General features: G+C 37.4%; 9 protein-coding genes and 1 long non-coding RNA gene across 12 annotated transcripts; 4 read left to right on the top strand and 6 right to left on the bottom strand.

The window, feature by feature from the left end:
- Positions 1 to 5,902: 5,902 nt before the first annotated feature.
- On the bottom strand, positions 5,903 to 6,696 carry LOC114530720 (E3 ubiquitin-protein ligase NRDP1-like). The gene has a single exon (XM_028552325.1). It carries the CDS (start codon positions 6,694 to 6,696, stop codon positions 5,956 to 5,958), a length of 741 nt encoding a protein of 246 aa, XP_028408126.1. The 3' UTR covers positions 5,903 to 5,955.
- A 5,298-nt stretch (positions 6,697 to 11,994) lies between these two features.
- On the top strand, positions 11,995 to 48,856 carry LOC114530723 (insulin gene enhancer protein ISL-1-like). Of its 3 annotated transcripts, XM_028552330.1 has the most exons (7): positions 11,995 to 12,399; positions 20,509 to 20,554; positions 35,258 to 35,450; positions 36,318 to 36,562; positions 45,441 to 45,724; positions 47,334 to 47,516; positions 48,665 to 48,856. In XM_028552330.1, the coding sequence occupies exons 1-7, from the start codon at positions 12,355 to 12,357 to the stop codon at positions 48,719 to 48,721; spliced, it is 1,053 nt and encodes a 350-aa protein (XP_028408131.1). In that variant the 5' UTR covers positions 11,995 to 12,354; the 3' UTR covers positions 48,722 to 48,856. The 3 variants fall into 3 exon arrangements, with proteins under 3 accessions (XP_028408131.1, XP_028408132.1, XP_028408130.1); XM_028552331.1 differs by lacking the exons at positions 11,995 to 12,399; positions 20,509 to 20,554 and adding an exon at positions 34,882 to 35,038 and having other exon boundaries at positions 47,334 to 47,520; XM_028552329.1 differs by lacking the exons at positions 11,995 to 12,399; positions 20,509 to 20,554 and adding an exon at positions 34,884 to 35,038.
- Positions 48,857 to 50,870: 2,014 nt separating this feature from the next.
- LOC114530754 (uncharacterized skeletal organic matrix protein 5-like) lies at positions 50,871 to 52,650 on the bottom strand. Its single transcript, XM_028552370.1, has 3 exons — positions 52,570 to 52,650; positions 51,672 to 51,855; positions 50,871 to 51,314 (listed from the first exon to the last, which is right to left on the bottom strand). The coding sequence occupies exons 1-3, from the start codon at positions 52,633 to 52,635 to the stop codon at positions 50,947 to 50,949; spliced, it is 618 nt and encodes a 205-aa protein (XP_028408171.1). The 5' UTR covers positions 52,636 to 52,650; the 3' UTR covers positions 50,871 to 50,946.
- Positions 52,651 to 66,183: 13,533 nt separating this feature from the next.
- LOC114530749 lies at positions 66,184 to 67,782 on the top strand. The gene is made up of 2 exons (XM_028552365.1): positions 66,184 to 67,133; positions 67,218 to 67,782. The coding sequence occupies exons 1-2, from the start codon at positions 66,852 to 66,854 to the stop codon at positions 67,491 to 67,493; spliced, it is 558 nt and encodes a 185-aa protein (XP_028408166.1). The 5' UTR covers positions 66,184 to 66,851; the 3' UTR covers positions 67,494 to 67,782.
- Positions 67,783 to 71,079: 3,297 nt separating this feature from the next.
- On the bottom strand, positions 71,080 to 72,574 carry LOC114530763. The gene is made up of 3 exons (XM_028552381.1): positions 72,157 to 72,574; positions 71,962 to 71,997; positions 71,080 to 71,543 (listed from the first exon to the last, which is right to left on the bottom strand). Exons 1-3 carry the CDS (start codon positions 72,242 to 72,244, stop codon positions 71,329 to 71,331), a joined length of 339 nt encoding a protein of 112 aa, XP_028408182.1. The 5' UTR covers positions 72,245 to 72,574; the 3' UTR covers positions 71,080 to 71,328.
- A 5,970-nt stretch (positions 72,575 to 78,544) lies between these two features.
- LOC114530765 lies at positions 78,545 to 79,645 on the bottom strand. Its single transcript, XR_003687789.1, has 3 exons — positions 79,449 to 79,645; positions 78,905 to 78,934; positions 78,545 to 78,800 (listed from the first exon to the last, which is right to left on the bottom strand). It is a non-coding gene; the product is annotated as an uncharacterized LOC114530765 (long non-coding RNA).
- An 11,136-nt stretch (positions 79,646 to 90,781) lies between these two features.
- Positions 90,782 to 91,912, bottom strand: LOC114530761. The gene is made up of 4 exons (XM_028552378.1): positions 91,832 to 91,912; positions 91,623 to 91,730; positions 91,323 to 91,361; positions 90,782 to 91,002 (listed from the first exon to the last, which is right to left on the bottom strand). Exons 1-4 carry the CDS (start codon positions 91,884 to 91,886, stop codon positions 90,884 to 90,886), a joined length of 321 nt encoding a protein of 106 aa, XP_028408179.1. The 5' UTR covers positions 91,887 to 91,912; the 3' UTR covers positions 90,782 to 90,883.
- A 4,771-nt stretch (positions 91,913 to 96,683) lies between these two features.
- Positions 96,684 to 101,648, top strand: LOC114530721. Its single transcript, XM_028552327.1, has 2 exons — positions 96,684 to 99,339; positions 101,219 to 101,648. The coding sequence occupies exons 1-2, from the start codon at positions 98,711 to 98,713 to the stop codon at positions 101,646 to 101,648; spliced, it is 1,059 nt and encodes a 352-aa protein (XP_028408128.1). The 5' UTR covers positions 96,684 to 98,710.
- A 7,424-nt stretch (positions 101,649 to 109,072) lies between these two features.
- LOC114530722 lies at positions 109,073 to 109,790 on the top strand. The gene is made up of 2 exons (XM_028552328.1): positions 109,073 to 109,386; positions 109,574 to 109,790. The coding sequence occupies exons 1-2, from the start codon at positions 109,121 to 109,123 to the stop codon at positions 109,788 to 109,790; spliced, it is 483 nt and encodes a 160-aa protein (XP_028408129.1). The 5' UTR covers positions 109,073 to 109,120.
- An 11,698-nt stretch (positions 109,791 to 121,488) lies between these two features.
- Positions 121,489 to 123,651, bottom strand: LOC114530766. The gene is made up of 2 exons (XM_028552382.1): positions 123,563 to 123,651; positions 121,489 to 122,378 (listed from the first exon to the last, which is right to left on the bottom strand). The coding sequence occupies exon 2, from the start codon at positions 122,370 to 122,372 to the stop codon at positions 121,812 to 121,814; it is 561 nt and encodes a 186-aa protein (XP_028408183.1). The 5' UTR covers positions 122,373 to 122,378; positions 123,563 to 123,651; the 3' UTR covers positions 121,489 to 121,811.
- Between the last annotated feature and the right edge of the window lie 1,542 nt (positions 123,652 to 125,193).

The raw sequence follows: 125,193 nt of genomic DNA on the forward strand, positions 1-125,193 counted from the left end.
AAATTCCTGAACTAACTGGTGCGTTCGGACGTCAGCATGCAGGCTAGGTCGAAAAAAAGATTTCCTTCTCGAACCAAACAGAAAACCACTTTTACTCTAAACATGAGCTCGTTCTAGAAGATATCTTTCCAAGGGTCAGTTCGTCATTCAGTTTGAGAAATGAAATATTTTCCGCATGGATGAAATGCCTTTAGCATTTCATGACGTATATGCATGTGATAACCAAGTCGTAAATGATATTGCATGTGAAAATCTTAAAAAAGTATTCTTATTGGTTGCCGTAGTATTTCAAAATTGCTACCGTCATTTGTTGTTATTGTCCCAGTGAACTCTATGTGAACTGGAACGGTAACTGTGCCGCCATCTTTACATACATATACATACACACATACACTTTATTTCAACACGGAAAGAAACCATTAGTACATTGAAAATTTTTAACTATATACAGCCTAAATTATATAAAAGATAAGCACTGTTCTATCTGGTTGTCGTGTGGGAGTCGGTTAAACTAGAATATAATGATTCCAGACTACTTTTAAAATAAGTTAGAGATGGTGATAATCTTAAGGATTCTGGCAAGCTGTTTCAGAGAAATGCTCCACTAAAAGAAAATCAGCGCTTTAGCTGGTCAGTGTTAGGTTTAGGAATAAACAACTTAGGTGTTTGACCATTAAGGGTTTAAACATGCGTATAGCCTTCGGTTTTTGACGATTGAATGATAAATTATTCCACTTCAGCTTATCAAGAAGGACATTAGATGATACATAATATGTAGAACACGCTATGACACGTGCTGCCCTATTTTGTAGTTTTCTGTAGTCGATCACTCAGAGTAACTCCAAGCCCATCCCATACTGGGGCGCAGTAAGATAAAAAGGGTTCAACAAAGCCTTGATAAACTTTGAAGCCAAGACTGACAAGATTAATTAGGACAAGATAGTGAACTCTATAAACCCTGAAACTATCACTGAAGGTTATTTGGCCGCTATCTTTGAAGGCAATTTGAAGCCGAAATTGGTACCAGTGCCAATCCCTTTTTATTGTTTTTGTTCTCACTGTCGACGATTGCGCTGACTGAAAATGTAAGAAAAGTTATAGCTTCTATTATATGTACTTTGCGCCAAAATTAATACGTCCATGGTAAACTTAATTAAAGGGATATGGCAATATAAAATATTTCGGTATTGTTGAAAAGAAAATTTACACTTTTTATCAGAGCGACAGAGCCTTTTTACAAAATTTGTTTATCTTCCTTACTTCGCAAGATATTCGCGATAAAAAACATCGACTATCGAGATATATCCGCCATCTTGGTTTATAATGAGATCTAATTAATTACGTGAAGTCAAAAGCAGGGTTGACGCTTAAAAAATACCATGCAATTACATGTTTACGTTTTAGTTTAGAACTCTTACAATTCAAGCGTTATAATTTGAGATATGTGCGATTGTAACACTATGGAACTATCTCTTCGCTGGATCGTTAATTTGAAGTAACAAAACGAATTTTCACCCAGCTTACGACATAACACATATCAGAGCAAAAATATGCATATCCAAAATGGCGCATGGAAGATAATTTCATTGGAAAATATCTTGAGAAGTAATAAAGTTAACAAATTTTTGTACATAATCATGACGGTGTTTTAAAGTAGACAAAGATAATTTCTATTGCCGTATCCTTTAAGGACGAGCCTGCTAGCCTGCATATTTATGCGATAAGACAAAAGACAGTATTTTATCATCCGTGCAGAACTAAACATTTCATAATTACAACTCAGTGAGAACATTTCTTGATATCTTGCTCATCTTCATTAGTATTTTTGCACAAGTGAATATAACAAATCTTACATTCTGATTGGTCAAATTTGACGTATTATGCTGTTATATTCACCTTCATTTCAAAATGGCGGCTAGCCGTTTTTTGGACATTTTTTTAGAAAGAGATAAGCGAACAAATGCAGTTCTTGTGTCAATTCACTTGTGCAAAAATACTAAAACTTCGTGGAGGTGAATATTCCCCGATAACCACCTCGCCTTCGGCGAATAATTGTTATTGGGTATTTAGCCTTATAAGCTCGTAGAATTTTCCAAAACTTTCCGTTTGTGGACATAGTAGAAACAACATGCAGAGTGATTACAAATGTAATAATGTTTAATAACACGTATATAATATTCGTGGTCGTACAAAAATTTCACTTTTTTCAGTACCAATTAAAAAGTGCTACCACATTTGAGATTTTTTTTCGGATCTGATCTTAATATCTTGGAGATTTGCCAGTTTTTTTATATTCCTTTCGGCTCGGGGGCAGAATTTTAGGCTGTGGTGATTGTCTTTCAATTTGTCCATAATATGATGCATAATTTTGCGCGAGCGAAGAATCTGTTTTTTTGATTGTTGGTTTTCTCCAGCTCGGTGAACTAATATCATTAGTTTCTTCATTAAGGTCTTCTTTGTTACCAGATTCTTTGATATCAGATTCTTCCTCCTGGGCAAATATATCGGTGTTCTTGCATTGTTTTTGCACTGTTGGATGGTTATCCAGGTGTGTCTGTGTTGTCTCAAAGCGAACAGTTTCTTCCATTCTCTGCCCACTTTGCTTGGAAGATTCTTTTAAGTTTCTTGTAACGTTTTCTACATTTTCAGCATTACATTTCAGAACTTCCGTTTCAGACGGCCAGGGTATGACGCTCTCGTATGCATGGGCACCATAATCAACTTCGATTTCTTTCGGTGTTGCATCTACAGAAAAATCTGTCCGCGTTTTTTGTCTACCACTATCTTTATCAACATTGTTTGTTTCGTTTCGATCTATTATCTGAACTTCTTGAGATGAAGTTGGTAGCGTCCTCTGTGGCGTCATTTTTTCCAGTAGTTTTTTTATTTCGTTTAAACTTTCCATCGTTTTTACATTTCTCTCTTCAAACCGGTTTATGTTTTCTTCCTGATTATTCAATTGCTCTTGAACCAGGTTAACGATATTTTTTACAGTTTCTCCGTTCGTCTCAATCCTTTCCAATCTTTCCAGTTGTTTATTCATTGTTGCCAAATTTTGCTTTACCATATCCATCTCTTTTCTTATGTCGTCACAACTGTGACATTTCACTCTACGTAAATTACACACAGCTGTTTCGTGATGTAGTAAATCGTGTTTGTTTACTTCGATACGACAGCCTTCGTTGGGACAAACTGCCGGGGCAAACCCACAGTTTTTAACATGCATTTCAAGATCTCCCAGCTCAACAAACTTTCCACAACCACGGTCAAAGAAATCGCAGCGGATCTTTAATTCAGCCAATAAGCATTTCACGCCGCGTGATGCTTCGCTCAAAGTGTCAACAGTGAGTGGCTCCATACATGACGGACATGTTTGAGAGTTCATGAGATGTTGAGTGATACAGGAACGGCAAAATAGATGTTCATTTTGAGTGCACGAGACAGCATCTTTGATAACATTCGTACAAATGACGCAGTGGAACGTCTGACTGACATTGTGTTCGAATCGTTCGTCCTCATAACCAAGGCTGTACTGCGCCAATTTTGAAGCCATTTTAGTTTGATGCCCCTGGATACTCAGAAAGATGTCAGAATGAACCTGTACTAGTAAGAAATAAGTGTATAGGTTTTATGCGGAATTTTGAACAAACAAATTGTTATTTATCTAGTTCCTGCATTGTCAATATCATACTAGTAACGGTAGTCAGTGACGTAGCCAGCCTAATAATTTGGCTATGCATATTTCGGCAAGTCGTTAGAATTATTAAATTCTTTCGAAATTCATTGCTTTCACAGTCAATGAGAACCAAAATATTAGCATAGCATGACTAAATTGTCAGCCTGGCTACGCCAATGAGAGTTGTTCTGAATTAACAAGGAACCTAGGCTTAAGCAGATCACAGCTAATAGAATATGTATGGTTTGGAGACCAAATGAAATTACAATACAATCATTAACTATGTTATTGTCCAGGCTTATGCAAAAAATAGTTCCTTTCTCGTCACGTGTCTATTGTATTTTAGCCAAACGTACCAATTATAGTACTGCATATTTATATTTCATCAAATATCTAAAGGTATAGACCGCGGGATAGGAGGAACGAGAGTGCAAGTATGGCGAAAGGGAACTAGGTGGTTCTTGGTATTGTAAATACTGTTTAAAGATTGAAAAAATAGAACTTATATTACCAATGGCATTCGTCTTGCTAAGCTCCTCAACCTTGACTTGAAAAATATGTTAATTATAAGATTAATGTTAATGTTAATTATAATACAATAGACACGTGATGAGAAAGGAACAATTTTTTGCATAAATCTGCCTCAAAATAGTTAATGAGTTGTATTGTAGTTTTATGTGGTCTCCAAACCATGTATATTCTATTAGCTGTGGGCAGACTAAGGCAGTTTTTAAGGGGTATAAGGAATGAAAATCCGCCATCTTGGATATCTATGTAACGTCACAGGAGGATTCACTAGAGATGGCTTCCCATAATAGTAACCGATTTCCGCCTGTGTCTACATAATATCGATCGGATATATTTTTGTATTTCCAGGAGGCGAATTTCATGCACTGATTACATATAAAGTTTTAATTTATTTCATATGTCTCATTAGATATGAATCCAAAAGCAGTCTCTATATTATCTTAGTTTCACATCAGTATTAGTTGCGTAATGTTGTGTAGTTCCGGTTTCAATGCGGCTTAAAAGCAACAATCAAGAACACTGTTGTAAATTTTAAAGTAAAAGATTAAAGATCAATCTCTTTCGTCCAGTTCTAAAGCTGGTTCTCCACTAACGATATTTTTTGTGCGAAGTGACTTCATTCCTTTGTATTTGGTCAATTTACTACATCACGTCAACAACTGCAAACGCTCCGACAATTATTGCTACATCGAAGCTTTCTACGATCTTGTCTGTAATTTGATTACAAGAAAAACATAGTCTTCACTTACCTGAAAAATTGCGAATTGCCGTCTATATTTGTGCGGCCAAGTGAAAAACTCTCGAAGATTGTTGAATATTAAAGACACTTCGTCTCACTGACTGGCTGTGTTTAGTTTCAGTTTGGCTTGTTTGATATTTTAGCCATGCACGAACACGACTAGAGCATGAATAATAAATGAATATTTAATTTCATCGCCACAGGGTTGAGAGGGGGGGGGTTGTGCACGAGAACCTTGCTCTGACTAACAAACTCCGTTTCTCAAAAATATATAATTCAGTTATAGGAACAAACACTATCGTACAGTAAACGTAATAAGGCATGGATGCATACCCAGATAATAATTTCTGCTCCCCTAAAGGCCGGTTTTCGTATTACATAATTCGTCGTAATGAACATGCCGCAATTTTTTGTTACTCGGTTTTCATAAATTATGTCGAATTATGTCATATGAAAACCAGTCTTTGAGTGCATTTCAAATGCTCTAACGCATTTCACATTTACCCATTTCAATCTTCCCAATCCTACGCGTCGACTCAACATAAAATAGAATCTAAAAGTCTGCTTCCCCACGTGGAATTGAAAAAAAAACTAAGGGGTTGTTTACATGAGCCCGGTTACCCAAGATTCAACGAAGAATGAGATGATTTTGAGGTATTGAAATGAGCAGATAACATGATCCTGGCAGTCGTATAATCACCACAATAATAGCATGTGCTTGTTTGGTGTCATAAAGACTTATTTCAATACCTCAAAGTCCTCTCACGCTTCGTTGAATCTCGGGTAACCGGGCTCATGTAAACAGCCCTTAATATGTTATGCCGGTGATGTAGATCCGTGTACTGGTAGTGTACGAGGCTATAAGTCAAAGAAATATGATATAAATCAATGTAGTTTTTTGACTTTCTTCTAATACACAAACGTGGTTGAATCAAACAGGAAAATGCTTAAATAAATCGTCAGAATGGTCGTTTATCGTCCATTGCGTGTAATTGTTGGTGTTTTGTTTTTGTTAATGAAAACTAAATGGCGGTTGCGATAAGGAATTTCCAAACGGCATGGACATGTGATGCGGGAAGGATTCAGCATGACCTTGTCGTGTTATGAGCAACTCTGTAATTTCAGTTAAACTTTTCTTCATTTTCACGATGTCCTCTTGAGCTCGTTCAAAGGCCTCCAGACTTTTCAAAACCCTCGCCACTTTGCTCTCGTTTCTGTCCAACTTCTTATTGATCCCCGACAAGGTGACCTTCATTGCTGCCAATTCAGCTTTCACTTTGGCCATGTCTTGTCTTGTTTCTTCACAACTGTGGCATTTAACTTTGCGAAGCTCGCACACCGACGTTTCGTGATGGAACAAATCTTGCTTGTTCACCTCAACATTACATCCCTCGTTGGTACAGACCACCGGGGCAAATCCGCAATCTTTCGTGTGGCTTTCAAGATCTCCCAACTCGACAACCTTGCCACAGCCGCGGTCAAAGAACTCGCATTGAATCATCAGCTCCGAGAGAAGGTTTCTGACGCTGCGTGGGGCTGGAGTGAGTGTTTTGACTGTGAGGGGCTCCATACACGTCGGGCATTTCTGGGAATTTGTGAGATGTCTTGTGATACAACCACGACAGAAAATGTGCTCGTTTTCAGCACACATGACTGGGTCTTTGAAAACGTTCGTACAAATGCAACAGTGGAAACTGGAGCTAAGAGTCTGGTGAAATCGCTCATCCTTGTAACCAGTGTTTTGTTCAGCCATTTATATATGCAAATACTAGACAATAAAATTTAATACCAGTTCTAAATACCTTATATAATATTATATAATATATCGTATATTAATATTCTAATCATAAAGTCTTCGTTGCTACATTGGCAAGATTGTCAATTTGAATCACAAAATCTACTACAAAGTTTTCGAGTATGATGCTTGCGATAGTTATCGCCACGTCAGTCAACAATTGTTTTAGCAAATTCGTCTCAAGTAAACTCTGCGCTTACCTTACTTACAGGAAAATTTAGAGTTGTCATCGATTCATCAATGGCTAATTTTTATAACACTTCATTAAAATGAAATGCTTTTTAATACCTTGCATTGTAATTCTTTTATGATTTGCTACTATTTGACTTGATCGTTCATCGTTGGGTTCCTCCCACACTCGAATTAATTTTTGCATTGCCGGAAATTGGCGGAAATAAATCGAATTGTGTAATCGTGAAATAACATTAGGGAGCTGTAGCAGTGACTACGAGTACGACTACGAGTACGAGATTCGTAATTCTCGTGCGTTGTTTGTATACGCCATCAACCAAAACTCGTAGTCGCCGAGCTTTTGAGTACGAAATTTGCCAAAAAACTCGTACTCAAAAGCCCAACGACTACGAGTTTTGGCTGATGGCGTAAGCAAACATTTGAATTTGATTTCATTTTATATTCAATTTTGATTGGCAAGTATTTCGCCAGGAAAGAGTGAAACGCGGATGCGGGCGGGCGGATAGGGGCATAATTTATGTGGATGGGCACGGGCTGAAATTCAAACATTCAATTATTCCCGGATAGGTGTGAAAGCTAATACCGATGTAGAAATCATAACTGAAAATACTAAAAAAATAAAAACAGTTAAAAAAAGATTGACTTATTTCATTAGTTTATTTAGGTTTAAGAATCTCATAACAAATAGTGATTGGGTTTTACATTAAATAAATATTAAATCTCATGCAGAATTATGGTTGAATTGGCCATTGACGATGTCTTTGTCTTCCAATGTTAACGAAAATTAAACGGCGGTTGTGGCGGGAGATTTCCAAACTGAGGTAAACTTGACATAGACTTTTGAAATAGAAAAGGTTCATGATCAGCGTTCTGTTGTGTTGTCAGATTTGTGAGTGATGCTGTTATCTCGTTTAAACTTTTCTTCATTTTCGCGACGTCTTCTTGAACCCTTTCGAATGTTTCCAAAGTTTTGATAATTTTTGTCACTTTGCTTTCATTTCTGTCCAACTTCTTATTAACCGCCGACAAACTAACTTTCAATGTCGCTATTTCACCCCTTACCGTGGCCATATCCAGGCGTGTTTCCACACAGCTGTGACATTTCACTTTTCGCTGCTCACACACGGACGTTTCATGATGGAATAAGTCCTGTTTGTTTACTTCAGCTTTACATCCATTGCAGACTACCGGGGCGAAGCCACATTCTTTCGTGTGGCACTCCAGTTCTCCTAGATCTAGAGATCTTCCGCAACCACGGTCGTAGAAATCGCACCTGATCTTCAGCTCCGAGAGAAGGTTTCTGAAACCGCGAGGGGCTGGACTGAGTGTTTCGACAGTGAGTGGTTGCATACAAGTCGGGCATCTCTGTGAGTTCATGAGATGTCTGGTAATACAGGAACGACAAAAAATGTGCTCATTTTGAGGGCACATGACCGGGTCTTTGAAAACGTTGGTGCAAATGCAACAGTGGAAACTGGAGCTGAGAGCCTGATGAAATCGTTCATCCTCGTAGCCAGTATCTTCTTCCGCCATTTCCAAAGCTCTATACAATCAAATTGAAAAGAAATTCCTCAAACCTTTTATTCAGTTACTTATACCGGTGTTTGTCTACAATCAACTTTACAGGCAGAGCTAACTGCAATGAGACCCTCGTAGAACCTAAACTGCAGCGCCTTTTAGTTTATAGGCCTGAAGAAAAGTGTCATTATGGAGCACCCACACATCACAATTCATCACAATTGTTTTTTAGTGTTGGTTAACAAAACATTGGTTAAAAGTGCACTCAGTTTACACTTAATGAAAGGTAAACAAGTCGCTCAATGCTCGCCTAGCAAATTTTGCAATATTTAAATCAAGAATATCTATCAAACGATGCTTTCGAACTCGAAGATGTTCATGTTGAATTTAATATATACGTGTTTCATAGCTTAATTATAAGGGTTCAGCAAGTCAGCAAGTCAGCAAGCAGCGATTCAACTATACAGTTTAAGATCGACCTGGGACCTTTTAAAGTCTTTCATAGTTCCCACCTTCGGTAGTTCCGTCCTCGAAACGGACGAGAATCGTTATTGTTTGGGCAGGTTTTGTGTAATTGTCTGGACTTGAGGTCATCGCTAGCAATATACCGGTTGCAATATACCGGTTGCAGATAAACTCTGCAGGTAGACATGTAATTCGAAGATACGGGAAAATTTCGTCCCGTTCCTGTTTTGAGTTGTTTTGTTTTCATCACAAGTTTGATTACGATGGAATCGTTATCATGTAATATGGAACTAAACTTCAAATACGAAAGACAAACAAATTTAAAACGAGGACGAAGCGAAAGTTTGCGGGATTTACGAGGACGAAGCGAACATTTACAACAGCTAGTATGATTGTATTTCACCATTAGTTGCCGAATGAAATTCGTTTGGTATTTTGGTCAATTCTTTGGGCGTTTAAAAAGTGAACGCCGTTTTGAACTCGTGTTGTTTTTCAACTTATGGTTACCTATGTAGTTTCATATTTTTCCAGGCCAGCATTGTGTGGACACATGTCTTTATGCTCTAGCCTCAAGAATTCTCTGAACAAGGTCGCAATATTTACCTAGACTAGTGTGTCTACACAACAACCATTGATACGATCTAACAATTTTTTTTCTCATAAATTTCATTCTAATCCAGTAGATTTTATTCATGCAATGAAAAATATACTCACTTACCTTAGTGAACTACACTTGAATGCAGAAAGCTCTCATCGAATTGAAAGCTAAACTCGAAGGGAATTCTTGAAAGTCTTTTATCAACAGTTTAAATCATACAGAATCTCGCGCAATTTTGTTTAATTGACGGTTAACGTTGATGACGTGATATAATTTGCGCACGCTAATTTATAACGATATTTCTTCATTTCTTGAACTTGAAGAGATAAAGAAAATCACGCTCCAAATTAATGGAAGCTAAAAATTTTTCAACTTCATGCATAAAAGCCTTTTTCAGACACGTATAAATGAAACGTATAAATCTTCTTTCAGTATTCTATAAACATATTTTTCGAATGCCTTCAGTGACTTTAAAAACCAGATCACGTTGCATAGCTAACTAGATGACGTCATAATTGTGCCTCGTGGACATTTTTTCAAGATCACGCAAGTCACAGGCTCACAGCCTGTTTTTTAAGGTAACTTTTTGGAATGAGGATGCCTTTTTAATAAGAATTGGAAGGTTTTATATCGATTTCAAGTCTAACAAGACCCCCGAATCGGCTTCAACCTTGGGCCGTTGTAGCGCTGCAGCGCAGGTAAGAAGGATGAATCGGGTGGTATAGAATTTATGTCTTTGATCTGGAGGTTTGTAAAACAAACATTGAAGTCGTTCAAAATTATTTTTGGTCGCCAAGTGACATGATAGCAATCGATATCCACTTCGACAATCGACATGATGTTCAGTTTATAAATTTTTCACATAAATTCTCGTAGCATTTCAATACGCACGTACAAAACGGTAGGAGGATGCGACGTCACCGATACGAAAAAGTTATGTAACCGGATGTCACGTGGAAAATAAACTGGACGAGACAAACCAAGCCAGTATTACGACCTTGAGTCTATCGAGTCATTAAACATTGTATCGTTTTGGTTCATGTAATTATAGTTCGGGTCTAAACGTTTAGGAGTTTTTAGAGGTTTTTAACAGTAGAGGACGTTCACAAATGAGTGAAGACATTGAGTGAAGACATTCAGAAAGTACATTAATGGTAGAGTAAGGTACAGGGTGTCCCTTTGTCGAATTGCCCGATTTCAGGACAGGCTGGATGTCCATCAGAAGAGTACTCTCTTTCAAATCTGTGAATTTGAATGCTTGATAACCTTTCTATGGTTGTTTTCAAATTTACAAAACCGTGGATTTGGGAATGACGATGAAGCGTTTAAATTCGCGAACTGCTTTCGAAAGCTTGAGTTTTGTTTGAAAGGGAATACATTTTTGGACACCTGTTCCGGAGACAGAAATTTGAATGTCATTTGCATAATAAACAAAGCCGAAAATCTATAGTAACGTTCGATTTTATAGCAACTGTTTTAATGCTATCATAACAAAATCCTTCTAATGGGCGCCTACGCCGCAGTGAAAAACGATAGCGGATAAATTAAGCCTTCTTGCCACTGCGTTGTTTCCCAAGCTGTGGTTGAGCGGGGTTCACGTGTGGAACCGCGAAGGTCGTACGAACAAGGACAAGAATCGACATCGCCCGCAAAACTATAAATAACCTGCATCAACAATAACAAGAATCTTGCCAGGGTTATGCCTACGCGTGCTAACCGGTTTATTGATTTCCGTATTCAATGGCTTCCTACTTAAGGAAAAGCCAACAATTGGGCAGAAACAATTGATCCTTAGTTTACAATGACTCTAAGAAAAAACGGCTAAGGATTTCGGTTGGATTTTTGTATTAGACGTGCGCTAACTGGGACAAACAGTATTTATACATATTCGTATTAGAAATAGACTTGAAATGACGAGAGTTAATTATTTGCTAACGGTATTTACGGAACTCTTTAGCTACTGAAAATCTTACGAAACAGGCTTTTCCTTCGAGATTTGCAACGCTGTTTAAAGATGAGTTATATTTGGCTACGTTTTGAGCGATGAACAGCTGGTTTCGTTCGTTTCAAAAGCGCTTCGCCAACGGTTATTCCATTTGAACTGACCTTAAGTTATAGCAACGACTGATGATTGTTTACAAATTTGGAAGTATACATTTCTTTTTTAACTGCATTATGCTAAGATAAAGATTAGTTTTCACTGTCGCTAAAATGACATTTATAACAGATGCAAAAGAGTGCCATCATATATCCTCGATTAATATAAGGACTGATTTGCATACAACGAAAAAGAAATGAGAATCTTTCCCGTATATACTTGTTACTGCATGTGTATATGCATGTAGAAAGCAAACGAAAAGCGGAAACCAAATAATTGGGCGCCACTAACATGTGCAAATTATACTAATTGACAAAGTGTGCCTTTGGGAAACTCATAATGAGGTGCATTGTGTTAGCCACCTCAACTGCATGCGAGACAGGTGTATACAAAAGCAATTATTCAAAATTTTGTTGTTTAGCTGTGACGAAGGAAACCAAACCGTACGTAAACCGGGAATAAAAAGAACGCTATAGAATAAATCGTCGACGCAAAATTGTCGTGTGCTTTTCAAAAGTACGCCCGCTAGAAAAGTAGCAGTTTATTTACCTTGCAACTTGCTAGCGTTTGCCTTTCCTTTAATAAGCATATTTGAATTAGGGGAGGGACGGAGGCGGTGAATATATTAAAACAGTCGGTTTAACAGGCTGAATTGTGTACACACATAACGAGGATTAAGAACTCTGCATCATTCTTGAAAGGGACCGTTGACTTAGTATAGCATATTATAACGTTTTCGCTGGAAATGAAGAATGGAAACGAAAGTTCGCCGTCAAGTGGAAAATTTGAGGTAATGAAAGATCGAGTGATATTTTCGCATAAGAATAAATAAAGTTGAAGACAGCTACTATCGTTACCTGCGAAATCGTTGTACTTGTGTATGTAAAACCTCATTTTCCCAGAGCCCTTAGTTTTTATTTGTTAAGCGTACTTTGGAAAAATAATCTATTTATTTACGTTACCGGTTATATGAACTTCTTCGTCACCAGGGTCAGTTGTTGGAAAAGTAAATAAAGCGCCGTGTTTACGATATAAAACTGACACATTATATTTGAAAATCATTTAACCTTTTCTATATGCTTTAGTGAGCCATGCATGTGTATAAAAATAGTCATTCTAAATTTTTATATCAAATGTGCCATCTTCATTTAGTCGTGTATATTATATCGAAGTGTAGCAACTGATGATAACAATATAATTAGTATATATTATAGGATTTATATTAACCTGTGTGTTATGTTACACAGATAAATATATAGGAAAAACATGGAACTATACTTATAAGCTACATGAATAACAAGGTTATGATCATGAATTCGTATGGATTTGTAAATTTTAAAAGCCGTCAATTTACGAATCACTGAATTATCATTGACTTATATGGACGGGCTAATGTTCTTTACTATATAGCGATTAACGATATAACAAACAAAGTGATAGAAGTCCTCGTACAATATTTTATAAAAAGCATGCAAATTTCTTTTTATTTGCAACTATCGCTTTGCGTGCGCCCAATATTCTGTTTGCCAGTTTCAGCTAGGATCATCTTTGCCACATATATGCATGGCTTTATAGCTTAAAAAACAATCATCGCACGCAATAACGGTAAAATCGTTAAAGTAGCGCTATTGTGTGCTTATTCTATTTCAATATGACATCATATGCTCATTGTGCTGGATATCTTTATGATGTTATTCTTTACTTATATGAGTATTGAGGAAGTGGTAGCTATAAATATAATTAGGTTATTCGACACGAATTTTTATGATTGATCTGTATAAGTTCCCGACCAATACTGAATTGACATAGCCTAGCAAGATTTATATAAAATAGAATCCACAATTGTCAGAATATACATTTCTTATGTTGATTTTTATATATAAACATTTCTTATGCACGTGGTTACGAGAATAAATTTAAAGGCATGGCCATGGCTATATATACGAAATTCATATAGATGTGATATGACTGCCATAAACTTTAAGCGTTCAATATGGATGAATACTGTGTGCATTTCAATGCCCACTTCGGAAGAATTGTCCTAATTTTTTTTAAAAAATTTCATTATTAACCTGCCACTTGTGCCCAGCGCTAACCAAAAATTACGGCACAAACATAAACTAACTCGAAGTTACATGTTTCAACCGTAGGTTTATTATGAAACTACGCTTTTGCAAGGCCTTTTGACTATTGAAAATTATACCGTAAAGTTATACAGCTTTTACGTATAACTCTACGATTAATAGTTCAGCCCATGGATCATATGGTGCTAGAAAATATATACAATATAAAATTTGGCCGGGTTTAACTTTAACACAGCTTGGATTTTTGACTTGTCATATTATATAGCAATCAGTCCTTGCATCATGAATACACAATAAATTATAGCTGAAAGTTTGAAGAAGATTCAGCCATTTCTAAATCTAATAATAAACGTAGCTATAGACATAGAAACTTCATATTTTGCCTCCTATCGTGCGATATTCAACCGCTGGCATACCCGTTAAGCATAGTTGTAGTCGGGCTGACATCAACCTTTGCAAAGACATTTTGAAATGAACAATTTTACAATACCCGAGGTAAACGGCTTGTCTATTTTCTACGCACTAATTATCTCTAGTGCTAGCTATTCATTACACCTGACACCGTCTTTTCAAACAGCGGGTAGTTAATGCAATAAATATATTTTGAAGAAAATATACAACAAATTTCTTCTTGTTTATCAGCAGATAGTATAAGCACACACGAGTCGTAGTAGTACAGTGAATATTTCTTGTTTAATCTTGTCTGCACGAAATCGACGATCATAACAACGAGATAAAAGGAATAAAAAACACAATTTACGAATGAATATTCAAAGCAAACCAGCAATAACTTCCATATATAAAGAAGAACTCTATATTGCTATCAAAGCGGTCACGAAATTTTAAAAACCTTAAATGTGGAAAATATGAGAGAGAAAAGCATTAACGACGAAATTCAAAGGTCTTGCATAAAAATCAGTAGCTAGTCCTTTGGATTAGCATTCATCTTTTCTCAGTTATTTCTCCGACTAGTGCATGGCATATCGATCGCAAAACACATTTAACTTCTGAGCTTTTCGTTCGTTAACATCATTTTAAACCTAAACAAGGCTTGACAGTCTTGTGGGAAACAAAATGGCGGGTACCTGTCGATTGTACACAATTTACTAGCGTTAGCGTTGGCGCAAAGCGCGTTCTTATTGGATCTTAATAATTTACGGAGGTCATGCACGCGGCATACAATTACTAGCAAGGTCATCATAGCCCTTTATTTGGGTCGGCAACGCTATGATATGTGGCTTAAAAAAAACACCTTTAAATAAACATTTTCTTAGAAAGAAACAAAAAATTAATGGAAAGAAAAGCCACGAATGTGGTGCTTCAATAAAAATTAAGGACAGGTTTTTCTTATTGGAGTTTTGCTAAAGCGGAATTTGAAAATGGCTTTGTTAGGGCGCCCGAAGTTTAGCATAGTTGTTTATAATGGGAAGGCGTTTATAATCGTGATTTGATGTGTTTTTAACAGCATGGACGGCATCTGAAACTCTAATGGGGTTTAGGATATTAAACGTGAAATATGTAGTCCGATATGATCATATTAGAGGCAACAATATTCCAAAATTGAGCTTTTCCAGAGCGGTTTTCAATATCAGCTGGCGTTCACTTAGGGAAAGTTATTACTACTTCCGTAGCTATAACTGACAGAAAATCGCATCGCAGGCGAATGAGGAGATGGAAAGTTCTCCAAAGATTGATGGTTCATATACAATGTATTTGAATATGTTGTGAAAGGACCATCACTGCCTCTTAGGTTATTAATATATAATTATCAGAAGGAAACTTCACTCTCTCTATATGTCCGATCAATTTTGAAAGGTTTTAGAGTTTCAGCCTTTCTCACCCTGGCATCAAAAAACCTCGTGCGATTATTTGGTTATTCCTAGCCATGCATTATTTATGACATAAACATTCAGGCATTGTCAGAAAGCGAAATACTTCCCTTTTTTCTTATTCTTTTATTACTATTCATAATAGATGCTGATACTAATGTGATATGAGCTTTCAACGGAAAGCCAATAAAGGCGTTGTAAATAATCTCTATCCCGGCAAGCGGGACGAAATGCTCTCATATATAAACATAGGACAAGTTTATCCCGTTTACCGAGCTGTCTCGCTGAACGAGCCAGCCCGACTCCCATCTATACATATGCAGCCCCTAAATTTGACCTTTCTTTCCCCATGTGAAAAACATCTTTTTCATGCGCTCATTAGTATGATAAAAGTTCAAACGATATTGTATTTATACCCGTTCTTGGCGTCATTCTTCGATCGTCATTAGCAATGGAGTTCAATATACGAATTCATGAGCAGATCGCGTCCTTTATCCAGCTATAGCTCTCCATGGGACTGATGCATGGGAGCCTTACATCAATTACGGTACGAGCTCTTTACGCATTTTTTACGGTGATGGGTGATGTAATGTATTCGTGCAAAATTAATACGCACTGTATATATTTTCGTGAGAGGCCACTTATTAATTTAGAGAATGAAGTTGAAAATAGTCAAAAAAAACTTTTAAAGATACTTTACTTAGCTATAATAATATCACATGATAATGAATCTTTCATTATATATTGCTAACGTATGCCTGAGTCTAATTGTTTAACAGCTGGTTCAAATGTGTTCAAATAAATATACCGGTATAATTAAAAGAAATTAAAGTTGGCCTATAAAAACCGCCTTTAACATCAAATGAGAAAAGGCTGATTAGTAACTTCATGCCAAGAGTGGAATATCATGCTAAGCACGGCCGCCTAGAGGGGGGTAAGGGGGTATTTTGGCACCTGAAGGGGCCCCGACTTAAGAAAGAACCACTGAAATTAAAGCACCTTAATTTAAAAATGGCTCAATGTTTTATTCGCACACTAGTCGAAAGTACGAGTGACATGCAGTCATTGTTATTTTAATTTCGTTGATATTGTTTCGTTAATGTTGATATTGTTTGTAAAAAAAGTTTGTTTGTTAAACTTTTTCACATGGCTGGAAAAAAAATTTCACCGGGCCCCACAGTTTCTCTCGGCAGCCTGATGCTAAGTGTATATAAAACTGAATTATTACAACATTCCTGAAAGCCATTGCCTGATAAATATACGTATGCGATGTAAATTATTTCTTCTCGAGTTAAATAGTCCAATCATAGACTGACAAAGTAAAAAACAAATTGCGAAAAAGCGGGACATCTTGAGAGTCAAAATATGAATGAAGCAAGACACAGGTTGAGACTGTAAATTTTCGACCTTTTTCAAAGTCATCTTCATTGTCCTTTTTATTCCGAATTTGTTTTTTGCTTTACTTTTTTAAATTGTCGGCTGGTCATGGGTTTTTTCATAGACTGACAATGGGTTGAAATCCGTCATTGCTTAGGAAAATCCTTTACGAAACAGTTCCGCTGTAAAATTAAGATGGGTATTTAAAGAAGGAATTGGGAACGCGTGGATATACATCTCAGCAAATTAGAATCAAGTAGGACCATTCAGCACGACCGCCATTGAAGTGTTACGTATTTGCATGCAGCACTGATCTCTATGTGAACTGGGACAATAACTCGCTCGCCATGTTTGAAGCTAATTTGAAACCAAACCAGTGCCAGTCTAGTTTCATTGTTTTATGTTGGCACGGTAAACGATCGCGCCAACAGAAACAATAGAAAGAGAATGGCACTGGATTTCAATTTGCCTTTAAATTTGCTTCAAAGATGACGAACAAATATCCGTCACTTATCGTTCCGATCAAAACAGACTTTACTCGCATGTTGGCAACAAACAGTTTTTCATCTGGGCTCTTCCACATTCGTGAATTGATTTGTCAGAGATTAAACTTTAAAGCTTTGGGGGACTTTAATGCATCAAATTTCTAATTCACTACTTAAAACGGCCTGTATTACAGTTGCATGTTGTCGAGATGGATTATTATCGGATGAATAATAGGTTATCTTTTTTAATGGATCTGCATGGATCAATTTTTTATGGCCCATATATTTTAAGCTCCTGAAAACGACCTCACAGACACAGTTTGTAATTCTAGCTTACTGTTATTTTGTGAGGCAAATTGAAATGACGTTCTATACAATGTAACAAACGTAGAATGTAGTGAGATTTGTAGCAATGAAGTTTCAAGTTCGGATTAATTGTATTCAAATAGAAATTGTGTTATCCAGCCTCCGTATAGCTATACATCAATGCATGGTTATCCATATCAGATGCACTATCAATTTCCTGCTTTTAGCCAACAAAGCACTGTCCTTACTTTCAGGTCTGTGCATCCCTATTGACTTCAATATATTTATCCTTAACTGTCTTAAGATCTTAAGATCTGGGGCCGGTTGTGTCAAGCTCGTTTAGCTTAAACGGTGGATAAGTTCAAAATACAAAGCGAGTCTATCGTTTTATTCAACAAGCGAACTAAATGTTTTTAACCTTAATACAAAGATACTGTTTACAACTACACATTCAGTGCATTATATTCAAGTCGACTTATTCAAGAGAGATCTAAGAGTGTTATTTAATTTTGACTTATCCACCGTTTAAGCTTAACGGGCTTGATACAACCGGCCCCAGCTATTGACTCAACTATTGACTTTGCTTATTAATAGCACGTGCATTAGCCTTTGTTTTCAGAGCAGGGGTCCTAAACCCTTGAAACTGCAGGGCATTCAGAGTAGGTATATCTGTTATTAATTCCTTGTCTTAAAGCAGTACGCTTGCATCTTACTGTGGTACTTAAGCACATAAACATTTAAGTCTGTATTAACTCTGTGGGCTTGCATAAACATCTGTAGTTGGTCCGATAATCCTATCACAGCACTTTTCATTCATCACACAGAGCATAGGGTGAGATGTCCCATGGTCTTGTTTTCTAAAATGACGGCAAGACATTTCCTACTCGCACGATTTCGTGCAAGTTCGCACAGTACAACTGTTAATACGTCCGCGGTTTTCCAGCATGATCGTCTATATACTGTTCAGCGCGACTGTGACCAATTAGCTAGAGATATGTGGTTCAAACCTGCACCGTATACGCCGTCTCTTTGAATGTCTTCTCCTCGTAACAACTTCTGAAATGCAACGCTGGTTGATAGAGTTAGTGCACTGTGTGAGTTCCCATTATGACCTTAGTCGAGTAGAAATATGGATTCGTTTTAGTTGTTAAACAACTATAATGAGACCCATTATACTTACAATTCGATTTTATATGCGAGTTGTTCCTTTGATAGTATTTATCAAAGTTAATCGTATCGTATAACAGAACTTGCTCGTTCGCATCGAAAATCCATCACTTATTCATGCACTCGTTTACATCTATCGAAAGGAGAAAATCGCATGTATAATATCGCAGAAAAAACTGCCTGCGTAAACCGACCTCGGTTGCTTAGTTTAGTTCATCGTGCAAAACTCGTGGTCGTTAGACCTTTGAGTATACAAGCCAATTTTAATGTACTCTTAATTCCTGCGCGACCCGGCGCTGTTAAAAGCAACCTTTACCGCGAGGGTTCCAAAACCCCGCTATTGGCGAGCTTTCATGGTAAACCTGGAGTGACATTATACCACCACTGGTATTTTCGAGTTGACCACCACTGGTATTTTCGAGCTGATCGCCACTGGCGTTTTCGAGTTGACCAGTGGTGTTTTTTGAGTTGAACACCACTGGTATTCTCGAGTTGACCACTACTGGTATTTTCGAGTTGATCACCACTGACATTTCGAGTTGACCACTACTGTTATTTTTGAGTTGATCACTACTAGTATTGTAAGAATTGCGAAAGTAATAGTACGTTTTTTATTGAACGATCAAAAAACAGCTTAGAGAACTGTTTGTGAACTACGATGGGTTAAAAAGCATTTATGACAGTGGATTTATTCGATTTAATGCTTTGTAGCCTTGTTTGTCAACAACACAGAATCAATGTGTGTGATTTATAGCAACGTTACGGAGATATAATTCGTATGCCTGTCCCACTAAATAGGACCAGCATGATTAATGAATTTACATGCAAGTGTTAGGTCACATCATAGCCAAGGGCTATTCAGCGAGGAATTTATGATTTAAAAGTAGGTCGCGGTACACAGAAAGAATAGCATTCAACATCAAAGCTATAAAAAGAACATCTTATAATTGGAAAAACTGTACAATTTGATTAGGAAGTATAGCAGAACACTAAGAAAAAATACGCAGCAAAGTTTGCGCAGTAGAGTGCAGTTCACTAGTCGAAGTGCAGTACGTCTTATCCTATACAGGAGCTTTTTGGCCATTTCCATTGTGATTTCATTCTACTTGCTTTAGTGATCGAAAATGTCTTCAGCTAAGATAATCACCGCATCCTACTTTTTGCAATATACCGATAATGCCTAGTATCGCATACTATGAGGTTGGCGCCCGGCGCATTGAAGCGAGGCTCGTCTGGCATACGCAGTACACTCCTAGATAAAAGTTTATTGAATTTTAGTCGTTCATATCCTCATATGCGCCGTATGTTGCACGCACAAGTGCTTACGTCGAATTCTTTTCCATATTACTGCAACTCTGCACCAAGCCTTCGATATATATGACACACGATACGATTGGACACCTCCAACTTAGGAAATACCGAAGAAATTTCCAATCTTTGTTGATCAAAATTTCACTTTGCTTCGCTTCCCGCCCGACCATGCAAATTGATTTTTTCTCGATTTTGAAAAGGCCGAAAAATCTTGCTCAGTTTCTTCCTCATTGAATCAGTACTATGGTTTCATCCTCCGGGATAAGAATCTTTATATAAGCATTTTGAAAAGGCTCTTTATTTTTCCACCAAAATAACTGTGCGCTCTTTTCCTTTACAGGAAACGAAAGATCATGAGGTTTGTCACGAAATTAACTTTGACAAAGGTGAGTTCTTTTTAAGAGCTTGATAGTTGTTGTTTTCGTCAGGATGTTTTGTATTTCTATCCTAAATGCTCCATATATTTTAATACTCTGTCAGTTTCAAGATTCAATTTTTTTCAAAATTTTCCCGGTTATCGTCTCAGAATACGTAATGACCGAGGTACACAGGCCAAAATTAAATTTCGTAGCACAAATAGAGTCTATTTATGTCGGGGTTTTGCACAAAACAGGAAAAAAGAAAGCCATTCTTCGACGTCATTGCCATGATTGTTGACATAAAGACATGTGACATTCATTCAGTGCTATAAAAAAGCCAGCATACGTTTTAAATATTAGCGAAACTAAAGCTCATATAGCAAAGATCGCGTCCCTTCAGCAACGTGGACATCAGCAGAAAAAAATGCGACATTTCGTAGGAAGAAAGTGCATGACAGGAATTGTTCGTAAGTCAATTATCTTATCACCGCATCTTAGTTCGTTCATATATGCTTATTGATTTATGATAACTAGGCTAGAAAATAGCCCTTAATCTGCCTATGACAAATTTAATGTAGCAAAGTTCTCACGTTCTAATTGGAGAGGAAAATAGAATATTTTTGTTAATGCGGCAAATAAATTTAGACAGAAGAAGGTCCCGTTATCCGTACTGATTAGTTCGCAAGTTAAAATGGAAATACGTCTTTCAGGGAATGTGCATGCATTGATAATGCCATTGATCTAAGCTGTCGGATGCGTTCCTCATGCAGCACGTGCAGATTGCGACTAATTTACCTGTATCAAAATATATTGAGACCGCTTTAACTAGCTTTTTCTCTATGAAAAGACCCGTTTGCAGCATTAGATGCGATTTTCGGCGCAAATTTCGCCTTTTGATGGATGCGAACAAGCAAATATACAGATATAATAATGCTGTGATTAACTTGCAACATATATCCACTCGTTCAAATCTATCAAAAGTAGGAATTTAAATGATAAGTGTAATTTTGCATGGTGATATCACAATATAAGTAAATTAGCTTTTAGACAGTGGCGTAGCCAGCCTGACGATTTTGTCCCGCTATGTAAATTTCGAGTTATTATTATTATTCATGTCTTTAGAAATCTATTGTTTTCACAGTCAGTGAACACAAAAATATTAGCATAGCGGGACAAATCGACAGGCTGGCTACGCTACTACTTTTAGATACACGACGTAAGTATTCAATACTGCTTTTATAGGGTCTTCAACCCGGGCTTTCATCATTACAACTACATGCAGTAGTTAAATTTTCATGACTAAAGTTCGGCAGAATTGCGCTTACGCCAGGTGAAATCAATTTGAAAACGAGGCCTATATATATCCTCGTCTGCAAGTGAAAACGTCACATATATTTCCATCACTGAAACTCTATAATACTCGTTTCTGCTGAATGATCAAAGTCGTATAAATAAAATCCTATATCGAGTACTATTATAAAGTCGACTCTCGAGCTATCACATTCAACTATGATCATAATTCATTAATTGTGCTACGAATAGTTTTAAATACTGTACTACAATTTTTAGCAAAATTTCAATTCCTTTTTAAACAAGATCATCATGAAAAAAATATTTTAACGAAATTGACGAATAAATTTAAAAAGGTGTCATACATTTGTTGATAAATCCACATATTAAACTTACAAAAAATGCCTTAAACCTACCCATTTACCTGTTCAAAAGCACTCCAAAACTGCTTCAAAATCTTAGATTTTAATTTAGCCAATCGCACGTTTGCAAACGTTTCCTAGTGACCAATTTTAACTCGTTTAAACTCACGCATGCGCATAACTTACAAAAACGCCCAACGTCCATGACATGATGGCGGACAACTTCGATCTCGCATTTGCATTCCCATGCAGACGTAATTAAAATCTCCGGCCGGAATTAGTACCCTCGCACCGGCTCGGGGATTACGGATAAATTTATCTATATGATTATATTAGATAAATTTAGACAATGAGATCAATAATGAGATAAATTTATATCTATAATTACTAAAGAGAATCAGAGGCCGCGGAACCGGGGGGGCATTGGGGGCAGATGCCCCCCCACTTTTCGTGCAAGGGGAAAATGTGCCCTTTTTTAGACGTAAAAGTGCCTTTTTCTGAAATGATTTTCCCATTTTTTCTGAGATGAATGTGCCCTTTTTAATTTTAAGAAATAAAGTGCCCAACTGCCTTCTGTTTAACTGGCCTAATATTCGTCGTGAAAACGTATCTAAGGAGCACGATGACGGAAGCACGCTACTGCAACCTTATGACTATGAAAGTAAACAAAACAAGAACCGATAAACTAGATTTAAAGTTAATTGCTAAAGACTTCGTTCTCAAAAACAAAAAAGGAGTTGGATATTTTGGAAAATTTCAATAAAGTTACATTTAACCAATTAAATTTTTGTTCTAATTTGTGTAACATCTGCATAATCTGCATTTGATTCCTATCTGTGGTGGTTTAGGGGATATATATATATATATATATATATATATATATATATATATATATATATATATATATATATATATATATATATATATATAGTCTGATGATCGCCTATGTGCGTGACACGCGATCGAGTATACATATTGCCCCTTTTCGTCAGTGCCCCCCCACTTTTGACATGCTTCCGCGGCCTCTGAAGAGAATTGTGTAGACATAAGCCGTTTAGATTTCCTATTGAGTCTTGGTGATCGGCAATCGGGAAAAAACGAAAATTTGTCGAGTTGTTTTTGTGTAGAAGTGTCAGATGAAGAAAACAGAAGTTTTTAAAAAATGCGAACCTAAAGAACAAAAAATGCACCTGAAAAAGAAAGCCTTAAATTATTTCGATCGAGGTGAAAAACGGTTTTGTTTCGCATGCAACATTGTTTGAATAAATCGCCGGAAATTTGTATATTTTTTAGCATTCACAATTGCAAAAACGTGTATTTTCTACAATACATTTTTTTCAAATAATCACCTTTGTAGTTATACTAAAACAAATATTTGCATCAGGCTCTCTTTTATTCAGCAATATTAACTTATATTATTGTAAATATTATTGTTTATTATAGTAGAGCAAGCGCCGTTTAAGAGTTAAAGAATTCGTTTTAAGGCTGAATTATAATGAGGCACGCATCAGAACAAATGTTGTTGTTTTTTTTGTTGTTTTTTATTTTATTTATTTTAATTTTAGTAAACTTCGTCACAATATAGTTACCGACAATCATATCAATAATTTAACAATATACAACAATTATGACACGGTATTCACAACAGATTCTCGCACGGATCCCATTAAATGACAAACATTATTTAAAACAAAGGACGATTATTACCTAAAATTGCTAAAAACAACATGTGCATGACGCGTCTAGTTTTATCTCATTATGTTTTTATTCGTCAAATGAGAAAACGACGTTTGACACAGCAATGAACTATAAAGAGACTGGAGTGATAACTGCTATCCCATCTTCAAAGGCCAGGATGATTATTATTTGGTTCCTAAGAGAGCGGATATGATTACATCATTCAATTTGCTGTCAGGCGCTTGAACAGACCAATAGGAATAATATTGTGTTATTCCATTCTCCCTCTCAGCGATGAAAAATACTTGAAGCATCTTCGTAAGGCATATGTGTGGAATGACCCTTGATATCTTGATCTGAACGAGAGCTCAAGCGGAGCTTTTTATTGATCGTATTAGAGTCTGTTCATCGCCATCAAAACTTGCATCTTAAGCCGATCCGATCGGGCGATTTAAATCTCGTCGGTCCGATCGTCCTTGACGACTGTCTGTTGAAATAGGCGTGTGCTGTGTTAGTTAGTGACGTTATGCAATGCAAACTGCGGGGCGACAACTCGGAAGTGAAAATCGCCCTCCTCTAACAATTGCCCCCCATCAAGCGGGCCTATCAGGCACTACTGCATTGAATTTGGAATGTCGGTAAAAAGCGAGAAAAAAATTACCCGTCAACGCGAAGATTTGTCGTGTCGGCGCTTTGGAAAATTTCTTGAGAAAAAAGCAGTAGAAACACTTATTCTACAGGCATTTCGGAAAAGGGCTTTTTTTCAAAGGTCAACGATAGCAGTAATATGCCTGGTGATATTCTACACCACCCAGTTGGTCGGTGACCTCTGTTCGAATGGATGACTGAGATGTTTTTAAAAACACTACAGGCATGCTACACTTGAAACGTTATAGTATTCACAAGGACGTATCCAATCTTTTTGAAGAAATCTGTGCGTGCCCAACATCAGGGCTAAACTTTATGAGGAGAGAATTTTGAGTGGACTAGATTTTCTTTGATTTACTTTCCATCAAAAGGCAGGGGTTAGATCTCGTCTGTATATTCCCTTTGTAGCCACACGCAGTGTTGTTTAAAAAAACTTTGATGCAGACGAATTACAAGATATTCAAAATACTATGGCGATCATGAAGAAAGTAATCGAAATTTCAGTCGAATCTAATCTATTATAAAGACATCTTATGCGTAATGGTTATCTTTACTGTGCAGCGCTGTAGGAAGTCCTTTATTGATACTTTGAATGAAAACGGCAAACAAAAGATGCGGAAAATACTGTCTATTTGCCCGGATCCCGTGCAGTGTAGTGCTCCCATCTGGTTCAACCCATAAATCTTCACAATGGAATAAGGCCAGAACTGCCCCTGTTTGTTACATGAAGATTATACATTGATACTGTTGATGATACAAGCTTAACGATTAGGAGGAGAGTCTAGTGCCCAGTGGTCGCGATCTTCGACCTGCATGCTGTTTGAATTCCTCTACCGTCGGCCAAACCTTGGCCTTCTCAAGCGACAGTGAAGCATTGTGTGTACACAGCATCAGATGGGAATGACGAAACATTTCCTTCGTTGACAAAAAAATCAAATTAAAATAATACATCAAAATTGAACAAAAATAAATAAGAGACACAAAGGTTGCTGTCAGATGGGCCTTTAATTGCCCTAAACAATTTAAGGAATTCCGCTGGAGCTCTTGGAGCTGTCAGTTCTTCGACGAAGGACATTGGAAACGTCATTGTAATGTCAACAGAATGCAACGTACATACCTTGCGGTACTTAATGAGATCAACGAGATATTTGGTTGAGAGCCGAAAAACTCTGAAATTTCATTCTAAATCATAACAGGAATGCTCATTTATTAAAATTTTGATCACCTGCACGCATCATCTCAGAGACTATAGCCTGTGTAACCTGATTTTTCCTAGACAAGATCAAACTCGTGAAATGATCTGGGGACATTAAAATAAGTAATTTGTTGATGGCTTTTGCTTTTCACCAAATTTTGACACAGTTATGTGCGGGGGAAGGGTAATTGTATATTTACAACGGCTTACACAGGTTGGCATGCAGTCTGATCGATGATTTCAGATTTTCCTCCCGTGAGCAAAACCCACGAATTCTTTGTCCACATATTTTTGGACATATCCGTATCGAAACCATCCTGGGCTATTATCGTCTGTTCATCTGATACCGATTAGGACTTAGTTGAGGTTTCATAAACTGGCTACTTTATATCTCAAAATCATATCGCGTTTCGCTTAATCTCGGGTAAGCGAGAAAACTGAATATAAACACGTCCCCAAATTGATGAGTTTTTTCAGTTCGGCAACGGGTTTCATATCTAATCAGTTCACTCGGAAAATTATACTTTGATTATACTCAGTAGCATGTATGTGCAGGTGCTAGAAACATGTGTTTTGAAATTTGGCAGCCTACGCCACCTTGGGGTCAAAACTGGCCGGATTATTTAAACCCAGAGCCGGAATATTTGGTGGTTTTTAATCGTCTAACCTCCTTTGCAAGACCGAAGATCGCGAAGAAAGGCTGGATATAAAACACGGCGCGATTGACATCGATCGACAACAAGGAAGTCGGTCAACTTGTGTCATCAAGACAAAAGTGCCATATAAACTGTCGCAAAATGTTTAGACTAACTTTACAAGTAAATTAAGCTGATACCGTTTGTAATAAATAGGAAGTTAAATGCCTTTTCTGATTGAAATTAGTCTAAAATTCTCTTCGAATTTCTGCTGCACATTCGAGAAGTCAAACCTGTCAGCAAATTTCAATTCATTGCTCAGTCTCACCGCATTCATCCCTTTCCTGATAGTTTTTATTTCGGTTTTTAATTTCGCAAACTACAGTCAGGAGCATTTATAAAGTCCGAGTTATCATGCCACCTACTTCTCGTATTTGAACTTGAATTAACACACTTATTGAAAAATAAAGACTCTTCTTAAACTAAAGTGGAGTTGTCTGCCCAGCAAACTAACATTAAACATGCATTCAGGGGCAAACACCGAACACGTACAGGAAATATTAAGACACATTCCTGAAATTTTTTCACAAATCTACGAGGAATGTGCTGCATGTGAAGAAATTATGTCTACTCGTAGTCTCGCAGCGTCGTGAAGCTATGCAGCGAAGGAAGAGCGGGCTAAATGGGCGATATCCTTAAGGCCATGTTTCACAGTGCAATTTTTGCGTTCAATTTGCAATGCAATTCTACTTTTAAGAGATGTAAATTAGTAAAGAGTCTTTAAAATGTTAATGTCAGAAGCGCCATGAAGTGTATAATAAAGACAAAAGCTCGGTAGTTGCCAAATTTACATATCGTAAAAGTAGAATTGCATTGCAAGTTGCAAGAAAAATTGCACCGCGTAATATGGCCTTTACTGCTTCGTGTACGATGATTCCTCAAACCGTATGGAAGCTTATGTATTGCTTGGCTTTCCATACGCAGGACTACAAAGTTGTTAATTCTTCAATATACGTTGGAATTCTATGTTTGACTGAAAGTATAACATTAAGTGAACTTCAAGTTTTTTACAGCTAGGCCAATGGTCTGAAATATTTGATGAATTGGGGCAATTTTTTAAACAAAGGAGACTTCAGTTCTATCGATTCTTAATACCGGATTCAAATTGCATCCCCCTTTAGTTTCAGTTAATCCTGAATTCCGTTTATAATCAGGCTAACTTGTCAACCTTTAAGCCGTTCACTGAGTCAACTCATGCATGCATGCAAGTATTGTATAAAATTCATATAAAAAAGACGTACGCAGAGTAAAAAAACTACGTACTCTCAAAACAAAGGGATTGAAATATTTGTGTGCTAAATAAATAGTTTAAGTATTTTTTTATCAAAAGAACTTATAGCAAAATTCGATTAAAAAATCTTCACTGTATCTTGATCATCTTCGACAGGGTCAGGTTGACAATGGACCATAAGCTGTTTTGGAACATCAGGACAAAAGGTCTTTACCAATCCCTTACTCTGATTTCGTTATAGCCTACTGATTAATACTTTGGCTGATCTTGGATAGATTTCTCATCTCATTAGCAGTAATTCTGGCGTACGTAACAAATGGGGTTAGCCATGTAAACCCACTTTTAAGTGCCTTAATAATATAAGTGCTGAATGTGTTTTAAATATTTTTGTTGATTTATTATTCCAGATAATATAGTAATCGAAGTAAAGTGTAGAGGGCTTGATAATCAATGATATTGTTCGGTGTATACTTTGTGTTACATTGTCTGTGACGTGCCAAGCATATAAACAACATATTTAATCGAAGAAACGGTAGATTTCTGTCTATTTTTGGTCTAAATATCAACGAATACAATTCAACGGAAGAAAATTGAAATATATATTTACTGTTATGTGAAGTTCAAGGTGCTTGACATGAATAAGCTTTAGTCTAGCTGAGAATATTGTGGTTTGCGAGTAGTAATGACACTTCCTTATTTATTAATCACAAAGGAATTGGTCGGTTAATTTCAACCGAGCTTATATAAGCTAGAACAATAAAAAGTTTCCCAGTATCGAGTTTTGACGGCTATAAATAGTACGTTCTGCAAACCACTTATATTGTTTGATATTGTTCTCCTGATCTTATCCGATTAACACACGGGAACTCTACCGCTTTAGAAGTCATAATTTATTGTGCGTTTTTTACAGATACGAACGTCATTCGGCTTAGCGATATGATCTGATTAACCTAGGACAAGATCTTCGGCATGGGTTGGGTACTCGCCAATACCATTGACAAAACCAAAATTTTTTTTAACATTGCTTATTTTTATGGTGATACTGATCATAAACATAGATTGTAACTTTTTTGCAAAATTGCGCACCCGGGCTTCCGGGCTGGTTGTCTTATCAAAACGTAAACAATTTGTAGAAGGTGGCCCATTTCACTAAGGGCTGAGTCCAAACTTTATTCGGAATATACGGGCTCTGATCTGATCAGCCTATGGACCATGATAGAATGGTTCGATTCCTGCTGAGGTTTCGACTCAGCAGGCGTGAATTGAGTTAGCTAATCATCGCTCTACCACAAGAGTCTTATGTGGTTTCCTAAGAATGGCTCGTTTCCCCTCCCAGGAAAAGTTGAAGTTGCGGTTGCGTTAAATAGGAAAGCACGATTGCGATTATTCCGACTGGAATATACCGTTGACCGGCGATCACAGTCGAGGATAGTTTAAGTGCCAATTTAGAAAGCGAAGAGCCGGAGCTGACTGATGCATGCCGGTATATACAGAATGAGATAGCAGTGTGCGAGGACCTCGGGACTCGGGTCACTGATTTTGCACAATTCAGTAGGAGACTTGAATTTTGGAAACTTTCAGAGTTTTCATTGCGAGATATATATGAAATAATATTCAAAGCCGTCGGCCATGTTATTGTACACGTATTTAAGATGCCAGCAGGTCCGTTTACCTTCAATCAGCCGCAGGTGTAGCACGTTGTGTGTCAAAATGCAACGTACCCGCGCATGCAAATTGGGTTCTGAAATGTCGCGTCTGTGTGCAAACAAAATGAACTAAAAAGATAAGTTGAAACATAATATGGGTAATTTAAAACTTCGCGTCCACTCCATGTCGAGAAATTTACGCCCCTTTAGCTACAGCACTTGAATGTTCCCTTTGTTTTGATGAGAAAGTACACTTGCCGAGGAAAAATGAAGGGCAGGTGTCTCCTGTATGACTCTAAGCAGTTTCTAATCCCCAAACAGTTTCCATGCCTTCGCTGCTTCACATAAACAGATTGTAGGAAAAATTGCGCACTGTTTTACTTTCTTAGCTTCAAGTGGACCCTCGCTATATGTAAATTAGCCGTCCACAAAGTATTCTTTGATTTCAGTAGTACGCGGTCAAATGACTCAGATTATCCGGAAGGTTGGATCAGATTTTTTGTCCCATCTGATAAGGTGAAACTTGAAACTTGAAGTTTTGAATGAGCACTCTTTTATGTACGATATAGGCCACCGTGTTTCAACTCATTTCGGTTAAGTTGAATGATGCAAAGGTTAAACTTGTACAGTTTGTACTTGTCGTGCCGGGTGGCCGTAAATAACCGCACGTTTTACCTTGACATGCAATCTTTTGCAAAGTCAAAACGCATCAAAGAAGTGTACGAAAATAAGCAATATCTTTGTTTAATAACGACACTAAACGTGGCCTGACTGCTATATAGTTGAACCTAATGAAGAAGTATTTCGTTGAATTTATAACAACTAAAAAATTATACAAAAGCTTTTGGATATCTCGGGCTGTACAAAAATTTTCACAACATTTAACGTCGGTTAAATCGCAGTTAACTCAGGTGTAAATTTAGCTGCACAAAATACTCTAATTTGTGTTCTAAAACTTGGGACCATGTCAAAGAATTTATCGTTTATACATATATATACATATATATATATATATATATATATATATATATATATATATATATATATATATATATATATATATATAATTATATATATAATTCAAAAATTGGAACTCATTAGAACCGAGCTGGAATGAACTCTAATTAAATTTTATAGTTGTTTATAATTAACAATTCCTATAATCATCAGCCTATATAAGAACAAAAACTTGACAAATAAGTTGCCCGAATCGGGTTTTATAGTATTTCTGAAGTAGGAGTTTCAAAACAGTGAAAACGTCCACAATGGCAAGTAGCATTTACTTTTATTCAAACGATAATAACCACTTTCGGCTTTGTAAAATATACAGCCTATATGTTTTTAAGGATATTAGGCCTAAACACGCTAAATATATACATGCAGCAATATATTTAAATCGTTTGGTCTACAAAACCTGTTTGTGTATTTTTGTATTCATTCATGCAAGACATCTTTAATGAAGTTGGTGATAAAATTTCAAGCATGAAGAATTAGCAATGAATCTTTTGACGCAAGTTATGTCGTAGCAAATTCCTAAGAAATTCTCCATTCACGCGTAAATAACGTATTTGCCGCACGAAATTATGTCAGGAAAACTATGAAAGCCGCGTAGCGAAGATTTACATCACCAGCAGAAAGCATTGTGTAATGTTTGACCAGGTATAACTTAAATTCTGGTCGACATTAGTCGATACAAAGATATATAAAGCACGCAGATTTTGTGATCGAACTGAAATTAGAGACGAGCAAATGCTGATAATGTCCTGGAGCAAAATAAACTTAATAAAGCCTCGCCAAGCTAAAAACTATTTTACAAATAATCTTTGTTGAACAAATTCTTCATTTGATTCGTCAGGAATTCTTAATCATATATATTTATAACGAACGAGACAGGACAAAGCAATTTGCATGGATCGAATTAAATTGCTATGACTATATGTTTATAAAATTTCTGATAATTTTTGAAACTTCTCTCTCACCTCAACCGCTGAAATCGATATTTTTGTCGATGAAATAATAAATTGATTAAAGAAATTAATATCCTATTAGTGTGTATGTTATATATGTACTCATTCGTGCATAGCTAATGTCCGATATATATGTATACTGACTTGGTATTTTTTATGATCGCTGGTGTGTGTTATTATTATAGCTACGCGTGTGAATTTTCTTTCCAACACTTATCTATTTCATTTTGCATTGCCCCTCAATCAAAAAGCGATTATTTTGATTACGCGAGGGTGTTATAATTCGCGGATAACATGTTGTAATTTTAAAAGCGCTGCATCATGTCCGTGTGTAAATAGTTCTGCCGTCTGTGGAATTTGACGAGGCGCGGTGAGGACAAACATCCAACCCGAATATAATAATCTCATGATTTGCGCACGCTTCAAGTATGGACTTTAGTGTTGACAGGCGCTGGGGGATTAACGACATTTTAAATCCAGTACTGTGACGATGGCAAGCTGTGAGTTGTATATCGGCGTAACTTGGACGTCAAGCCTTGCACTTGAACAGATTAGGAAATCGCTGGGTTTACATTGCCCATGTTCCGCAAATAACTTGAATTCGCAAGATTCAAAGTTCGCGAAAAGTTTCAATACTATGATAAATTTCGACGGTAGAACAAGAGCGTCGTCTTACAAGTTTATAACTGATGTTTATACAACCCTAGAACTTACACGCTCGCTTTCAACCCGACTACAACAAGTTATCGTGAAACTTGGTCTTAGATTATATCGAGGTTATAAGTAATTTACAACACATCATATGGGCTTCGTTCCCTAAGGCTGTCGCCATTTAGCCCTCTAATTAAACGGCTAAACGTCTGACAGTTAAGACGCAGAAGAGAGATCAACGTCAGCTTCGGGTCGCATTGGGCTTTCTGAAGTCGGATTAAAATGTTGAAATTTGGATACGGACATTAAAGGATGTGTGAAATATTTCGCACAGACCGCGCGCGGGCGAACATCTTCGCTTCACAGCCTCGCAAAAAAAGCTTTCATTAAAAAGTTTAAGTTTAACAGTTTAAGAAGCACTAATCTGTTTTGGCTAGTTTGTCCTCGAGATTAAACGCTAAATGCCATTAACAGACGCTCGGGGTTCTAAGTCCCACAACGCGTGGCGATTTTATTGAGACATAAGAGCTTTTCGACTTTATGCCGTCGTTTTAGTTGACCTGATCGCCTTTTAGGCAGTGCAAATCGAGCGTGTTTCGAAACGGAATAGGTACTTATCCTTGTGAGCCTTGTAACGACAGGACGTCGCATTCAGTATGTTTAAGTAATTGATTCAAATTTTCGCTTAATGATTACCAACAACAGCACTGTTGCGAATATTGAACGAGTTTTGAATAGCACACGACAACCCACAGTGTTGTTATGAAAACAGCCTATATATAGCAACTGTGATTCTGCGTATTCAAACAGCGAAACGTGTTTACTTTATCCGAAATTTGTATATGTGTAGCTATTTCCCTACGAAGCTGTGTGTTTTCCACTCGATTTCTATTATTCGCTCCGATTGCTGTTATTATAGCGTGCTCTTTTGTTCCGTTCAACTAGAAGATAATTCCTTTCCAAAACCGTTCCCATTCACACGTTTATCGTGCCACGGCTTTCAATGCCTGTTAATCAAGGGAACAAGAGCTTGTTAAAACCACAGTGTCAAGATTACAAGATTTGTGTTTTGCCTTAAGCGCGCGGTCTAAACGCTAACTAGTCGAGTCAACAAAGAAATTAATTTGGTAAACTACACTAAATTTCAGTGCCACACCGTGTTGTTGTTCGCTGTTTAATCCTAATTTGAGTGAAATAATGTGGAACGCATTCGGACAACGGGCTTAAGTGCCATCGTCGTGGGTTTCTGTATGCGATATTATCAAGGTAGACAAAAATAGCTTGAAAGCTACCCTGCCCCCGAACAGAAAAGAAAGCACTCGCACAGTGAGGAATAATGCAGGTGGCTGGCGAATGTGAAATGTTAGTTTGAGCGTATTGTCAATCAAATCATTAGGGCGTATTATCAGGCCGTTCATCTCTTGGGCTTATTATGTTCATGCTATTGATCAAACGATAAGGAGACAAAAGCTTAGCTTACCTCCCCGTTCGCCTATGCAAACAGAACGACAATGCTATTTTGTCTTGCTCTGAATACAAATTAGATACCCCGTCTCGTTGTTGGCACACAATAACCGCGAGCCAACATCGAGTCATAACTCAAGTTCGTGTTTGCTATGGACTCAAGCTGCGGCCGGATTCAACAGCTATAATATGCAATATACAATATCGCTTATAAAAAACAAGCAATAACAATATTCGTGGCTATCGGGAAATATCAGTAGAAATCGTATTAACGTCAGATACGGATCGCTCATACATGCATTTATGAATGCAAGCCCACAATATATCAAGCGACAAGTGTTAAACAGTTAGGGCCATGCATAAATTTTGATACACTTTTTGATGGCTACGTGTAAAGCCTGTGAAGGCGCCACTCAATCTGGTGATTATATGAATCATTGAAGTCTATAAGTAAACAGCACCCGCATGGGCTACGCTGAAATTTATGTGAATTCCTGACGAGTGTCAGTCGAAAGCAAGCTCAGCCGCGCTTTGTTTTGTGTCAAGTAGGCAAAGCACTTGACACTTCGCGTTCGAAAACGTGTCAGCCAGAATAATGACTATCTCACGACGTTCGGCGCGGCTTTCGTTGGAACGCAAAAGAATCTCTTGAGCGTTGTCTCGTCGATCGAGGCGTGATTTGCGTAAAGTCTTTGAAATTACGCAAAGTTCGATCACGATTGTTATTCAAAATTTCATACAACACCTTGTCAAACGCTGCTGTGTATAGCGTCTGCATGGTCTTCTAAGCTAATTTTACTACTACATCATCAGCGTGTTCGAAAGTTACACGAAAAACGATGCGGAGATTTTAATGTTACACTAACATGAAAGAAACCTACATTATAGCACGGTTCCATGAAATTGTTGGATTTCAATGCAAATGCATTGTTTAAGTTTGGCAGCTTGCGTGTTCTGTTTTTTATTCCAATTATCATGTTCAATAACGGCATTCAGAATGTTTAAAACCCATGTTTTTGTGCTTTATCGCCTTCAAATCAATAACTTTCTTTCATGAATGCATGCGCGAGAGCGGTGCGTGGGAATTCGCCTAGTGCCAGGCAAAATAAGCCTTGTCAAGCCTACACAGGGCTCTATCATCAGAAAGCAAACTCAGACCTTTTCTACACAAAAGCATGCGTCCGGCTTTCCTGCTAAGGGATTACATACGGCACACCTGTTCAGAACGAGGTTAATTACGCCTTGTATATGCATATCGCTAGAGTGTATCGCACGTTATACGCTCATTTTCATGCTAAACACCGAACTCAATCCATTATCGAATACTCTTTTCACGACTCGAGCACCTGCCAGCCCAGAATTGATTCGACTATAGAGTTGAACGTATCTGCGGGTAGGTTTTGCGTCGTGTACATCGCCACGCGAGCCAATCAAAATCACGCGCGTGATAACGACACCAAATTTGTCGAATAGTTTCGAACGCCGTTCGACCAATAATCGGTGCGATTCGATCACGTGTGGCAACAAAGACTGGCCGGTTGAATGATAGCTTCTGCCAATGAGACAGTACCCATGCATCGCTAAACTGTATACACTGAATTATACCAGTCAAAGTTGGCGTTCTGCTGGGAAACTTCTGTCTCAATACTTGCAGGTGTCGAAGATGAATTCAGGAGCTTTACAAAGTAATATGTTTTGCTTTAAAAGCAATTTACACCTCGCTATTAATACTTAGTATCCATATTAACGACACTCTGAACGCGGCGATATATTGTTAAAGTATTATTATCGTTATATATAGATGTATAGTGCAATGACGTTACACTCAAATGACTTCTACTCTTGAATTTTGACATATATAGATTGTTTGTAGGTAACAATACGTGTGCACCATTTCGTTTTAGACCCATCTCGCAGGATAGCGCTGTGTGTCGGCTGTGGAGCCCAAATCACCGATCAATTCATCCTAAGAGTTTCACCAGATTTAGAGTGGCATGCAACCTGTTTAAAATGTTCAGAGTGTAATGTCGCCCTGGACGAAAGCAGTACGTGCTTCGTACGCGAAGGAAAGACCTACTGCAAACGCGATTACTATAGGTAAATGTTTATGTTTTATCAATAAGCTTTTAAACTATCGTATACATTAATACGAGTGTCTATCCAATATAATTTCACGATTTCCGTAGTAAGGAAAGAGGGCCTCTTTTGTGTTTATCCATAAATGATTATGTTATGGACTAGACCGTATACGATGAGTTGTACAGTTCATGTTGGCAGTTTCACACACGGTTTACAAACCCCGGCCAGATTTCATGTATGTTTTGTAAGTAATTCCTAGACCCTGGCACGGGCTCCAGCCGTCTGCGACACGCTGGATATAGATATATCTATATATACATATATATCCTTGTCGCAGTGCTACATGGAAGTCTCGGTGGTCAAGCGATTATAGACACGACGCTAAGATGTTCGGCTCGATCAAATCGCCCCGCCTTCAGATTTAGCGTAGCGGCCGTATTGATGTGCTTCGTAGGGCGACTGAGGTGAACAGTTACAGAAGCTATCTCTGCCTGCCCCTTCGTCGTATCACAGTCGCAAAAAGGCCGAGAGATTTCACGGTTATTCGACACATATATGATATTTTGGCAGCGGAGCGTATCCGCGACCCTCTAAATGACAATCATTTCATAATTTCCATTTTGAGTTTGCGTGCATCTTCAAGTTTGCTGCTCATCGATTATACTTCTGATTCGAATCAACGTAAAGCGATTTACACCGTTCGTTTATCGAAAGCTCGTGCGGTATAAACGCTCCACACGCACCTCGGAAGACAAAGTATCCCTAGATAAAATTGCCTTCAAGTCCCCACGCACAAAGTATAACACTATCTGAATTCTCCTTTCGTTTGACAAGAGTCCGAGTTACCTTTGGCCTCAATGATAATTATGCACACATCGTTTTTAGATTGTTTGGTTCGAAATGCGCGAAATGCAATCAGGGTTTTAACAAGAAAGATTACGTTATGAGAGTTAAGAATAAGATATTCCACATGGAGTGTTTTCGATGTGTCGCCTGTAGTAAGCAGCTACTACGTGGAGAGGAATTTGCGCTCAGGGACAATGGACTATTTTGCAAGGCAGATCACATCATATTGGAAAAAGCTCGCGAACACTACAGTGCCGAAAACCTTCCCGCCTCGATGAACACGGGTAAGTTAATAGCAATTTCTTCTTTCATCGTTTTATCCGTCTGCACTTGTGCGTTCGTGAGAAGCCGGTTTACTGGCGTTCGCGATGTGCTCTGCGCCAAATACTGCTTCGTTTCCGTCCGAAGTAAATTTATACGATCTGTCGATGTGCCTTATCGCAGACATATCAGTGCTTTTATAAGAATGCAGGCGTAACTTCAGATAGGTATAGTATTTAAATTGGTGTAAATGCTTCAAGTTTGCACTGCGGTAGGTCCATGGGGTGCAAAATGCGAGAGGCTGGACGATGCGTGTTGTCGAACATAACATGTCGAGTGATAACATCATTAGCGCAACGAGGCCCCTTTCTTCTCTCTATTAACACGAATTTCTGATCACGCTATGATTAATTATTGAATAATCTTACGCCGAGGAAAAGGACGGAGAGATTGTGACTTGCGTACGCACTGACACAACGCTTCATCGGTCGAAATTCAATTGAGATTTATCGTGCTATTTGCATTGCATATGCCTGTGATGTAGCTAACAGTTTGCTTGGTTTTCAAATAACCCCCATAAAACTACCCATTGTCCTTTTTATTCAATGATTGAGGAAACGCTGGCTGTTACAACGGATTAAACATTTCCACTCCTGTATATATTTCATATCCTGTGTTAAATAAAGATGTACATTGCGAGAGGAGTCTGTTTACAAAAATGTGAATTTTTATTAACAAGCTGGCCCGTTTAGCTATGCTTGCACGAATTCATTGAGAGGTGTTCTCAAGTCATGATGAATGTGTCAGCATCGAATGCTTGCATCTGGACACGCGCGTTCATGATGAAGAGCTATCGGGCTAAAATTTACCCAAGGGAACTTCGCTTGAACGTACAGTGCAAACACCAGCACCTATTAGCATGTTTTCTGTTGTCGCTTACTAATGAAACCTTTGCTTTTTCGTAAGAAATACGTATATTTAAAGTTCGACACAGTTTCGTAATTTGCAACATAGCTTGCTTTATCATAGACCTACTTGAGAAGAAACCTATAATATTGATACATAATTGCATGAATTTTTACACCGGTAATGCGTGCATCTGCTATTCAACGAATCTGCTTAAAGTTAGGACAGGCAAGGTCCGCTTAGATTGTTTTGAATGTGCTGGTAGAAATTAAAACGGCGCTAGTATTCTCATTTCTTCACATGCAGACCTCAAGGCCTCAGACAGGTTTGGCAATTTTGGCGTCGTGCCTAAATGTATACGTTTTTTAAAACACGAATTGAAACCACATTTCGCAAGTTTATTTAAAGCAGCTCTTTCATCGTGGCATGCATTCAATATCAAACCGAACTCATGCTTCGACTCTCAAAGTAACTTGTTAGAAACGCATATAATGGTCGAAGATTTCAAGCAATGTGGCCGTCCTATATTTTCAAAGAAAGAATGTCTTTACTATTAAATGTCTTTGTTTGAGTAATTCTCAGGACACAGATCTTAGCTGCTTAGCTTTGCATTGATATAACATATACAATTGATCGAACTTCAAGTCGAGATGCTATTTTTGCTATCATGTACTTGCTTAATGTATTGTAACTGACCCCTATGGTAAAGTACATATAGATTTAAGACGCATACACGCATGTCATACAGCCAACGAAGTGGGCTTTGAGACCGAAATCAGCTTTTAAGTTTAAGAGAAATTGCAGATTAGCACAGGCGTCCAAACAAATGTAAGCAATTGAATTTGAGGGTTTTGGGTTCACATAAGTCGCCACATTGTCGCGAAGTGGTCAAAAGATTTAATGTGTATCGTGTGCATGATCACTGTTTTACCCCATTCAGAAAGCAGGAACGTCGATGCTTTTTAAACGGACCGTGATTATCATGTGCTTCGTTTAAAAAAGGCTGAACTTCACGGCTCTTTACCTCCAAGAAACAGCGCTTTAGTTCTGCACAAGAATAGCGTGTCAATTCTACCTCTTTAAACTAAATTGTTGTCTATTTCCATCAGGGTAGACCGCAATCCGAATTGTGGTGTTGATCTTTTTAATTCCAAACAATAAATCATAAACACTATTTGTTATAGCAGTTCTACAGTATCGCGTTCTGACCACGAATCAATTCCTTGTGGTGTGATGCCCAGTCATTCCGGCCCCTTGATCATAACAACGCGCGCGTAGATTTTTCTGGCTCCTTTTATTTTTTTATATAATGAACTGAGCAATATGTGGGGATTCTATTTAAAAATATGAAGTCGCGATGTGCAAGCTGTTATCTTGATATTGCAGATATATATTCACCAAACAAACTTAACAAAGAAATCGCGATCACATAAATATGGATAATATATTGTATTGTTCTAACCAAAATGCACGGACTAAGTCTAAGGAGAGCGAGGAAACGCGTTTGCAGTGTTGATTCAGGTCAATTGAATTGATTTGGGACGATTTGCGTGGACTTATCTGATATATAATCTAGAGTAATATCAGTTGGTTTGTACACAGCGCCATCTAGCCGTGACTTGTATGAATTGTTGATTCGCAAATTATCGTAGGCAAGATCGAGAAGTCAATACCGAATTGGTCAATCAACGTTTCCGTTGCAGACAAAAAGCATGTCGTTTTTGTTAATTAAAGTTAAACGCAGGCATTAGTCTTAAAGCTTAGCCTCTTCCTTTCGTTAAACGGCACCCATTTCCTTATAATTACACAGAAAAAGAGGCTTGCCCATTCTTTGCCGGACACATGCAGCTGTTAAATCGCACCTCTCGCAATAAGCACTCGTACTGGAGTGATATTGTCCCTGTCTGCTTGAGCTGTTCCATTCCGCGAGAGTGAAATCGCATTTGGTTTTGATCAGAATATTTCAAAAATACACAAACAAAATAGAAGCATCATTTTAGCAACAAAGTTCGAAGAGAAATGTTCGAAGCACGTAAAATTTGCCTCGTGGGAGAAGCACGTAATTTGCCTTGCTATATAATAAACTTTGCTATTCAAGTATTTTTCAAGGAGCCATCATTTGTTCAAAACTCGATTGTTGGTAACCTAACATGCATCCATCGCCTGAGATGTATAAAATATAACCTTGTTTTACGGTGTGCGACTCGCGACGTCGGTTTAAGAGAAGGTTTTCTAGAAAATTCATAGCTTTTCAAGCAAGCTGTCAGGGAGTTTGATAATTGATTTTAGGCTTCGATTGACTTAGCACTCAACAAACAGTCTCCAACTTTGTCAAATTCACGGGATATCCTTTAGGGCATACAATAATTTCTACAATATGCAATTTACGATGTTATAAGGTTAATTATGTCTGCATAAACATATCCAAATTATACACCGATCTTATATACCTTTTATGGAAATTGATTATTAATGAATAATGTTACATGTTATGTATGAACATATGCAGTGTTTGTGTGTATAGGATTAGAAAGGTGTTCGTCGACTTTTTCGAAAAATATATTTATAATGAAATATATATTTTCTTTTGGAGGAGTCATGATCTATACTTAGATACGAACTCGCCTTTAAGCGTGTTGATGTTCTCAGTCGATAAAAAACGGACTAAAACTATAGTTTATAATTCGTTTGCATATGACGTCACAATCTGTCATTCGGCGCCATCTTGGTTGCCTCTGCCAAGTTTCCTTCTGATGTTTAATTTTGAAGATAACAGTTCGCGTTGCTTCGGCCGTTCTTGTTTATTCTGCGACCGTTTTGTAGCCATATTATAATCAACAGTAGATACTTTTTGAAAGATACTTTTTCCAACTTACAGTGAAAATCGTAATTCATGTAGCTACGTATCTTTAAAAGTCTGTCAAGATGTCGGAGATCTGAAGCTACCCACTTCGATAAAAAGTTTTTTTTATAAAAGTTTATTGTCAAAATATAAATTCGCCAATATATTTGTTTGCTGTGGGATAATAATTTTGTCTCCATGTTGGAAAGCCTGATGTAATATGCAATGCGGACCCAATGCGCTTTATGTGATCATGCACAGATATCTTTGCAGATGTAAATTGAATGTGCAAATATGGCTGTATTTTTTTACGGGAAACACAAGTCGCTTTTCTTGCAAGTCGAATTTGTCATATTCGTCTAAATAGTGTCGTGTCTTTTTGTAGAAAACCTTGAATCCATAGTTTCATTTCAGACACGACATATAATGTAGAATTTCACCATTATTATAGGTATAAAATTAAGACTAAACCCTTCAGAAATTAACCATTTCTACATTAATATATTGTTTTCTCTTTCATACTATCAATACTTTACAATTCATGTCTGTTTCCTCTGCCATTTTTACTGTGTATGACTAAAACATCGTGTAAAATGCCCATGATCTTAGGTTAAAGAATACATTATTCATTTAGTATTTTTTTTTGCTTTGATAAATGATAAAAAGTCCAATATAAGGACTAGTATGTATATATACTAGTATGTAAAGCACTTTGTCTTGTTTTTGATCGTTTCTACTGGTGAGATCTAATAATAATCTATAGCTCTTATTAGGGGAAATGGTCTTAGTATAAAGGGAGTTTTTAAATGTCTCTATAATTATGTAGCTACTCGGCATTATGACATGATGAGAAATTTTCTGATATTGTTATAATTATCTCTTTCATCTTTGCTGCGATTAAACTCAGCCTCAAAACTATTCCATTAGGAAATTCGCTGGTATAGAGTGCATTAGTGAGGAATCTCAAGGCTGCATATCATTAGGACTCGATCAGACAATAAAGTTTGTTTAAGTCGGATGTTCTCTTTTTAACAGGAAGGAAACTTTCTTGTGTGTCCCTGAAGCTCTTAAGAAGCTTTCTCGGAGTAAAGTTCTCCCCAGCGCGAAGATTGTACGAAAGAGGCTTGAAAATGCTCGATAAAAAAAGGTTTTGTCTACTATTATTTTAGACCAAGCCATAGGGTGCATGCATGATAATTGATTAAAACTATTTATCTAATCATCTTTTCCGACTTTTCCCGTGGATGTTCCTCGGCTAGAATCTTTTAAAGCGCTAATTGCCCTATAATTTGGATGCGTCCGATCAATTTGTGTTCAACCTAATCTGAAAGATTTCTTTTTAATCCTGTGAACGACAATCCGTGGGGTGGACTATCGAAGAATTGATTATTTCTTTGTTGTCTCAGCGAGGACGGGTGATCGAATAAGAATGCAATGAGATTCTTATCTGAGATCAGCCATGCCACGTCCAGGGTAGGGCAATGTGGCTAGAATCATCACAAAGATGCTGCAGTTAGCGATGTGTGGGATCGATTCTATCTTAAAATCAACAGTAAAAGAATTCCATCAACGTTTTAAAATCGCTCAAATTTCATATTGCACGCCTAATGTCTTCATTCTCAATTGATGCGCCCCACAACAGCCGAACACAAACATGCAAACAGTCTAATCGATTCACAATTATTAATCTTTTTATTTTTAAGTGTATAAAAGCTAGGCAATCGATTGTACAAAAATCAATCCACCTGTCCGTTTGACCACTGCTTTTTCTGTCAGTCAAAATTCGTCGCTCTACGATAATGTGAACCATTGTCTGATATTGTATGAGGCACACTCGCTATTTGTGGTCTTAAAATATGCGTGCGCATGACATTGTACCTATTTCTGTACCAAACGAATGATGCACGATAGACTATATTACTATATTTAAGAAATTTCAATAATGCATTCTAAGATAACCAGAGCGCCGTGTCAGCATCTTCAAGTAACTTTTTCATCGAGCATGATTCAGCAACTGTCTAAAATATCTTACAATAATAAAAACAGCATATACTAAAGGCCTTTGTTAGAATGGGGTCCAAAGTTTGAAACATATTGTCTATAAAACGTCCTGAATGATTATTCAATTAATCTTTTTAATGAATAAATGGATGTAATGGGATGTATTAAGTAGTTCACTCCATGCACGTTTAAAAGCTTTCTCATCGAGACTCGTGAAAATTACAAAGTGGCAGCGTCTTATTTGTCATTCTGAAGATGGTACTAAGATTTTAATGCAACCCAGCAGCTGTTCGTCAAGTTTGTTGTCTAATTTATCTTTTTACGTCTCGTTTATGAGTTTCTAATCGAAGTATAAGAAACTACTCGACAGTTAATGTGGGACTATAGAACATGCAAAACACTTGAATGTCAGCTTCCCTGTAATTAAGCTAGCACATGATCCACACATCAACCCTTATGCCGGAACAAACTCCTTTATCTCAGCAGCTTCTTCGATTCAAATTGACAGGATCTTTGTAATTATGCAACTCCCATCCAGCTCATAAACCTGAACGTCTCAATTTAATCAACTTAAATCCTTTCTTAATTAAAGATTACTATCAAACAATGATTAAAGAATTTCATGACATTGATGTAACTCGTATATTTATAAATGTGTTTGTAAAGGATATCGCTTATGCTGTCCATTAATTGCAGTCCTTTAGTACAAATAGTTGAAGGACCCAGTAATGGAGGTTTAAAATTGCTGCCACGCCACGCGTAGATGTTTAAAAATAGAAATATTGTCCGTCTGCTGGTGGACTCAAAGAAACACTGTAGTTTCTCGCATGTAAAATAGTTTTCTTTTGTGATTCTCGAAAGGAGAGCTGGGAAAGCAAATACCATACAATGATGTTTTCGTAAACGGCATGCAATTCTATCCTGCATGTCGTATGCTATACATACATGTATAGACAATATAGAAAGAGAAGGTGGGACTCGAGCATGCAGTTGTGCCAAGACAGATAAGATAATACCTGATTATGACAAGACAGTCGATTCGAAGACATAGATTTTTACCCTTTGAATAAAATAATATGAATAAAATATAGGCTAGCAGTTGAACAGAGATATAGCCAGAGTCCTGGGGAGAAGTACAAAAACAACTTTTTGTAGTGCTAAAATAATAATATTTTTGCTAAATGAAAGATGATGATAGTCATTGTTTCCTTCCGTCACTTGAGCAAAATTTACATTACCAGTGATACCATGCACTCCTATTTTGTCAATTCGATGAGCAAAATACAACGCTTAATATGCACGCGTTAATTAAAAACTAAAAACAGGGATTGTTTTTGCAAATGCCCCGGAGAATAATCGAGTTAATTGTCGTACACAACATTCACGTATTGTTTACGAGGTGTTTGGAACAGAAATAACTGTTTTGTTACGCGTGCTTCGAGCAGAAGCTCAGTTGAATTGTTCCGTACGGTCGTAGAGGCAAAATTAATGGCTCGCTGTCGTATAGGTGGGAGGTTGGAGATGATTTGGAGATAACCTTAGCAATGCAATACCGTTGAGATAAGGCCACGTAATCATTTCATCCCGTAATTGTTATCGAGGGATAGTAAATATCGATCATATTTCCATGAATGCTTTCTAAGAATAGCGAAAAAAAACAATTATTCGTGGGAATATTAGCCTAATACCAGAATGCAATGTAATCATGCTGTTCCTTATTCAAATCTCAAAACCTAAAATTGAAATTTCTACCCACTTTTAATCTCTTCCAGATGCCTCAATTTCCTAATCACCTAAAATCGAATTCTGCAATTTAATTAATTTCGATAAAAGAGCATGCGCCATTAAGAAAAAGCCCGCCCATCCTGGGGTACGAGGTTGCCCCTTCTAACTGCATTTTCAAAAATATCATATGCAGTATTTTCTGTGATATTCCATTGTCTTAATAATTAAACTGTATATTAGTTATATGAGGAAGGTTAAAACACACACAACTGAACGGAGTTGTTCACCTCAATTATATTTTTAGAAATACAAAAAAGTGTTTCGTCGAATTGCTGTAATCCTACAAACAGCTCATCTCTAAATTGTTTATTAAAAGTTGGAGGAATATTTACAGTCTTGTGGTATAAACATTCAATCGTATATATCGCGGAAACGGGTATAATTCGTGTTTCCTGAATTTTCAATTGGTAAATACACAAGCATCCAGTTTCTTAGACAAAACAAAAAATGTTATTCTAAGATAATGTAGCGCAGTTTCCATCCTGTTTGCTTCGAGAATGCGTTTTAATTGCAAATTAAAGTCGATTATCTTTATTCTGTATTTGCCCAAAGATGCTGATGAGGCGCTCTGAACCTCACAAGGCTACTGCACGCTGCCGTTAAAGGCTATCACAGATTCTCGGAATACCCCCGGACAACTAAAGCGCACAGCAGGCTCGAATATGAATTTACTAAACCTGATATAACGTCGTGTTTCGTGTTTCTATTTTCTTTGGATGTCAACACATGCACGCCTGCAACTAAAAATATGAGTTGACCTTTGCTATAAAATTTTGCAATGAGGACGAGATTGTTCTTCGATAACTCTTGTTGACATGTTTTATTTGACGCGTAGCACATTACATCACAAACAACATCAATGAAACCGTTTCTCTTGTCGCAACAACAATAGGCGCAAATATGATGAATTGCAAAGTATAATGTTGACAATAATCTGTACGTGATGATGTGGTTTCTTCTTTCAACTAAATTGGAGCAATCCAAGACTTATAATTTCATAAGAATGATTACAAAATAGCTTTTCATTCGTGGCCGCTTTAGAAGTTTACTTAAATTACCATTGAAATTATGACTATCGGCATGTACGTGAAAGTTTGGTTGCTTCGTTCGACGTAATTGGAGTAATCTAAGACTACATTTCACATTAGTTATTACAAAATAGCATATTCATGGACATTTTAGAAATATCCCCAAGGTATAAAGGGTACATGTTTTTGCTACTCACGAAGCAGGCTGGAGTAGATTTTTCAGTCGTATTGAGCTCCCATACGACTGAAGTTTAATTCCATGCATAAAGTAACTCAGAGAAGTTGCTTTTTAAAATAACTTGTCATCAAATAACATGTCATTTTTTGTCTCACATTCAGGTCGACCAACCTATCAAATCCGTCACGAGGCGAACAGTAAAAAGGTTGAAAAGACGACTCGTGTAAGAACTGTCCTCAACGAAAAACAGTTGCACACGTTACGGACGTGCTACGCTGCGAATCCACGACCGGATGCGATGATGAAGGAACAGTTAGTTGAAATGACCGGCCTAAGTCCGCGGGTTATTCGCGTATGGTTTCAAAATAAAAGATGCAAAGATAAGAAGAAGTCCATACAGATGAAACAGCAGGGCTCCAGAGCAGTTAGTTCACCAGAAGATCAGGTAACGAAAACCAGGGAATGTTTTTCTGAAGCTATAGAGTGCGCGCGATGCAGTATTGATGGGATGCAGGCATGGCCCGATTGTTATACTCGATAACTTCTGAGCACGTTTTAGCGTTTGCAGTAACTTTATTCAGTCTAACGAGCAATTTTTAGGCAACTTTCAGACTTTGATAGCCTCGGACGCTTGCAGACTAACTTGAAGCGTGCGTTTGTTCTCTGGTACATGCAACAACAAGAAAAACACGAGAGTAAACATTAGTATCTAACCTAGGAGAGCTATATGAACCTTTATTATATTATTTTTACCTTTTGCCTGCCACTTCAGCCCTCTTGACATCAGCTGTAGCAAGCAATAATCCAATTTACTTGCACGAAATTTTTTCGTTACGACTTAACGCTGCTTGCCTTGAATCCCCTGACGATAGGATAGGTTTTCGAGAAACATTATTTTGGGACGAAAATTAAAGCGAAGGCCATGTGTGTTCTCAGTTTGTAAAGGCAAAATTATAAGTAATAATAGTCCAGCTCTTCCGATTGCATTGCTTGGCGTGAACCAACCATATAAGATTCAACCATTTTGTAGGATATTGCAAAATATTATTATTTACAAGAGCTTAAAGATGAAACAGCGTGATAAAATATTTATGACAGCGATATGGTTCTCATCATTCAAAAATTTTCTGACTCCTTGACGAGTGGGGGTTTTACTGCACCTTCCCCTTTTTATCGCCGCTCTTTCCTCTAGACCACACCGGTTCAAAAAACACCGGTCATTTCCATGAAAATTCTTAGATGAATCTTCGTATCAGAACATGGGTGACGAAACGAGAAATTCAACTAATGATTCTTGAAATGGCTAATATGTTCATGGGGGGTAGACAGTCGCTTACATTCCTTCCCATTTTGTATCTCAAAATAAAGCGTGGCAAAGCGTTGACTTGCTATCAAAATAAATAATCGTTTCAAGCTGGTTTTTGTTGCTGACAGAACTTGAAGGTCACATTTGTCGCCATAATAAGGTTATTGTGTCTCAGGTAATTGACTTCTCCTGTCTCATCGCTCCAAATAGCAGCGCAGATGAGAGTAGGTTTGCTGAATGATTAAACATACATGCCCCAATGTTCCGTGATTTCAATTTACGGTGTTCAGCCGATAACCATGCACTAGTAGCTTGGCTTGTTGAAATAGATAAAGGTAGCTACCCTTACAAGTTACAAATGGCTATATTCTGTTAGTTTTATGTGAGAATTAATTCCGTGGTGGTGTGTTGACTGAAAGCAAGCTTTCTGTTATTTCGGTGTTCCATATAAAGAAAAATTTTAAATAACAAGAGTCTTTGAGAGCTCTTTAATTATTTTAACCAATTATCCAATTTCAGTGCACGAAAATTTTACGCCCTCTAAGGCTCTTTCAAGTTGAGGATATTGCAGCGCAAACTCAAATAAATTATGTTTCCTGGAGAAATAACGAGAATATGCACTATTTTTTGTAGACTCGCACTTTTCCTTTGTTATACAATAAATGTTGCATTATCATTTACAAAAACATCATTTAACTACGCTGTCCATAATTTCCCAAATGATTAAAAGGATAAATCTATTTTTTAGTCATCGTGTAGCTTAACAGACGGCTCATCGATTTCATTACAACAATCGCTGCAAGACCGGAATAGTATGGCGCATGGGCTGGTTGCATCGAGTCCAGACTCCGATCCAGGTTACCAACCGTGGAAGGCGTTGAATGAGTTCGCGATGCAGTCAGAAATTGAAAGAACACCATTCGAACAGCTGGTAGGTCAGTTAGAAAGATTCACATACTAATATTTGTACGTTCATTAGTTATTATTTTTGGGTGCAAATCTGCTAATGGAATATGCATTGCTTTCTTGGGATTTTCCTAACAAAAGCACAGTACAGGAAATAAACAGTGGGACCACTAAGGGCTGCTGTCCAGTGTCACGTTTTTTGCACGTACGTACACGCACGTAAAAGCTTAAAACCTTATGTTAGTAAGTTATTGTATAAATAATTTTATGCCAGAAAAAACGCACCAAATCATCAACAGAATCCAACCCTATGCATCTATTCAATCGTTGATTCCATAAGTACCATTTAAATGATTTTAAACTTTTACGTGCGTATACTAACGTACAAAAAACGCGACGGTGGAAAACAGCCCTAAGTAAGAATTTTATACGATTGGGTATCTTATTACGCCGTGCATTACCATATTCGCAGCCAGTCAATTGCATTTTCAAGCCAATCTGAACTTTAAGCTGGCTAACCGCAGCGAATAATTGATTAAGTACACATCACCGGATTCCATGTTCAGTTAAGTGGCCCCGCTGTTCAATCTGTATACTGTGTTATTGATCCATGTTTTTCATTTCCGTTGGAGGATGCGAATTGTAGGAGTAGAAACATGTTGCTATCTTTTTTTCTTAAGTTTCCCGATAAGTTTGCCAGAATATATCATCCGGTCAAATATCAAATAGGTTCCTTTTCTTCGACAGAACTCGACAGCAAATAGTAGTAGAACAAATATTAGTTTTACAAATCATCGTTGTCTCTGAGTTGTGTGTGCAGTTAGTTTGATATGATATTATTAGGAACAGACGAAAGGAATATTTGCAAAAATATTGAAATGCATGCATCAAACATCTATTGATTGTTCAACATCATATAGCGACAGCAAGTGTTTTTATGTATACAAGGCCAAAAAGGCCAAGTGAATATTAACAGAAACACTTAACATGGTGGGCTGGCGGTCATAATTTGCATCTTAAGGATGACTCAAAATGAGATATGAAAGATTGGTGCAGTATGTTCCACTACACTTTTTTGGCATATTTTTCCACTTCATACAAGGGCTTATTTCGAAATATTTTAGGCTGACGTTTATGAACATGCATGTTTGATTGCCTACATTTTTATTTCAGGTAAATTTTTCTGAGCAGAATCCAAATGTGACGTCGTTGCTAAGCAATACAACCTGACGATATGAGCATTCCCAGGAAACCAAATAAAATGGATAATTCTGAAATTAGAATAACATCATCATAAATTGTTTTGTGAGCTAAAAATGAACCACGAATATACAATGTTAATAATATAAATGCACAATATAAAATAGGAATATGTAATCTATTTATTATTATATATATATATATATATCAAAGGTATAAATTAAATAATTGTCTGTTTTCTTCACTTTTAACTGCATGGGGTTCAATTCTGTAGCCTTTCATATTGTTTACACCAACAATAACCTCTGGCAATTAATCTGTCTGCAAGCATTCATCTTACTTCATTATTGAGTGCATAAAAAGTTAATCCAATTTTAACAATTCGTATATTTTAAGCTACAACAATTAAAACCCTCATATAAATATAATGATCGGTTACTTCACAGTCAAACTATTTGTCTTAAATCATTAGCTGCAAGCTACAGCTAAAGTCCGCCAATTTTCGGTTTAAAAGAGTCAGTTCGCAATGTGATGTACAATTTTTTAAAAGAAAAGTGCAGTTACTTGAATTTGTGGCTTTCATAGACTTACCTTATTTGGTATTTACAGAGACGATGTCTATTTACAGAAAACGATGTGTATGTATGAGTATACACAAATTGAGGCCTCAGAGTAATTGATCATTGACAGACGAATGCGATGGACTACTCGAAAAACATGCTTTGCGTAAACTTCGACTTGTTCTTGAAAACTGTACAGCGTTTAGCTTTACAAGCTCAGCAAGTTTAGAAAAGCATTACCCAGCATGACTTTTTGTCTGAGAATTTATTCAATAGACTGATCTTAAAGTTGACGAAACTTTGAACGAATGCAATAAAAAATTATAATGCATTATCATTTACAATGCCAGAGCTCTCGAGTTATGCATAACTTAACCTTGATAATGTGATTCCTAAAACGTCTAGATCGTTTGCACGTCGCATAATCAAATCTCATTATAAAAAATGGCCGTTTTATGGTTTTTTAGTAAGAAATCTGCAAAAAAATCTGCGACGAAAAAAAATTTTCATTGCTGTACTGCATGAGAGTTGGCGTTAAAAAAAAATTGGCGTTATGACGTTTTTGCGGTCAGGTTTTGGTCAGGTTAGCCATTACAACAAGATCTGAAGTCGAAGGAAGATAAAAAAAATTATCAGAAAATGTAAAATTTGTCTTCTTCGTTGTCATTTCGTTGGTATACAACGAGCTAACAATGTTAACCCAATCTTGAGTCGACAAACAAACACGTTCAAACATTATCATTATTAGACACTTTGTGATGGTTATATGTAGTATTTCACATAATTAAACCATAGCGCGGGCTCAGTTTCACTATTTATAATAATAAAACTAAAGAAGTAGCCATGATTTATGAAATATCCACCAAATAACAACAAATTTTCTGCAAATATCTTGATAATTTTGTTACGTATATTACCGATTTATAGTTTTCAGCTATTTTCATTGAAAAGCAATCGTTTTAACTTTAAATTTCTGCCTTTCACGCTTTGGGTCCCGAGGCGTTCATATTTGATTGCTTGCATATATTTTTAAAATTATTTGCTTTTATACCGGGAAATCTCAACAAAATTACCGTAAATAGTTTGCTTGGTACACAAACAATTCAAAATGAGCGAAAGAAAGAAATGAAACAAGAGGATGTTGGAATAATCTGTTGGATTGCAAAACTTTTCAAGCGATGGTATCTGGCCGTCCTGTACAGTGGCGTCGGGCCGAGAATTTGAGCCCGAAATACTTTCTTTGGAGTTACATTAATGCAAGGTAAATAAAATAAAGTTTAGTTAATTCAGCGTTCTCCCATAAACGTGTCTCTGCAAAATTTTCCTTCTGTAGCTATATACATTGACATTGTCATTGTAGTGAAATTTTATTTAAACAATTTATTCAATCAACGTGTTATAAGTCAGAATAAAATGAATTATCGAGAGTTTAAAATAGGCTACGAATTATCATGCTTTAACACTAGAACTTATGGGACAATAGCAACAATTCATTTGTAATAAGCTAAAATTTCAAAGTGTGTTCATAGATTGTTTATATCGTGCAGGGTCCCAGCCCAGACCCAGTTATTAATCTTTAACAACCACAAATCGTCCTAGTTTGTAATTTTAACTGATTTCTCAGTCGAGTATTTCCAGAACCTAGCAATATTTGAAAAATCGTTTTCGATTATCACAATGTTCTTCACAATCATCTCAACGAACTAAAATATATCCCATCGATTTAATGTTGACCTTACCATTATCCGGTGCGCACGCAGCGAGATTTCCGCTCACTGGAAAGGTCAAATACCCAAGAAAGCAGTCGTTATGTACGAGATAATCTGTGCCACCAATGCCAATAAATGAATCGGGAGATTTGCACGAAGGGTCTTCATCTGCTATAATGCCGATTCGAGCGGCTGGATACATCTTCAAATTTGAAGCTTGATTATTAAAACCCACTTGGTCGCACCCGTTTTGAAGGGAAGAGTAAGAGGGTATCAGTGATTTCCAGTCCTCTCGTCCGACATCATATATCGGACGAAATACGCCATCTTTTAACAGACTAAGCAGTGAGGTTCCTGGGTAGTAAAAAAATAGGCCCTCAGGAGTGCATAAGTATTTGCAAACTATTTGGACAATGGACAAATAGCTTATAATTTTTGGTGTTTATATATGGAAGGGATCAGATTGCGTTCCGAAATATTATCACCTATTCGAATCTATCTGACCTATTGGCTCAACTGGAAGAGCATTGGACTAGCAAAACAAAGGTCGATGGTTCAATTCCCACAGGTGCCAAGCCATTTTAGTAGCCTGGTTGGTTAACCTTGTTGCCATAAAACTAATTGACTGATGTGATATCACTGAGATGAATAATTCTAGCTTCAAAATGTACGATCTATCTGGTCCTGCTGGGAATTATTTTCTTTGCTTACCTGCGTATTTGATCTTAAGAAACTTTGGATCAGAATGAGTGTTTATCCCGATGCATATTTCGTTGAATGAAGTGCTCCAGTAGGTTGGAAGTTTGGTTTCTATGAAATCAAAGCCAGATGTACCACCAACTGGGTTATACATTTCCCGATTTGACCAGTAGAGGGAATTGTATGCGAATGTGTTCTGATAAAAAGGATACACGAGTTAAATTTGCTCGTTAAACACCTCACCCGTTAGTTCCATGTCTAGAGCGAAGACTTCTATATCACCTGTCATAGGCACACTTATCTCAAATATTTCTAATTTCTCTAATTGAGAGTACATCTCTAATACAGAGAATCCCTTGTACAGACACCTCTAATATAGGCGTCTCTTAAGCAAAGATACCTGTGCATGGGAGCACCTATTTAGTACAAACAATTCAAATACAGACATCTCTCATACAAAAAACGACATTTCTAATACAGTTAGTCATCTAGCTCGCCTCTATAGAATGTAGACACTTTCATGATTTTGCTTCTCTAATTATAACGGGCCCCTATCTTTCAAGTAGACAGTTGCCACGCCCCACTCCCTAGTTGCCAAGCCCCAATCTCTCCGAATACAGGCAACAATCAAATACAGACACCTTCAATACAGAAAGCTCTTTAATGCAGACACATTTCTAGTGCAGCGACCTTTCTAACACGCACACACTTCTTTAATACCGGCATCTCGTTAAAATGGCATCTATCTAATTAACACAAAAGCCTCGTTAAATAGGGAAACCTTTCTAACACGAATACTAGTCCAATTGCAAAACGTCCTTGCTACACTGATTCATTGCCCAACCCCCCAACGGCAAAGGTGCGTGAAAAACCATTCGTTTCCGTATACAATTAACACGTATGACTTTACCTTACTGCCGTCGACTTTCATCACTAAAGTCCAGCCACCTCCTGCACAGCCTTCAAGTGACGTCATTTGACAGTAAGTCTGTGTCAATTCTCCATCCGTAGAAATGTTGTACACGCCATTCGGAAGATTGCTAATAAGATTACATAAATCAAGATACACGTAAATTTTGGTAAATGAACATGATGGAAGATATTTGCGTGGTTATAGATGTTTTTCTAAGTATAGATGAATATTTTATGCTGGTGAATACATGAGAGAGTTTGTGCATAAACGAATCTTTCTATTTGGACGGATTGTAACCAAGGGAAAATGCAGTATTTGTTCGCTCTACCATTCGCTTGAAGTTGGATAGGAAGATAACAAATACCTTTTCAACTTATGAAGTTCCTTACAAGATTTAAACATTCCTAAAGATATACAAAAGTGCAATTGGAGCTCAATTTTTTGAGCATGGTGATCTGTGCATATGGCAAAAAAATGACATGAGTTCATTCATACCAGATACTTTCTCACAAAACCTTCCCGTAAATCTTTCAGGTCAAGCACACTGGAATCCCTCCTTATCACCAGGAGCCTCAACACAACTACCTCCATTCTTGCAAACATTTCTCAAACAAATTGGTTGCTATAATAAAACACGTAGTTCCATTTAAATATATTACAATTTTCACAGCAAACACTTGATACACATTAAAAATTGGGGTATTACGCTGGCGTGCTCCTCCTTATTTTCAAGGGTAAATACATTTAGTTTGATTAAACGTACATGCAGCTTCAGAATTGCAGTGTTATTTTGATTAAAATTATTAGTAGATTATATTTTGAAATCATGATCACTGGTTTCGATATTGCACAGACCTTTTCTGGAACTGGCATATAAAGTTTCCAAGAACTGTCCTCGTTTTCAACGTTTCCATTCTGAGAGCAGCTTTCAACTCTTTTTAAGGTTTCGCAGTTTATGTTCTGGCTCTTGGTTGAGTAATATTTGAAGCCAACACACTCATCAGCACGTAAGCATCGCTGGCTACATTCGATCACTGATCCGGCACGGTGATTGGTCAGAGTATTTGTCACAAAACAATCTCCTGTATAAACCATGTAACGGTTGAAATTACACGCGTGACTCCCGAGGGGTGTGGGGCGAGTTCTTTTTCCTCTTTGAGGAAATAGAGAATCTCCTCTATGGGGGGCGTTTCATATTTCCGTAGACAATAACCCCCGGTCCCAATTTTTTTGAAGTTGAAATTGTTACCGTTGGAGTCCTAAATAAACCTTCAATATTCACCCTCCTAACGAATCGCATATTCCATAAAAATTTCAACCAGACAACTAATTTTACCAAAGTAAAAGTGAAGCAAAGTAAAGTAAAACAGATTCCTAATAAGCAAGACATCTTGAGAATACAATACATTATAATCCATACAAGAAACGATTGAAAAGACAATATAAAAATAAAAAAGTAAGAAAATAATCTTTCTAAAGACGTTTAATTTTGCCCAACAGAAAACTCGAACGAAGGCCTCAGTTATGTACAGTATTTATCTATAGGCTTAATTTATTTCCCCATACCTTTAGATTGCTTATACATTCCTTGCTTGAACCTGTTCTCAGCTTGAGAAGTTGCCAGCGCAAATATGCAAACTAATTTTACTTTAATCGTAATCAGAGAAAATCCGCCGTAAGGATGTTTAATGGAAGCCATAATTGCAGGTCTTGCTTTGTAGAATGCAAGCACCGTATGAACGCATATTGAAAATGTTCATGTAGACTTGTTGCCTTAAATGGAAGTTAAAGTTCAATTAACACCCTGTCTAAATAATATATTTGCTTTCAATTTTCAAGGTGGCTACTCATTGAATATAAGGTTATAATCTACAATCTGACTGGCTAAGCCATCCGCCATATATCGACTTACATACAGTGAGAAACAAAAGCAGTATGGGCAGCAGTTTACATGCATTACTTGATGTAAAGCAATTTTAATCTTACGTACTGAAAGTATTAGAAGTATAGAACAAATAAACGAAATACGAATCGTAATAAGTCAAGCAGAATAGACAAGAACCTTATTTAAAAATAAAATTCGTGTATCCAAGTTTAGCCATTGTGTATCCAAGTTGACAGCCATTTAACTTGAGGTTGTAACTGTATTGTTGAATATTCATTGTGAATCATTGGTGTATTTTTAAATTTATTTATGATTAAGTAGTTCATTAAATTCCTTTTTTACATTTAATTCCCTATTTATTAATAATGATTATGATACAGCCACATAATATTGCTTTTATGTAAATTTTTAAGTGCTCTAACTAATATTGCAGCTCCTCAAAGTGACTACATCAATATATTTTCCATCCACACCTCTATTCATTAAGACAAACACATACACATGTTTTTAATGGGCGCTTACATGTAAGTGTTTTCGTAATCACCTGCATTTGCAGCTTTTTAGTTTACTCAATAGTTGGAAGGGATGAATATCATAGGTTTATATATTGAGCTCTTTATTCAACCGATCAATACAAAACCTAGCTCGTTTGAAAAGCTTCGTTATCGCAGTCGACAATGTAAGCTACAGTACTACATCAGTTCCCTTCCAAGTGTGTTTGCTGCTAAACTAACGATATTTAATTTGCCGCCAAAAGTGGCGCAGGGATACGGCATTTTAAATACTTCAGTCTAACGACTCTAATTAACCTCGGCCAGGCCAACCACCTTTTGAATGAATATGGGCAGAGCGAATATACTGGAAACGAGGTGTTGGCCAGGCTTGGACTCCTAGTAGAAACAAGACTTTTGTTTCTGCCTGGGTTGGTCGACACGCAGGCACATTAATTTGGCTAAATCGTTACGGTGAAAAAGCTAAAGGACAAAATCCAATGTTTTCAGCCCTTTGTTCTCTAAAAGCGCTAATGAAAGTTGATTGGCAATTTGAATGTCCGTAACACAACTTAAGTATTTGTTTGCTTTGCTTTTCTTAACAGCACTTATGACCAATTTGTGTTATTAATCGAGCTAATCTACTACCCTGACGCCCAGGTTCCTTTGTCAACTCAATGATGATAGATACATGGATGATTAGACCATAACTTCCTAGGAGATTCGAGAAGTTGACTGAAGACGATTCAAGTAAAAACATCTGCAGCTCTTTTGAAGCTCTCTTGCTCTTGAAATATCACGCGTGGTGGTAAAGTTTACATGGTTTTTCATGCACTTGAACAATTCATCATCACGTTACTAATGGCAAGTGAAATGTTATTATTTAGGAAATCTTACCTCCTCATCCTGTATAGGGTTGGGATGTACATGATTATACATATATAAGAGTACAAGGTGATTCATATTTGTGCCCTTCGTTCGTTTCAGAATGAATCTATCGAGAAATAGTAAGGGTTTTCAGGGAGATGAGTGTTGCAAACAACAACAGTATAATGCAGGTACCTTCATTCAAATTGTTTATAATGTGGCTGCAGAACTGAAACTGTCAATGGCATTGGCTGGTAAGTTTTTACATTAAAATGTTGTAAACTCTCACGGTATAATGTACAAATTCTGTAAACCCTGCTCAAGTGCATTGCCTTCATTGCCAAATTTTGTTTCTCGCTTTATAAAAGCACGAAAACGTTTGTTTCAAGTGATACTTCTTAAAAAGGAATAAATGAATTAGTTGTCCCAATCGATGACTTTGCAAAACGAGTATTTTGGAAGTATAGCACAAAAGGATATTCATTATAATCTCGTGTTTTAAAAGCACTAGCTGCTATATGGATTGGACTGAATTGAACCTAATTCAATTAAATCCAATCTAGTTGTTTAAATTCAATTATCGCAGTTTTAAGACTGAATTCCATGATATTACGTGTTTATTACAATTTTAAAATATATAAAGCAAAAGCTATATTAACAACAAGGTTATTTAAAAATGTGTATGAAATATTAATACCTACATGCAATAAGATCTTCAGCTAGAGATAATTTAAAATTTATTAACTTGTCTTGCGTAGTTAGACAAGTGAAATTTTTTTATTATCTCTCGAAAGTAACATTGTCTGGTGCGTCTTAGAAAGGCGTTGAAAGTGAAGAATAAGAATTCTTACCAAGAATATTTTCTTAGAAACGATTTTTATCAAGACGTTTAGATTATGCGCGCTAGCCTTGTTCTATGTCTTGCCCGCGGTAAATCGGTAAAGTTGAATCGATCCTTTCCAACTTTTACAGTTTGCCCACAGTTTGATGATTGAAGAACAGGCACTTCAATCAAACGCTTTCAAAGAAATAAGAAATTTTGAAAAAGAATATGATTGCATGACCTTTCGATGCTCTATCGTGCAATGTCTCAGATATTTGCGAACCAGGCTCGTCAGGAGAGTTAATTTGAAAAAATATTTGAGAGAGCCATGTTTTCTCCACGGGGAAAACACGAGGATTAAGAAACCAATGAGATACAAAAAAGTAAAAACAAAATGGAATAATATTCCGTTGCTAATGACAAACCATATTCGGAGTTAAAAAATTGTCAGTATTCAATAAGCATTGACTTGTAAAACGAAGTATATTAAAAGCTGTTTTGGTGTAAGCAAAGAAACGGTAAATCACAGAGGATGAAGTGACCTCAATGATTGACAGTCTTTCATTTTGCTGGAAAGAAGGAGTTCCAAGACTATGGATGAGTAGCTTTGCTTGTCGCTTAGTGCTGCTGTCGTTGCCACCTGATATGGAACAGAGCGCTAGAATTTTCATCTTTCATACAAAATGATTACCTGTTTTGAAATATCTGGCAACAGGTTTATTTTGTTAACATGATTAAAGATTTTCTATCCGCAGGGGGATATATAACTCTGCAATCTGTGTGTGGAGTAGATATAATACGATTTTTGTACTGTACGATGATATGAAAAGTGAATCAGTAAATAGTGTTTTCACAATATTCACGCACCTTACACAAAATCAATATATTCAAACTCAGAATATGCTGTTGATGGTTATAGACAAAACCCGCTCTGCGCACCAGTTCTAATGCTTATAACAATGCATGGGGAGGGGAGGCGATGATTTGTTGCGATTTCTTTACATGAACTCTGGCTCACGTTTATCTAGAATCATAGAATCCTTACTTTGCAGGTCAAAATGTGAAAGCCTCGGTTTACATTATGGATTTCACATCACCTTTACTGAAGTTTCTCTTTCCCTTTACTGAAGTTTCTCTTCGCAAAGCATATCGTTTCCAATCATCATCATACACGCGTAAAAATGCTCAGGTTGATGCAAGTTGATATAAACAGGATGGAGCAATGTTGTGCTGCCCACATTGTTCAGAGTTGTTATCAATATTGAACAATACACCCGATTCAGTTTCAACAATATTGTTCAATGTTGATAACAACTCTGAACAATGTGGGCAGCACAACATTGCATATCAGCTTGCATCAACCTGAGCGTTTTTAGGCGTGTACGTCGGACGTTTTAAAGAAACACAGGTTTTAATGCATATAACAAATGAAAGCTGTATTGTATAATCGTGTATTACATTCCCAACAAATTCTTATGAAAAACAAAAATTAATATTACGATGATGTCATCATGTCCACGAGTCCGTAGTAGTCGAATATTCGTTTAAGCGAAATGGATAGCGTCTCGTTTACAGCAAACTGCTTTGACGATTCCTTTTTTGGAACGTGGATAACCTTCATCTCCACAAGCATTCACCATGCATCCTTGGCTGTCAAAAACTTGACTTGCTCCACATTTGAACCCAGTTGCCTCGCATCCAACGGCAATTTCGTCTTCCTCACATCTGGCTGTCAATTCTGAACTCTGTATTTTTCTACATTCTAAAATAAAGTATTCTTTTGGTTCACTGTTTTCTTTATGTGTATAGTAACTATCTATATCCCGGCCGAATTTGCATCACGAGGGTAATCAGTATTGATAGTCACAAAAGACCGATTCAGCCTCATATGCAGGTGTGAAAATTTATCGCTGCACAAAATTTTTCCCATCACTGCATCTTTCCCATTATTTATTTAATCACAGCGCGAATTGGTTATAATTACACCTTAAGCCTTTATTTCATGTACCGAAATTTATCGATGAATTACGACATCTGAAAATCAGGCTTCAGAATAATCCATGGGCATTAGTTTCGCATGAATTGCGTAGGAAGAGAAGAACATTCTACCTTCGTAACAGAATTTCTTTGTGGCTTTCTGATCTTTTTCTGAAATAGAAAATATTTAACAACTAAAAACGGGCTCGTGACGAACAGCATAGCTTTATATACATGCTATCAAGGGAAATAAAATTGCGAGAAAGGTGAAAAATGTAGAAAATATTAGACAAAAGACCTGCAGGACTGTGTTTTTACAAAAAACTATCATGTTTGAATTCAATGGTATGTCTAAAAAACGCTATAAGGATTTTACGATCATGCTATACATTACCAGAGTCTGGGTAGGCTGGACTGCCACCTCTTCCCATCGGCTCGGAAGCTAAAATATACAACAGGGGAAAATTAATATCATTTGATTATTTTGCCCAATGAAAATCATATTGCCCCAGCGTAAAGTTGATTAATAGAGATGGCGACGCCAGTTAACAATTAGTCAAATAAAGTCCCTTGGGAATTTTAGACGGCGTGATTGGCTACTTGACTGCTGCCCAGATCAATTCACTTCAACGTGAATAAATGTGTACTTACCACACAAAACCACAATGGTCGCCAGGCCAAAAAGACACAAAATGGATTGATTCATGATTACCAAGTCTCTTTAATTCTCTCGTTAAATGTTATAACGTTTCGAACTTTGTTACATTCGTGCTTCAAGTCAAAATTTCGCTTCCTTATATACGCTCAAGGTAGCCACATTTTGTTTGGGAATTATTTGCATTTGTCTTAATCACTTTTGCTGCTGAAAGAAATAAACTCCTAAAAAAACCAACCTTTATCCTTCGTTGTTCTGTAACCAGCTTTTTGTTAATGGTTGCGTTAGCTTCCAAACAAAAGGCCTTCAGTGGAGCAGGTCTGTGCAAGGAAGCTGGCACACTTCAGGATATTTGCATAAGTGGTTATCGTTTGTGCTGGCGAGAGAAATTATACTAAATAAGGAACTCTTTATCAAGCCATCCAGCCCTTTATCACTCGTGTTGTAACTATAGCTTCTTTGTTACGCGTGCTTCTCCACGAAAGGCCTTGGGTATGTCACGCTGTATAGAATCCGCTCTATGGGTGAATCTTTCGGATACACTAATGTTTGTTTTTAAATTGGTCTGCATGTATAGTTTGGTAGGTAACAAGAGATAAGTAGGTATCAGTATTTTAAAGGGCCTTTGAAGCGAGATTTTACCAGACCTGATATATTTAGTCGAAGTTTCGTTTCTCGCTTAGATCTCAGCTTTGTTTTTTCGGAGATATCATTTTTGTGGTTTTAACATGCAGGCTGTTATAACAAGAATATTATTGTTTCAAACAAATGCTATTTTGTGACACAACAATAAAAATATCTCTTGCGTGAGTATGATACAAGTTTAGAAAAAAGATAGCAATTTAAACACTTGTAACCATTATGTTTAATAATACGTTTGAGACAATCAAATTATTTACACGACAATCCTCAAAACAACATTGCTGAACTAATGACGCTATTAACTCGGATATCATTATATCATGCATGTCATTTTAGAGACTGAATAGCAGGGAGCATTGCATGAACAATCAGCTTAAAATCATGGTAAAAAGGTTGTTAAAAAGAATATTAGTGAACTTAGAACTTAAAGATAGTTATGCAACTTTCAAAAGAAGAACTTGAATACGTTATGTTTCTTTCTTTCTTATGCAATCAGATGTCCAATACACAATAAATTGTATCTGCATATCTGACCTTAGGCAGCCCCTAGAAAGGAGTCTAATTTCTCAGCTGTCTATAGTTTCTGGCGATTGTATTCTGCGTTTATAACAGAATCTGCTTGGATAAATGAGCAAAAGCTTCTTGCAGTAAGATATATATGAATTACTGCTAACGAGGAGTTACAGAATTTAATCCCTCCTTTACAACAAGTTTGGACTCCTCTCGTGAATTTAATAGGTCTCAAATTACAATTACAATCTAATAATTATATGCTTCCTTTGCGTTCAAAACAACTTTTGAAAATCTACAAGGGCCGGTTGTATGAAAGCTGGATAGCACTAAAATTTCAACCAAAAATTGATAAAGAGGACCGTCGATTTAGTGACACAAAGACTCAATCAGTTATATCCAACAGCGGAAGTATAAAAAATTTTTATCTTACGTATATGAAGGTTTATTTAGCCATATACGGATGCCAAAAGATATCTCATGCAATTAATATCCGCCTTTCGGTGCAAAATGCTTTGTATAAGAAGGTGCGTGCAACAAAGAGACTGGTTACAAGTTTCTTATGTCTTTTTTCTCCAACCAACCAAAAAGATTACAAATGAATGCAAATTATTGGAGTTTAGTTTCCTCGTGTATATAAAAGCAAACGCCAATTTAGCTTGGAACACGAAACTAACAAAGTTCTGAATCGTTTACTTTAACGAGAGAATTGAAGAAATTTGCTATAATCATGAATCCAACTATTTTGTGTTTCCTTGGCTTGGCTGCTATGGTCGTATTGTGCTGTAAGTAGAAAGATTGCGATGCATTTATGTCGAAGCCGGAATGAATCTGATCAAGTACTTAAACTATTCCTGGCAGAAGATAAACCTACGAGTGTATTTATAATTTCAAATTGTTCATTTACTCCATTGATAGGAAGATTTTAAAATATAGAAGCTTAGAAATTTCCTAAAAAACGAGAAATTTTGCAGCGACATGTTACGTCAAATACGGATTTAATTCTCGAAAGTTGCATGTTAAGATTCAACAAAATAGGCTTTTGATAAACATACATGGTTTAAAGAATTATTCTCCAAATGCATGAATATTTGATTTAAGTAGGATTTATTCTAATAACCTCGTAGCTTCACAAAACCTGTTGGTACATAAGAGTAAGCATCATTCTTGTCCCAAAAATTGATGAAACTGCGTGTTCTTGTGTGTTTTAGCTTCAGAGCCAATGGGAAAAAGGCCTGAATACTCAATGTTTAGTAAGTTGAACTGACCGTAAATCTATAGTCCTTTATGGGGAGTTTTTTCCAACAAGAGTACATGAATGCTTTTCTCCCTTTAAATTTCTAATTCTTTCTGCATTCTTCACGAAATCTTGAATTTCGAAAGATTAACGAAAGATCAATTTCCTATCTTCAGACAAGGGTGAAAAGAACACGAAGAAATTCTGTTTTGAAGGTAGAATCATGTTACATTCTGTGCAACTGACGCGTATTATAATAAACAATTAGTCATCTCAGGCTCGGTGATTTTAAGGTTATATTCACTTAGCCGAAGACGAATAGCTATTTACCTCGAAATTTATACTAATTGGCAATAGCATTATTTTGTCATTCGATCACCCTTTCACACTTTTACGCTAGTAGTTTTTCCTGGTTATTGATCATGAAGACAGGCCAGAACAATGCTGTGCATGCTGCGGTGTACAGAAAGATTTACGTTGAGATTCGAGCTTTATTTAAAATTTTCGAATTCAAAATTTTCTACACATAACTATTTTCTTATAAAAAAAATTATATGATATGAAAAAAGGGCTTCCTTATTCCAGAAGCCTTAACATTTAGTTCACAAGTTTAATTTCTTTTCTGGAAAGGATGCTCTGAACTCTATAACACCTCTAAGCATCGATCGTATAGAATTTGGAATGCGTTTCTGGCTCTCAGCCACGCAATAAGCACCGCGTATATCGTTCGCAATCTTCAGTTTCCGGTTTTTTGTTTCTTGTGCAACGATTGTTAATAGTAATGCATACCCTTCATTATTAATGGGCATTCGAAGTGCCAACCAGGGATATATTGTATCACAAAGGCGTATATTTTCTCAGAATGTAGAAAAATACAGAGATCTGGGCTGATAGCGGCATGCGAAGAAGACGAATTTGCAGCTGGGTGCGAGACAACGGGATTCCAATGTGGCGCAAGCCAGGCGTACGGTGGGCAAGGATGCATGGTGAATGACTGTGGGGACGTTGCTTATCCTCGCTCCAAAAATGGAACCCTCACAGCAGTGTGTTGCAAAAGAAGCGCTGTACATATTATGTAAATCGATTTCGGAAAATTGCCAATGGATGATATTAGCCTCATAAGTTGTTTTAGTGTGTACTCAATTATGATTTGTTAGAAATGTAACGCACTTTTTGAATAAAGCTTTCATGCATCTACATTTTTTGCTGTGCAAATATTTTTAGTTGAATGTTGTGGATTCTCGTGTAATTCCCAAATGATTCTTCGATCTAATGCAATATATCTCCAATTGTTAAAAGATATGTCTTGAAGCGAACCACGCGACCTGCACGGTGTATTTATTTTTTTCAAGGGCAGTTGAAAAAGTCAGTTAGGATTTGATTCATAGGCCCGTTTTATGTCTAACGTGTGAAGAAACAGCAGAATTAAGCTAGTTTATGCAAGAGATATATTATATTATTATATTATATCTATTATAATAGAGCTTTTCAGCTTTTTATCACTGTCGTTAATGTATACTAGTGGCGGTGTCAAGGACTAGTTCCTCGTTCGTCCTTTGTTCGTTCCGAAATCGTAAGCTGTGAATTTCTACACCACGAATTCAAAAACTTTTTAAGATTCTCCATCCATTCATCGTGTGCCAGATTCTGCAAGTACAACAGTAAGATAGGTGCGACCATTTTCCTACTAATATTCTTGAAATTTTACAAAAGATTTTAAGAATATTATTATTATTAATATTGTAATTATAATAATATTATTATTATTCATTCTGCATGTTGATGATTTCAATTTTGTACTCTTCCGGAAGAAAAATCTACAGCAAGCTCACGGACAAATCTGACCAAAATTGTGCAATAATTTTAATTTTCAATGCTTTTACCAGCATTTCCATCCTTGCACAAATTATTTCATTATCATGCATTTGAATAAGACTTTAAAGGTTAGAAAACCTTAGAAAGCGTGCTTGGCCCACTCATCTTGTTCAAAAAATGCATAGGGTAATTGTGTTTGAATCAGCCAACATACACAGGCTCATTTTTAAAGACTTCCCTTGCTAACCATATTATGGTACGTGGGAAGTTTTATGGTCAGAAAGAAACACTGATTTTAATGCATATAGCAAATGAAAGTTTTATTGTGATTATATTTCCAACAAATCATCATCGTAAACTAAATTAATTATATAGGTAGATCTCATCCAGTGTATGCATGTAAGTCCGTGGTAGTCCAATATTCATTTAAGCAAAATGAATAGCGTCTCTTTTACAACAAACTGTTGAAAGCTTTCCACGCCAAGGTGTGTGCGGAAAATCTCCACACTTGTCGACCTTGCAACTTTTCTCATCAATAGATTGACTCGCCCCACATCCATTAAATCCTTCTGTATCGCATCGAAGTGCAATTTCGTCTTCTTCACATACTGCGGTCATTTCGGTTGTCTGTATTTTTCTACATACTGAGGAAATGTATTTTTTAATATAAGTTATATAACAATAGAGTTGATGTCCCCGGGCATAAATGTGTTTTTGGCCCGACTCTGATCTCATTTTAGCTCGAGTGTAGCGAGGGTTAAAACGTGTTCTGGGGAGGAGGGCCAAAAACACATTTAGCGCAAGAAAATAAACTGTATTACTATCATATAAACTTTAAAGCGCGATTTTTGTATAAAAAATTATGCAATAGGTAAACATTTCTTATGCAATAGGTAAACACTTCATTCTTCTGATTGGCTTAGAGCAATGGGCTAAATTATATTTCAGCCTGACGAACTTATCATTTTAGCCCGCAAAATACACCGCAATGCCCGCCAAAGTTAATATAATATAGAGTATTCTTTATATGCAGGTTGCCTCAATAAGGAAAGCGGAAATAAAGACTCGTTATGCAGATTACCGAAAATTGCATGATAATTTAGTCCTTAAAATAACCAAGTAAACATAAAATCGCTAGATTTTAAAAGCACAAATTTATCAAGTTCTTTGCTCGCTTCTAGAGACATATTTACTGGCAGAAATGTCGCGGAAATGACATTAAAATAACAATAAAAACACTGAAAAGCATTCTACCTTCAAAACAGAATCTCTTGGGTTTTTTATCTTCACCTAAAAATAGAAAGGAATAAACAATTTATAGCGATCTCATTGTAGCTGTTTCGTCGAAGACGCACAAAAAGTTGAAAATTGCTATAATAGTAATAAACGAATTTCGTATAGTTCATTGAATATAGCTACTAGATTTGTAATCGGTTCCACTTACCAGCTCCTGGGTAATTCTGACTGGAAGTCCTTCCCATCGGCTCTGAAGCTAAAATGTACAACAGTCAGAAAATTTCAAATTAATTTATTTTCCACGATGATAATCACATTGTCCCGGCTCCTTACAATCAACTGTACAATAGATAAATACATACTAACTGCAAAAATTGCTTTTGAAAAAGCAAATCTTAAACACAGATTCTCTCCTCAATCTACACCACTCAAATGTTTGGGTTTTTTGCAACGTATATTGAAATACAAAACTACTTTTTACTTTCACTGCATTATATTTACTTTTGACTAGATCAATTCACTTCAACGTGAACAAATGCGTATACTTACCACACAAAACTACAATGATTGCCAGACCAAGAAGAAACAAAATGGATTGATTCATGATTACTGAGTCTGTTTAATTCTCTCGTTAAATGTTATAACGTTTCAAACTTTGATACATTCGCGTGCTTCAATTCAAAATTTTGCTTCCTTATATACGCTCGAGGTAGCCACATTGTTTTTTGAAAATTATTTGCATTTGTCGTAATCACTTTTGTTTCTGAAAGAAATAAACTTCTAAAAAAGCCAACCTTTATCCTTTAATCGTTGTTCTGTAACCAGCTTTTTTTGTTGCGTTAGCCTCTAAACAAAGGCTTGATGCAGGTGGTACTAAAGAGCAGATATATGTGTATGGGTTTGGAATATGTAATGTTTTTATTTTTTAACATTGATCGGCTTTGTTGGTAGATAACCAAGGTTATACACAAATATGGTGAAGGTATAATTTGAAGTGACTGCGCGATCTCTTTGGTAGAATTTTTCTACGTTGGCTATCTCTATTAACTCATTCCATGTTTATTATATTTTATATGCGTTGTTTGATATGCAACATCATTTTTGTGACTTTACGGTGACATTAAGTTCTTAAAAGAAGATTTATTCAGTTTATGACACAACTAAAACATCTGAGATAGAACAGGCGTGATTTAAGTTTATTGTTCAGGTTTCCGTTCAAGCAACATGTTGAATCGTAACTCCTAAAATGATGATAACTTTAGAATGCTATATTAGCATGATGTATATCTCCTCAAGTAGTACTAATGACTCTTATATGAAGTGTTATTGCATATAACTATATACACAAGCGCCAGATACGAGGTATGCTGCAATTTCATTGGTTGGCTACTATATATCTGTCTAGTAGAGAAAGTAAACAAAATGGCTGAAAGATTTGGGGAGTTGAGTGAAATAGAAATCCAAGCTTTAAGGCCCTGTCACACTGTTGCGTATGATAGGAACGTATGAGTCGCGTATAAAGATCATTTCATTCATTTTTATACGCACGAAAAAGTCCGTAAAAATAGGACATTTTGCATAAAATTAACTTATTAAACGTATGAGTATCGTATGAGTAGCCTGTCGCTGGCGTATGCCAGCGTATGAATAGCTTACGAGAAGCGTTTGGAATGCGCATGTCAAGCATACCACTGGCGTTTCACAGACTTTAATCGTATATAAGCGGCAGTATTTTCACACGGCTCCATTCGAGAAAATGTCAAACCTACAGTGAAAAAAGAAGAAGACACAATGGCAAATAAGAAGACATCATCTACCCGCGGACGAAGAAAAGGAAAGAGGACTCCATAATTAGCTTTGCCAAAGCTGACGAACAACGTGTTTGTGCACCTGCAGATGTAGTTGAACCACCTGATGATGATGCGCTTATTCCTGAGACATCTTTGAATAATGCGCGACATGTTCCTGAGCTCTCAAAATCTCCAACACAACTTTCCCAAGACTCCCATAATTCATCAGCTTTATCATCTGAAACCATTGATGACTTCACCTCCTTCCGGCGGGCTGATAGCAAGGAGAAAAATAAGAGGAAGAGGGCGAAGAAAAACCCCTACAACCTCAGCGCCACAGAAGAGGAGCTGATGCTGGAGTTTATCATGGACAATCCTGTGCTGTGGAATGTGACAGATTATAGGCGGAAAGACAAGAAAGAGAAGATCTGGGAAGAGCAAGCACATCAGATGAACAAGACTGTTGACATGCTCAAGGGCTGGTTCAGATCGTTGCGCGACACCCATACGCGCCTTGACAAGAAGAAAAGCGGGGATAGTGCTCCAAACCTGACTGAGAGAGAACAGTGGATCCTCTCAAAGTTTGCCTTCCTGAAGACTGTCACTCGCCACCGACCGGAGCCCATGCAGAGTGTAAGTAGACAGCCATATTACCTTAGCAACATGATGACCAAGTAATTTGAGACAATTTCCACATGATATTTTTGGTCCTTCTAGGTGAAGGAAACCATCCAGCTTCACAGAGGAGATCTTAATGCTGCCGAGAGCGCCTGCGCTGATATGCAGGATGTCTTAGATGAAGTCACTCCACTGGAAGATCTACCGCTGGAAGGTCCCACAAGCGACCTCAGGACACAGAGAGTGACGTCCTTGAGACTCTACAGAAAAGAGTTGCTGAGTCTGGCACCATCCTCAAAGACATCTACAAAGCTAAACAACAGCCCATTACAGCACAAAGTGTCTTTGCAAATTATGTTAAAGAGAGCCTTTTGACTATGTCCAAGTCCAAGTACAAGAAGGCAAGGTCCTCCATCAATAGGTTATTGTCTGAACTCATGGATGAGGACAGCGATGATGAATTTCCAAGTGCAATGGCGGCTCCATCTATCAAAGTTAACCAACAAGGGATCCCTTCTCAACCACTCCACGATTTGCACCCCACTACAAGAATTCCCTTCTGTTCATTTAGAGCATCAGCACCATCCTTCTCTGAGCATTATCAGAAACCCAGCAACATGCCTATAAATATGCCTCCAGCACCGTTGGTGAGAGGCTCTCAGCCCATGGAGTACATGCAGTTATTTCAGTATCCACACCATCACAAGACTACCACTAAACAACAGCAGATGATTCCTCCTTCCCAACAACTTGCTCAGTAACCGTTGCAGCAAAGCCCGGTTCGTGCCTCTTTGGCTTCTGCAACAGAGTTAATAACGGAAACGTCTAGCCCAACGCCGCACAGTCCAAGCTCAGCCTTTGAGCAAAGTCACCCGAACATTACTAGTCTTTCAGGATTTCGAGAAATCATGGAATCTACTGATGATATTGGATTTCAGGATGAGGTTCTCCACCTTCGACCACCAACGTGAAAGAAGTATTGACTATTTTGTTACTGTAGTAACTCTCACGATAATCGAATTGTCAAAATTAAATTCTCATTTTTTGTTTCTCATAATTTCATAATACACACTGCATTTACTCCCTTGTCTAAAGGACAACATTGTATATATTCTAAAATCTTGCAGTATTAATGTTGGAGTGACTATATAATTATTATGTGTTTCGACATCTACAAAAAGTTTTGTTGTGGTTTAGTTTCGTTTACAATAATTTGATCTAAATCATTCTGTCTTGCCATGGAACTGCACCTGCCTCTGAGTTGACCCAGTGCTTCAACAGATTCCTTAGCCCCTTTCCTTTGTTGGTGGATGTGTTTCTCCCAACAACTGTATGTGTGTCGAGCAAATTTCTGTCTTGTCTCCATGATCCAGGAATGAAGTTGTTGTTCATGTTCTCTGCATGGTCTAGATGCTGGTTTTGTAATTCAGGATAGCGTATCCTCATGAGATTGTGCAGGACAATACAAGCTTTAACAATGAGCTTCACTGTATCAGGGTGATGCTGCATTGTAGTTAATAGAACCTGGAAACGATTCGTCAGGATGCCGAAAGCGTTTTCAACTACTCTTCTGGCGCGGGAAATCCTGTAGTTAAATATCCTCTCTTCATAGTGTAGACCACGGCGGCTGTATGGCTTCATCATTGTCTCTCGGAGGGCAAAGGCATTGTCACCTACAAAGAAGTAGGGGACACTCTGATAGTCATTTGGTAAAGCATCGGAGACGGGGAATCCTATAGTTCCGTCTTCTGTTAATTCTTTGATTTCAGAGTTGTTGTAGATCTGTGCGTCCGATGATGACCCTTTACCACCGAGGTCTGCCCAGATGAATTTATAATCTGCGTCTACAAGGCCCATGAGTACAACAGAGTAGAATCCCTTGTAGTTGAAATATTGGGATCCACTTTTTGGTGGACACTTGCAGGCAATGTGCTTTCCATCTATAGCACCACATGTATGGGGGAAGTTCCACCTCTTGAGGAACTCATCAGATATGGCACGCCATCCCTCTGGCGTGGTAGGGCAGGTCATTACTTCGGACATGTATTCGTCGATGATGGCTTGGCAAACCTCTCTGACAATAAGTGACTGGGTGTTGTGGGGGACCCTCCATCCGTACTTCATGGCTGAATACGTGCTCCCAGAGGCAAGGTGTCGCAAAGTCAAAGAGAGCTTCAGCCCAGGCTCCAGGGGTCGCCTATACCAGGTATGTTTCTTGGTGATCCTGGGACTCACTCTTGCCAAAAGCTCATCAAACATCTCGGGGACCATCCGCATAAAGTTCTTGAAACATCGCGTATCCTCGCTTCGGAGTTCCACCAGAAGTTGATCGTAAATCCCAAACTGCCTTCGCCTTCCGATCCATGATCTCATCCATACCTCACGTCTTTTTCTTTTTCTTTTTCTCCTTTTCCTTCTGTTATTTTCTATGTGACGAATCGTCAAAGCTATGAGATCAAACAGGTATTCAAGAACAGCTAACTCCATCCTTTATTCTGGAAGGTACAAGATGATATGAAGGCATCCAACATAAATATATATTATACACAATAAATGACATGCTATAATATTTATATACCCTTTCTCGTAACGTTTGCAATACGCTGAGGATACGACGACCAGGCGTTAACTATACGCTAATTGTACGGTAAATGCGTTACTTAATCGTCAGTCATACGCTAAGCCCTCTATAGACGTTAAACATACGTCACACATAAGTTAGACCTTCGTTACTGATGCGCTATCAACACGTTAGTTGTACGGCACACTTACTCATTTGCGTATGACTAGCGTACTCAACCTATTAGTACAGTACATTTAGCGTCCTTCTGCCGTATTCAGCGTATGACTAGCTTATCTTTACCGTATAAACCATACGTCCAAACACGCACAAGATTTTTAAGCATACTTAAAAAAAATTTTCTTCCTCGGCGTATACCAGCGTATGTGACCGTGCTCGGAACGTGTATAACTTACGCACGACGTACCACCAGCATATTTCAGCGTATTCCGGCGTATGCGTAATATTTATCATACGCTGCCATACGCTAATGTGATACGCAACAGTGTGACAGGGCCTTTAGTTGATAATAGCACACCAAAATGCACCGAAATGGCGACAAAGTGTGTGTATATAATAAAACAGTTATTCTGCTCACTCTCGTCGTATATGGCCGATAGCCAACTCGGCGCTATGTGCCTCGTCGGCTATCAGCTCATATACGACTCGAGTTCGCAGAATAACTGTTAATTATATACATTACATCTCATTTTCCTATAGAGCACAATAGAGCTAGCATGCTTTTGCCAATGACGCAAACATCTTTATAATACCGGTAAGAACCTTTTTAAAAACAAATATCCTTGTACTTAAAGATAATTATGCAACTTCAAAATAAGAATTGAAGACGTAACAATTTTATGTAATGCCCAAAGGTTTAGCTGAATTATATTTGGCAACCATTGCTGATGGATATCCGCTTGATAAACAAAGACTTTTTGTGAGATAACGAGTTTGGAAGTAGATAAAGTCACAAAGATTTAATCGGTGATATTTTGAACTTATTTCTGAATCGTTTCAAACTGAGCTGAATTATTGAGGATGAATCGATTCGAACTAAATCAATTAGGCCTCGTGAGATTTGATTTGCATGGCTTCTTTATCAAACCACTGCCAATTTGAAATCGATTTTCAAAAGCAGAGGATGACGCAATATCAGGTGCGAATTGTTTCAGGTCTTGTAAAGATGAACAAGAAAACTGATGGCTTTTTAACACCGTGGTTATATAATGTATATACTTATGCCTGGTTCCATCGTTTATCACGGACGGCGATTTTTTGCTAGTGGTGTATGGTGTCAAAGAATATTTATTCAAAATAACAAAGCACTTTATCTTCCCACTTTATTCCAACAGCTTTTCTCATTGTGAAATGTGAGAATCAGGCGATATGAAATTATACTCCAGGCTATATTTCCATTTCAAAATTAGATAGCGTGTGTATGAAAAGAGTGTAACTATTGAATCAACTCCAATGATGCTTCCGGAAGTTTTACGGTCAGAAAGAAACACTAATTTCATTGGATTAACAAATGAAAGTTTTATTGTGATTATATATATATATTTCCAACAAATCATTATCGTAAACTAATAGATAAGTATAGATATCATCCAGTGTATGCATGCAAGTCCGTGGTAGTCGAGTATTCATTTAAACAAAGTGAATAGCGTCTTTATCACAACAAACCGCCGAGAGGGTTCCAGGCCAGCCATCGTTGGGAAAATCACTGTTGTCGACCACACAACCTTTCCCATCAACAGCTTTATTTGCCGCAGATCCATGAAATCCTTCTGATTCACATCGAACGGCAATTTCATCTTCAACACAGTCTAATGTCATTTCAGATGTCTTTGTTTTTCTACACACTGAGGAAATGCACTTTTTTAGTATACAATATTCTTTATATGCAGGTTGTCTCAATAAAGCAAGCGGAATTAAGACTCGATCATAATTCAATGTAGAATGCATCGAATTTGATTATTTAATCCTTGAGATAATCAAGTGGATGCAAAACGGAGAATGAAATATTTACTTTCGAATAAGAATTTTTAACACACGACTATCTCTATTATATATGATCATATCATGATATTAAAATAGGTATAACGACACGAGAAAGGTCTTGTCAGAAAGATAAATAACGGTTATTTCATGTTATGTAAACATAAAATCGCTAGATTTCAAAAGCACAAATTTATCAAGCTCTTTGCTCGCTTCGACTAGAGACATGTGTACATGTAGGCCCAAGTTTCGCGGAAATAACATTAAAAAAAATCCTTCTACCTTCAAAACAGAATTTTTTGGGTTTTTGACCCTTATCTGAAAGAGAAAATAAATAAAAAATTTATATCGATTCATTGTAGCTGTTTCGTCAAAGATGCACAAAAATTTGAAAATTGCTATGATAATAATAAACGAATGTCGCGTATAGTTCATTGGATCGATACAGCTACTAGGTTTGTAATTGGTTCGACTTACCAGCGTCTGGGTAGTTCTGACTGAAACTCCTTTCCATCGGCTCGGAAGCTAAAATGTAAAGCAGACAGGAAATTTGATTATTTACCATTTCAATAAACTGATACAACCAAGTGCAGAAATTGCTTCTCAAGAAATCTTAAACAAATGCCGGATTAAATTACTCAAATGTTTCTTGAAAAACTCATCACGAAACTTTTTTTATTTTGACCGCATTATAGTTGACTACATCGATTCACTCGTAAACAAATGCGTTCTTACCACACAAAACCACAATGGTAGCCAGACCAAGAAAACACAAAATGGATTGATTCATGATTATATACCAAGTCTCTTTAATTCTCTCGTTAACTGTTATAACGTTTCAAACTTTGTTACTTCGTGTTTCAAGTCAAACTTTCTCTTCCTTATATATACGCTCGAGGCAGCCACATTTTGTTTGAAAACTATTTGCATTTGTCGTAATCACTTTTGTTGTTGTATAAGAAATAACTCATAAAAAGCCAACCTTTATCCTTCGATGTTTTGTAACCAGCGTTTTTTGTTGCGTTAGGCTCCAAACAAAAGGCTTTGGGGCAGGTCATACAGAGGAGAGGATACATGTTTATGGGTTTGGTATAGGTTATTAGGTTATGTAATGTTTTTATTTTTTAACATTGGTTGATCGGCTTGACACTGCAGAAATTAGTGTAGACACATTGCCAATTCTTAATACTTAGACTTAGAGAGCAAAAGAATTTATGAAAGACAAAATATAACTTGCACAGAAGATTTGAAGCTTGCATGCAGGGTAAAAACGAGTCGTAACGTAATCGTAAATTAATAACATTGAGCTTTAAATCTCAAAATAGCCATTTCACAGGTGTCAGATGTGTAGGGTGGGCAACCTCGTACCTGCAGGGTCTCTCCCCACGAGTAAAGAGGTTGTGGGGTGAGCTGACAAATATTGCAGAATTAATGCGTACTCAAACTTGCGCTTTAGACTATAATTTTTGATCAAAGTTACTAGAAGAAAATGAATCATCATATAGCTGGAAATATATTACTTAAATTAGTGTAAATGCAAAGCTTGGCTGCGAAATTTTATAAAATACGGATAATGTAGCCATGTGAAGTTGGCAAATTTTGTATACTTTTGTATTACGAAGGAAGTGTGTAACTAAATTAGTTATACTCTACGGGCCGTAATACAAGCATACAAAATTCGTCAACTTCGCATGGCTGTATTTTCCGTAATTTACAACAACACGCAGCCAAACTTGGCAGTTTACTGATCTAAGTTCTTTCCAAAAATGTCTTTTTTATCGCTGAGGTAAGAAAATAGTCTAAACGCAAGTCGTCCATTGTGAACCAGTGATTCGATTTTCGGGTCAACCTGTACTTAGCTAATAAACACCAATTTCTGCGGTGCTGGTGGGCTTTGGTAGATAACCAAGAATATAAATATGGTGTGCAAAGATAATTTAAAATGACTGCGCAATCTCTTTATTATAGCTATTATACACAGTATTGCGTTGTTTGATACGCAAAATTATTTTTATGACTTTACGGTGACATAAGTTCTTAAAAGAATAATTATTTAATGGCACAATATATATAGCTGTCTGAATAGATAGAATTTGTGTGATCTAACTTTGTTGTTTAACTTTGTAACGGTAAATTTGCGCGATGCATGTTCCCCTCAAACTAATATTAAGTTGCACTAATAACCCTTATTTTCAGTGTTATTGCATATTATATGCATTACATTTCATTTTCCTAAAGCACAATAAAGCATAATATACTTTTTCCAATGATGCAAACGTCTTTAAAATACGGGTAAAAAGCGTTTTTAAAAACAAATATCCTTGTACTTAAATATAATTATTCAATATTCAACTACAAAAGAAGAATTGAAGACGTAATATTTTTATGCCCAAAGTTCAGCTGCATGTATTATATTTGACAACCGTTGCTAATGGATATCCGCTCGATAAACAAAGACTTAATTCTTGCACTAACGAGTTTTGAAGTAAATCATGCAAGTCACGATTGTTTTATCGATCATATTCTGAAGTTATTTCTGAATCATTCCAATTAAAACATAACTGAATTATTGAGACTGGATCGATTAGAACTAAATTAATTAGGAGATTGGATTTGCATGGCTTCTAATAAACTATTATATTAAACTACTACCAGCTGTTTGAAATCGATTTTCAAAAACAGAGGATGACGCAATATCCGGTGCGAATTGCTTTAGGTTCATGTAAAGATGTACACGCAACGAGAGAATAGTTACAAAACAACCAAGAATAAAAGTTGGCCATTTATGGCGTTTCTTATGTGCATCTTTTTTGCAAGAAAGAAAAGAGTGCATATTTTTATGCTAAATCTGAGTGTCTCGAGCTTATATTATATATATATATTTACAAGTTTAGCTCCGGACACGAAATTTCTTAGACATCTGACTTCAAACTTCTCAGACATTTTCTTCGACGAAAGAATTGAAGAAACTTTGTAATCATGAATCCAACTATTTTTTGTTTTCTTACCCTGGCTGTTATGATCGTCTTGTTCTGTAAGTTCAGAGTAGCTTTGTGTTGACGACGAAATCGAACTTGTTAAAAAACCAATTAACATAAGAAATATCTTCGCATACTTATGGGATATTTAGAAAGCATTGGAGTGTATAATATAATTTCAAATAGCTTTTAACACAAGGATTGGCAGTTTTCTTTATTGTTATTAGCGGCTTGCTGCCCTAAACTTCTCGGGCAAAACGAATTGAATTGTTGTATATTTCAGCTTCAGAGCCATTGTGAAAAAGGCCAGTCTCTCCAAATTTTAGTAAGTTGAACAGACCATATAAATCTAGTGGATTTAATTCGGGGAGTTACAATGCCTTCTTTCTCGTTGTACCTGTCGCCTTCCAATTTCTAGCTCTTTTCCGAAATATTAACGACGTATTTTATTCCAAAAGATGCGCGTTCTACATGCTTTGAATCTGTTTTTAATATTTAATTTTATAGCTAGCTATAATAAACATTATCAAACCGAGCTAAATACAATCATTCATCATGCCTTCATTAAGTTTGCTGATTTTACCTGCCGTGAACTCATTCTTTTCCAACTCTCGTATTTAGACATTGGTCAAAAAGAATCGAAGAAAGTCTGTTTCAAAGGTAGAAATTTGAGCTGTTCAACTAGTAAAAATGAAAGTATTATCTTAATTCGTGTGGTATTAACGCTCAGGTTTAATACACAGTAAAGAGTTCTTCTTGGCTTGACGTCAAGCAAAGAATATTCAGACATTCTTATACCTTAAATTGCATTATATTCATATCTGCGATGCTGTTCAGCCTACTATGTGAACTAGTATTAATACCTCTGAGCATTTAGGTATTCGACCTTAAACTTATGATGAAATCAATATATAGCAGATCACAACCTGCACTTATAGAATTAAAGTAATTCCGAAAAATGAAATCATAATACAAATTTTATTCTGTATATTTCGAATCAAGATCGATTCATCTTCAGCAGAATGGTTTACAAGATCTTGTAAACCATTCTGCTGAAGATGAATCGATCTTGATTCGAAATATACAGAATAAAATTTGTATTATGATTTCATTTTTCAGAATTACTTTAATTCTATATGTGCTAAAACTATCAGCTGGTAAAGGACAACCTGCACTCTACAGACATGTAATGACCACTTGATCATTGTCTGGCTCTATCTCCGATTAATTTTTGAATAGATTTGATCTGATTTGATAGATAGATAATTATTCTATTTATTATTAGTGTACTATATAAATTACTGCATGCTGATTGGTCGAGAGGAGGAAATTGGACTCGTACCGACATCTTGGCAAAATTTTCAAACACCACTCGTACTAATTGATCCTAAATTCTACTCGCTACCGCATGATTATCTGCATGTGTATAAGCCTATATTTAACAGTTATTCTGCGAACTCGAGTCGTATATGAGCTGATATTATACACAAACTTTGTCGCCCTTTCGGCGCATTTTGGTGAGCTATTATCGACTAAAGCTTGGATTTCTATTTCACTCAACTCCCCAAATCCTTCAGCCATTTTGTTTACTTTCTCTACTAGATAGATATGAGCTAATATCTGTCTAGTAGCCAACCAATGAAATTGCAGCATACCTCATATCTGGCGCTTGTGTATATAATAATACCTATTACATATTTACCTGGGGTATAATGATTACCTCCTCTTAGTTGAGGTGAAATGCAGGTGCTTTCATGTCCCGTCAGCTAAACTTTGGGCTGAATGTTAGCAGTGATATGTTTTCAATATGTAACTATATCAATGTCGGTGTAAACAGTATCAAAACTAATCTGCGTCGCGTACAGGCTGTTGAATATAGAAAGTTTGTCGAAATAGTCCGTATTTTCTCAGAATGTAGAAAAATTGAGAGGACAGGATTGATAGCAGTATGTGAAGAAGACGAATTTGCAGTTGGATGCGAGACAAAAGAGTTTGATGAATGTGGTGCAAGTCAGGTTTACAACGGGCAAGGATGCATGGTGAGTGAATGTGGAGACGTTCCTTATCGACGCTTCAAAAATGGAACTCTCAGAGCGGTGTGTTGTAAGAAAAGTCCAGTACAAATTACTCCATTTCAGGAAAATCAGGGACGTTGAAGATGAGAAAATTATCTGTTATCTTCAAGACGGTTTTCAATAATACTTCGTTGGAAATGTAACGCAGCTAAGATGTAATAAAGCTTTCATGTTTTTTATTAAATGATGTTTTTTTTCTTATTTTTTCACATCAGGAAAGATTTTACACCTTCGATGTTGAGGTTTCCATGCATGAAAACTTTCAATGGACTTTAGATGTTCGACCTGGCTAATCATGGTCGATTATACGAGTTTATGGTATACTATACCGGTCTAATCAGGGTCGACTGATATACCAATTTGTGGTATACTCACCGGGGCTAATCATAGTCGAGTATACCAGTTTATGGTACACCCATACTTGCTAGTTTGGATCGAATATACCAGCTTGTGGTATACTCAACCTGGCTAATTGAGGTGAAATATACCGGTTAATTACATACCCAACCTTGTTAATCATGGTCGAATATACCATGCAGTTTATGGTATGCTCGATCTGGCTAAGCATAGTCGAATATACCGGTTTGTGGAATACTCTCCCTAGCTAATTAGGGTCGATTATACCAACGCTTTGCAGAAATTGTATGTAGTTCCCTGCCTTATTTTATTAGCCGCCTCAAATCGTTTCTGTAAACATCGTTAATATGATACGAGTTTAATACATGGAGGTATAAGATATAAAACGTTGATTTTCAGGTTCCTAACCTTCGTTTAACTGCAGAAAACCTCGATTTCTGATGGTGTGAAATAGTAACTTCCCGCCAACAGAGCTTTGGTCTTTGCAGCTCCGGGTTTGTATCCTCGTGGAGGCTGGTATGTGTCACCAAGTTTGCTGAATGAACATTGGTTTGCGACAGCGTTGTTCTCGATATACAGGTCATAACCACCGCCAAAGACTGCTCCACATGCAGGATAACAGTAGATTGCCATGTCACATCGGTTAGGAGAGATCGGACACTTGAATGGCCGCAAGTTCTCCTTATTTTGTAAGGAGAACAAAAAGGATGAAGTTGAATTTCTATAATCCTCAAAACCTAAAGCAAAAAAGATTTTTCTATTTTGGTTTTTGGTACACGTACGATGAATAAGGATTTGATATTATTAAGCAAATGGTTCCATCTTGATAGGAAAACATATTAAAGCCGAATTTGAGGAACAGTGGCAAAGAATGGGTACGTCTTAAACAGTAGAAATGGGGTGGGACGAACTAGCATTTAAAATGGCTTCAAATTGGCTTCAAATATGGTGGCCTTGCTGTCGTTTTAGTTCACATGGAGTTTATATATGGTAAAGACTGGTTGGGAAACTACTGGAAGTAGCGTTAAAAAGACCCAAACTACTCTCTAGTTAATTCCTGGACCAAATGCACTTGTTCCAGTCCTCGATACTGGGAAAATTCACAAATTCACGTATTTCAGATAAACAGTGATCAAGAAATAGCCGCCAAGGACGTAAGTGTCCTCTGTAGGAAAAACGTAAGTGTTCTCTAAAGGAGGGTGTACCCTTTGCCCTATTTTTTCTGCCAACCAACCCCCGCCCAATATGTGAACTCAAATTACCTCCATCTCTAAACACCCATTACCGTTTCCTAATCTCAATGTAAGAATAGTGGGCACAATGCAACAAGTTCTAACGACAATATGATTGCAAATTCATTGCGAAATATACATCTCGCAAAAATATCAATAAACATTGAAATAGGTCATTTGCATATGTGGCTATCTATTAGGGTGTTTTTTATGCCTACCCAATACTAGTGATGGCTTCCAACTTTCAGCAGTGAAACCACCAAAGATGTTGCTTCCACATTTCACTAAAGTCAATGTTGGTCCAACATCGTCGCACTTTCTGTGAAAATCCTCTGCGCTCCAACCATGACTCGAGGCGCGGTAACAAAGTTGCCAACCAAACGTCTTATCTTCCAACCATTGTACAAGTTGCTTCGCCTGTTCCATGTTACCATCCAAGATGGTTGATCTTTCACATAAAGACTGTGCTGTAACGTTAACTGAAATGATTTAGGTATAGTGTGATCTTTGTAGAGTTTACAGTCCAGTCCCCCTCCCTCCCAACCAGTAAGTACAGGCGTAATAAACATAACAGTCATCTCACCTCGCCTTTTCTTCGTTTTTTCCCGATAAACTATATAAATAGAAATTGGTTTACCGTTAAAAAAGACTTGCAGTACCCCAAATTGATAATCTACTCTATTCCAGTCAAGAATTTCTTGTCTGATTCCGGGTTAGCAACCTGGCTGTACACTTTCAAGTGTTTTAGGAGGGAAAGGTTAGGTATGAAATCATGCATATGCTCTCGATTATAATTTTAGCTAACAAATATCTCGAGGGCACGAAGGGAAATAGTTGAGCAATATATTCTTCAAAATTTACACATCAATTTATTTGGGATCGTCATCGACCTGACGCACATTTTACAAGTAAACAATGGCTTGTTTTTAGTTCTTGTTTATTAGAATTTAAAAAACAGCAGGCAATGGTAAACTAAAAAGTCTCGATCGTACAATATGTTTCAAATCAATCAAACGGGGAATGTCAATACGGGATTTGAGACAAAACTCTCAGTCCTACTCAAAACCAATCTCGCTTTGTTGCTGTTACAGTAATACAACATTTATAAGTGAAGTATTCATACATACCAATTCTTCCGAGGTCATTTAACTTTATATCTTCCATAACATCTTTTGTTGGTTTGAAATGATATTCGAGGAGGCCATCGTGGACTGGTTCCATCTGTTTTGGTCGTTCACTCACAAGGCTCCCAGCTTTTTCCTCAATCTCGTGTTTGAGACCCAATAGTACCTCGTCGCTTCCACTGGCAAGAACATTCTTTGCAAACTCCTGCGAACGTTTCGCTTTTCGAAATAGGCTTTCACGTCGGCTTGTTGTTTCAACAACGGCTCCTTGGATTCCTTGCATTTCATATCAGCTAGGTCGAGCAAGGCTGTTGTTTGTTTATCGAGTTTCTCGGCAAAGGCATTCAGGATCATCTGTTGATGCTGCCTAATGGCATCCTTTGCTTTGGCCGTGTTGCTCTTTAGGGTCTCTATTGTCCTTTGAATCTTACGATTGCTTTCAGCTGCATCGTTTTTTGCTGTTCAAAAATGCTCGAAGATGCATTCAATGCTTCTCTATGCTGTAGGACAATGTCTGCCAAAAGGAACCAGTTATGTCCGGGCCGTGTATGACTGAGATCCACGCAATATCGACAAACGAGAGCTTTGCAGGTTTCGCAATAAAACTTGAGGACCTTGTCGTGTTTCTCACAACGAGGTTTACCTTTGACTTTTCCTCGATTCTCTGGCCTCGCTAATTCTTCCAACGTCAACACGATGTGATTTTCGAAGGCTGGCCAGTTGTTGTGAGCTTCTAGACATTTCACGCACAAATACGTCTCACACGTTGTGCATCTGCTTGCTGCTGGAGCATTTGCTTTGCACGACTGGCACTTCATATGACGGGCTTGTTGTTGCAGGATGAGCGATTCCAAAAGGTTGTTAACGAAATGGTTTTGTAGCAATTTCTCACCGATGCTTTCTCCTTTTACCGAGAACTCCGTGCAGCACACTGGACATTCAAAAACGTCTCGTACTTCGGAACCAGCTTCGACGGCCCTCTTTCGCTGACTGTCAATACAACTCTCCAAGCAGTGTTTACAAAATGAATGGTAACATGACAGTGTTCGTGGCTGATTTAATATCTTCATGCAAACGGAACACTGGAGCAAACTTTCCATTTGCTTCGCCGGATCAGGATCTAGTGCAGTAGCCATCCTGCTGTAAGCTTACTTTCTTAGCGGTCGGGCCAACGTGAATTAGATCGATATTCACTTATAGTCACACAGATAAAATGTGTAAGCTTATACTTCTATTTCTTTGAGAAACGCCTTTCTAATGCATCCAAACTGATATTTTATTGGCTAATGCATAAGATTTTACATCCTGTTTATTTTTTGACAGAATACTACCGCACGTGTAATAATTAATTAAATTTCTCGTATTTCGCAAGAGCATAATTACGAGATTTAATCATGTTCCGGGAAACCACCGAATTTCCCGGAACATAAGAGAAACATCTCAGATTCGTACAGATCAGACTCGCAAAACATCAGCAAATGGAAATATTTTGCTCATAAAACACGCTGTTTATAGAGTTTGACCTTTTAACTTACTGAGACACTGGCTTAAAAGATCTCAATACAGAGCATTCAAAAATGATTGATATCCGGCCGTAAGTTAATTTCTTTTCCTTCCATTTTCGACTCCTTTCGACGTAGCTCGATGTCAAAAAGTTGATGTTGATCAGTTCAGGCTTGGAATTCTCACGTTCTGCCTTCACGTGAGAGTATAGCGTGCGCAGTTGGGCGAGATTTTTCAAGTCTTGTCGACCTCTTTGTCGACCGTAGAAGACAAAAGCACTTGCTAATTATTCAACACCTTGAAGGATTAAAGACTTCAAAAATTGAGAATACATTTGCCGATGTAATCGAATGGAATCAGCATGCAAAAGAATAAAAATATCAAACGGCAAATTATTTACATTTCACCTATAATTATAAGCTCAGAAAACCGATTTTTAATGCATATTCTTTATTGTAAAACACTTTTACATTTCTAGCAATTTATCGAAAATTTAAACCAGGTTGTGGTCTACTTTTCAGGTCATAACTAGCATAGAATTTCTTTTACAACACATTGCTTGAAGTACTCCGCGTTGAGGCGTTTGAGAAGATTCTTCACAGTTGTTTACCATGCATCCTTGTCCACCATAAGCCTGACTTGTGCCACATCCGGTGAATCCTTTTTTCTGGCACGCAACGGCTAGTTCGTCTTCTTCACATGCTGCTACCAATGCTGATCTCTGTATCTTTCTACATTCTGAGGAAACAAACGATGCTGAAATTTCATTTTCCCTGTACTATGCCGCCATACATGACGACGTTTTATCCTATAGCTGTGCATTAATTTTGGAAAATGCCCTGGCTGAGTTCCGGATTTTGTTTGCTGGAAATTTGCCGTTGAGCTTTTTTCAGATAGCGTGATATTGTTGTGCCTGTCCTGGAGGGTGATTTTTATTCAGTCTGAAATCTCGCATGAAAGATGTGTTTAGACAAGCTCATCTGATGGTATATTATTGATTTTTCCTCACTTTGTAATTTAAGAGAAGCTTATAAGCTTTGTCAAAAGTAATACCAGTTTCTGAACAACATGCTTACGACCTTACTCTGCTATACACATTAACCACGCTTGCTCTTGTCAGCTACCTCTGTAGCTCAGGGGCAAGAACAATGCACTGGCATCGCAAAAACGTAGTTCGATTCCTGCTGGAGGACCGATAGTTGACTTATTTTTCTTGTTTGGAATACTCCTTGGCTTGAATTTAAGTGTGTATAATTCCACTCGAAATTAAGACCCTCTAAACCTCTAGAATTTACATGCATATTTAATATACAATTTTAATTAAAGATGGCAGAATTGTCATATTGTACCTTCGAAACAGACCTTCTTCTTGCCGGACAGGCTTTCTTCTGAAAAAGTCCGAATAATAACAGAATAGTATTAGTAAAATCTGATTAGACAAAATATTTAAAGTTTTGTCAAAATATTTCAGCATTATGCCCTATAGCTGAATGATATAGACACTTGTTGTAAAGATTCAGAACTTTGTAAAGATTTCAACTAACCGATTGCTGGGTACTCCCCATCTGAAGGCCTTTCTGTTGTATCTCCAGATACCTCTTCCCAATTGTGTTGAGCGTCAACATACGCACCTGTAAAGTATCCATTACAAGACAATTTCTAAGACTATTAATCGTAAATAATGTTTATTTAAACTACTAGGGCGAGTTGTATAAAAGACTAGTTAACTTTTTGGACAATCAGGGTCGTGTATTTCTGATTTAACTGGGACTATAACTAACTATGAGGGACTACTATATGGGACTATAATTAACTATGCAAAATAGTTTTAAAGAGTTTTATACAACCGGCCACCGAAATGTTTATTCCTGAAATTACCGTTATATAACATAATATGAGTTTTTAGCATTATTTTTATATGCCTTCAATAGTTACTTCACCTATATTTATATCTATGTGTACTTACTGCATAAAGCGACAATGAGGCCAAAAACACACAGAACTAATTTGCTCATGATTTCCAAGTCCTTCGAAATCTCTTGTTGAACGCGACGTTTTTTTGTTCTTTAAATTTTATTCTGCTATTTAGAGTTTTGACTTCCCTATATATATACTCGAGGTAACCTCATTTGCACACAGTAGAACGAATGAGGTAATCGTTTTCGTTGCTTAGGAAGTTGCGCTACATGAAGAAACGCCTTAAAAAGCCTGTCTCGTTACTTGCTTTGCTTGGCTTTGTTTTGTAATCAGTCTATATAATATCTGCTACCGAGTCTAACGCATCGATATGAAAACCCGGATCGCGCATAACGGATGTCGAGAACTCAAATTTTTTGAAGGCACCTGCCGCTATCTTGGTAATTCAGATTCTGTGCTCTGATTGGCTAGATAAGCCACTGATCTGTATATGATCCAGTGAAAGAATCAAAGGAATAAAGGCTGCCAACTTGATACATATAGAATCCGGAATCCAACGATGGTGGGTTTTATTGCGCTGTTTAGTTTGACAGACATGCAGTGAATCTTTTTTTTTTTCAGACTGATATAGTTGATCGAAAATCTTACTCTGTGGTTATGAAAGAAAATACTCTAAAATAAGTTTAAAAAAGTCCAGGTTTTCGTCTGAATACCTTTTCTGCAATGCTTTGAAGGCTTATTATACACCGTTGCAATTGCATGGAGCCAGAGATATTTTGTATTTTTTTTAATAAACTCTGTCGCTAGGTAGGTTGGACTGACGGATCGTGTTAAAAATATCCTCATCGTGCTCACGTAATGCTGGTCTTTTTGTTTAAATGCTAATATCAAAACACACTTATACTACGCAGACACCGGCCTGTGCACTTTAACGAACTTGGTTAATATTGAAAAATACCCTTGTACTTAAAGCTAAGCTATGCGACTTAAACGCATAAGATTACATCACCCTACGTAATGTTATATCACGTCTAGACTCCCTTTTTTGTCTGAAGTGTGTACAAAAAATATAACGTTCTTTCTTAACTATCTTTAAGAAGTTAATATTTCCAAAGGTCAACAGTAAATTTATTTAGTTTCTTACTTGCCAAACCTCGCCTAATCAGAAATAACGAGATCATGCATTGCTTCGAATTAGAAATTAGAAAGGTCGTAAAGACTATTGCCAAAGCCAAAGATACATATAGTAAACTTTTTTACCATTAAGAAATAGAAAACATTTTCCGTGTTTCTATACAGTTATAGAAACACGCGTGGGGGTTTGGGAAAACGAAAAATAATCAGTGAGAAATAGGGGGAATTTTTTCCACTTTATTTCGAGTTCTCCCAAATCCCCACAAGTGTTTCTATAACTGTATAGAAAGAAACACAGGAAAAAATGTTTTCTATTTCTTTTGTAATATAACTCAATAAAAAGATTTTGTACAAATGTTATAATTCAATTACAAATTCGCATTACGTCGCTTCGCTTGTCAAGATCGGCGGAAAAATTCCCGTGTTTCTATACAGTTATAGAAACACGCTTTTCGACCAATCAGCACGCGCGTACTATAAATTTTATATTATAAAAGCTTATAGTTTGCCGTTGAAGATCGAAGAGTCGTTTGCGTTGTCGTATTAATTGGGCCTGGGGCCACTAGCTCAAGTCGAAATTTATAAATTTCTGACACATGCACCGGGCAATATCAATTCTATCATAAATTTTTCAAATAATTTCGTTAGAATATTCGTATCGTCTTCATCTTAACACAGCAAGCATCCCAATCAAGCAATTTAAGCACTTTAAAAATCATTAATAATTCATAACATTTTTGCCAATGAAATCAAACTTAAGAAATCACCTGTGTTAGCTTTATACGTTGTAAATTACCAAATCCGTAATGTTGAGCCACAAATCGCACTAACTTAAAGAATTGTGTGTATTTCACTGTCTTCAAAGTAGATATTTAAAAAATTCATCGACAGCCTAAACGGTGAGCCTGTGTGCACACAGGTTTCCAAAGGTCTCCAGCCAAGATAAAATTGCGTAAATTACTTGTTGCAAACTGTAACAAAGATCTAAATGAACCAGAAAAAGAAAAGAGATGTAAGTCACTAAGCAACATGGATGAACAAAAAGATTAAACTGAAAATTATTCCATTTCCGCTGAGCCGTTGCTTTACAAAACGCTGCGGGTGCCAAACTTTTGAAAAGTTGAAACTAACCTGGAACTTGAATGAGTAAAGTGAATTCGCGAACTCAAGATGAATCAAGTTATTCTGTATGTTTTCGCCTCGGTGATTGCCATGCTAGTCGTGTGCTGTACGTAAGTATTTCCAAGCAGTAGTTTAGAACTTTATAGACAAACAACTGCATCAGTTTTGACTTATATAGAATGTGTTTGATGTGAGATGAATGTCTCATCTTTTTCAGGGCAAAAATTCATGTGAACTGTGAATCGTTTATTTGAAGTCCTAGACCATAGCTAAGTGCATTCTAATGTTTTGCTAAACTCCGAAGTCTGCTTTCTGAAGGTGCCTGAGAAATATTTTTATACAGTTAATAGACCTTTGAGGTGCTTACGTCATGTCGGTCTCGAACAATGAATCGCAATGCAATCTGGGAAACAAGTGGGACAAAATTGTATAGATAGAAAACTGTGTGACGTAAGCACTTCAGAAGGCTATTGCAAGATAATAGTATACAATAAATTAAAATTAAACAAGGCAATGCAATTTAAACAATAGATTATTCAAAGTATTGTTTCAAACTACTATTTGTGTGATTTTTTGTTTAGATTGTAGAGAAGTCGAAAGCTTTGGCACTGCAGTGTGGTGTGGTTCTTATGAGCGAATAAAGGAATGCAGCGCAACTGGTTTTGATGAATGTGAAGAGAAAAAGTCGTCGTCTGGTCTCAAAGGATGTTTAATAGACGACTGTACTGGAAGGAACGATGACAATTTGCCGTCGCCAATGCGAACGAAAATAGCGGCAACGTGCTGTAAAATACCTCCAGAAGACTTTAAGCTTTTTTATTACGGATAAACTGTTTGAGAAAGTCTACTGGCATGAAATCGATACTGATACTCGTTAAAATGTAGTTTTAGTCGAGAAATAAAACATTATTTCCATTTTGCATTAATATATGTTGTCTTGTGTCGTGTTTTGTTTTCATTCTTTCTTGAGATCACGGATTAATCGAGCCAAACCACGATGTGTATTCAATTCAGATAAAAAGGTACATTATTAACCATTTTACATGAAGTATTACAAATTTAGACACTCTGATCGACCTGGTGTAAAAAATGTAAAAAAATATGCTGATTAGTTTAAAACGGAATTCCACTTTACCTTCCTCCTATAGCTATACTGTGCAAACTTAGAGGATACTTACTAAATGCGTGCGAATTGTAAATATTAAAATATCGAACATGCTAATCTCTGAGGTTTCAGAGAGTGCGGATTTTCTGTCAACGAGCACAGTTTTCTTTAGTTCTAGCTTCACGGATTTTAGTAGATTAATTTCTTGTCCTTCTATTTTAGACGTAGCTTGATGTCAACAGGTTGATGTTGATCAGTTCAGGCTGGGAATTTTCACATTCACGTGAGAGTATTGTATAGCGTGCACAGTTGGGTGAGATTTTTCAAGTCTTGTCGACCTCCTTGCTGACCGCAGAGGACAAAAGCACTTGCTAATTATTCAACACCTTGAAGGATTAAAGATTTTTACAATTGACCATACATTTGCCGATGTAATTGAATGGAATCAGCAGGCAAAAGAATAAAAATATCAAACGGCAAATTATTTACATTTGCACCTATAATTAGACCAAGTTATAGCTCTGATGCATGTTCTTTATTGTAAAACACTTTTACATTTCTAGCAATTCATCGCAAATTTAAACAAGATTGTGGTCTACTTTTTAGGTTGCGATCATCGAGTCCATAATAGCCGATTATTCAGGTCATAACTAGCATAGAATTTTTTTTACAACACATTGCTTGAAGTACTCCGCGTTGAGGCGTTTGAGAAGACTCTTCACAGTTGCTCACTATGCATCTTTGTCCACCATAAGCCTGACTTGTTCCACATCCGGCGAATCCTTTTTTCTGGCACGCAACGGCTAGTTCGTCTTCTTCACATGCTGCTACCAATGTTGATCTCTGTATCTTTCTACATTCTGAGGAAACAAACGATGGTGAAATTATATTTTTCCTATACTATGCCGCCATACATGACGAGGTTTTATCCTATAGCTGTGCATTAATTTTGGAAAATGCCCTGCCTGAGTTCTGGATTTTAGTTTGCTGGAAATTGGGCGTTGAACTTTTTTTAGATGGCGTGATATTATTGTGCCTGTCCTGGAGGGGGATTTTTATTCAGTCTGAAATCTCGCATGAAAGATGTGTTCAGACAAGCTCATGCATCTGATGGTGTGTTATTGATTTTTCTTCACTTTGTATTTTAAGAGAAGCATATAAGCTTTGTCAAAAGTAATACCAGTTTCTGAACAACATGCTTACGACCTTACTCTGCTATACACATTAACCACGCTTGCTCTTCTCAGCTACCTCTGTAGCTCAGTGGCAAGAGCAATGCTCCGGCATCGCAAAAGCGTAGGTTCGATTCCTGCGGGAGGACCGATAGTTGACTTATTTTTCTTGTTTGTTGAATGTTCCGTCTTGAATTTGAAGTGTGTATAATTCCACTCGAAATTAAGACCCTTTAAACCTCTAGAATTTACATGCATATCCAGTATACAATTTTAATTAAAGATGGCAGAATTGTCATATTGTACCTTCAAAACAGACCTTCTTCTTGCCGGACAGGCTTTCTTCTGAAAAAGTCCGAATAACAAAATAGTATTATTAGCAAAATTTTCTTAGACAAAATACTTAAAGACTTGTCAAAATATTTCAACATTGTGCCCTATAGCTGAATGATATAGACACATGTTTGTAAAGATTCAGAAGTTTGTAGAGATTTTGAATAGCCATTTCATCTTACCGATTTCGGGGTACTCCCCATCTAGAGGCCTTTCTGTTGTATCTCCAGATACCTTTTCCCAATTGCCGAATTGAGCGTTACAATACGCACCTGTTTGCAGAAAGCTTTGCCATTGAGTGGTTCCAACATTGAGATACAAATAATTGTCTATGACTTTTTTATAGAGGCATGCATCAATATTGATCAAAATTTGTTTACACAGTTTAAAGAATCCATTACAATACATTCTAAGACTATTAATCGTAAATAATGTTTATTTAAGCTACTAGGGCGAGTTGTATAAAAGACTAGTTTACTTTTAACTGTAGTTAAGGACAGAATTGGACAATCAGGTTCGTGTATTTAACTGGGACTTAACTATGCAAAATAGTTTTAAAGAGTTTTATACAACCGGCCACCGAAATGTTTAGTCCTGAAATGACTTATATAATATATGACTTTTTAGCATTATTTTTATATGCCTTCAATAGTTACTTCACCTATATTTATATCTATGTGTACTTACTGCATAAAACTACAATGAGGCCAAGAACACACATAACTAATTTGCTCATGATTTCCAAGTCCTTCGAAATCTCTTGTTGAAAACGACGTTTTTATGTTCTTTAAATTTTATTCTGCTATTTAGAGTTTTGACTTCCCTATATATATACTCGAGGTAACCTCATTTGCACACATTAGAACGGATGAGGTAATCATTTTCGTTGCCCAGGAACATGCGCTACATGAAGAAACGCCTTAAAAAGCCTGTCTCGTTTCTTGCGCCTTGCTAGGCTTTGTTTTGTAATCAGTCTATATAATATCTGCTCCAAAGTCTAACGCATCGATATGCAAACCCGGATTGCGCATAACGGATGTCGAAAATTATTATACACAATTGCATGGCAATTGTAAAAAGGCATATAGTTGGTGCTAGAGATATTTTGTATTTTTTTTTTGATAAACTCTGTCGCTAGGTAGGCTGGACTGACGCCGGGATCGTGTTAAAAATATCCTCATCGTGCTCATGTAATGCTGGTCTAAGTGGTCTTTTTGTTTAAATGCTTATGTCAAAACACACTTATACCACGCAGACACCGGCCTTTGAATCTTAGCGAACTTGGTTAAGCTATGCGACTTAAACATATAAGATTGCATCACTCTACGTAATGTTATATCAGGTCTAGACTCACTTTTTTGTCTGAAGTGTTAAGAAATTGATATTGTCAAAGGTCAACAGTAAATTTATTTAGCTTCTTTTACATGCCAAAGCTCGCCTAGTCAGAAATTAGGAAATCATGCATTGCTTCCAATATAGAAATTAAAAAGGTCGTAAAGTATTGCCACAGGCAAAGGTACATAGCTTATAGTGTGCAAGGCAAAGCTTATAGTGTACCGTTGAAGATTTTCAACACTTAGCTTAGGGGCTGTTTTCATGAGCCCGGTTCCCCGAGATTCAACGAAGCGTGAGATGATTTTAAGGTATTGAAATGAGCAGATAACATGATCCTGGCCGTCGTATAATCACCGCAACAATAGCATGTGCTTGTTTGGTGTCTTAAAGACTTATTTTAATACCTCAAAGTCCTCTCATGCTTCGTTAAATCTCGGGTATATAACCGGGCTCATGTAAACAGCCCCTTAGAATAAACTGTGTTAATTATGCAAGCTGTGAAACAATCGTAAGTCATTTGCATTATAACATTAATTGGGCCATTGGCTCAAGTCGAAATTTATGAATTTCTGATATACCGGGGCACCGAGCAATATCAATTCTATCATAAATATTTCAATTAATTTCGTTAGAATATTCGTATCGTTTTCATTTTAACACAGAAAGCATCCTCATCAAGCAACCTGCATATTGGGTGCTCTAATAAAACTAATACTGCATGTCGATATTAGCCCGGCTCTATAATTGTTGTAATTTTGATGACGGATCCGTCGGATAACTCGAGGGATAAACATTGATAAATGATGAAGCTTATGCGTAACTTCTATTGTCATAAATTTCGTGTGTTAAAGTAATTCATACGATCAGGAAAGGTAACGATAATAGTTCAATTGACTAGACGGTCGACAGTTGAACACACACGATTTACAATACACGCTGGGTTTCTCTGCCTACATACCACACACTTGTTTAATGGTTTTGAAATTGAGTGCAATTAATGCACAATCCAAATTCTGGGCATCACCAGTACAAAAGCCTCAAAGATTAAACGTCAAATGTTATCTCTCGTATATTATCAGATTTTATTTTGCATTATAAGTTCATAAAACTTTTTTATAATTTTTTTTTTTGTGTTAGCCAATTAGGACGGTCTTGATTACCAGTCTTAACTCGTTCATATTTTGCGCACGCACATAATTAGAAACGGTCCAACGTTGATTGGGTGCCATCTATGACATATATGTGGATGACTTTAAATTATAACCCGGTTGGAAGTGGTTGGACGACTTTAAATTATAACCCTTATATGGCGCTCGGCGCCTGCTTGCATGAGATTGAAAAGCTGATTTAACTTCAGTTGAGAAACAAAGCTTTATTTGTAAAATTCTTTTTCACCTTAAGCTTCTCACAAATAATCACAAACTAAAATAACTTTGATTGATGTTGTCAAGTCCTAAACCCCAAATTTTTATTAAAGAATTGGTGGAAACAACTTGGGCAGAAATTTTCTTACACCACACCGCTGTGAGAGTTCCATCTATGCCATCAGTACCCCATAAGTCGGTATTGCCCCACATCCATTGGATTCTCGCATCAAACGAAAAGTTCAGACCCCCCCCCCCTTCAAAGCGAAATTTCCCATTTCTTTTCGACTCATTTGAAAACTAGTTCAATGCATATGGAAAAGGAAGCTTTATTGTAAAACTGTTTCACATCTCTTACAAATCTTTGCAAATTTAAACCACTTTTATCTCATAAGATTTATATGATCATTGAGTCCGTAATAGCCCAATATTCAGTTACCAACTTGTACATCACTAACCAACTTCAATTCCCCAATTGTGGGTGTTACGAAAATTGCCACATTTTTGGAGACATTCTTCTTCAAATGCAGCTTTCAATCCACTGAATCCAGATCCCTGCATCTTTTTACATTCTGAGGAAATGAATAATAATGTTATTTTATCTTCGCTATGCCAGCCATACATGACATGGTTAACTTTTTTCCTATAACTGCTTTTCAGTGTGCATAAGAATCTGCCTAATGGGTGATTTTCGTTCAGTCTGAAATTTTGCATAAAATGTGTTCAGACATGTTATCTGATGGTACATTAGTTGATTTTTCTTGACTTTGTATTTCTTGGGAAGTCCATTAAATGGAACTACCTTATAAGTTTTGTCAAAAGCAATGCCAGTTTATGAACACTTGCATGCTCAATAAACAATTGTAGATATAGCAGGATTGTCATATTCTACCTTGCAAACAGACCTTCTTCACGTCCGGCATGCTTTTACCTAAGAAAGAAAATACATATCAGTATATTACTGAATCATTATAAATAACTAAGCTATTTATAAACTCGGTGAAAGTGTCTGAACATCTACTAAAGTCTTTGCGCTTTCATTTTGCGAACTTGTGCACGGTGATAACAATAGATTGGCATTATATAGCGATTGTCCAATAGCATGACTTTCTTATATCACTCAATTATCAATATACTGCTAATTATACAGTCATTTCAAAGTTTTGTCAAGATTTTGTCCATTTCAACTTACTGGTAAGCGGGTAATCCCCATATGGTATATATAATGCAGGTTTGGCAGGCCTTTCTGTTGTGGCTACAAATATCTTTTCCCCATTAGCTTGACCCTCAGCATTGGCACCTATATGCAGAAAGCTTTGCTATATTGACTGTTTCCAACATTGAGTTACAAATAATAAAATTATCATCGTGTTTTTAAGGCTCGTGCATCGATTTACTTACTGCATGAAGCGACAATGGCAGCCAGACCTAGAACACACAGAACTGATTTGTTCATGACAACCAAGTCCTTTGAAATATCTCGTTGAGGCGACGTTTAATCGCCTATTTAGAGTTTCGACTTCCCAATATATACTCGAGCCTCGAGGTTACCGCACTCATATAACTTGCACATATTAAAACGTATGAGGTAACCGTTGTCGTTGCTTAGGAAGTTGTGCTACATAAAGAAACATCGTAAAAAGCCTGTTCCGTTTCTTGCCTTGCTTGGCCTTGTTTAGTAATCGATCAGTCTAATATCTGCTGGCGAGTCCAACGCATCGATATGAAAATCTGGATCGCGCATAACGGATGTCGAGGACTCAAATTCTGAAGGAGGTCGAGGACTCAAATGCCGCCATCTTGGTAATTCAGATTCTGCGCTCTGATTGGCGAGATAAGCCACTGATCTGTATATGATCTAGTAAAGGTGTAAAAGACATTACTATCGCTGCTATTATATAGTTACTGGTTTATTAATATCCGTTGTTGAGCAATTGTGGGTTGTATTGCGCTGTTTATATGCAAGATATAGTGACTTCTACTGTTTTTTATCGATTGACTGATAGTTGACGGCAAAAATAATTGGTGTTCATTGATTCTCAACTCAAAAATCTTATCACTGCATGGTTTAAAATATAAAATACTATATCTTTCAAAATACTATCGAATAAACTAAAACAAGTTCAAATCTTTTTCTTAAGACGTATTCTAATTGTTTTGAGAGTTCAGCGAATACGTTTCATATTATTTATTAATTGCTCTATATCTATCACTGACCTCACTGAACAACCGCTCCGGGAGGTTTAATTAAAAGATATTATTTATACTTTCTTCCTGATTGGTGGATCAAACACGATAATCACGCAATCGCGGTGAAATCACATTTCAAAATGCTAATGGCATATTCAGGAATAAAACACTTCATGTTGTATAATAAAGTAAAGTATTCTATTAATTTCTCTATATCTATCACTGACCTATATATACCAGATATTAACTGAACGAGTCGAGAAAATTTCTCACGTAATATCGCCGGTTATCGTGTTCTCAAGGTTTCGAATAGAGGGTTTCATGTTTATAATTTTATTATGTTACGCAAAATCTTTTGGCAGAAACTGAATATGATTCAATTAGTTAAAAATTTCTTATACCCAAATTATGCAACTTAAACGCAGGAGTATGTTGTTGAGTTACCTAATGTACTGTACATCTAACACTTTTTTTCTCAAGTGTTTACGAAAAATGTAATATTCTTTCAAGAAGATATTGACGATATTTAAGTTCTGACAATAATAAAGAATCAATTGCAATTTCTATAATGCATGTTTCTGCAACTTTTTGCTAACTTTGGCTGAGTATTACGATCTTAATTGGCAAGCAATTTAAATTCTGACGAAAATGCTAATGGCATATTCAGGAATAAACACTTCATGTTGTATAATAAAGTAAAGTATTCTATTAATTTCTCTATATCTATCACTGACCTATATATACCAGATATTAACTGAACGAGTCGAGAAAATTTCTCACGTAATATCGCCGGTTATCGTGTTCTCAAGGTTTCGAATAGAGGGTTTCATGTTTATAATTTTATTATGTTACGCAAAATCTTTTGGCAGAAACTGAATATGATTCAATTAGTTAAAAATTTCTTACCCAAATTATGCAACTTAAACGCAGGAGTATGTTGTTGAGTTACCTAATGTACTGTACATCTAACACTTTTTTTCTCAAGTGTTTACGAAAAATGTAATATTCTTTCAAGAAGATATTGACGATATTAAGTTCTGACAATAATAAAGAATCAATTGCAATTTCTATAATGCATGTTTCTGCAACTTTTTGCTAACTTTGGCTGAGTATTACGATCTTAATTGGCAAGCAATTTAAATTCTGACGAAAATGCTAATGGCATATTCAGGAATAAACACTTCATGTTGTATAATAAAATAAAGTATTCTATTAATTTCTCTATATCTATCACTGACCTATATATACCAGATATTAACTGAACGAGTCGAGGAAAGTTCTCACGTAATATCGCCGGTTATATCGTGTTCTCAAGGTTTCGAATAGAGTGTACATGTTTATATTATGCTACGCAAAATCTTTTGGCAGAAACTGAATATGAATCAATTTTTTAAAAAATTTCTTGTACCCAAATTATGCAACTTAAACGCAGGGGTATGTGGTTGAGTTACGTAATGTACTGTACACTTTTTTCTCAAGTGTTTACGAAAAATGTAATATTCTTTCAAGAAGATATTGACGATATTCAAGTTCTGACAATAATAAAGAATCAATTGCAATTTCTATAATGCATGTTTCTGCAACTTTTTGCTAACTTTGGCTGAGTATTACGATCTTAATTGGCAAGCAATTTAAATTCTGACAAATGTGCACCAGGCATTCATAGACGCTAAATTTCTGCCATGGGATTGTCAAACATGCATCGAGGCAATGTAATATATCAAAAAACAAAGAAAGTGTTACGTTATTGCCTTAAGAACACGCAGCTTGACTTAAATTTAAAGCCAATCCGTAATCATGAGCCACAAATCGAAGTAAATTAAGGAATTGTGTGGATTTCACTGTCTTGAAGGTAGATACTTCAAAAATTCATAAACAGCCTAAGCCATGAGCCTCTGCGTATACAGGTTTCGAAAGGTCTCCAGCCAAGAAAAAATTGCGTAAATTACTTGTAGCAATTACTGTAACAAAGATCTAAATGAACAAGAAAAAAGAAAAGAGATATAAGTCACTAAGCAACATGGATGAACAAAAAGATTAAACTGAAAATTATTCCATTTCCGCTGAGCCGTTGCTTTATAAAACGCCGCGGGAGCCAATCTTTCGAAAAGTTGAAACTAACTTGGAACTTGAAAGAGTAAAGTGAATTCGCGAAGTCAAGATGAATCAAGTTATTCTGTGTCTTTTCGCCTCGGTGATTGCCATGCTGGTCGTGGGCTGTAAGTATTTCCAAGCTGTAACTTATAACTTTATAGACAAACAACTGCATCAGTTTTGACTTATAGAATGTGTTTGATGTTAGATGAATGTTTCATCTTTTTTTTCTGAGAAAAAATCTGTGAACTGTGAATCGTTTATCGCCCCTGCGATCTGTTAGCCTGTTTGAAGTCCTAGACCATTTGTAATCTGTACACTGTATTCTTTTTTTTTAGCGTCTGTATGGTCGATGGAGTGTGGAACTAGGGGCGATGGAAGTAAGAGCTATCGTTACAGCAAGGGAGATGAAAGAAATAAGGGCTATCGTGGCAGTAAGGGCGATGGAAGTGAGGGCAATCATGAGAGTAAGGGCGTTGGAAGAATGGACTATAATGGCAGTAAGGGCGATGGTTATAGCAAGGGCGATGAAAGTAATAAGGGATATCGTTACAGTAAAGGGCGGTGGAAGTGAGGGCAGTCATAGCAATAAAGGAAGTGAGGGCTATGGTTACAGTAAGGGCGATGAAAGTAATAAGGGATATCGTTACAGTAAGGGCGTGGAAGTGAGGGCAATCATAGCAATAAAGGAAGTGAGGGCTATGGTTACAGCAAGGGCGATGAAAGTAATAAGGGATATCGTTACAAGTAAGGGCGTGGAAGTGATGGCAATCATAGCAATAAAGGAAGTGAGGGCTATGGTTACAGCAAGGGCGATGAAAGTAATAAGGGATATCGTTACAGTAAGGGCGGTGGAAGTGATGGCAATCATAGCAATAAAGGAAGTGAGGGCTATGGTTACAGCAAGGGCGATGAAGAATGGGTATCGTTACAGTAAGGGCGTGGAAGTGAGGGCAATCAGTAGTGAGGGTACAGCAAGATGAAAGGGGTTATCGAAGTAGGAGGAGAGGAGTATCGAGAGTAATGGATGAAAGTAAGTCTTCATATGCACACAGTACTATATAAGAGTTAGTGTGGGAGCAACGAGTATCTAATCTACGAGTAAAGGCTCTTTTTCTCTCATCGCAATGGCAAACTCGCAAGCTCTCTGGGAGGGTTTTCATTCAATGAAAATGCTTTTAACTACATGCAAGCGCTCGTAGCGAGCTTGTGCCTTGTGAGTAGGTTTTTGCGACGAGAGTGGTAAAGACCCTCAACTCGCGACAATGACAGACATTTCAGTTTAGCTGAGGAGGGATGTTGATCGTATTAACGGCAAATCATAGCAATAGAAATCAGTCAGAAAACATCATGTTACAGGAGCATAAAGTAACTCGCAGTTGACGTAATTTTAAGCTTAGTGCATTCTAACGTTTTGCTCAATACCGAAGTTTGCTTTCTGAAGGTGCCTGAGAAATTTTTTTACAGTTAATTGCAAAATAACAGTAAAATAAGAATAAATAAAGGTCACGATTATTGATCAAACTATAAAGCAGCTATACGCCTAGGCAATGCAATTTAAGCAATAGCTAATTCAAAGTACTATTTGAAACTACTACTTTGTGTGATTTTTGTTTAGATTGTAGAGAAGTCGAAAACATTGGCACTGCAGTGTGGTGTGGTTCCTATGAGCGACTTCAGGAATGCAGCGCAACTGGTTTTGATGAATGCGAAGAGAGAAAGTCGTCGTCTGGTCTCAAAGGATGTTTAATAGACGACTGCACTGGAAAGAACGATGACAATTCGCCTGCGCCAATGCGAACGAAAATGGTCGCAACGTGCTGTAAAGTACCTCCCGAAGAGTTTAGCATTTATTATTAACACGGATAAACTGTATGAGAAAGTCAACCGGCATGAAATTGATACTGATACTCGTTAAAAAGTAGTTTTTAGTCGAGAAATAAAACATTATTTCCATTTTGCATTAATATATGTTGTCTTGTGTCGTGTTTTGCTTTCATTCGTTCTTGAAATCACGGATTAATCGAGGTAAATTAATTTAAAAGATACATTATTTACCATTCTACATGAAGTATTACAAATTTAGGCACTCTGATCGGCCTTGTGTAAAAATTGTAAACAAATATGCTGATTAGTTTAAAACAGAATTCCACTTTGCTTGGTAGAATTCATTTCACTTTACATTCCTCCTATAGCTATTCTGTCCAAACCTAGAGAATACTTACTAAATGCATGCGAATTGTAAATATTATAAAGATATCGAACATGCTAATCTTCGAGGTTTCAGAGAGTGCGGATTTTCTGTCGACGAGCACAGTTTTCTTTAGTTCGAGCTTCACGGTTTTCAGTAGATTAGAGAACACCGCAGGAAATGGTATGTATGAAATTTCCACCCGAGAATTAACCACTGGTTCCTAATTGTGCATTTCTGTATTGCTATATATCAAAGAGAATACTATTAAACAAGTTCAAAAATGTTGAAACGCGATCTTTTCTCCTGAATACGCATTCTGCAATCTTTTGACAGCTGATCGTACACATCTGACGGCTGTGAAATAGACATTTGAGGCTTAAGTATATATAGAGGTTTATTAATTCAGACGATTCGTTTTTACCGTGTGCAAGCTTCAAATCTTTAGTATAAGTTATATTTTGTTAAGCATTTATAAATTTTTTTGCTCCGACTAAGAATTACCAATTTCCGCAGTGTCGGATTAGAGTCCTGGTTTTGAAAGCCCCGTTACACTACAGTCAATTTATTGGCACGGAACGGCTTAAATTATCACCCTTGCTTTCTCACTTTAGTCTTTATCGTAATGTCTCATATATTCAACTGCCCTATATCTCACATTTCTCCACTGAAGTCAATAATTATTCGTATAGACAGTTTAACGGGTACCCGTTTTAGCCATGCGTTCGAATAAATTGACTGTAGTATGAGAGCAGTGCGTGAAACGAAAAGCTTTTAATTTTTTATGCGAAGACCGGTGGAAAACTAAGCCCTCTGAACTGAGAGAAAATTTGCCGAATATGATGCCCGGCAAAATGGGTGCCCGTCTCTGTTTTGGTAGGCTGAGCACTAATTAAATTGGGCACGGGTAGCCATTTTAGCCATGCCGTGTTACACTACACCCAATTTATTGGCACGGCACGGCTAAAATAGTTACCCGTGCCCAATTGTATTGGTGCTCAGGCTACCAAAACAAAGGCCAAGCACAGATGAAATGGGCACGATTACCTAGTGTAAACGGGGCTTTAAGTAAGCCAGATTTTTGCACATGTTCCTGCCGGCTTTTTTTCTGGCTGCGGCTTGTTCTTCCAAATATTTCTATCACACAGCGTGTTTTCCATTTTGCGATTTGATATTCAACTCATTTTGCTCGAAAGTGCGAATTATAGAAACACAGCGAGGGGAGACGTCATGCAGACAATCAATCACAAATATCGCTTTTACGTCAATACAAACCATGAGGTGCAAGCATAAAAACCTTAACAGCATATGAACGGATGAATCACTGCATGAAAATCGGTTTTCGTAAGGATTTCCAATTCCAACAGTTCGCTAGCGAAATATATTTACATATATTTTTTTGAATAATTACGGAAAGAAATTCGTTCACCCTGAGAGTATCGTTTCAAATTAAAAATGCAAATATTTTGCGAGCCAATCATTTCACCGCCGGTGGTTTGAGGGGAAACCCGGCCTAGCTGCTTCCAAGAAAGGAAGTGCAAATCGAAAGTTGAATTTTGCTTATATGTTTAATATAAAGGCTTAGCAACGGGCGACGGAAGAATAAGATAAAAGCAGCTACAATGAACCAACTTAATTTTTAAAAAGATAACATGGCATATTTCCTTGTACGTATACTGTATACATATAATTACTATTGTTAAACCGTATGGAATGCAACATAATACGTTTCACTTCCAAGAAATGCGACAGGAAATAAGATTTAAAAGTTCAAGTTTGTAAACTCAAATTAAGTTTGCCTCGTCATGGGCGACGGAGAATCCCACCAGTGCTGTAGTCAGGCATTCTCCGAATCAAACGACGAATTTATGAGCGGGAAACGATGGCAGGAATGTCGTGAACAAGTTTGCTTCGATTATGTTGTGATTGGATCATCGTTTTGTGCGTGGGCCTTTACTCATCGCATCTTGTCGAACAACCCAGAAGCGAAAGTTCTTATTCTCGAATGCGGCGAATATCGTCGGGAGCACTTCGAAGACCATGAACCCTCCGAAAAAAGGGAATTGACATATTCCACAAAGACATTTCCGTGGAATATTACGAGGAAAATGCAGGATGAAGAATACATCAAAGATCTGGACGGGGTGAACATTTTCTTTGGAGGGCAGTCGGCTTTTTGGCGCGGTTGGTGTCCCCAACCGACTAGAGAAGATCTGGATGGTTGGCCGGACAGTGTTAAAAATGTTGTCGAAAAATACTTTCCAGAAGCAGTTGAGCTTCTAAATGTCAAGTCTGCAAATACGATTGGCATGAATGAGCACGTCAACGACAATCGTGTTTTTGGCAAACTTCAAAACGTTCTTGTTGAAAGAATTCAATCGTGCCTACCAGAAGTTAGTCACGCCATGCTTGCTATTAGCCCGGATAAATCCAGGTATTTAAAGTCATTAGCGTTGATTTAGCCGGTCTTTTGAACACTGAAATGTTTCACTGACCCTGTGTAAAAAATTACGTAATAATAATAATAATCGCTAATATCTTTAGCTAGCGGCATATTCCGGCCAAATTATATTTAAGTAAATTGGCTTGTAAGTACACCACGTAAGTGTAAACTGCAAAGCTTTCGGTCCGTTAACCCCGGCCTTCGTCAGTGCAAAAGGGCCGAAAGCTTTGCAGTATTAAATACTTACGTGGTGTACTTACAAGCTAATTTACTTGTTGATGTCAGCATGCAAACATACAAGAATATTAAATTACAGTTATTTAACCTTTGCATGGGCAGTATAAATGTATAATTTACCCGGTTTAAAATTGATATTGCCGTTTAATTCAATATCGAGATAATATTGGTGTTTTTAAAAATATCAATGAAGTCATATTTATGTGGTTGTTGCGGATTGTGCCTGATTCCTGACAGGTCCAAACATGCCAAGTTCGTCGGTAACTTGCATGCTGAGACCTGTTTCAGACGTCGAAGTCTTTCTTTAAGTTCACTTTTGCATTCGATTCGCTGCATGAAAAATTCAACACATGAAGAGTTCGACTCGTGAGTATTTCGAAGACCTGGAATATTATTTTGAGAAATCTTTGAAAAACTCATTCGTGCATGTTATTATATCCAAATTGCACTCGAAACCGCGTTATTACCTATGCAAATAACCGCGGCAATGAGAAATTTGCTTTGTCACGATAACGACTTAACGCTGGGTATACAAAAATTGAGATTTGATTTGATTTGGTTTTCAAACTTTCAAAGCTTCAAGATTTCTATGAATTTGCTCAGCAAATGGTTTATTTCACATAGTATTGAGGGACATGGAATGCTTTGAAGCCTCGCAAACAAACCACGCTTTCTTAGGCCACCTGTTGAGGGCCTGGTTATTTTTGCTTTGCCTAAATCGATGTTTTGTGGGCGTTTGTGAGAAACGATTTAAGTTTGTAAACACTACGCTCTGATTCATTTTTAATAAATTTCTCTACAAATTATTTATACATAAATTGTTACGGCCATTGACGTCTGATTGAAGCATAACTAATCAAGGGGCTAAAGGCTGCTTTCCATCGTCGCATTTTTTGTACGTACGTTTACATACTTGCGTAAAAGCTTAAAACCTTCTCAGTTGCTGTACAATAAATCTTATTTCAGAAAAAACATGCGAAATTGTCAACAGAATCTAACCCTATGCGTCTATTCAATCGTTGATTTCATAAGTATCATTTAAATGATTTTATGATTCACGAGCAGAAACTCAGTACTGTTATGAAAATTTTTTCATATTTTCATATTACCTTTAACAGGTTCCCCAGTAATGTCATTTCTGCAACTAACAATTATATTGCAAGTATATATAGTAGTTAGACGATATAAGATTTACAGCTTTGTAATTTCTATATAATCACATAAGGGATACCAAAATCGTTTAAACTTTCAAGGCTAACCTGAAAAATGTATACATGCATATTTTTCTTTGGAATGTGGTTAGAAGACGCTCTCCTAGATTGAAAATAAAAAATATTTATACCCATATAATAAAACAATGTATCATTCATAACTCGCAAGCATATATCATTATATGCTTTTAATCTGCTTTGTGCTACAACCCAGCGTATTCCTACGTGGGACATGTCGCAGTGCTCGGAAACTTTCTTCCAATTGGATAGTGCTTTTCTATGCTTTCTAAAGTACGAAGCTATGCTATTGGTTGAAACAGAAATGTATTGTAAAGTTCAGCCAATGAAAATCATTCTTGCGAGGAGCTGCGACACTACCCTCCTATTATATAAGTTCCCTGAGTTTTTTTTTAAACTTGTAGATGTGAACGCATCCAAAAGACCACAGTTGCTGATCCTTTGCTTGAACTGTTACGGAAAAAGAAATTGGAAATAAAAATTAATTGTGAGGTGAAGAAGATAGTGCATGAAAATTGCAATGCTGTATCTCTTGAAACAAGCGAAGGAAACGTCAAGCTTGGAAACGCCAAACTCATTCTGGCAATGGGCGTACTTCCAGCAACTACTCTCATGCTAAATTCCTTTCCTCCGTCTTCTTTCAAGCCACTCTCTGGTATTGGCAGCCGATTCACGGCCCATTTTAGGAGTTCTATTCTCGCACGTGTTCCATTTTGTAAGGATTCGCGTCCCTGGAGCGTGTTTCACAATCTTAAAGACGAAATCGTGGGACGATTCGAGGTAGCAGCCATGCATCCCGGGAACGAACCGAATCAAGAGGGTCACTTTCCATAATTCAACTTTCAGCAATTCTAGACTGCACCCCACGTGACGACACTAAAACAACAGAACATCAATATCCAGATGTGCTGCCTGCGTTCTTGATCAAGAAAGAAACCTCGTCTAAAGACCCGCCACATTTACTTCTGGTTTGCAAAATTATCGGTGGGCTCGATTATCGAAATGAAAATAATTGGTTTCGGCTCGACAGTGAAGTTCCTAGCAGTGAGGAAATTGTTCGTGATAATCATGCAGCTGCCACTTACAATACCACCCTCCAAGCCGTGACTAATGAGACGGACCTTCAACTCTGGAATACTATGGAGGAATCCACTTTTGAAATGCTTGAAAATGCTTTTGCAATGGGAGAAGATTATCCTGACGACCCATGTCAGTTGGAGTTCTGGCATGACCCCGAAGAAGGCTGGAAAAGGGATCGCCCTCCTCCAGACAAAATTCGTCGTAATCGTTTGGTTCACCCGGCATCGACTATGTGGATAGGTGAGTACGATGAATCAACGCCTGTTGATTTGGATTATCGATTCAGAGGTGTGGGAAATGTGTATCTCACCGGAGGTGCCCTTTGGCCAGTTGCCGGTTCGTTGAACCCAACCTGCATAATGGCTGCCTTAGCCATGAATCTAGCTGACAAACTCCTTAATTAACATTGACCGCACGCAGAACAGAGCAAAGTTATAAAGTGTTTTCTGATCGTACGCAATTATTTTATTCATTTTTTACGTTTAACTTTAGCGGGCGAAATAGGGACAAAAGCAAAACGATTAAAGTTAAATTAGCATGTTTTAAGTTTTTAACCGCCTGCACTTAGTATATTACTGAACGAATTTTAAGCAATTTTCACAACACGAGCTGCAGTATTGTATTGAATATACAGAGTGTCCTAAAAAAATTTCTCCTCTATTGAAATCAGGCCTTTGTTCAGTAGAATCTGACTGCCTTAATATTATCATAAACCCAATTGAAAGCAAGACGCTTTATTTGAATGCTTTAACCTAATAACTATGCTATTTAGACACTACTGAGTTGATCATGCATTCAAATTCCAACAAAAGCTTCATTTCAGTAGGCGGGACTTTTTTGGAGGGACACCCTGTACAATACCCTAAATTTTTGAAATGAATTTGTAATAAATAAGATTTTAATAAATATGCAATTCAGTTACACTTCCTCATTAAACTTCCTTACCTGCCCAAATATTGACAAACGTTATGTGAACACATTTCGAGCATGGTCCCAAGTTCGACCGCGGTCCAGTGTGAACGCGGGCTTCCGACACTAGGAAGTTTACGATTCACGACGCGGCCAGCTGGACGACGCGTTTGGAAAACCAAGAAACTCCACACGCGAGACAATATAGCTATACATCAGTAAATTGTGGTCCAATGACAGCGTTCTCATTCTTATGGGCTGTTTACATGAGCCCGGTTACCCGAGATTCAACGAAGCGTGAGAGGACTTTGAGGTATTGAAATAAGTCTTTATGACACCAAACAAGCACATGCTATTGTTATGGTGATTATACGACTGCCAGGATCAAGTTATCTGCTCATTTCAATACCTCAAAATCATCTCACGCTTCGTAAAAATCTCGGGTAACCGGGCTCATGTAAACTGTCCCTTAAGCCGGTTTTCAACTAGGCGGAATTTCTCGACCGAACGAAATTTTTCGTCTGGTATTCTTTTCAATGGCGCGAGTTCAACCGTCGCGGATTCCCTTCGCCGGTCACAATAGATTTCGTAGGTGCACGCAGAACAATAGCTTGGAAACGAGGCCCGAGAACAAATTCGGGAAGTGTTTATTGAAAAGAAAATCGAACGAAAAATTTCGTGCGGTCGAAAAATTCCGCCTAGTGGAAAACCGGCTTTACGACGCCTTCAATTGAGGCATTGTCACTGCCTCTCGATGACATGAAAGCAGATAGCTTATATGAAACTGCAATATCTGCTAGACAAAAGAGGTTCTTTGCAGAATTGAAACGTTTATATGATTATTTTAGAGTACTGGCAGCATAATTAACTTCTCGTAGCTTATTTCTAGCGAAATAATTGACTAGCGACGTCGAACTAGCCGCGTCGTACATCGTAATAAACTTCCTAATTGAGAGTTACTGAAGGGCAATACTTCAGTCCCCACGTGTGATTGCAAAGAAAGCAAATTCTTGCAGTATAAAAGCCAATATACGTATGCAAATTTGCTCTCTGCTCGCACGGATACGTGGGCGGGGGGGGGAAACTATGCATTTGTACACCAGGGGGCGGGTTGTATCAAGCCCGTTTAGCTTAAAGGCCCTGTTACACGATGCAATTTTTCTTGCAACTTGCAATGCAATTCTGCTTGTAAGAGATGTAAATTAGCGAATAGTCTTGCAGAAGAAAAAAGCATGAAGTGTAATAAACACAAAATTTTCGTTTTTTCCAAATATACATATCTCAAAAGTAGAATTGCATTGCAAGTTGCAAGAAAAATTGCACCGTGTAACAGGGCCTTAAACGGTGGATAAGTCAAAATTAAATAACACTCTTACATCTCTCTTGAATGAGTCAACTTGAATTCTATATGCACTGAATATGTAGTTGTATACAGTATCTTTGTATTAAAGTCAAAAGCATTTAGTTCGCTTGTTAAATAAAACGATAAACTTGCTTTCTATTTTAAACTTAATAACTACCGTTTAAGCTAAACGGGCTTGATACGCAAACGGGCTTCCTATGCAAATTTCCAAGTCATTCTCATTATTCATTTCTTTAAAAATTTGGGTTTTTTATATAATCAATGTGTGCGAAAAATATTAGCATAGCAGGTCATTGTCAGAGTAGCTACAGCACTGGGCACGTGTCTATTCTTGGACCAGGAACTGGTCCCTAACCGCATCGATTGACGGAGTTCGAATTTTTACTTTTGACCTTTGAAGCAAGTTTCAAGCAATTCTTGACTATATTTGCAGCAAATAATATATATACAGGGTGTATCAAAAAAAAGGTAATCCAACTTCAACACGCTATTGTACGTGAACTACTCAGTCTATGAACGAATTTTTTTCACTTTCGGAAAGATCAGGATTTTAACTATCGGATGACATGTTTTTAATACGAAATGGTGAAAAAGTGAGCACATACGAGGCTGATAAAAAATGTTAGTCGCAATCGCATATTTTCACCTTTGAGCCTAATTAAAGCAGTGCATAACAAAAGAAAAGAGCAATTAATCACGAACATGTCACAGCTTACACTGGTTTTATCACTTTTATGCCGCATTGCTTGGAATGTTCTCCTGATGTGATTTATTCATACTTAATATGCATATGCGGTTAGTTTATTCAAAAGCAAAATTCTTCAATTAATCCCAAAGAGAGTTAATTTTCAATGGTTTTAGTCCCAACTCTCAGAGGTGAAAATATGCGATTTTGACTAACACTTTTTATCGGCCTCCTATTTGCTCATTTTTTCACCATTTGGTATCAAAAACATGTTATTCGATAGTTAAAAGCCTAAACTTTCGGAATGTGAAAAAAATTCGTTAATAGAATGAGTAGTTCACGTACAATAGCGCACCAAAGTTGGATTACCTTTTTTTTGATACACCCTGTATATACATATCATTAATATTCAGCCTATATATAAGTAAAGGCTAACGATTAGAAATACATTGTCCTCTGTATTGTTGTAAGTACAATCACAGTTAATCCCGGTAAAGCTGCTCACGAATGTGGACGACTAATTATGATTATAATTAAAATTATAAGCTTTATTGCGGTGCCCGCGCCAAGTTTGGCACCGCATTATATTCTGCCTGTGAGTTTGTTTGTTCGCATCAATACGTTTCCTTAATCGCCTAGTAAAAATTCCTTGCACATGCTTGGAATGCTTGGAATTTTTTCCTAATTATTACTATTAATCTTGTTGTACGTTTGCCAAATTCCTTTTTTAAAGGAACGTTCTTTTTTCAATTTCAATCTCAAACTCTGATAATTGCGTGTATCTCTGCTTTTATGCACCCAAGAAGGACAAAAATACCACCATTCGATTCAGCGTAAGAAATTATACTTACAGGTCTTAAATATATTACTAATCAAGAGTATTCGCAGCGATTTATGACGTTTGAAAGACAAACGAAATTGAATTGTTGACAAATCGCTCAAAATTACTATGCTATACTTTTATAGTAATAGTAAGTTTGGTCTTTGATATCTTTCATATCGTTGGTTTTCTCTTTTAATTTTCGTCCTTAAATAAGTGGATCGGTCTTAGTATCGTTGCTCTTCTAGTTTCCGGCTCTACACCAGTTTATTCGTCTCACGTTTCTCTTCATTTTGATAGTATTTTTAGATAGTATTTTTAGCCTCAATATTTTATTTCTGAAGATTTTAAAACGGCGCAATTTTGACCTTAATGTACCAACCAACCAGGCTGCGGCCGACAAGAGAATGTAAGTTGGTGATAGTAGTATACAGAATAGGGGTTCTGGAGCGGGTGGTGCGGGTGGTGCACTTAGCACCACACATGACGTCATCGATTCCTAAATGTTTTAATTTATTCCGGCATTTTAATATATTCGAGCTTTACCGTTTATTGCTATAGCAATTTTTCAGGGTATTTTACTACCATTTCTTTATTTACATGACTACATCGTTTAGTAATGTCTGGTTACTTAGTTATATTAAACGGTAGGCGATTTCCCGCCGTATGTTGTTCTTATCGTCGTTCGTATGCCTGTAGTGATTTAGCGGTCGTTTGATTACATACGGCCGCGTTTTATTTCTAATTCTAATTTTATTTCTAAAGCAATCGATGTTTTATAGATTTATATTTGTTTATGTTCTGTTTAGAGATCTTTAGAGGCTTTAGAGATCTCATGCAGTTACATAATTAATCATAATTTAACGCTCTGCCTGTTTTTACACAATGATTGTGCAATAATTTATTATTCATATATAAGTACGCGAGGAATGGGGTAAACAAAGAAGCGTAAATACGCACAATAGCGTAAATACGCAGGATATGTTTGTTTGACAGCAATTTACTTAAATTACACAAATGCCGGTTTACTTCACACAGTAAGAATTTGCGAAGAGTATATTTTATTTTACTAGGATTACTCATTTGTATGTCAATATTTAGTACCATTAGACTAATGTTCATTTTAAAAGATTCGTTTTCTATGTATGCTTTGTGATACAGTTCAGCTCATACGTTAACCCTGATTTAATTGTCCTCATATATCATAATGTCAATATGCCGTTGACATACGAATCATTTCCATACATCAATTTTCGTGTTATCGAGTTACTCAAAGTTTACTTGCATGGAATATGAGGTGGAATATCGGTTACAAATTTTGTGCGATGAGCAGATGAGTACCTACCTGCTCGTAACTGCTCGTCTGCTCAATGAGATATTTCATACCCACTTGAGATTTTTGTTGATAAAAATGAGAATGTACATATGAACTAGCGGCTGGAAAGAAAATTTCAGACATGGATTAAATTTAAAGTCTAATTATCATCATAGTCATAATCTTCACTGTCTTTATTTTCCTCGTCATCTTCCGTGAATCTCGTGGTCGCTTAAAAGCCTTTTAATAAGAAACTTTCTCTTATCAACTGCAGCTTGTATTGCTTCTTCTGGGTCAAAATCATCATTTTGAATAAACGATTCTTTTGTGTGCATTATTTTCCTATGTACTGAATCTTTCTTTAGTTGTCTTATCCACAAAAAGCGCTCTAAATAGATATTTTCTAATTCTTTCTGGAGTCTAGGCATAATATTCAAGTAAGCTTTCTCTTTAGCAGATTGCTCGTCGAAACCTCTGTCGTTTATGAGGCGTTCTTTCATTTCCTCGAAAGCTGTGTTACTTCTTTGTTTTGCTTCTTCTATTAGTGGTATCCCGTATCCAGGGATTCATTTCTTCTCCAGATTCTGAGTCAGTCGTCGTCGAACTTCCTGACTGCTGAGTAGAAGTTGTTGAGACATCGTCACGGAAATCTCTTTCTTGACTGTCCGAGTCTGTGGCAACAGTGTCTTGTTTCATCAAAAACCAAAAAACCTGATTGTTGGGCTACCTATGCAAGAATAGACAAAAGAGTGAACACGTTTAATGAGTATCTGTCTCAAAGGATAGTGCGCATGCGTATTACGTGTTTTTCTATGTCCCACAATCAAACGGTAAAAGTTTTGTATTTATATTTCGTGGTTCGTGCAGAAACTGATCAACTGATAACTTAAAGTTTTCATCCGCTGCGAAACGAAATCGGCTGTGTCATATCAGTAAATTCAGTTTTGTAAGGAATTGGTATATTATCGACGGTTAACTGAAGAGGCTTAGGTAAGACGTCAATTAAATTTATTACTTCCAAATTCCAAGTAGTTGCTGTGCCCTTGTTGGCTGCACCAATGAAGAAAGAATCTGAGGTGCCCCTTGGGAAATGTCTAGCAACGAACGGGTTCAATTGTTAATTTATGTGCGAAGACTTCTTAGTAGTTGCTGTGCCCTTGTTGGCTGCACCGATGAAGAAAGAATCTGAGGTGCCCCCTGGGAAATGTCTAGCAACGAAAGGTTCATTTTAGTTGTGAAGTTTATTTAAGGCTGTTTGGTCAGAAAAACTAACAGACTTATCTGTTTTAGAATGGATAACACTTGCAGGACTTGTTTAAAACAGTTCACAGAGCTGCGAAGTTTGCGTCGTCATGAACGGTCTATTCATGGTGAAAGAAGGTTTTGTTGTGATCATTGTGGCGAGTCTTTCAGACGAAAAGATGCTTTGAGGCGGCATCAAAAGCGTCATCAAAAAATGATTACACACACGTGCAACAACTGCATGAAAGATTTCCACCGTCGAGATAAATTAGTAGAACATCAAGTTCATTGTCAAAGGAATCCACTGAAGAGAAAGCGATGAAGGCGATAATAGTCCGGCTCCAAAGAAAATGCGAGTTCAAATTGGAGAAGGTGAACCCGATAATCAAGTCGAAGAAGATAACCCTTGCAGTTCTACTTCGGCGTTTGAAGATTCTTTGAAGAAGATTGAGTTCAAACCGCGGAAAGATCAGAAACAGGACGTGTCCCACTTCTTACGCGGCAAGACAAAATCCATTTTGAGTCACCTTTCCAACGAATTAGCAGAGAAAAGAGGCATCAAATGGTTCATCAGTGTTAAAGTACGATTCGTCAAACCTAAACCCAATGGCGAGAGTCTGACTACCGAATCCCACTTCCGCAGTCTCTGCATGAAAACAGTAGACCAGCACGAACTGCATAATCAACTAGAGGAGGCCAAGCAGAAAATTACCCAGTCACTAGTTTTATTTCAAAAAGAAGGAAGTGGTTGGGTATTAGACGAAATCCTTCATCTTGACCTGAGTATAGCTCAGTATACTCCAGTAAAAGGATCCAGCTACGTCCCTCTCCCAGCAAGATAAACGCCAAGAAAGCAGTAATCAACATCAAGAATTCTGATAACAAATGCTTCATGTGGTCTGTCCTCGCCGCTCTTCATCCAGTGAAACAGAGTGCAGAGAGATTGCATCATTATCAACAGTTTCAAGATGAACTAGATTTTGCTGGCATCGAGTTTCCTGTTACTGTTGACAAGATTGGAAAATTTGAGCGTCAGAACAATATTTCCATTAACGTGTTTGGCTTCGAAGACGTGCTTTTCCCCTTGTATATCACAAAAGAACACTTTAATACCCATGTGAATCTGTTGCTATACTCCCAGGGAGAACTAGCATTACTGTCTTATAAAAGATCTGAATAAATTCCTTTACAGTCAAAACCGTACAAAGGTCGTATGTATTACTGTCGGTACTGTCTACATGGATTTATCCGAGAAGACCTACTTCAAGACCACGACCCACTGCTCACAACACGGTCCTCAGCGCATTGAACTCCGAGTGAAGATAACGCCAACTGGTCTTTAAAGAATACCACAAGCATTGAAAGTGCCCTTTGTGATCTATGCTGATTTCGAAAGTCTTACAGCAAAGATTGACTCAACCCCACCAAATCCTGAAAAATCCTCCACTGAAAAATACCAACACCACCAACCATGTGGATTTTCCTACATTGTTATCCGACCATGCGAAGTACTCCAAACCGCCTGTTGTGTATCGTGGAGAAGCGCGTCGATAAATTCCTAGAGTGTCTAGAAGAAGAACAAAAATATATTCAAGAGAAACTGATTGGGTCGAACCCATGCGCATTGAGAGAGAAGAAGAGCAGGCATTCCAAGATTCAGTCAATTGTCATATCTGTGGGTTTGAGTTGGGTGCTGATCGTGTTCGTGACCATTGTCATCTCACCGGAAAGTACCGCGGAGCTGCACACAACGATTGCAACTTAAACTATAGTTTTACTGGTCGAGTACCCGTTATTCTTCACAATCTACGCGGTTACGACTCTCATCTCATCATGCAAGGACTTGGTAAACTAAAGACAAGAAGATCAACTGCATTCCAAACAACACCGAAAAGTACATCTCCTTCTCCATCAATAATCTGGATTTTATCGACTCTCTGCAATTATGAATGCATCGCTGGAGAAGTTAGTATCCAATCTAGCAAAGGATGGTGTTGACAAGTTCCCCACTCTAAAGAAATACATCGACAGCGATAAAACACCCTTTTGCTGAGAAAAGGTGTCTACCCCTACGACTACATGGATTGTACAGAAAGATTTGAAGAACCAACTTTACCACGAAGGATCTTTACAACGTGTTGAATGATGAACACATTTCAGACGAAGATTACCCACGCGAGAATGTATTTAATAATTTTCCTGTCGGAACATGGGTGATTACCATGATTTGTACTTGATGTCAGATGTTCTTTCTCGCAGACGTGTTTGAAAATTTCGAAGTGTGTGTCTCAAAGCTACAACTTGGATCCTGTCACTTCTACACAAGTCCTGGACTAGCCTGGCAGCTTGTTTGAAAATGACCGAGTGAACTCGAGCTTCTAACTGATCCAGACATGTACTTATTCATCGAAGAAGGTCTTCGCGGGGAATTTCAATGATTAGCAACCGCTATGGTAAAGCCAACAATCCATACGTTCCCGATTATGACCCAGAACAAGAGACCTCCTACGTATGTATCTTGATGCTAACAACCTCTATGGCTGGGCTATGTCACAACCTCTACCCACAGGTGAATTTGACTGGCTAACCGACCAAGAGATTGCAGAACTTGACATCACGGACGTTGCGGACGATGACGATGAAGGCTACATATTGGAAGTAGACCTACACTATCCGTCCGAATTACACGATCTTCACAACGATTATCCTCTAGCACCTGAGAAAATGAAGATTTCTTCAGAATGTTGTCACCATACTGCCAGACCTGTCGGAAGTTTGCAACTTCGTGGTGGGGCTGTATCTAAATTGGTGCCGAATCTCCGGAACAAGACCAATTATGTAGTCCATTACCGCAATTTAAAGCAATACCTGGCACTTGGCATGAAGTTGACAAAGATCCACCGCGTTTTGGTATTCCAACAAAGCCCATGGTTAAAGACCTACATCGATTTCAACACCGAGAAACGAAAACATGCAGCAAACGACTTCGAGAAAGATTTCTACAAGTTGATGAATAACTCGGTGTTCGGAAAAACCATGGAAAATTTGAGAAAGCGCGTCAACGTCAAGCTCGTCAACGATAAGACGAAACTATCGAAACTAACAGCATCTCCATCCTTTGACTACTTCCGCATATTCTCTGAAGATTTAGCAGCTGTCAACATGAAGAAGACGAAGCTTTACCTAAACCGTCCAATCTACGTCGGATTCACCATCCTGGATCTCTCCAAAGTACTCATGTATCAGTTTCATTACGAGTACATGAAACCCAAGTATGAGCAACGCAAAGTTGTTGTTCACAGACACGGATAGCCTTTGTTACGAGATAAAGACCGACGACGTTTATCAAGACATGTTGCAAGACATCGATCTCTTTGACACATCCGAATACGCACGAGACCATCCACTGCACAGCCTGACGAACAAGAAAGTCCTTGGCAAAATGAAAGATGAAACGCATGGCATACCCATCCAAGAGTTTGTGGGTTGCGACCGAAGATGTACTCCATTCTCTATACCGAAAACGACAAGCAAGTGGAGAAGAAAACGGCTAAAGGAATAAAGAAGTCCGTCACAAACGAAAGCTTCGGCACATCAACTACAAGGAATGTTTGTTTGATAAGAAACGGACAATGGCCAGCATGAATCAGATTCGAAGTGAACGCCATGAAATCTACTCCATTAAATTAAACAAGATTGGTCTTAGCCCTTATGACGACAAACGCTATATTTTAAAGGATGGAGTGAACACTCTTGCTTATGGACATTACCAAATCATAAGCACAGACGAGTGAAATATCAAGTTTTATTGTTGTTGAACAATACATAAGTTACGTTTTAAAGTTATAAATTATTGCAATTGCATGAAATACAAAGTTATGTTACAATGTTACGTGTTTATAAAGTTGAAGTTACATGTTTATTTATATAAGAGGAGGTTTTTTTCATGCTTGGAAAATGCTCAAACCTTATAAAATCATAATACTGTACGCATGCGTGAATGCATTAAGGTGTGTTTTGAAGTTCGGTGTTGAGTTGGGTTTACATAGAAACAAACTCTCCTCTTAAGTTACGTTTTAAAGTTATAAATTGTTCTGAAAGTTAATAAATTGTTCTCAAAGTTAATAAATATTTGAAAGGAATCCTTTGATTATTCTCAGTCTTCAGTTTGTGGTATATTGATCCAGATTCTACCACATCTATTTAGTCTAAAAATGCAGCCATTTTGCTGGGATATTGTTTGGATTGTCTTTTGTATGTTCAACACTGTCGTTTTTCCTCTTTAGAACTCTGGGCTTGCTGTTTTCCTTGCTTATCTTTCTGGTGCTTAATAATTCATTCACCCGTCTTGCTGTTGTTTGTTCTCATGTCTGTTCTCATCATCAAGAGTGTTCTCATTTGCTCTGTTGTATACCACACATTTCCCTTTCGGCTTTAGTTTGGCTTCTTGTAGGTACTTCCTTCTTTGGTCAATATCGAGCAGATGCACATCCGCAAGATGATTTGCCAATCTTACAAGGTATTTTGCACCGCAATTGGGAACGGTACAATCACGACAAACGCGCTTTGCCATGTCTGCGGTTTGAAGAACAGGGTGCAAATGAGCTGTTTCCTCTGATTACTGACTTTTATTAGGGCCAATCGGGCCAAAGTACAGGCCAATCGGGCCAAAGTCAGGCCAAAAAGGCCAAAAAGGCCAAAATAGGAGATACAGCTCCTCCCAATCCCATAACCTAGTATGAACAGTTCTTTCTCGATTCTTTTACATACCTTTCCCACTGTCTTCATCACAGTTTTGGATCGTTTGATTGTCATGAAGGCTTGGCTGTTTGCTTGATTCCCAATATCTTGTTCAGTAAGTTGGTTTTATTCGGCGTTTAAATTTATGCTGAGGCATAAAGGCTTGTCTGGCAGATTTACTATCTTGTTATGAGAATGTTTTTTTTTTCTCGATTCTTTTACACTTAAACGTTACCCCTGCTTTTCGGATCATCACCAATTCAGTTCGTTTGTGTATCGTAGTGCAGTTAGTCTTCGCTTGAGCTTGAGTTTCTTTAACATTTTTCTTCTTTTTAATAGTCCTTTTACGTAGATCATTTACCATAGTTGATTTTGAACGTAAAACCTCTTTCTTTGAAGATGCTTAGGAGATATCGTTTTCTGTGCACACTTGGCTGGCATATTGCAAAGTAAGGATACAGTTTAAAATCATGTTATTTATACATATGATTTTCGCGATCACAGCACTTCTTACAAAAACCTAAAAGTTTCTTCTTTTAGCATCCGTCTTCGATCTGTACAAAAATTACATCTCCATTCAGCACGTGTATATTTGAGCAGCTCCGGACTGTCTACACATGCAGGGGTTAATTTCCGTTAGGGTTTCGATAAAAACCTCCGTGACCTTTGTCTCTGAGATTTTTGACAACGCCTCATCGAAATACATGCATAAGTGTTCGACTTTTTCCATAGCGAGACATTGATGGTTTGGCTGAGATAAATTTTCCATTATGATGCAATGATGATATCTCAACTTGTGGTTGAAAATTGTGATGCATCACAATTTTCAACCACAAGTTGAGATATCATCATTGCATCATAATGGAAAATTTATCTCAGCCAAACCATCAATGTCTCGCTATGGAAAAAGTCGAACACTTATGCATGTATTTCGATGAGGCGTTGTCAAAAATCTCAGAGACAAAGGTCACGGAGGTTTTTATCGAAACCCTAACGGACATTAACCCCTGCATGTGTAGACAGTCCGGAGCTGCTCAAATATACACGTGCTGAAGGGAGATGTAATTTTTGTACAGATCGAAGACGGATGCTAAAAGAAGAAACTTTTAGGTTTTTGTAAGAAGCGCTGTGATCGCGAAAATCATATGTATACAATAACATGATTTTAAACTGTATCCTTAGTTTGCAATATGCCAGCCAAGTGTGCACACAAAACGATATCTCCTAGAGCATCTTCAAAGAAAGAGGTTTTACGTTCAAAATCAACCATGGTAAATGATCTACGTAAAAGGACCATTAAAAAGAAGAAAAATGTTAAAGAAACTCAAGCTCAAGCGAATGACTAACTGTACTACGATACACAAACGAACTGAATTGGTGATGATCCGAAAAGCAGGGGTAACGTTTAAGTGTAAAAGAATCGAGAAAAAAAAAACATTCTCATAACAAGATAGTAAATCTGCCAGACAAGCCTTTATGCCTCAGCATAAATTTAAACGCCGAAATAAAACCAACTTACTGAACAAGATATTGGGAAGCAAGCAAACAGCCAAGCCTTCTATGACAATCAAACGATCCAAAACTGTGATGAAGACAGTGGGAAAGATATGTAAAAGAATCGAGAAAGAACTGTTCATACTAGGTTATGGGATTGGGAGGAGCTGTATCTCCTATTTTGGCCTTTTTGGCCTTTTTGGCCTGACTTTGGCCCGATTGGCCTGTACTATGGCCCGATTGGCCCTAATAAAAGTCAGTAATCAGAGGAAACAGCTCATTTGCACCCTGTTCTTCAAACCGAGACATGGCAAAGCGCGTTTGTCGTGATTGTACCGTTCCCAATTGCGGTGCAAAATACCTTGTAAGATTGGCAAATCATCTTGCGGATGTGCATCTGCTCGATATTGACCAAAGAAGGAAGTACCTACAAGAAGCCAAACTAAAGCCGAAAGGGAAATGTGTGGTATACAACAGAGCAAATGAGAACACTCTTGATGATGAGAACAGACATGAGAACAAACAACAGCAAGACGGGTGAATGAATTATAAGCACCAGAAAGATAAGCAAGGAAAACAGCAAGCCCAGAGTTCTAAAGAGGAAAAACGACAGTGTTGAACATACAAAAGACAATCCAAACAATATCCCAGCAAAATGGCTGCATTTTTAGACTAAATAGATGTGGTAGAATCTGGATCAATATACCACAAACTGAAGACTGAGAATAATCAAAGGATTCCTTTCAAATATTTATTAACTTTGAGAACAATTTATTAACTTTCAGAACAATTTATAACTTTAAAACGTAACTTAAGAGGAGAGTTTGTTTCTATGTAAACCCACACTCAACACCGAACTTCAAAACACACCTTAATGCATCACGCATGCGTACAGTATTATGATTTTATAAGGTTTGAGCATTTTCCAACATGAAAAAAAACCTCCTCTTAATATAAATAAACATGTAACTTCAACTTTATAAACACGTAACATTGTAACATAACTTTGTATTTCATGCAATTGCAATTTATAACTTTAAAACGTAACTTATGTATTGTTCAACAACAATAAAACTTGATATTTCACTCGTCTGTGCTTATGATTTGGTAATGTCCATAAGCAAGAGTGTTCACTCCATCCTTTAATATAGCGTTTGTCGTCATAAGGGCTAAGACCAATCTTGTTTAATTTAATGGAGTAGATTTCATGGCGTTCACTTCGAATCTGATTCATGCTGGCCATTGTCCGTTTCTTATCAAACAAACATTCCTTGTAGTTGATGTGCCGAAGCTTTCGTTTGGTGACGGACTTCTTTATTCCTTTAGCCGTTTTCTTCTCCACTTGCTTGTCGTTTTCGGTATAGAGAATGGAGTACATCTTCGGTCGCAACCCACAAACTCTTGGATGGGTATGCCATGCGTTTCATCTTTCATTTTGCCAAGGACTTTCTTGTTCGTCAGGCTGTGCAGTGGATGGTCTCGTGCGTATTCGGATGTGTCAAAGAGATCGATGTCTTGCAACATGTCTTGATAAACGTCGTCGGTCTTTATCTCGTAACAAAGGCTATCGTGTCTGTGAACAACAACTTTGCGTTGTACTCATACTTGGGTTTCATGTACTCGTAATGAAACTGATACATGAGTACTTTGGAGAGATCCAGGATGGTGAATCCGACGTAGATTGGACGGTTTAGGTAAAGCTTCGTCTTCTTCATGTTGACAGCTGCTAAATCTTCAGAGAATATGCGGAAGTAGTCAAAGGATGGAGATGCTGTTAGTTTCGATAGTTTCGTCTTATCGTTGACGAGCTTGACGTTGACGCGCTTTCTCAAATTTTCCATGGTTTTTCCGAACACCGAGTTATTCATCAACTTGTAGAAATCTTTCTCGAAGTCGTTTGCTGCATGTTTTCGTTTCTCGGTGTTGAAATCGATGTAGGTCTTTAACCATGGGCTTTGTTGGAATACCAAAACGCGGTGGATCTTTGCCAACTTCATGCCAAGTGCCAGGTATTGCTTTAAATTGCGGTAATGGACTACATAATTGGTCTTGTTCCGGAGATTCGGCACCAATTTAGACACACCCCACCACGAAGTTGCAAACATTCCGACAGGTCTGGCAGTATGGTGACAACATTCTGAAGAAATCTTCATTTTCTCAGGTGCTAGAGGATAATCGTTGTGAAGATCGTGTAGTTCGGACGGTAGTGTAGGTCTACTTCCAATATGTAGCCTTCATCGTCATCGTCCGCAACGTCGATGTCAAGTTCTGCAATCTCTTGGTCGGTTAGCCAGTCAAATTCACCTGTGGGTAGAGGTTGCGACATAGCCCAGCCATAGAGGTTGTTAGCATCAAGATACATAACGTAGGAGGTCTCTTGTTCTGGGTCATAATCGGGAACGTATGGATTGTTGGCTTTACCATAGCGGTTGCTAATCATTGAAATTCCCCGCGAAGACCTTCTTCGATGAATAAGTACATGTCTGGATCAGTTAGAAGCTCGAGTTCGACTTCAGTCATTTTCAAACACGCCTGCCAGGCTAGACCAGGACTTGTGTAGAATGGCAGGGATCCAAGTTGTAGGCTTTGAGGCACACGCTTCGAAAATTTTCAAACACATCTGCAAAGAAGAACGTCCGACGTCAAGTACAAATCATGGTAATCACCCATGTTCCGACAGGAAAATTGTTAAATACATTCGTCGCGGTGTAATCTTCGTCTGAAATGTGTTCGTCGTTCAACACGTTGTAGAAGGATTCCTTCGGTGGTAAAGTTGGTTCTTCAAATCTTTCTGTACAATCCATGTAGTCGTAGGGGTAGACGCCTTTTCTCAGCAAAAGGGGTGTTTTATCGCTGTCGATGTATTTCTTTAGAGTGGGGAACTTGTCAACACCATCCTTTGCTAGATTGGATACTAACTTCTCCAGCGATGCATTCATAAATTGTAGGGAGTCGATAAAATCCAGATTATCGATGGAGAAGGAGATGTACTTTTCGGTGTTGTTTGGAATGCAGTTGATCTTCTTGTCTTTGAGTTTACCAAGTCCTTGCATGATGAGATGAGAGTCATAACCGCGTAGATTGTGAAGAATAACGGGTACTTGACCATTAAAACTATAGTTTCAAATTGCAATCGTTGTGTGCAGCTCCGCGGTCTTTCCAGAAAGATGACAATGGTCACGAACACGGTCAGAACCCAATTCATATTCACAAATATGACAATGGACTGCATCTTGAAACGCTTGCTCTTCTTCTCTCTCAATTCGCATGGGCTCGACCCAATCCAGCTTCTCTTGAATATATTTCTGCTCTCTTCTAAACACTTCAAAATTCGTCGACTGCATCTTCTCCGCGATACACGACGGGTGATTTGGAGTACTTCGCATGGTCGGATATAACAATGTAGGAAAATCCACAAGGTTGGTGGTGTTGGTATTTTTCAGTGGAGGATTTTTCAGGATTAGGATTTGAGTTGATCTTGGTGGTAAGACTTTCGAAGTCGGCGTAGATTGCAAAGGGCACTTTCAATTGCTTGTGGTAGTCTTTAAAGAACAGTTGAGCATTATCTTGATTAGGGAGTTCAATACGCTGTGGACCGTGTTGGCAACAGTGTGGTTCATGATCTTGGAGTAGGTCCTCTCGGATAAATCCATGTAGACAATACCGGCAAAAGAACATGCGAGATTCGTGACGGTTTTGACTGTAGAGGAATTTATTCAGATCTTTTATAAAACAGTAATGTCTAGTCTCTCCCTGGGAGTATAACAACAGATTCACATGGGTATTAAAGTGTTCTTTTGTGATATACAATGGAAAAAGCACGTCTTCGAAGCCAAACACGTTAATGGAAATATTGTTCTGATGCTCAAATTTTCCAATCTTGTCAATAGTAACAGGAAACTCAATACCAGCAAAATCTAGTTCATCTTGAAACTGTTGATAATGATGCAATCTCTCTGCACTCTGTTTTACTGGATGAAGAGCGGCGAGGACAGACCACATGAAGCATTTGTTATCAGAATTCTTGATGTTGATTACTGCTTTCTTGGCGTTTATCTTGCTGGGAAGAGGGATGTAGCTGGATCCTTTTACTGGAGTATACTGAGCTATACTCAGGTCAAGATGAAGGATTTCGTCTAATACCCAACCACTTCCTTCTCTTTGAAATAAAACTAGTGACTGGGTAATTTTCTGCTTGACCTCCTCTAGTTGATTATTGCAGTTCGTGCTGGTCTACTGTTTTCATGCAGAGACTGCGGAAGTGGGATTCGGTAGTCAGACTCTCGCCATTGGGTTTAGGTTTGACGAATCGTACTTTAACACTGATGAACCATTTGATGCCTCTTTTCTCTGCTAATTCGTTGGAAAGGTGACTCAAAATGGATTTTGTCTTGCCGCGTAAGAAGTGGGACACGTCCTGTTTCTGATCTTTCCGCGGTTTCAACTCAATCTTCTTCAAAGAATCGTCAAACGCCGAAGTAGAACTGCAAGGGTTATCTTCTTCGACTTGATCATCGGGTTTACCTTCTCCAATTTGAACTCCCATTTTCTTTGGAGCCGGACTATTATCGCCTTCATTACGCTTTCTCTTCAGTGGATTCCTTTGACAATGAACTTGATGTTCTACTAATTTATCTCGACGGTGGAAATCTTTCATGCAGTTGTTGCAAGTGTGTGTAATCATTTTTTGATGACGCTTCTGATGCCGCCTCAAAGCATCTTTTCGTGTGAAAGACTCGCCACAATGATCACAACAAAACCTTCTTTCACCATGAATACACCGTTCATGACGACGCAAACTTCGCAGCTGTGTGAACTGTTTTAAACAAGTCCTGCAAGTGTTATCCATTCTAAAACAGATAAGTCTGTTAGTTTTTCTGACCAAACAGCCTTAAATAAACTTCACAACTAAAATAAACCGTTCGTTGCTAGACATTTCCCAGGGGGCACCTCAGATTCTTTCTTCATCGGTGCAGCCAACAAGGGCACAGCAACTACTAAGAAGTCTTCGCACATTAATTAACAATTGAACCCTTTCGTTGCTAGACATTTCCCAGGAGACACCTCAGATTCTTTCTTCATTGGTGTAGCCAACAAGGGCACAGCAACTACTAAGAAGTCTTCGCACATAAATTAACAATTGAACCCGTTCGTTGCTAGACATTTCCCAAGGGGCACCTCAGATTCTTTCTTCATTGGTGCAGCCAACAAGGGCACAGCAACTACTAAGAAGTCTTCGCACATAAATAAACAATTGAACCCGTTCGTTGCTAGACATTTCCCAAGGGGCACCTCAGATTCTTTCTTCATTGGTGCAGCCAACAAGGGCACAGCAACTACTTGGAATTTGGAAGTGATAAATTTAATTGACGTCTTACCTAAGCCTCTTCGGTTAACCGTCGATAATATACCAATTCCTTACAGAACTGAATTTACTGATATGACACAAACGATTTCGTTTCGCAGCGGATGAAAATTTAAAGTTATCAGTTGATCAGTTTCTGCACGAACCACGAAATATAAATACAAAACGTTTACCGTTTGATTGTGGGACATAACAAAACACGTAATACGCATGCGCATTATCCTTTGAGATAGATACTTATTAAACGTGCTCACTCTTGTCTATTCTTGCATAGGTAGCCCAACAATCAGGTTTTTTTTTTTTGGTTTTTGATGAAACAAGACACTCTTGCCACAGACTCGGACAGTCAAGAAAGAGATTTCCGTGACGATGTCTCAACAACTTCTACTCAGCAGTCAGGAGGTTCGACGACGACTGACTCAGAATCTGGAGAAGAAATGGATCCCTGGATACCACTAATAGAAGAAGCAAAACAAAGAAGTAACACAGCTTTCGAGGAAATGAAAGAACGCCTCACAAGCGACAAAGGTTTCGACGAGCAATCTGCTAAAGAAAAAGCCTACTTGAATATTATGCCTAGACTCCAGAAAGAATTAGAAAATATCTATTTAGAGCGCCTTTTGTGGATAAGACAACTAAAGAAAGATCTAGTACATAGGAAAATAATGCACACAAAGGAATCGTTTATTCAAAATGATGATTTTGACCCAGAAGAAGCAATAGAAGCTGCAGTTGATAAGAGAAAGTTTCTTATTAAAAGGCTTTTAAGCGACCACGAGATTAAAGATGACGAGGAAAATAAAGACAGTGAAGATTATGACGATGATGATAATTAGACTTTAAATTTAATCCAATAGCAAAGGTTTACCTAACCTTTCTTAAGGAAACCATATATGGCAAACGAGCGAAAAAAAAAATTAGAAAACGTTTTAGGGAAAATTATTATTTATTGCTGTAACTAATTGCAAGACAAATAAATGTTAAAATCGTTAAACCATGTCTGAAATTTTCTTTCCGGCCGCTAGTTCATATGTAAATTTTCATTTTATCAACAAAAATTTCAAGTGGGTATGAAATATCTCATTGAGCAGAGGAGCAGTTACGAGCAGGTACACATCTGCTCATCGCACAAAATTTGTAACCGATATTCCACCTCATATTCCACGCAAGTACACTTTGAGTAACTCGATAACACGAAAATTGATGTATGGAAATGATTCGTATGTCAACGGCATATTGACATTATGATATATGAGGACAATTAAATCAGGGTTAACGTATGAGCTGAACTGTATCACAAAGCATACATAGAAAACGAAATAACAATTGTTTAAAATGAACATTAGTCTAATGGTACTAAATATTGACATACAAATGTGTAATCGTAGTGAAATAAAATATACTCTTCGCAAATTCTCAGTTGTGTGATAAGTAAACCGGCATTTGTGTAATTTAAGTAAATTGCTGTCAAACAAACATATCCTGCGTATTTACGCTATTAGGCTTCATTGTTTACCCCATTCCTCGCCCCCGCGCGTACTTATATGAATAATAAATTATTGCACAATCATTGTGTAAAAACTGGCAGAGCGTTAAATTATGATTAATTAATGTAACTGCATGAGATCTCTAAACAGAATATAAGGACTCTAAACTAAGGACTCTAAACAGAATATAAGCAAATATAAATCTATAAAACATCGATTGCAGATAAGCAGACGGTATAAGCGGTAGAGGAGCAGTTAGAAATAAAACGCGGCCGTATGTAAACAAACGACCGCTAAATCACTACAGGCATACGAACGACGATAAGAACAACATACGGCGGGAAATTGCCTACCGTTTAATATAACTAAGTAACCAGACATTACTAAACGATGTAGTCATGTAAATAAAGAAATGGTAGTAAAATACCCTGAAAAATTGCTATAGCAATGAACGGCAAAGCTCAAATATATTAAAATGCCGGAATAAATTAAAACATTTAGGAATCGATGACGTCATGTGTGGTGCTAAGTGCACCACCCGCACCACCCGCTCCAGAACCGCCACTCTGTATACTACTCCCCTTGTCTCCATCAGTCAGGGTTTGGGCCTTTTTGAGACCAATTTCCTCCAAGTAGAGGTTGCAGTAGTCGTGGCAGTTGTTGGTCCACTTGAAATACGAGCCAAATTTCTTCATGATTGCGACAGCCTTTGATATGAGGTCACCAGAAGTTGCCTCGATTTTACCGAGAGGAACAAGCTTATCTTTGATATCTGATGGTATTTTCCTTGTCACCGGATAAATTCGCTTTTCGCCATCAACTGTTATGAAGCCAAGCTCGACAGAAAAGAAGCGCTTTCCGTCAGGTGATAACACGATGGATTTATGAGAACCAAATCCACTTCCTTTTATGGAATAGACTTGAAATTCATTTTTCTCTTTCAAGTCGGGGATTGTGCCATCTCTTAGCAATTCTTTTAGCGTGTCAATATATCCCTGGAGAAATTGCTCGCCTTCGAGCATCGGTTCAGCGAATTTCTCATGCGAAATATCAGACATGTTGAACTAAATGGAGTGAAAGTGAAAATAAGCTACAGTACCTATAAATTATTATAACGAAAGCCGGATTTACAGAATCGGTCGCTGTACACTAAAGTTCATATTTTTGGTAACTATATAAATGAAGCCTTTTGAAGGCTTATAATCACGATTCACAAACGATAAATTATAACATTTTTTCGAAATCATATTTATATATAGTCCCATATTCCAATATAGCTATGTATATATTAGTTTGAAATTTAAGACTAACAGTTAAACTTAAAGGGATTTCTAAGAAAACCGGCCATTTGCATGTGTGTTCTTATTCTTTCTTGGAATTGGATTCGCCAGAAGTTTGAAATGAAACTCGACTAAGCAGTCGCTATAAATTGAAATATTATCAAAACTGGGGAATGTACTTTTAAATCGGCAAAGTTATAGAATAACAATCTTCTCTCCTAAATTATTATTTGTTTCTGCTAAACCACATATGATATAAAGGAATAAACTGACAATTCTTTTCTATATCCGCTGAAAGTTCATGTTATAAGTTATAACATGTATACAGTATACACAATCAAATTTTATCTTTGTCTGCTGCAAAAGCATATCTCATGTTTCGGAACATCTAATAACAAGTTCATCAACTATTTTTCAAGCGCACTTGGCTTATGAAATATGATCTCAAGCGCTTTCGGTTGTTATTTCAAAACACTTAATGGACGACTTGCGCTTTGCTATAATTTCCTACCTTGGCGATAAAAAAGACATTTTCTGAAAGAGCTTACTAAAATAAGTAAAACTGCCAAGTTTCACTGCGAATTGTTGTAAAATACGGAAAATATACCCATGCGAAGTTGTCGATTTTTGTATACGACCGGAAGTTTGCAACTAAATTAGTTTAATACACATTTCCGCACGTGATACAAAAGTATACCAAATTTGCCAACTTCGCATGGCTATATTTTCCGTATTTCACAAAATTTCGCAGCCAAACTGGCAGTTTTACTAATTTAAGTAAGATCTTTCTAGCTGGGGTGATTTATTTTCCTCTAGTTACTTCTATCAAAAGTTAGTCTAAAGCGCAAGTCGTCCATTACATGGTTAGTCAACATACAACGTGAACGAGCATATAATTTATAAAGCCACAGACAGCGTACGCCATCATTAACCCATCAAAGAACATAACAAGAGCTTACCAAGCTTACCTTCCTGGTTACCTTATTTGATTTGAATCACCTCAGCGGAACCGCCAAATCAAGTTTTATCAATAAGCCGTCGTTTATATGTGCCGTATTAATATTGCTTGTTAAATACGTCATACTCGTCATCACTTCCTGGTAATCTAATTCGTAGTAATTCATGTCTGCTGGCATATGCTTAGCAACGGGAATCACAACAAACTACGACATAAATCATGCCAATGACCCTATCTATGCATGGAGCCTCAAATGGACGTTATCGCAGAGAATCGTGCAGTAGTGGAACTGTTCACTCTAATGCATACGTAGGCTATAGCCCTTTCCACTATCGCGTTCTTTTAGGCGCGAAGAACTTTAAATGCTTCCAAATTAGTATTATTTAATGAAGGGTCAACGAATGCTCTCTTTTGATTATTCAGCTAGCTTGTCAAATATGACATATAAGGGTTTAGACTTTTACGGTCGTGTACGTGCGTATGCAAAACCGCGACAGTGGAGAGCAGCCCTTAAGCTTTGTGCACATGCACGACTGACTTGTTAAATCAGCTTCAACTTCTATTGTAAATTGCCGGTGTTTGAAACCGTTTTCAGGTATGAAAACAAATGTGAAAACGCTCGAAAACGTAACCGGCGTGTGCATGTAGGGTTAAGGCTGTTTTCCACTTACGCGCGTTTTTCATATACGCAGGTACACGCACGTCAAAGTCGAAATCCTTATACAAGTTACCTTTGAAAAAAAAAGTGAATAAATCGGAGGGACTTAGTGTCCTGCTTATTCTAGTATGCATTAGTTGACCTAGATGTTAAATAATAAAAATCTAAAAGCATTTAAAATTTTCCGTACGTGTACGTGCGTATAAAAACGCCTAAGTGGAAAGCAGCCTTTAGTCTTACATGCATTGACAACGTAATAATCACTTATGTTCCTTCTTTGCAATAATATGAAGCTCGGAAAAGCGCGCAAATTTTGAACACCAAAGCGTGTGCATCAACTATAGATACTGCATTTATTCAGAAAAAAATGTAACGATTAACTTAAATCATCAATTTGTAGAAAACACTACGTGCATGTATTTGTTAGTTATAATTATGCAGGTCTTTCGGTCCGTTAACCCGGGCTTCCAACAGTGCAATAAGTATTAAGTATATTAATTGTTAGGATGTTCTCCATTCAGAGGTAACAAAAATGAACGCTTATTATATTATGGCACATTTTCACTATGCTGTGGGTGAGTTGGTATATAACACAGCTTCTAGCAGGCGCCTTGGACAAGTTTACTTGTGATTTTATTCAAATTTTCAAAATCAGCTTCGAACTGCAGTACTTGGTCAGTACTCTCATCAACACTTGCCAACCTTCGAAGGTTTTCCCGATATTTGTCAATAAAATCCTGGCCTCCCATAGCGACGGTGATAATTTTCACACCAGCGTCCTTTAACTTCTTTGCCTCCTCAAACTGATCAACCAAAGCCGTATCTGTCGCTATCCCGTCCGTAAACAATATCAAAACATCAGGAGCATCGCTTCGGTCCCCGTTTTTGCCGTTGAAGATCTGTGCAATCAACAAAAAACGTTTGTCACAGTTGGGTGACACATTTGCAAGGGAATCATGCAGATGGAAGTTCAATTAATATAA

The sequence above is a fragment of the Dendronephthya gigantea genome, unplaced genomic scaffold (genome assembly GCF_004324835.1).
Source record: "Dendronephthya gigantea isolate DGI-Jeju-01 unplaced genomic scaffold, DenGig_1.0 000065F, whole genome shotgun sequence".
Taxonomy (NCBI): domain Eukaryota; kingdom Metazoa; phylum Cnidaria; class Anthozoa; order Malacalcyonacea; family Nephtheidae; genus Dendronephthya; species Dendronephthya gigantea.

Bases quoted from the DNA above. Each gene is read 5' to 3' on its own strand.
- LOC114530720 (XM_028552325.1), bottom strand. From the start codon at position 6,696: ATGGCTGAACAAAACACTGGTTACAAGGATGAGCGATTTCACCAGACT.
- LOC114530723 (XM_028552329.1), top strand. From the start codon at position 34,912: ATGAGACAGTACCCATGCATCGCTAAACTGTATACACTGAATTATACC. The intron at 35,451-36,317 runs GTAAATGTTTAT...CATCGTTTTTAG, and splicing joins TGCAAACGCGATTACTATAG to ATTGTTTGGTTCGAAATGCG. The intron at 45,725-47,333 runs GTAACGAAAACC...TCTATTTTTTAG, and splicing joins TTAGTTCACCAGAAGATCAG to TCATCGTGTAGCTTAACAGA.
- LOC114530754 (XM_028552370.1), bottom strand. From the start codon at position 52,635: ATGACGTCACTTGAAGGCTGTGCAGGAGGTGGCTGGACTTTAGTGATG. The intron at 51,856-52,569 runs GTAAAGTCATAC...CCTTTTTATCAG, and splicing joins TGAAAGTCGACGGCAGTAAG to AACACATTCGCATACAATTC. The intron at 51,315-51,671 runs GTAAGCAAAGAA...TTTACTACCCAG, and splicing joins TCTTAAGATCAAATACGCAG to GAACCTCACTGCTTAGTCTG.
- LOC114530749 (XM_028552365.1), top strand. From the start codon at position 66,852: ATGCTGGAGTTTATCATGGACAATCCTGTGCTGTGGAATGTGACAGAT. The intron at 67,134-67,217 runs GTAAGTAGACAG...TGGTCCTTCTAG, and splicing joins GACCGGAGCCCATGCAGAGT to GTGAAGGAAACCATCCAGCT.
- LOC114530763 (XM_028552381.1), bottom strand. From the start codon at position 72,244: ATGGTAAATAATCAAATTTCCTGTCTGCTTTACATTTTAGCTTCCGAG. The intron at 71,998-72,156 runs GTAAGTCGAACC...TTTCTCTTTCAG, and splicing joins TCAGAACTACCCAGACGCTG to ATAAGGGTCAAAAACCCAAA. The intron at 71,544-71,961 runs GTAGAAGGATTT...GCATTTCCTCAG, and splicing joins CAAAAAATTCTGTTTTGAAG to TGTGTAGAAAAACAAAGACA.
- LOC114530761 (XM_028552378.1), bottom strand. From the start codon at position 91,886: ATGAACAAATCAGTTCTGTGTGTTCTAGGTCTGGCTGCCATTGTCGCT. The intron at 91,362-91,622 runs GTAAGTTGAAAT...TTTCTTTCTTAG, and splicing joins TGGGGATTACCCGCTTACCA to GTAAAAGCATGCCGGACGTG. The intron at 91,003-91,322 runs GTAGAATATGAC...TCATTTCCTCAG, and splicing joins GAAGAAGGTCTGTTTGCAAG to AATGTAAAAAGATGCAGGGA.
- LOC114530721 (XM_028552327.1), top strand. From the start codon at position 98,711: ATGGGCGACGGAGAATCCCACCAGTGCTGTAGTCAGGCATTCTCCGAA. The intron at 99,340-101,218 runs GTATTTAAAGTC...TTAAACTTGTAG, and splicing joins ATTAGCCCGGATAAATCCAG to ATGTGAACGCATCCAAAAGA.
- LOC114530722 (XM_028552328.1), top strand. From the start codon at position 109,121: ATGTGGTCTGTCCTCGCCGCTCTTCATCCAGTGAAACAGAGTGCAGAG. The intron at 109,387-109,573 runs GTCTTATAAAAG...TGGTCTTTAAAG, and splicing joins CAGGGAGAACTAGCATTACT to AATACCACAAGCATTGAAAG.
- LOC114530766 (XM_028552382.1), bottom strand. From the start codon at position 122,372: ATGTCTGATATTTCGCATGAGAAATTCGCTGAACCGATGCTCGAAGGC.